The 126759-nt window shown below is 43.4% G+C and overlaps 4 protein-coding genes across 8 annotated transcripts; 1 reads left to right on the top strand and 3 right to left on the bottom strand.

Annotated features, from left to right (window-relative positions):
* Nucleotides 1-7049: 7049 nt before the first annotated feature.
* Nucleotides 7050-13121, bottom strand: LOC124033373 (LIM/homeobox protein Lhx6-like). Of its 3 annotated transcripts, none has more exons than XM_046345393.1 (9): nt 12908-13121; nt 12082-12639; nt 10646-10828; nt 10287-10408; nt 9185-9405; nt 8726-8826; nt 8409-8504; nt 8058-8238; nt 7050-7841 (listed from the first exon to the last, which is right to left on the bottom strand). In XM_046345393.1, exons 2-9 carry the CDS (start codon nt 12157-12159, stop codon nt 7759-7761), a joined length of 1065 nt encoding a protein of 354 aa, XP_046201349.1. In that variant the 5' UTR covers nt 12160-12639; nt 12908-13121; the 3' UTR covers nt 7050-7758. The 3 variants fall into 3 exon arrangements, with proteins under 3 accessions (XP_046201349.1, XP_046201350.1, XP_046201351.1); XM_046345394.1 differs by having other exon boundaries at nt 12082-12635; XM_046345395.1 differs by lacking the exons at nt 12082-12639; nt 12908-13121 and adding an exon at nt 11215-11947.
* Nucleotides 13122-55841: 42720 nt separating this feature from the next.
* ptgs1 (prostaglandin-endoperoxide synthase 1) lies at nt 55842-106585 on the top strand. Of its 2 annotated transcripts, XM_046347690.1 has the most exons (11): nt 55842-56126; nt 56237-56326; nt 69445-69561; nt 72624-72764; nt 75305-75448; nt 75551-75732; nt 78389-78472; nt 83511-83757; nt 83933-84219; nt 93812-93959; nt 105650-106585. In XM_046347690.1, exons 1-11 carry the CDS (start codon nt 56120-56122, stop codon nt 105997-105999), a joined length of 1797 nt encoding a protein of 598 aa, XP_046203646.1. In that variant the 5' UTR covers nt 55842-56119; the 3' UTR covers nt 106000-106585. The 2 variants fall into 2 exon arrangements, with proteins under 2 accessions (XP_046203646.1, XP_046203647.1); XM_046347691.1 differs by lacking the exons at nt 55842-56126; nt 56237-56326 and adding an exon at nt 69314-69333.
* A 470-nt stretch (nt 106586-107055) lies between these two features.
* Nucleotides 107056-115257, bottom strand: LOC124034458 (mucin-5AC-like). 2 transcript variants are annotated; one of them, XM_046347688.1, is made up of 11 exons: nt 114968-115257; nt 114671-114789; nt 114251-114403; nt 113957-114070; nt 111710-111777; nt 111398-111509; nt 110065-111136; nt 108896-109044; nt 108564-108648; nt 108261-108453; nt 107056-108135 (listed from the first exon to the last, which is right to left on the bottom strand). In XM_046347688.1, exons 1-11 carry the CDS (start codon nt 115129-115131, stop codon nt 107656-107658), a joined length of 2709 nt encoding a protein of 902 aa, XP_046203644.1. In that variant the 5' UTR covers nt 115132-115257; the 3' UTR covers nt 107056-107655. The 2 variants fall into 2 exon arrangements, with proteins under 2 accessions (XP_046203644.1, XP_046203645.1); XM_046347689.1 differs by having other exon boundaries at nt 108564-108633.
* LOC124034460 (hemicentin-1-like) lies at nt 115190-125604 on the bottom strand. The gene is made up of 9 exons (XM_046347692.1): nt 125517-125604; nt 121282-121457; nt 120103-120387; nt 119787-119938; nt 119506-119659; nt 116061-116250; nt 115843-115937; nt 115569-115755; nt 115190-115440 (listed from the first exon to the last, which is right to left on the bottom strand). Exons 2-9 carry the CDS (start codon nt 121385-121387, stop codon nt 115311-115313), a joined length of 1299 nt encoding a protein of 432 aa, XP_046203648.1. The 5' UTR covers nt 121388-121457; nt 125517-125604; the 3' UTR covers nt 115190-115310.
* Between the last annotated feature and the right edge of the window lie 1155 nt (nt 125605-126759).

Genomic DNA, 126759 nt, shown 5'->3' with positions numbered 1-126759 from the left:
CTTCACATCAAATCAAACCAAACTTTATTTGTCACATGCACAGAATACAGAGTTAAGAAAATATTTACCAAATAAACAAAAGAAAAAATAATAAAAAGTAACACAATAACATAACAATAACAAGGCTATATATAGGGGGTACTGGTTCCCGAGTCAGTGTGCGGGGATACAGGTTAGATACAATTTTTATATGTAGGTAGGGGTGAAATGACTATGTATAGATAATAAACAGCGAGTAGCAGCAGTGCACAAAACAAATGGAGGGGGGAGTCAATGTAATAGTCCGGTGGCCATATGATTAATTGTTCAGCAGTCTAATGGAGTCTAGAAGCTGTTAAGGAGATTTTTGGTCCTTGGTGCTCCGGTACCGCTTGCCGTGCGGTAGCAGAGAAAACAGTCATGACTTGGGTGACTGGAGTCTCTGACAATTTTATGGGCTTTCCTCTGACATTGTCTATTCTATGGGTCCTGGATTGCAGGAAGCTTGGCCTCAGTGATGTATTGGGCCGTACGCACTACCCTCGTTAGCGCCTTACGGTCAGATGCCGAGCAGTTGCCATACCAGGCGATGATGCCAGTCAGGATGTCAGGATGCTCTCGATGGTGCAGCTATATAACTTTTTGAGGATCTGGGGACCATTGCCAAATCTTTTCAGTCTCCTGAGGGGAAAGAGGTTTTGTCGTGCCCTCTTCAGAAGTGTTGCAGTTCTTGTCGTGCACTCTTGGTGTGTTTGGACCATGATAGATAGTTGGTGATGTGGACACCAAGGAACTTTAAACTCTCGACCCGCTCCACTACAGCCCTGTTGATGTTAATGGGGGCCTGTTCGGCCCACCTTTTCCTGTAGTCCACGATCAGCTCCTTTGTCTTGCTCACATTGAGGGAGAGGTTGTTGTCCTGGCACCATAGCCTGTCTCATCGTTGTCGGTGATCAGTCCTACCACTGTTGTGTCATCAGCAAACTTAATGATGGTGTTGGAGTCGTGGGTAAACAGGGAGTACAGGAGGGACTAAGTACACACCCCTGAGGGGCCCCAGTGTTGAGGATCAGCGTGGCAGACATGATGTTTCCTTCCCTTACCACCTGGAGGCGGCTCGTCAGGATGTCCAGGATCCAGTTACAGAGGGAGGTGTTTAGTCCCAGGGTCCTTAGCTTAGTGATGAGCTTCGTGGGCACTGTAGTGTTGAACACTGAGCTGTAGTCAATGAACAGCATTCTTACATAGCTGTTCCTTTTGTCCAGGTGGGAAAGGGCAGTGTGGAGTGCGATTGAGGTTGCGTAATCTGTGGATCTGTTGGGTCGGTAATCGAATTGGAGTGGGTCTAGGATATCCGGGAGGATGCTGTTGATGTGAGCCATGACCAGCCTTTCAAAACACTTCATGGATACTGACGTGAGTGCTACAGGGCTGTAATCATTTAGGCAGGTTACCTTGACTTCCTTGGGCACAGGGTCTATGGTGGTATGCTTGAAACATGTACGTATTACAGACTCGGTCAGGGAGGGGTTGAAAATGTCAATGAAGACACTTTCCAGTTGGTCCACGCATGCTTTGAGTACACGTCCTGGTAATCCATCTGGCCCCGCGGCTTTGTGAATGTTGACATATTTAAAGGTCTTTATCATATCGGCTACTGAGAGCGTTATCACACAGCCAGAACAGCTGGTGCTCTCATGCATGCTTCAGTGTTTGCTTGCCTCGAAGCGAGCATAAAAGCCATTTTACGCGAGCCTACCAGCTCGTCTGTTAGGCTCACATCACTGGGCAGCTCGCGTCTGGGTTTCCCTTTGTAGTCCGTAATAGTTTTCAAGCCCTGCCACATCCGACGAGCGTCAGAGCCGGTATAGTCGGATTCAATCTTAATCCTGTATTGACGCTTTGCTTGTTTGATGGTTCGTCTGAGGGCATAGGAGGATTTCTTATAGGCCTCCTGATTACTGTCCCACTCCTTGAAAGTGACAGCTCTAGCCTTTAGCTTGATGCGGATGTTGCCTGTAATCCATGGTGTCTGGTTGGAATATGTATGCACGGTCACTGTGGGGATGACGTCGTCAATGCACTTTTTGATAAAGCCGATGACTGAGGTGCTATACTCCTCAATGCCATTGGATGAATCCCAGAACATATGCCAGTCTGTGATAGCAAAACAGTCCTGTAGCGTAGCATCCGCGCCATCTGACCACTTCTGTGTTGAGCGAGTCACTGGTACTTCCTGCTTTAGTTTTTGCTTGTAAGCAGGAATCAGGAGGATAGAATTATGGTCGGATTTGCCAAAAGGAGGGTGGGGGAGAGATCTGTATGCATCTCTGTGTGTGGTGCATACAAAGCTCTCCCCCGCCCTCCATTTGGAAAAGCCGACCATAATTCTATCCTCCTGATTCCTGCTTACAAGCGTGGATTTAACAAGTGACATCAATAAGGGGTCAGCCTGTCATGGAAAGAGAAGGTGTTCTAAATGTTTTGTATACTCAGTGTAGATGCATTTGAATTCAGTAATCTAGTGCAAAATAGAAATCAAATCATTTGTAGGCCTAAACATACGTAATTAAACTTGGTTAAGAATATAGACACTGATTTCTCATTCTGTCTGAGAGGGCAGGGGTGTATACGGTAAGCTAAAAGGCTGCTTGGAAACAGTCTATACGCTAGTCTTCCAGATGCTTGGTCCACAGTCTCTACACCCCCCCCCCCCTCCTGCCAGTACAATACAATAGAGTAGCCACAGTCAGGGTGATGCTTCCAAGATGTTACAGTGAATTATAGGGTAGTGAGTGTAGGCAATCATTAATCAAACGGAAGTACTGCTGTACAGTTTTAACAGTTGTTGTCACCCTGATAAATAAATACATTTTTGACTCACGCTGACGTTTCATATTTATTTTCGCAAAGTGGGCAGTTGGCTTTGAGCGTTGTCAAAGTTTATCATTTTTGTTAGCTATTTCCTCAGTTTTCCTCAGTGGTAGGCTACTCCTCATGTTCAATGCATATGTGTATGTTTCTTCGTGTAGGCGTAGTTGTACTGTGTGCTATAGTAAGAATCTGAGCTTATTATACTACGGGTTTCATGTTGTAGCATTCAGAAACTACTTTGTGTACAGTCTCCATGATTTTCACATTTCTCCTTCCCATATTTAACAAAAATACACATGTACTATTTTTTTTGTTGTAAACTAACTCAACATAATGTTCAGAAACAGCATGCTCTTGGCCTCAAAGTGAGGTGTTTCTCTCAGCAATGCTCTACTATGTATAGAGTGTGTCAACTACTATGCCCTTGTAGATGGTTTTCAACCACTGGCCCCCATCCTGCTAGTTCGGGTCCAGAATAGGGAGTGGGGTTGAACGTCCTTCATGTAGATATTTCTTCTGTCTTGTGTCACAAAAACAGCCGATGAATAACCCTGCATGCCAGAAATACTTTAAATATGAGGTTTAAGTACAACTGTAGTGTTCCAACAAAAAATATTCTCTGATGCTTAAAAAAAGCTACACTCAACCCATATTTTGTGGTGGACTTGCATGACTGTTATTCTTGATATCTGATGTAAATAGTTTGAAGAAGATGATAGGAAGAGGCCTTTTAAAGATGTCATCAAGCTGAGGCATTCCTAGAACACTGCGCTTTTACAGCTTGTATTTTTTTCTAGTTTACAGTATGTCATCTATGTTAGATTGTGTAAGTCCTTGTGACCATTATGACTGTTTTTGTCACAGGCTATTCTCTGTACATCATTGCGATACATTGTATGGATGAGGGTTCCTCTGAACAGATAAAAAGGTGCACATACAAGAAAAGCAGGCAGAAAATGAAACTTCAGAAATAAACTTTACTTTAGGAAGAGAAAGAGGAAAGAGGCGGAGGTAGAGGAACTAAAACCAAACGGCACAGACTTTTGTTGTCTACAGCGAGAGTTAAGTGCTGCTGATCAGTATGATGGTGAGTAGCAGGAACAGTGATGTGATGATGTGAATATGCAGCAGAGACAAGAGCTACTGTAAATGTAATTGCTCATCAGTGGAGCTACACTGTAATCCGGGAAGAGGAATCCTGCAATCAGAGGCCTATTCATTAGCATGGGGCCCCATTTCATCTGTAAGCACTTGAGCCTGCCAATCACAGGGCAGACGCATGACATTATGACTACCAGAGATGCTTGTGCCTGGAGAAACATGGTTTTAAATCCTCTGTTCTGTCTGCTTCATTCTTTCAATGGGCATCGGTTGCTGTGTTAGAGATTTTGATTTGACCAAAAAAATTGAATTTGCATTTTTTATCTCATTTAGTTGGACTGTAGCCCAGAATATGCCTGATTGATAATCATCAGGTAGTTCTCTGTACAACACACACAAAAAGGTCCTTTCACAGATTACATCTAGAAGGGCACAAGAAAGGCAAATCAGATCATATAGCTGATAGCACTGGTTATTGGTAAAGTGTCTTGCAAAACCAGTCACCTCAAGGACTTCACCTCAAGGAATTCAGAATTGTTTTCTATTTCACAATTGGTCTGATTGTAAAGGAATCATTTTTTAAAAGGGACTTTGAATATGCTGTAGAGACCATTCATAATGACTTGTTTTAAGAAAAAAAGAAAGTTATTACATTGTAATTAGAGTAATTAGAATGAATGTAAACTTCATGTTAAATTCCAAGCTGTTCAGCTGTTGTTCCTGACTGTTCTTTTCCATCTCTCTGTAATTGGCCACATCCTGAGACTCCCGTTTCCTCCTCCTTGTCCTTGTTTCCGTGTGTCAGGCATGGTAATGTCCTCTCCGTTGCTCCACTCATGTTGGGTGAGTTTCACATCTCTGCCTGATCCACACCTGGCTCAGTCAATGCATACCCATCTCTAATTAAATCTTCAATGGTCAAATCACAGCACAAGGGAAGCCACTGTTGCTGCTTCTATCTACAGTATATACCCCTCTTTTTTACTGTAGCTCTGGTTTCTGTGTCACTGGGTCAAGGAACATGTAGTCATGTATCTAACATTCTCTGTCTCCTAGTCAAGGCTTTCAGGCCTCACTCAGGCGAAAGCCAAGTGGAGGCTATCTGTCTCCTAATGCAGCAAGAACATGTTCTGGGTAGAAGTTGCCCATAAGCACATATCTTGGATCAGCTTACCCTCTCAATCATCACCTTAACCATTAGGAGGGAAAATTAAAAACGGACCATAAATCAGTGTTAAGGAGCAACTCAGCTACTACTCCCGAGAGCACCATTGGTCTATGGCTTGGGATGATGTGGTTATTGGATGTATGCCCCCTTGTGGTGAACAGTGGTCCCTCTGAGTATGGATGAGAGTATAGGTTGACGTTGCCCCTAAACACTCCTCTAAGGTCAGATTTGCATTCTCCCCTCCCTAATGGTTGAGGATCGATTAAGGTTACGCTGATCCCAGATCTGTGCCTGTGGGGAATGGTGATAATAGAGGGCCCTTGAGGCTGGAGGTATCTTCATTTCAAATTGGCCTTTACGAACACACTTTTAAAAAAATGGAATCCTTTGGATTCTCAAACAATAGACAGATAGCTTACAGTAAATCCTATTCTTTGTCAAACATACTTTGCTGGTGGTGTCATGCATCAAATTCACAACACATTTCCCTCTATTGAATGCCAACAGCAAGATTCTTTGATTTCAAGTGAATTCCCTCTCACAGAGAGAGGTTCTGACTGGGATGCCAGATATTTTAGCATGGTTAAAGCACAAATGAATGTCACAAGCTAGGAACGATTGTGGTTTCCATTTGTTCCACCGTATGTGGCATACGCGTGCGTGTATGAGGTCTGCTGGAGTATTGTTCCTCTCTCACTTTCACTGCTTATGACAATACCTGTTTAATTAAATGTACTGTTATAAGGAGAATTTTGATTACGTGAGCTCAAAACACTGTATGCAATATGAGTATGAATACGTTTGTTCATTCAATGACTTATGTATAATCAGTGTTTGAGTTTAGTTTTACAAGGCAAAGAATGACAGGTAGTAAAACATGTTGAAGTGTTATACGGTTTTTATGCAAGGTAGATTGAGCTGGATTTTCTCTCATTTGATCAAATTCAAAGATCAGGGAAAACGGACCGTCAACCTACTTGAAGAGAGCATTAGAATGGAAAGGCGGGAATTAATTCAGGCTTAGTTCGTATTAACAATAGATAACTGACTTGGATCCCTAACAAAGGAAACGGTCAGGACTACATCTTCCTCAGAGTTCATTATGCTCTTCCTTGCCACAACAGCAGCTTGAGTGGTGTCAATTAATACAACAACTTCAGATTATCACAGTAAAAAGGTCTTATGGACTGAAATGCTCGATCAATACTATCCACAGAGTTAAACGTTTTCAATGGTTATTGCCATCGGTTTGATTTTTGCAACCATTAAACACAGACTAAATTGGGGACCCTCAAACCTGTAGCATGATCATTACATACTTATGAATATTGCTGTTAAATACAGGTTACAAAGGGTACTTGGCCTTTACTGGGTAACCTAATGGATTTACTATTGTTGAATGAGTGTAAGGTGCTTCTATTAGGGGGTGTGTGTGTGTGTGTGTGTGTACGTTTATTTCTCATATGCACAGGATGCACATGGTGTACACAGTTCAATCAAATGCTTACTTGCAGGTTCCTTCCTGAAAATGCAACAATTAGAAATAATACAAAAATAAAGATAATGTAATTAAATAGAATACACATTTTGCATAAGTATAACTACAGGAAGGAGCTCAACAATTTACAGTACAATATTTATATTTGGATAGCAAAGTGTTTAAATTGTGCAGTATTTAGTAAAAAATAAACGTGTTTGTGTGTGTGCATGCATATGTGTGTGTGTGTGTTAGTGAAATAATTAGTAAAACTTTGTGTATTTTATCTTCTGCACAGCATGTTCCCTATTCCACACGATTATAGAACTTAAATCCTTCATGTTTCCTGTTGGGTCCATGTAAAACCAAATAGTTTTATTTCTATAAATGTTGTGTAATGTTCTATTTCCCAACAACCTTTAAAGCACATTTGATTAAATCAGTAAAATATTTACAATTTACAATAAATTATTTATTTGATTTGAAAACATTTTTAAAAGTGCTTCTTGGTGAAGTATATTTTTTCATAAATAAAGCGACACATAAGCTTTCCATTTTACTGAACTGAAACAAGTAAATAACAACACTCAACACTCTCTCAACACACAAGGTCAGAAGAGTCTTCATCGTCACCTTACACATAAATAATAGTCTATGTATAGGAGGGTTATATACAGGAAAACAAGCTGACAGAGTGACAGAAAAAAGTATTATTTAAAACGATGGAAATTGAAACATGAAATACCTTTAGTACTACCAGTTGTTGAATAAGATGATGAAAAATCATAATCCACAATGAATGAAAGGAGATTTCCTGTTGGATGAGTATTCCTGTTCCTAATCCTGGTCCCGGAGTTCCAATTTATTCCCTGTCAATGGATGGGTGGTCAAATCTGGTCCTGATGATTATCATATTATATTGGACTGGGATGTTTTTCCACAGATGATCTAAAGTCTAGCTGCCATTATAAAACTGCCCGTCCAATTGACAATGTGATATTTCCAACTCATGCAGACCATGGAGGCGGAAGAAGCCGCAGCAGTCCTCTTGTATAGTAAAATGGGAGAGGCAAATGTTGAAATGTTCCCAACTTTGCGGGATGGAAAGTTCTGTGAGAAATAAAGTTTGTGGGGGAAGTGCTGGTCTCAGGGGTGTTAGTTAGCGGCTGATGGGTAACTGTGGTAAGGCCATGCCTGGGTGGGCGAGGTGGTTAGGGGCGGACAGCATCGAGAAGGGATGACCTGTGCACAGAAAGATATATTTTTTTACTCAATTAGACTAAATACACAAGAACTATAAATGATGCGGTGTGAATTGAAATGCATTATAGTCAGTAACTATCTTTGATCATCTGCATCGAAGGACTGCGTTAAAAACAATAGAATTATTTTAGAGCCAAAGTCACCTAAATGTACATGCATGTGTTGTCCATCGATATGAAAGAAAAATCAACTCACTGTCTATGTATCCATGCAGAGCCAGCAGGTGTGGTCTGTCGGGACTGCTAAAGGGGGAGTAGAGGTTGTCTGGCAGTGAGGAGGCGATTCTGGAGTGGGGATGGGGGGCTCCCTGGATGTGAGCGTTGTGCTGGGGGGGAGGGTGCTTTTTATGTCTTGCTCTGCAGTTTTGAAACCAAACCTATATGAAAATGGAACGTTACTAAAGATCGTTGAATGATGCATGCAACAAGTCATCTGGTATAGATTCATGATTTTATTATATCATATTATTTATTTCATTACATTATTTTTTTAAATCCTAAATGTCTAACAACCTTACACCCACTAGTTTGATATTGTCATACATACTTGTATGACCCGTCTGCTCAGTCCTGTCATGTCTGACAGCTTCTGTAGAGTCTGGGCATCAGGGTTGTTGTCTTGGTTAAACTGAGACTGCATCACCTGTGAACACACCTAGCAAACTCAGTCATGAAGCTCCAAATTCAGCTGAATATTCACTGAATCAAGCAAATTCAGTCAGTCATTCACATTTATCTGAATGATGTAGAACGCACAACTAAAACTAACATTCATCCTGTCTTTGTTCAGTCTCTCTCTGTCATACAAATACTGTGCACACTTTCACAGACTCACTCACACATGTAAACACACACCGACAGTACCTGTAGCTGCTCAGCGCTGAAGGAAGTGCGTGCTCTCTTGGCTGGTTTGGGTTGGCCATCCTGATCAGAGGGGAAGGCTCCCTCCAAAGTGAGACCCGTCCCTAAATCACACGAACAGGGTGGAAAAAAACACCACACAGTGTTATATTGTTTGTCTCATAAAACAACGGAACGAGAAATAGGCTACACATGTAATGTGTGCAGGTGCTGGACATCAAAGCATACAATCCTAAGAGTAAGAAACGTAGGGCCCCAATTATGTCTGAATTCTCCCCAAATACAGTTTACTCAGGGATGAATCCTACCTGGAAAATTCCATACATGGCGATTTACTTGATTAAATTATGAGGCAGCATGCATCCCACACAATAATGTATTGGGAAACAGTACCCTTTGCTTGGCTCATATTTGGGCTCCCTACCCCCTGACATTGTCTGTGACACCCGTCTGACCACGTACCGTTCTCAGCCGCTCTCTGGAGGTTCTCCACCATGGTGTCATAGTGGGCCCGACATAGCACCCTGCCCTCCACCAGACCAAACTCCTCCCCTGTGGACAGCTGCCTCTTACAGGAGTAGCAGGCGAAGCAGGCCAGGTGGTACACACTGCCCCGTGCCCGCCGCACCCAGTCACTGGCATACACCTGGCGCCTGCACTGGCCACACTTGGTGCCAAACTTACTGTGGTGAGACAGAGAAGAGCAGGGGGAATTGTCACTAGTCTTTTTACTCCTAATGAAAATAAACTTGTCTTCACCTGAAATGTTGTGCAGGCCAGGGATAGAAATAAGTAATTTTAATGTAAAAGATTACAGACAGCATTGCTTACAGATTTCCAAATGAATTTCACTTTAGTCAAATATTATTTATCCTTCTGTTATAATTAAAACCATAACAAGCAACAGCAATAAGATCATAATAACAATTTAATTATAGAATAACGATGAGAATATAACAATCGCGTTTACTTGACATGCTTCAAATATAGAGTCAGTGAGAAAAAGAGACCTTGATAAAGGACATAATGTTTTAGCAATGGCCCCGGTCTGAGGAGGGAATAATACTCTAATAAATGAAGATCAACAAAACGAATAATCTAAATTTAGTGAGCTCAAAGTTGTAAGAATCATGGTTGAGAGTAAAAATGTTGATAATGTCCGCCACATTATCACCAAAGACAACAATTAAAATATATATAAAGAAGAGAAAAAGAACGTGACAAAAACTATATATCAGTCGTAAAGAATGCATTATGATATGTTATAAATGGTCTAGGTTTCTATTCAAATAGCCTCGTTAAAATATTTGCATTTGTTGTTGCTTTACCAAACGTAAAACTTGTAGTTGTATTTAATTGATTTAGAAGTTACAACGAAAAAAACAGTACAATCCTGTTTACTTGCCCCAAGACATAATGAAACACTCGCCTTATAACAATGCATTTTTAGTAAAATGTATAATAACGATGATATGATAAGTAATCAATTGTTTATGAACATTCGTCCTCGTGCCAAACATAGAGCATACATTTTAAGGAAAACAAATAGCAAAACTTACCCTACCTGAAATAATCCAATTTGCAAAATATTTCTTTGTTTTTGATGTAGCAGCTATTGTGCTGACGTAATGATACTCTGCAGACCGAACACTCCAGACATCCCACGTGCCAATTCAAATTGTTCACCTGCAATGATAAATAAACACTCATAATAATAATGATGATAATAATAACAATAATAATAACAACAACAACAATCATATAATAATAATGTTTTGTTCGGCGTACTTATTCTATATAATGGAAGTAATGTGAAAGACTATGCAAATATGCATGCAATTCGTGAGGAATAAACAGGGTTTAAATTCAATATTAAATTATTATTGATTTGAGCAGCGTAACTAAAGGCATTATAATGCTCACTTTCAGTAGGTATCTGTCTTGGATCTCTGTGCCGCAGTTGGCACACTGGTTTTTCCCCGTGGACCGAACTGGCGTCGGGGAGGCCAGGGTCGGATGCGAGCACATAGACGGTGTTACCGGAGGACTGGGCAGGAGAGGAGCCTCTTCTTTTACATCTGCGTGCGACTCCCCGTCCGAGTGAGACTGAGGTTTGGAATAGATTTCTCTTGTCATAATCTTATATCGCCAGGGATGCAAGGTAGGCTACAAGGCCTCTCGACTTGTATAAATTACAGGACACATGGCACAGCACATGACAAACTCACAGGATACAAGAAAACAAGCATTGTATGCAGTAGCCTAAATGCAACACAGATTTCGAATGAAATGGGCTTAGAACAACACCCTGCTACTGAAAACACAAAAAACTTAAAAGGGCTGTCACAAAAGTAAACTATGAAAATGGGGGTCGGGAAATGAAAAACAGGTAGTCCAGGTTCGGCCAAGACTCCGATTATCAGTTAACACTATGTCGATGTTCCTATTTTGATTAGATAACATAATTAATGTCTTAAGTCGGAATAACTCACCATTATCAAGCTATTCTGTTTGTGGAGAAACAGCGGTGTAGATGAAGCCTGGAGCTGCGCCAAAAGTCTGCACTGCGCCCTGCTCTGCTCTGAGCATTACGCATCCCTACCAGCCCATACTGCAAGCTATATCCAGTCCAAAACAATGAATAACACTTTCTACTGCATTTAAATCCTGGCGACAAAAGCTACATTTGCTGAAGCAATTATAATTAGGACTTATCTTTTTCTTTTACGCACAACCCGTAAACTACCTCCTTAAATAATCGCATATAGTTCCCTTGCAATCGAAAGCACTGAAAAGATGGACTACCTGCAATTAGTGATGGCTTCAAATGCTCGGGATAAGAGGCAGCCAGTGTCAATTTCAGCTGTCAATCAGAGAAGGCATCGCGCCACCAGAATAATTGCATATTTTAATTTTAATAGCCGTAATCGAAAATCGAATTTCTCAACACAAGACTAAGATTTGAAGAGCCTCAATTGAACATCGCACTATTCATAGTAGCCTCCATAAGTTGCCGCTGATCTTGAAACATAAAGGAGGGTGATTGTCTCGGCTTCCCTTATGATAGGCCACTTGAGCCTCTCTTGGTGATTAAAACGGTATTCAAAGAGTGCCAGAAATCTGGTTTTGGGTGGAATTCAGAATCTATTTTGTCCTTCGTTTAAACAAAATTAGGCTAGCACAATTGTGAAATGTGTTTATAATTATCATTAAACACAGGCTGGAACGTGGAAAACAAAAAGGCAATCAGCTGGGCTATTCAACGAGCAGCGCAGCCGAGCAATTAGCATAAGTCTTCACTTGCAGTGAGTCGATAGCCTATACTGCATATACTCAGATAATTAGATGTCATGTCATACCTGCTTAACGAAAACATTGTCCAATAAGACGTTATTCTCCTCCGGGAGTGGAGATGAAACTTCATTGTTCCAGTACATGCAGGGGACCCGTTAACACTGTAGTCTAAGTGAGAGGCAGGCGGTATCCAAGTAGGGTCCCGGAATGGGTTTAGTAGCGAATTACAATTTTACACATGAAAATGTAAATTGAAACAGCAAAAAAAGCGTTTAACCCCTTGCACGGACATTCATAAAAGTAGGTTGAATTGTCCATGACTGTTAGCTTTACTGCCACTCCCTGTTGGTGTTTATTTCCAAGATACAGTCCTTTGCGCTATATATTGTTGAAGCTGCAGCCAGCAGCAAATTAGTCCAAATCGACGCTGGCCTGCGATGTATCGGCATGCGCTGAGTTGGGGAGGCTATCCCGCGCGCTCTGCACGGTGTAGGTCGGTGCGTTCAGGAAATTCAGCGACCGGTTTCCATTCAAGAAAGCTCTTGAGGGGATGACGGACAATCACTGGTCCTTCAGGCACTCGCCCTCTCCACCTCTTCAAAAGGGACGTTACTCCAGTCTGCCTTGAGAGGAATAGGAGTGGGGTGGGGGCATAAATAACATAATTAAGATTTTTTTGTATTGTTGTTGCGTGCAGCAGATGATGAAAATAGGCCTTACTATACATGGTTGCTTCAAAGTGCTACAGTAAATGTGAGATCATGCATAAATATGATACATACAATTAAATAAATAGGCCTACTATTATGTGAAATAGAAAACTTTTGGCTTAGAAAAAAGTAGATTTGTGGTCAATTCACAAATACAGGAGCACTAAATTATGTTTCCTACCCCATTCACTTTGTCTGCAGTAATTGTGATGATTTGAGGTTTGAATCAGCTGCATAATTTTTGGATCATACTGGAGATACTGAAACTTTTAAAGCAGGGCTAGGCAACCCTGCTCCTGGAGTACTGCAGGTACTGCAGTATTTTGTTCCAACTAGGCACCACACCTGACCAACAACTAATCGATCAGTTCAATGACTGCCTAAATTCAACACACCTGGTCTTCCAGGTCGGTTAAATCAAAAATATGAAGTGCCTGCTGCACTCCAGGACCACGGTGGCCTGCCCCTGTTTTATACTAACAGGAGATCAAATATGAATAATTGGCCAATCAAAATAAACATTTAGGTCTAATTATTTGTTCATTTACTGGTTTCTTAAATTCAACAAATCTCAATATTATTGGACATTTCAGAAGTGTGTGTGTGTTTTGATGGGAGGCATCCTTTAATGGAATGTCTCTCTATAAAACCATGCCACACCTCTTTCTCTTGTAGAGAGAACACACTGCAAACAGCATTCAACGTCTTTATGAGGACATTGAGTGTTCCTTGCGTGTTACACTTTGGGATTGTCTCAGGAACTTCCATTGATGAATTGTAGACCTACTTAATTGTTCTGACACCAAAACAAATGTGACTAAGTATGAATTGGAGGAACCACATTGTCCTGCTTGTTACATTAATGTCTTCCACCTGTTTCCCCATGGAGTTGTAATTCAGGGGAGTGTCACTGGGGCTCTCGAGTGGTGCAGCGGTCTAAGGCAATGCATCTCAGTGCTAGAGGCGTCACTACAGACACCCTGGTTTGAATCCAGGCTGTATCTCAACCGGCCGTGATTGGGAGTCCCATAGGGTTGCGCACAATTGGCCCAGCGTTGTCCAGGTTTGGCCGGTGTAGGCCGATCATTGTAAATAAGAATGTATTCTTAACTGACTTGCCTAGTTAAATAAAGGTTCAATAAAAAAATTAAAACTTCCCAGACACCGGCAAGCCTCCCATGCAGCTCTGTAATGGCACAGCCGTCCCACTGGGCACAGACGTCAATTCAATATCTATTCCACGTTGGTCCAATGTAATTTCATTGAAATGATGTGGAAACAATATTGATTCAACCAGTTTGTGCCCAGTGGGATGGGCTTGTCAGTAACACCATGGGATTGTCAGTAACAGGCTTTTGCGGTCTCCTTCACTCATTCTATATTATGAAGTAGAATAACCATACAATATACTGTAACCTTAGGAGGGGAACCAGCCTCTGCAACATTCCACTCCTTGTACTCAATGTTACTTGGAACAATCCCCGGAATACAAGGACTAAGGCACTCAAACTACTGTCACCTATGATCCTACTGTAATACAGTAAAAAATAATAGATTACTCTTTTCTCTGTTTAATAGTCATTCTGTTCGGCATCAATTTCTTTGGCTTTGCTTCTTCAGCTTCTGCTCTAAGGACTTACTGTAATTCAACAAAATCATGAAGTGTGTTTTGATTGGTTGGGTTGTATCCTCAGACAATAGGAAAGGTCACTGGCCGGGAGGTGACACCTGTGGCATCCTGCTGCTTCCTGTGTTGTTCAGTGGAAGTGGTGAGGTGAGGTGCAGCGATGTGACCGTGTTCCTGTTGCCCTGCCTTTCCGGTAGGTAGAATACATCTGTCCATGTTCTACACAGACAATAAGCATTCTGTCCACAACCTCAATAACAACAACCTGCATAACACATGTTGAAGCCATCACTGCCACTGAATAGTCCCCAGTGGACAGTCCATGGGTCAGTACGTCCACGATGGATCACGTGTAGTCCACTCTGTGTGAATGCATGCACAAGGTAAGGTGGAGTTATTTAAAGGCATTGTTTGTGTACCTATTGCTTGCAGGAAAAGTATCATTATTAAGGAGGAGTCCTATTGTGGAAAACAAGTAAATGTGAACAACATGTTCTAGTCCAAGGGTAGGCAACCCTGTTCCTGGAGTACCGCAGGCTTTCCCCATGTTGGTGTCGAGTACAGCAAAATGGCCCCAAAATCAAGTGGGAGATCCCGTAGGTAAAAATCGTGCAGGTAATTCCACAAAATTTTCAGGGCCATTTTCCTGTAGGACAACCTGCAGGATCCCTTTCTCATCCTTCAGAGAGAATTTACTGTAGGATAATCCACATTCTTTCAAATGAATGAACAGAAAGCATAAGGTATCAGATTACATGGCAATTTTTTTATTCAATGCAGCAACAGTGGACATGTTTGATTGTCCATTTCACCAGCACTGCATAAAATATGATTCCTAGGTGAAAGGAAATGTGAGATTTTGAATAAATATGGTAAAAGCATATTTTGTAATAAGAGTGAGCGTAATGGTAACGTCAAATGAACAACTTATGTGTATTGGTGTGAAGGAGGGAAAAAGATGTCTCCAATTGTAAACTTGGTGAGTTTGTTTTAATATGGCTGGTACACCAACAGCATCTGTGAGTATGCATGTGTGTTAGGCTCCATTTTAAAGGGAGAAATGAGAGGCTGAAACTGTGTTACCTTCGCCTGCATGGCTGTTCAGTGCTGCCTTCTGTTGTTTATATGCTCGGTTTTAACTGGGGAGGAGAGAGATGAGTGGGGCAGAGTTCAGAATATAACTAAATACATCTGTGTTTGTTACATGAAAAACAGTGACAAAATAGTGCCAATTATATACTGTAGTAGTAAAGGAAACCTATTCTAAAAATGGAATCTGTGGCCATCAGTTTCAAAACACTTAAAAATGATAGCCTAACTTGTGACAAAAGTACTAGAGACATACAGTAGCAATCGGGATATCAGACCTCATTTGTCACTTTCCATAGAAACGAAAGTTTAAAATAGTTTTTTTTTAAATCAAAGCTAGCTAGCAGCCAGTAAATTGTAAAGAAGAGTTAAATACAGTTGTGGAAAAAGTACACAATTGTCATACTTCAGTAAAAGTAAATGACTCAAGTAAAAGTGAAAGTCGCCCAGTAAAATACTACTTGAGTAGTCTAAAAGTATTTGGCTTTTAAATATACTTAAGTATCAAAAGTAAATGTAATTGCAAAAATATACTTGCCTATCAAAAGTAAAAAAGTATGAATTTAAAAATATATATATTATATACTGTATATATTTTTACAGATAGCCATGGGCACACTCCAACACTCAGACTTCATTTACAAACTAAGCATTTGTGTTTAGTGAGTCCACCAGATCAGAGGCAGTAGTGATGACCAGGGATGTTCTCTTGATAAGTGTGTGATTTGGACCATTTTCTGTTCTGCTAAGCATTCAAAATGTAATGAGTACTTTTGGGTGTCAAGGAAAATGTGTGGAATAAAAAGTACATTATTTTCATTAGGAATGTAGTGAAGTAAAGTAAAAGATGTCAAAAATATAAATAGTAAAGTTAAGTACAGATAATTTAAAGTATTTTTTTTTACTTAAGTACATTACAGCACTGGTTAAAAATTTTTTTATTTTTTAAATACTAGCTAGCTATATACAAAATGATGTGCATTCACCTCCACACATTTTATCTCCTCCTTCAGCAGTTTGACTATCCGATATGGCCCTAGAAATATCTACATTCTGCAGGATTCGTAATGGAATTGGTCCTGCAGGAATTGCCATATTCTGCAGGAATATCAATATCCTGCAGGATTCCGTCCTGCAGGATTTGTGCTGTAATGTACTTGGTCCTGCAGGAATTGCCATATTCTACAGGAATATCACAATCCTGAATGTTTCGGTCCAGGATTCCTGCAGGAATTGACATGGTCTTCTAGGATTTTCAAAATTCATACTTGTGAATCCTGCAGGACACTTGCACTATTCCTTTACAAAGGGTCACATTTCTGCAAGATTCCTGTAGGACTTTTTTTGTAAGAGTGGACTGATCATTTGCACTGACTCTCCGCACCTCTAGCACACATGCACACTCACTCACTCACTCACTCACTCACTCACTCACTCACTCACTCACTCACTCACTCACTCACTCACTCACTCACTCACTCACTCACTCACTCACTCACTCACTCACTCACTCACTCACTCACTCACTCACTCACTCACTCACTCACTCACTCACACCCACACATATACATTCATGTTACACACACATCACGACTGCTGCTACTAGACTTTTATTTATTATTGCTAAATACTGCACAATCTAAACACTTTGCTCTTCAAATGTAAATATAGTACTGTAAAATTGTAGAGTTCCTTCTTGTATTTATACTTATGCAAAATGTATATTCTATTTAATTACATTATCTTTATTTTTATTTTGTATTATTTCTTATTGTTGTTACATTGTCGAGAGGGATCCTCCAAGTAAGCATTTGATTGGGATGTGTACACCATGTGCATCCTGTGCATGTGCATGTGACTTGAACTTGAACACACACACACACACACACACACACACAGCCTAAAGCCAAGTGACAGAAAGACAGATGCTCTGCTTGGCATGTTCACTGAAAGAAAGTGTTTGGGGAAGGAGGCAACGAAGCCCAAACGCAATGCTGGGACCTTATCTTGTCTCTGTAGCACCTCTGCCACTGTGGACTTGTTTCACCATATGACACACTGATAAAAATGATGGCTGAACAAATGGGTGTTGGCGGTTGGATTATATTCATATTTCCATTGGTCAGTTATTGTAGAGCAAAAAATAAAAGTTTGTTTTTTCTAACTTTACATTGATTGAATTCTATATATTTCAGCCGGACCCTTTTTCGAGACTTTTTGGGGTAAGCACCACAGGTCATATAGCCTTCCGATTTTTCTATAATTTTGGCTTAGTGCGGGGACTCCTGACCTCTTTATTTTACTGAAAGTCAGGCTACATGAAAATGATCTTTTATAAATGATGAATGGATACTGTTGCATATCTTATCATATTGAATTGTGGTGGGCCGTTGATGTGGGCTGTTGAAAAATCCCCATGAGGAGTTTACTGTAACACTGGTCTGGAGCTACTCTTCAAATAAAATTAGGGTCCTGCATGCAGCAGATTAGGGTCCTAACATAACACCAACTCTCTCTCTCTGAAGCATTGTTGTACTGTAAGTGGACAAAAATACATTAAACACAAGTTTATTTGAAGTACATACTAGTAGAAATGGTGGGTTTTTCTGCATTTGGGCTCCATATGACTGCAATTGAAGGGCATTGTGTATCTTGGCCCGAGCTGGGAGCCCATGATGGATGACAGCAGAGAAAATCACCCGCCGCTGGCTCCAACACAGACATGCAAATTGCTTGCAGCTGATTGCTTTATTTCGGTTGATATTTATCAAGTGCATTACAGTATGCCTCTGTGTTTACTACTAGGAGGCAGCACATAGGTTGGAGCTGAGCAGAGAGGAGAGTTAATGCTTTTTCTCTGCAGGATGAAAATATACAAGCTGTTAGAGGTCTGTAAACATGGTAATATATGTCCCACTATTTGCAAGGGTCCTGTGCAGGTGTATGGTCATTGTGCAGGCATCCAGGTGACTGATTGTCTGACTGACTGTCAAATGCTGTGGTAACACATTTATTCTATTGTAGAAATACTGCCCTAGATAAGCATTACCAGCCCCATTCCTTGACCAGCCATAGTCCCAGCCACAGCCCTAGGCCCAGCCCCAATACCAGCCCCATATTTGTATGGAGTGGGGCTGGCATCAGGGGTCAGCTACTTACACAATCAGGTAACTACCTCCAGGTGGAAAATTGTTTACATCCGACTACTTGCACTCACCTACAGTGACCTGAGCAATTCACAGTTAAATAAGCCCCTAATCAAAAGGAAACCCCCTTGGGTCCACGTTTCAGCATGTCCAGAACACACCCTGGGACTGAGCAATCCCTTCAAAACAGAACGTCTTTGAGTTCAAGTGTTTAAATTGTCAGATCAAATCGGCTCAACGTGGAGATTACTTGCGCAGGAGGCCATTGTATGCTTGGTTTAATGCCGGCTGCAATATCCTGCTCCTCCTGTTGATCCTAACAACTCAGTGTGTAAAATCTAGCACTGTCAAGGAGAGCTGACCGAGGCTTGCCAGTCCTGCACTCTGAACAACCAGAGGGAATTCACACGGTTGGACAGGAAGAAGAGGAGTGTTTAAGAGTGGGACTGGATAGAGTCTGTAACCTGTTACCTGAATCAGTAATTTCATCTACCCCAGCAGTGTGTTTTCAACGAGTCCCCCTAGTCATTCACCGCTTTTGAGAAGGAGACGAAATGTGTGAAACCAGTCTCGACCATTTAGTTACCCAGCACAGGAATAGTTATAAGCAATTGGACATTTATCAGGGACTGAGGGGCAAAGATGTTAAGTGTCAGGATCCACACATCATCAAGTGACATAACCCACACACAACCAAAGTGCTACAGCAAAAGAGAAACTCATGTGCTCCTGTGTGTATTGTGTTTTGATGCACACTGGGAGACAATCCCTTATGTACTCGTTCACTAATTTCCTTTGAACGCCTAACCCTTTACGGCACAGCCTCCCTCCCAGAGCTTAGAGTGACCACATTACAATGAGGGGCCTCTGTGTTTTCCTACGGTGAACTGTGCCGACTTTCTGACAGCTGATAAATGAGCACAATACTGGCTCCCCCATTCAGCCTACCAATCATTACATGCAGGACTAGGGTGGTAGGAAATGATCCCACTAGCAGCACTTTATTCTGTTTGATGATGATATACTCTTATGCTACATGTTGACTAGACTTCCTGTTTATATAATACACGTTGAATTGTCACGTGTGTTGTAGACATCATTAGGCCCTACAACATGTAAACATGCTATATATAAACTCAAGTTGATCCCCATACAAATTCACAAAGAACCGAAAAAGGGGAGAGAGCAGCTTACGAAGTCGGAGACCACCTACTGCACTAGAAATCCCAATCCACTGCTCCAGAGAGGGCCATCAAGGTAAATGTATACCCCCCCCCCTGACAGGGGAGAACTCATTTCGAATCAGCTGCTTCTCCTCAGATGTAACAAATGAGACTCAGAGGGCCTCCTGACTCTGTCGTAAACCCCGTCTGAGATAATACTTGATGGTCCCCGCCACCATCAGAATACATCAGTTGGAGCTAAAGAGTCAGTCCACTCCGCTTGCTCACCCACTGGACAGGAAGTCTACTAATCTGAAACCTGATCCAGGGGGAAGGAAGGGCTCAGGAACCAGCCTTCAGTGCTTTCACCAATCATATTCATCACCAGGCCGGGTCGCCCGGGTCCAGACTCATTAAGCCACACTGCCGCTCTTAACTAAACATCTTCTCGATAAAATAAATGCTTCCAGGTTACTCAGTCACAGTCAGGGCCCTGGTCGGAGATGTATCACGCATCTGATCTCAATTACTGCTGCCTGGGGAACCTATATATGAACCTCAACACTACCCGTGCCTGAGCAAATAATGCAGTGCAGCCATGGTAACCAATAGAGAGAGTATAGCCCCATACAGATACGGTATGCATCATGAAAAGGGGTAAAGTATTATTTGATAATTGGTTCCTGGTGCTTTTTCATTCCTTTAAATATCCATCACGAGATGCATGTGGTTTTGTTGCTGTGAGCTCAATTTGGAGAAACATCAGATATAGTCAAGTTCAGACTGTAGTGTTCTGGGGTGTCGTAGACCATGGTGTGTACCATAGAAATATAATGTAATAGAATATAAATATTATAATTCTATGGAGTGTACTGTACAATCACAAACATTTCGAAAGGAACTGTTTTGGCACCAGATCTGGGTTCAAATAATTTTTCAAATATCGACAGCTTGGGACTATAAGGTTCTATCTACAAAATATAATTGGCTTTGAAGTTCTGAACCATAATTGGTTTGAATGGTGTCAACAATTTTTACATTGCATTCTTTTGAACTTAACAACGTAATTTGGGATATTTAGAGTACTATATAAGTAGAGAAAATTGAACAGGACAAGGCTATGGCAATAACAACATTTTGACAAAAAATGCAGATAGAACCTTATAGTCCCAAGCTCTTGATATCTCAATTACCTCACATACATTTCAAAGTAAGTAGTGCATACGGCCCAGTACATCACTGGGGCCAAGCTTCCTGACATCCAGGACCTATATACTAGGAGATGTCAGAGAAAGGCCCAAACAACTGTCAAAGACTCCAGTCACCCAAGTCATAGACTGTTCCCTCTGCTACCACACGACAAGCGGTACCAGAGTGCCAAGTCTAGGACCAAAAGGCTCCTTAACAGCTTCTACCCCCAAGCCATAATAATATATAATATATGCCATTTAGCAGACGCTTTTATCCAAAGCGACTTACAGTCATGTGTGCATACATTCTACGTATGGGTGGTCCCGGGGATTGAACCCACTACCCTGGTGTTACAAGCGCCATGCTCTACCAACTGAGCTACAGACTGCTGAACAATTAATCAAATGGCCACCCGGACTATTTATATTGACCCCCATTTGTTTTGTATACTGCTGCTACTTGCTGTTTATTATCTATGCATAGTCACTTTACAAATGACCTTGACTAACCTGTACCCCCTCATGTTGACTCGGTATACAGCCCCGCTATTGTTATGTCATTTTCTTGTGTTACTTTTTGATTCGATTTTTAAAACTTTAGTTTATTTAGTAAGTATTTTCTTAATTTGATTTCTTGAACTGCATTGTTTTAAGGGCTTGTAAGTAAGCATTTCACAGTAAGGTCTACACACCTGTTGTATTCAATTCAGCACATCAAATCAAATCAAATCAAATGTATTTATATAGCCCTTCGTACATCAGCTGATATCTCAAAGTGCTGTACAGAAACCTAGCCCAAACAGCATGTCATGTTTGTCATTTATTGTCATGTCTTGTCCCTGTGCTCCCCATGCTATTCGTTTCCCTCTGCTGGTCTTGTTTGGTTCTATCCCTCTCTCTCCCCCTCCCTCTCTCACTCTCTCGCTCTCTCTTCTCTCTGTCGTTCCGTTCCTGCTCCCAGCTGTTCCTATTCCCCTAATCATCATTTAGTCTTCCCACACCTGTTCCCGATCCTTTCCCCTGATTAGAGTCCCTATTTATTCCTTTATGATCCGTTCCTGTCCCGTCGGTTCCTTGTATTGTATTCACCATGCCGTGATTGCGTTTCGCCCTGTCCTGTCGTGTTTTTGCCGTGATTGTGTATCACCCTGTCCTGTCGTGTTTTGTGCCTTCGTCAGATGCTGCGTGTGAGCAGGTGTCTCAGTCGACTACGGCCTGCGCCTACCCGAAGCGACCTGCAGTCTGTGGCCGCTTCTCCAGTTGTTTCCCCTCTACAAGTCTAGAGGAATTCTGTTATTCCGTTTTGGACTTTAATAAACTCTGTTTCTGTTAAGTCGCTTTTGGGTCCTCTTTCACCTGCATGACAGAAGGAACCGACCAAGGAATGGACCCAGCGACTTCAGACGCTCGTTACACTGCCGTCGAGATCCAAGGAGCCATGCTCGGCAGACACGAGCAGGAATTGTCTGCTGCTCGCCATGCCGTGGAGAACCTGGCCGCTCAGGTTTCCGACCTCTCTGGACAGTTCCAGAGTCACGTCTCGTGCCACCTGTTACTCCCTGGCCTGCCGAGCCTCCAGAACCCAGGGTTAATAACCCACCTTGCTACTCCGGGCAGCCCACTGAGTGCCGCTCCTTTCTCACGCAGTGTGAGATTGTGTTCTCTCTCCAACCCCACACATACTCTAGAGAGAGAGCTCGGGTTGCTTACGTCATTTCACTCCTTACTGGCCGGGCTCGAGAATGGGGCACAGCTATCTGGGAGGCAAGGGCTGATTGCTCTAACAAATTCCAGAACTTTAAAGAGGAGATGATTCGGGTTTTTGACCGTTCAGTTTTTGGTGGGGAGGCTTCTAGGGCCCTGGCTTCCTTATGCCAAGGTGAACGGTCCATAACGGATTATTCCATTGAGTTTCGCACTCTTGCTGCCTCTAGTGAGTGGAACGAGCCGGCGCTGCTCGCTCGTTTTCTGGAAGGACTCCACGCAGTGGTTAAGGATATTCTCTCCCGGGAGGTTCCTTCAGATGTGGACTCTTTGATTGCTCTCGCCATCCGCATAGAACGACGGGTAGATCTTCGTCACCGGGCTCGTGGAAGAGAGCTCGCATCAACGGTGTTTCCCTGCTCCGCATCGCAACCATCTCCCTCCTCTGGCTTTGAGACTGAGCCCATGCAGCTGGGAGGGATTCGCATCTCGAATAAGGAGAGGGAACGGAGGATCACCAACCGCCTGTGCCTCTATTGCGGAGTTGCTGGACATTTTGTTAATTCATGTCCAGTAAGAGGCCAGAGCCCATCAGTAAGCGGAGGGCTACTGGTGAGCGCTACTACTCAGGTCCCTTCATCTAGATCTTGTACTACTATGTCGGTCCATCTACGCTGGACCGGTTCGGGTGCTACATGCAGTGCTTTGATTGACTCTGGGGCTGAGGGTTGTTTCATGGACGAAGCATGGGCTCGGAAACATAACATTCCTTTCAGACCGTTAGACAGGCCTACGCCCATGTTTGCCTTAGATGGTAGTCATCTTCCCAGTATCAAATTTGAGACACTACCTTTAACTCTCACAGTATCTGGTAACCACAGTGAGACTATTTCTTTTTTGATTTTCCGTTCACCGTTTACACCTGTTGTTTTGGGTCATCCCTGGCTTGTATGTCATAATCCTTCTATTAATTGGTCTAGTAATTCTATCCTATCCTGGAACGTTTCTTGTCATGTGAAGTGTTTAATGTCTGCCATCCCTCCCATTTCTTCTGTCCCTACTTCTCAGGAGGAACCTGGCGATTTGACAGGAGTGCCGGAGGAATATCATGATCTGCGCACGGTCTTCAGTCGGTCCCGAGCCAACTCCCTTCCTCCTCACCGGTCGTATGATTGTAGTATTGATCTCCTTCCGGGGACCACTCCTCCTCGAGGTAGACTATACTCTCTGTCGGCTCCCGAACGTAAGGCTCTCGAGGATTATTTGTCTGTGTCTCTTGACGCCGGTACCATAGTGCCTTCTTCTTCTCCGGCCGGGGCGGGGTTCTTTTTGTTAAAAGAAGGACGGTACTCTGCGCCCCTGCGTGGATTATCGAGGGCTGAATGACATAACGGTTAAGAATCGTTATCCGCTTCCCCTTATGTCATCAGCCTTCGAGATTCTGCAGGGAGCCAGGTGCTTTACTAAGTTGGACCTTCGTAACGCTTACCATCTCGTGCGCATCAGAGAGGGGGACGAGTGGAAAACGGCGTTTAACACTCCGTTAGGGCATTTTGAGTACCGGGTTCTGCCGTTCGGTCTCGCCAATGCGCCAGCTGTTTTTCAGGCATTAGTTAATGATGTTCTGAGAGACATGCTGAACATTTTTGTTTTTGTCTATCTTGACGATATCCTGATTTTTTCTCCGTCACTCGAGATTCATGTTCAGCACGTTCGACGTGTTCTACAGCGCCTTTTAGAGAATTGTCTCTACGTAAAGGCTGAGAAGTGCTCTTTTCATGTCTCCTCCGTTACTTTTCTCGGTTCCGTTATTTCCGCTGAAGGCATTCAGATGGATTCCGCTAAGGTCCAAGCTGTCAGTGATTGGCCCGTTCCAAAGTCACGTGTCGAGTTGCAGCGCTTTTTAGGTTTCGCTAATTTCTATCGGCGTTTCATTCGTAATTTCGGTCAAGTTGCTGCCCCTCTCACAGCTCTTACTTCTGTCAAGACGTGTTTTAAGTGGTCCGGTTCCGCCCAGGGAGCTTTTGATCTTCTAAAAGAACGTTTACGTCCGCTCCTATCCTCGTTACTCCTGACGTCACTAGACAATTCATTGTCGAGGTTGACGCTTCAGAGGTAGGCGTGGGAGCCATCCTATCCCAGCGCTTCCAGTCTGACGATAAGGTTCATCCTTGCGCTTATTTTCTCATCGCCTGTCGCCATCTGAGCGCAACTATGATGTGGGTAACCGTGAATTGCTCGCCATCCGCTTAGCCCTAGGCGAATGGCGACAGTGGTTGGAGGGGGCGACCGTTCCTTTTGTCGTTTGGACAGACCATAAGAACCTTGAGTACATCCGTTCTGCCAAACGACTTAATGCCCGTCAAGCTCGTTGGGCGTTGTTTTTCGCTCGTTTCGAGTTTGTGATTTCTTACCGTCCGGGTAGCAAGAACACCAAGCCTGATGCCTTATCCCGTCTGTTTAGTTCTTCTGTGGCTTCTACTGATCCCGAGGGGATTCTTCCTTATGGGCGTGTTGTCGGGTTAACAGTCTGGGGAATTGAAAGACAGGTTAAGCAAGCACTCACGCACACTGCGTCGCCGCGCGCTTGTCCTAGTAACCTCCTTTTCGTTCCTGTTTCCACTCGTCTGGCTGTTCTTCAGTGGGCTCACTCTGCCAAGTTAGCTGGTCATCCCGGTGTTCGAGGCACTCTTGCGTCTATTCGCCAGCGCTTTTGGTGGCCGACTCAGGAGCGTGACACGCGCCGTTTCGTGGCTGCTTGTTCGGACTGCGCGCAGACTAAGTCGGGTAACTCTCCTCCTGCCGGTCGTCTCAGACCGCTCCCCATTCCTTCTCGACCATGGTCTCACATTGCCTTAGACTTCATTACCGGTCTGCCTTTGTCTGCGGGGAAGACTGTGATTCTGACGGTTGTCGATAGGTTCTCTAAGGCGGCACATTTCATTCCCCTCGCTAAACTTCCTTCCGCTAAGGAGACGGCACAAATCATTATTGAGAATGTATTCAGAATTCATGGCCTCCCGTTAGACGCCGTTTCAGACAGAGGCCCGCAATTCACGTCACAGTTTTGGAGGGAGTTCTGTCGTTTGATTGGTGCGTCCGTCAGTCTCTCTTCCGGGTTTCATCCCCAGTCTAACGGTCAAGCAGAGAGGGCCAATCAGACGATTGGTCGCATACTACGCAGCCTTTCTTTCAGAAACCCTGCGTCTTGGGCAGAACAGCTCCCCTGGGCAGAATACGCTCACATTCGCTTCCTTCGTCTGCTACCGGGTTATCTCCGTTTCAGAGTAGTCTGGGTTACCAGCCTCCTCTGTTCTCATCCCAGCTTGCCGAGTCCAGCGTTCCCTCCGCTCAAGCGTTTGTCCAACGTTGTGAGCGCACCTGGAGGAGGGTGAGGTCTGCACTTTGCCGTTACAGGGCACAGACGGTGAGAGCCGCCAATAAACGCAGGATTAAGAGTCCAAGGTATTGTTGCGGCCAGAGAGTGTGGCTTTCCACTCGCAACCTTCCTCTTACGACAGCTTCTCGTAAGTTGACTCCGCGGTTCATTGGTCCGTTCCGTGTCTCCCAGGTCGTCAATCCTGTCGCTGTGCGACTGCTTCTTCCGCGACATCTTCGTCGCGTCCATCCTGTCTTCCATGTCTCCTGTGTTAAGCCCTTTCTTCGCACCCCGTTCGTCTTCCCTCCCCCCTCCCGTCCTTGTCGAGAGCGCACCTATTTACAAGGTACATAAGATTATGGACATGCGTTCTCGGGGACGGGGTCACCAATACCTAGTGGATTGGGAGGGTTACGGTCCTGAGGAGAGGAGTTGGGTTCCGTCTCGGGACGTGCTGGACCGTTCGCTCATCGATGATTTCCTCCGTTGCCGCCAGGATTCCTCCTCGAGTGCGCCAGGAGGCGCTCGGTGAGTGGGGGGTACTGTCATGTTTGTCATTTATTGTCATGTCTTGTCCCTGTGCTCCCCATGCTATTCGTTTCCCTCTGCTGGTCTTGTTTGGTTCTATCCCTCTCTCTCCCCCTCCCTCTCTCACTCTCTCGCTCTCTCTTCTCTCTGTCGTTCCGTTCCTGCTCCCAGCTGTTCCTATTCCCCTAATCATCATTTAGTCTTCCCACACCTGTTCCCGATCCTTTCCCCTGATTAGAGTCCCTATTTATTCCTTTATGATCCGTTCCTGTCCGTCGGTTCCTTGTATTGTATTCACCATGCCGTGATTGCGTTTCGCCCTGTCCTGTCGTGTTTTTGCCGTGATTGTGTATCACCCTGTCCTGTCGTGTTTTGTGCCTTCGTCAGATGCTGCGTGTGAGCAGGTGTCTCAGTCGACTACGGCCTGCGCCTACCCAGCGACCTGCAGTCTGTGGCCGCTTCTCCAGTTGTTTCCCCTCTACAAGTCTAGAGGAATTCTGTTATTCCGTTTTGGACTTTAATAAACTCTGTTTCTGTTAAGTCGCTTTTGGGTCCTCTTTCACCTGCATGACACAGCAAGCAATGCAGGTGTAGAAGCACAGTGGCTAGGAAAAACTCCCTAGAAAGGCCAAAACCTAGGAAGAAACCTATAGAGGAACCAGGCTATGAGGGGTGGCCAGTCCTCTTCTGGCTGTGCCGGGTGGAGATTATAACAGAACATGGCCAAGATGTTGAAATGTTCATAAATGACCAGTATTAATAATCACAGGCAGAACAGTTGAAACTGGAGCAGCAGCACGGCCAGTTGGACTGGGGACAGCAAGGAGTCATCATGTCAGGTAGTCCTGAGGCATGGTCCTAGGGCTCAGGTCCTACGAGAGAGAGAAAGAAAGAGAGAAAGAGAGAATTAGAGAGAGCATACTGAAATTAGCACAGGACACAGGATAGGACAGCAGAAGTACTCCAGATATAACAAACTAACCCTAGCCCCCCGACACAAACTACTGCAGCATAAATACTGGAGGCTGAGACAGGAGGGGTCAGGAGACACTGTGGCCCCAACCGAGGACACCCCCGGACAGGGCCAAACAGGAAGGATATAACCCCACTCACTTTGCCAAAGCACAGCCCCCACAGCACTAGAGGGGCATCTTCAACCACCAACTTACCATCCTGAGACAAGGCTGAGTATAGCCCACAAAGATCTCCGCCACAGCACAACCCAAGGGGGGGGGGGGGGATCACATCAGTGACTCAACCCACTCAAGTGACTTACCCCTCCTCGGGACGGTATGAAAGAGCCCTAGTAAGCCAGTGACTCAGCCCCTGTAATAGGGTTAGAGGCAGAGAATCCCAGTGGAAAGAAGGGAACCGGCCAGGCAGAGACAGCAAGGGCGGTTCGTTGCTCCAGAGCCTTTCCGTTCACCTTCACACTCCTGGGCCAGACTACACTCAATCATATGACCGACTGAAGAGATAAGTCTTCAGTAAAGACTTAAAGGTTGAGACTGAGTTTGCATCTCTCACATGGGTTGGCAGACCATTCCATAAAAATGGATCTCTATAGAAGAAAGCCCTGCCTCCAGCTGTTTGCTTAGAAATTCTAGGGACAATTCGGAGGCCTGCGTCTTGTGACCGTAGCGTACGTGTAGGTATGTACGGCAGGACCAAATCAGAGAGATAGGTAGGAGCAAGCCCATGTAATGCTTTTTTATTTGTCACGTGACAAATAATATTTGTATTCAGATATATTTAATTTGAAAAGTAGTTCAATATTTATACAAGTAATATAAAAACACCTGGAAAGTATTTTAAAATACTCAAATACACTGACTCAAATGCACTTTGTGAATTTAATCCAGGTATTTGAAATAAGTATTTGAAAATACTTTCAAACACAATTTGGTAGACTTTTTGTTTTTTCAAATAACCATTCAAATACTCAAATAAAGTATTTATTTTGGACTGTGAATTTGAAAATACAAAAACACACAGAAAAAAATATTTTAAATACCAGATACTCAAATACATATTTATTAGAACCCAGGTCTGATTGGCACAGCCTAATAGCAAATCAATGAGTTTAGCTTGCAATACGCCAGTTCACAGATTTAAAATTACCATTTTGAGATTAGCCTTAAAAGAAAAAAGCTGTGTCTGTTTGCGTAACGTGTCTCTGCTCCCTGGCGGAGAGCCAGCCACTGTCAGAGTGAATGTATTGCTGACACAGTCTTGGGTTTTTGGACATGAAGGATACAGGGCGAGCTGGGTCTTCTCTCTCTCCTCCAGTCTCTGGGCTGTTGAGTGATGCAACTACACCTCCCCCTCTCTCGCTCTCTCTCTCTCTCTCTATATATATATATCCCCCCCTCTCAGAACACACAGAATGAATTTGGCAGTCTCAGAGGGTTGGGATTGGCTCATGCTTGGGGCTCCATAGAAAGCCAAAAACTGATTGTGTTGAGGATGACTTTTGAAAGTATTGAAAGACCATCACTACTTTAGTGGATTATTGTATGCATCTCAATAGTCTAAAGTGGATTTCTCTTCACCTGCATTGATGTGAAATAACGACAAGAACACCTCCATACAAGTAATTTTCATTCCTGTATATCTCAGTTGCATCATGCCGACACACAATAAATAACATTTGCAATACTTACTTGTGTATTATTAGCGCTGCACATTCATTTTGCCAGCACGTCCTCGCATATCACTGTTATCTCTTATCGTTGCAGATTTGTCATGACATGTATTTACTATTTCAAAGAAATACACATTTTATATGTTCTAATTATGTTATCTTTATAGTAAATAATTGAAATCAGAATAGTTTGTTGTTGCCATTGAGGTCTCCTTCTGTCCACTCCAAACATGCTGTGGTTAATCTGGGCAGCCGCTAGTGGGGGCTATGGATCTCCACTATCGTCTTGGCTTAATGTGCCCTGCTGGTACTACACTCGTGTCCCCCCCGCGACAGGTTCATACATAAAACATCCTCCATTAAGGCTGCAAAGGCATCGGTTTCCTCCTTAACTAGTTTAATGGTGTGCCGCCAGAAGAAATATGCGTACTGTCTTAATAAAACACAATTTTCCACCACAATTTGGGGATTTTCTGACAACTTCCGGATGTTGCACACTCAGGTTACAACCAATCAGGTTACAGCAGTCTGTTCTTTACCCCTGGGTGAAAGTAGGGGTTCCTGGGGTTCAAACCAGGTACTGTAGGCTATAAGTGGGAAGTTTTCCATGTGAAAAGTTTGGACATTTATCCTATTAAGCTACTGTTTAAGTATACCTTTAAAAATTTTGTTTGTGTGTTTAGGAATTTTATCCCTTTTTTCTCCCCAATTTCATGGTATCCAATTGTTAGTAGCTACTATCTTGTCTCATCGCTACAACTCCCATACGCGCTCGGGAGAGACGAAGGTTGAAAGTCATGCGTCCTCCGATACACAACCCAACCAAGCCGCACTGCTTCTTAACACAGCGAAAATCTAACCCGGAAGCCACCTGCACCAATGTGTCGGAGGAAACACTGTGCACCTGGCAACCTTGGTTAGCATGCACTGCGCCCGGCCTGTCACAGGAGTCACTGGTGCACGATGAGACAAGGATATCCCTACCGGCCAAGCCCTCCCTAACCCGGACGACTCTAGGCCAATTGTACGTCGTCCCCGGTTACGACAGAGCCTGGGCGTGAACCCAGAGTCTCTGGTGGCACAGCTGGCACTGCAGTACAGCCCTTAACCACTGCACCACCCGGGAGGCCACATTTAGGTATTTTAATTATAATATACTTGTATTAATTTATGGTAGCCTACCTTATACTATGGAGAATGTTATTTATATATTTTTTTTTTGCTGTTTCATTGGATTACCCATCTTTGGTTTGTCTCTGTAGGAGGAGCTATGGCTACAAAAGGGCTGGTGCAAACAGGTTTCTGGTATGTCAGAGTGTTTGTATACAGGCATTTGCAATGCAGCCACTGTCAAATGTTTGGACATGTATCAAGTGTCTGCCGAAGGGAGAAGCCAAGGTGTGGGAGAGTGTAACGTTCGTCGTGGGGAGAAAGAGAGGAGGACCAATGCGCAGCGTGGTAAGTGTTCATAGCTTTTAATGACGTACTAGAACACTGAACAAAACAATAAATAACAAACGAACAGTCCCGTAAGGTGAAAGACAAAAACACTAAACAGGAAATATACCCCCCACTACTCAAAAGTGAAACCAGGCTAAGTATGGTTCTCAATCAGGGACAACGATTGCCTAATTGAGAACCATACCAGGCCAAACACAGAAATCCCAAATCATAGAAAAAAGAACATAGACAACCCACCCAACTCACGCCCTGACCATACTAAAACAAAGACATAACAAAAGAACTAAGGTCAGAACGTGACAGAGAGGGAACAATGGCGGAAATGATTGCAGAGTTGAATTTATTTACATTTTTTGATAGTTAATATTAATATTTTCTTGCAAAAAATATTAAGTAGGTGGTGGCAATACACCTTTTCTTGGTTGTAGTCTGCCAATAAATAAAGAAGAATAAGAAGATGCAAATGTGTGGGATATGTATGGAAAAAAACACTATGAAGGAGAATGTGTAGCAGGAGAGAATGATGAAGGAGCAAAGTGCTGTAACTGTGGTGGAGATCATGAATTGAAGTCATTGGAATGCCCAATTAGAGTGAAAGAGATTGCCAAAATCAGGGCGCTTTAGAGAGTCTTCTATGTGGAGGCTGTCAAACAGGTAGAAAGATTTGTAAAGGTCCCATGGTAGTGAATACCGGTAGGCCTACACTGCAGCCTACACTGCTTTTCTTTTGTGAATTTATTCACCCCCATCCAGTTATATATATATGCCATTTAGCAGACGCTTTTATCCAAAGCGACTTACAGTCATGTGTGCATACATTTTACGTATGGGTGGTCCCGGGGATCGAACCCACTACCCTGGCATTACAAGCGCCATGCTCTACCAACTGAGCTACAGAAGGACCACAACAATACAGCACTTAGTTGTGGTACGCCATAAAACCTTAGAGAAGAGTAAAAAAATAATGTACTGCTCATGGAGAATGATATAGGCCTTTAGTGGCCCAAAGGCCATTTTAACATGGGCAGGGCCATTGAAGGCTTCCACCATGCTGCCAAAATGTTAAAGTAGTCAGAGTAGTCAAATGGGTGGGGATTCCTAAGGGTTGTAGCCTCAATAGCGATGCCCTGCTGTCACAGGCACTATAATGGCACAGATATAAAGATTAGTAATTTATCTATCACTATGGTACTGGTTAACAATTACACTGGTAGAAGCTTTTATCATTTTTTACTGATGGCTCCAAAGTCCGAGATAGTGGTCGCACAAAACAGGAGTTTACATTACTGAATTTGATGTGGAGATATATCAAAGACTAACAAATGAAGTTTAAGTTTACTCTGTTGAACTGTTGGCGATAGTTGTTGCCCTCCAGTGGGTGGAGGATGTTAAACCTGTCAGAATTGTAGTATGCTCAGATACCCCATCTGTATTGAATAGTTTATCATCTATCAAATCTAATTGTCATGTTTTGTCATTGATTATCATGTCTTGTCCCTGTGCTTCCCCTTCTATTCGTTTCCCTCTGCTGGTCTTATTAGGTTCTTTCCCTCTTTCTATCCCTCTCTCTCCCCCTCCCTCTCTCGCTCTCTCGCTCTCTCTCTCTATCGTTCCGTTCCTGCTCCCAGCTGTTCCTCATTCTCCTAACTACCTCATTTACTCTTTCACACCTGTCCCCTATGTTGCCCTCTGATTAGAGTCCCTATTTCTCCCTCTGTTTTCCGCTTCTGTCCTTGTCGGATCCTTGTTTGATGTTCGCTGTTCTTGTCCTCGTTCCGTCCTGTCATGTTTTTTGCCTTCTTCAGATGCTGCGTGTGAGCAGGTGTCTAGATCAGCTACAGCCTGCGCCTTCCCGAAGTGACCTGCAGTCTGTGGTCGCATCTTCAGTTGTTCCCCTCTACTGTCTAGAGGGTTTCAGTATTCCTGTTTTGACTTGGAATAAACTCTGTTTCTGTAAAGTCGCTTTTGGGTCCTCATTCACCTGCATAACACTAATAGGAGTGACCTACTATTCTGGAGAGACTGGGTGGAGTAGTGCGATTCTGCTGGATATGAGCCCACTCGGGAGTGGGCGGGAATGAAAGTAGATCAGGTAGACAAAAGTGCTTTCAAACTAGATTTATATTATTGCTTCCCTGGGTATAGGTGAGGCAAAATGTCAAATTAGAGCCATTATGATAGATGTGTGGCAGAAGGGTTGAGACAGCGAGCCCAAGGGCCAACATTTATATGCCCTCCAAAGAAAGGTCTGTGAACCAAGATTCAAAGGTCCAATTAGGAAGGAAGAGGTGCTGTTTGTTCAGTTGAACCTAGGACATTGCACATTAAACTGATCATTACATCTGGTTGGCAAGCATGTGAATGGTTTTCGTACAGATTGTGTCAGTGGAGGCTCCTCAAAGGTAGTTGTTAAGAAGCCTTTTGGACCTAGACTTTGCGCTCCGGTACCACTTGCCGTGCGGTAGCAGAAAGAACAGTCTATGACTTAGGTGGCTGGAGTTTTTAACAATTTTTCAGGCCTTCCTCGGACACCGCCTGCTATAGAGATCCTGTATGGCAGGAAGCTTGGCCCCAGTGATGTACTGGGCCACATGCACTACCCTCTGTAGAACCTTGCACTCGGAGGCAGAGCAGTTGCCATACCAGGCAGTGATGCAACCAGTGAGGATGCTCTCAATGGTGCAGCTGTAGAACTTTTTGAGGATCTGAGGACCTTTGCCAAATCTTTTCAGTCTCCTAAGGGGGACATAGGCATTGTCATGCCTTCTTCACGACTGTCTTGGTGTGTTTGGACCATGTAAGTTTGTTGGTGATGTGGACACCAAGAAACTTGACGATCTCAACATGCTCCACTACAGACCTGCCGATGAGAATGTGCTCGGCCCTCCTTTTCATATAGTCCACGATCATCTCCTTTGTCTTGATCACTTTGAGGGAGAGATTATTGTCCTGGCACCACGCCAGGTCTCTGACCCCCTCCCTATAGGCTGTCTCATCATTGTCGGTGATCAGGCCTACCACCGTTGTGTCGTCGGCAAACTTAATGATGGTGTTGGAGTCGTGCTTGGCCATGCAGTCAGGGGTAAACAGGGAGTACAGGAGGGGACTAAGCACACACGGGTCGGTATTCATTTAGGCAGGTTACCTTCGCTTTCTTGGGCACAGGGATTATGGTGGTCTGCTTGAAACATGTAGGTATTACAGATTCGGTTAGAGACAGGTTGAAAATGTCAGTGAAGACACTTGCCAGTATGTCAGCGCATGCTCAGAGTACACGTCCTCGTAATCCATCTGGCCCTGCAACCTTGTGAATGTTGACCTGTTGACCTGTTTACAGGTCTTACTCACATTCGGCTACGGAGAGCGTGATCACACAGTAGTCCGGAACAGCTGGTGCTCTCATGCATACTTCAGTGTACCTTGCCTCGAAGTGCACATAGAAGTCATTTAGCTTGCCTGGTAGGCTCATGTCACTGGGCAGCTCGCAGGCGGGCTTCCCTTTGTATTACATAATAGTTTGTAAGCCCTGCCACATTCAACAAGCGTTGGAGCTGGTGTCATAGGATTCAATCTTAGTCCTGTATTTACGCTTTGCCTTTTTGATGGTTAGTCAGAGGGCATAGCAGGATTTCTTATAAAAGTCCAGGTTAGAGTCCAGAGCTATACCTTTTAGCTCAGCGAGGATGTTGCCTGTAATCCATGGCTTCTGGTTGCGGTATGAACGGACAGTCAATTTGGGGACGACGTCATCGATGCACTTATTGATGAAGCCGGTGACTGATGTGGTATACCCTTCCAGTCTGTGCTAGCAAAACAGTCCTGTAGCTTAGCATCTCCGTCATTTGACCACTTCCATATTGAGCGAGTCACTGGTACTTCCTGCTTTAGTTTTTGCTTGTAATCAGTAATCAGGAGGATAGAATTATGGTCAGACTTGCCAAATGGAGGGTGAGAGAGATCTTTGTACCCATCTCTGTGTGTGGAGTAAAGGTGGTCTAGAGTTTTTTTTCCCACTGGTTGCTCATGTAACATGCTGGTTGGAATTAGGTAAAAAGGATATAAGTTCCCTGCATTAAAGTCCCTGGCAACTAGGAGCCCCGCCTTTGGATGAGCGTTTTCTTGTTTGCTTATGGCCTTTTACAGCTCGTTGAGTACGGTCTTAGTGCCAGAATCCGTTGTGGGGGTAAATAGACAGCTACGAAAATATAGATGAAAACTCTCTTGGTAAATAGTGTGGTCTACAGCTTATCATGAATTACTCTACCTCAGGCAAACAAAACCTTCAGACTTCCTTAATATTTGATTTTGCGCACCAGCTGTTATTGACAAATAGCCACAGACCACCACCCCTTGTCTTACCGGTTGCAGCTGTTCTGCTTTGCCGATGCATGTTAAACACCAGCCAATGGTATATTATCCATGTCATCTTTCAGCCACGACTCGGTGAGACATAAGATATTACAGTTTTTATGTCCCGTTGGTAGGATATACTAGAATAGTCTTGAACAGAGTTCATCCAGTTTATTCTCCAATGATTGCATGTTCCTTCTTCATGCAAATGAAGGGGATTTGGGCCTGGTCCGGTGTTAGCAGTAAATCCTTAGACTCGTTAAAGAAAAAATCTTTGTCCAGTTTGAGTTGAGTAATCGCTGTTCTGATATCCAGAAGCTCATAAGAGACGGTGGGAGAAACATTATGGTCAAAATAAAATAAAACAATGCAAAAAAAAACACAAAATAGTACAATTGGTTAGGAGCCCATAAAACTGTATTTGGGGAGTTTCTCCCATTCTTCTTTGCAGATCCTCTCAAGCTCTGTCAGGTTGGATGGGGAGCGTCGCTGGACAGCTATTTTCAGGTCTCTCCAAAAAATGTCACTCAGGGACATTCAGATGTTTGTCCCGAAGCCACTCCTGCATTGTCTTGGCTGTGTGCTTTGGGTCGTCATCCTGTTGGAAGTTGAACCTTCGCCCCAGTCGGGGGTCCCGAGCTCTCTGGAGCAGGTTTTCATCAAGGATTTCTTTGTACTTTGCTCTGTTCATCTTTCCCTCATAGCTGACTGGTCTCCCAGTCCCTGCCACTGAAAAACATCCCCACAATATGATGCTGTCACCACCATGCTTCACTGTAGGGATGGTGCCAGGTTTCCTCCAGACATGATGCTTGACATTCAGGCCAAAGTTCAATCTTGGTTTCATCAGACCAGAGAATCTTGTTTCTCATGGTCTAAGTCCTTTAGGTACCTTTTGGCAAGGCTGTCATGTGCCTTTTACTGAGGCGCGGCTTCCGTCTAAATGCCTGATTGATGGAGTAATGCAGAGATGGTTGCCCTTCTGGAAGGTTGTCCCATCTCCACAGAGGAACTCTGGAGCTCTGTCAGAGTGACCATTGGGTTCTTGGTCACCTCCCTGACCAAGGCCCTCCTCCCCAGACTGTTCAGTTTGACCGGGCGGCCAGCTCTAGGAAGAGTCTTGGTGGTTCCAAACTTCTTCCGTTTGAGGATGATGGAGGCCACTGTGTTCTTGGGGACCTTCAATGCTGCAGAATTTTTTTGATACCCTTCCCCAGATCTATGCCTCGACAAAATCCTGTCTCGGAGCTCTAGGGACAATTCCTTTGAACTCATGGCTTGGTTTTTGCTCTGACATGCATTGTCAACTGTGGGACCTTATATAGACAGGTGTGTGCTCCTTTCCAAATCATGTCCAATAAATAGAATTTAACACAGGTGGACTCCAATCAAGTTGTAGAAATTTCTCAAGGATGATCAATGGAAACAGGATGCACCTGAGTTCAATTTCGAGTCTCATTGCAAAGGGTCTGAACTTATGTAAATAAGGTATTTTTCATGTATTTTTTATGAATTTGTAACAATTTCTAGTAACCTGTTTTCACTTTGACATTATTGGGTATTGTGTGTCGATTTTCCTAATACATAGAAAAAGGCTGTAATGTAACAACATTTGGAAAAACGTAAGGGGTCCGAATACTTTCCGAATGCACTGTATGGTGACTATTACCTTAGCCAATGTAGTGACAACAAATAAGGCGGTGTGGAGCAGTTATGATAGGAAGGTTTGGCTTGGAAAGGTTTTTTTGCCTGGTCACAGACTGGTGATGTGTTGTGCACTGATGTCCACAAGCAAAGGGGAAAGGTGAGAGGAGGAGAGCGCATAGATGGAAGAAAGGAGTTAACAAGCAAATTGATCATGCTGTTTGTGTGTGTCACGCCCTGGTCTTATTATTTTGTGTTTTCTTTATTATTTTGGTCAGGCCAGGGTGTGACTTGGGTTATTTATGTGATGTGTTTTGTCTTGGTTTTTTGTAGGTCATGGGATTGTGGTTAGTGGGGTTGTCTAGAATAGTCTATGGCTGCCTGGAGTGGTTCTCAATCAGAGGCAGGTGTTTATCGTTGTCTCTGATTGGGAACCATATTTAGGCAGCCATATTCTTTGATTGTTTCGTGGGTGATTGTTCCTGTCTCAGTGTTTGTTTGCACCAGATAAGGCTGTTTAGGTTTTCCACGTTTATTTGTTTTGTATTCAGTTGTTCATGTGTACTATTTCGTATTAAAAGAACCATGGACCCTTACCACGCTGCATATTGGTCCTCCGATCCTTTTTGCCTCTCCTCTTCGGAAGAAGAGTCACCCACCACAACAGGACCAAGTGGTGTGGTGACAGGCAGCGGCAGCAGGAGCAGCGTAATCCAGATTTCTGGACATGGGAGGAGATATTGGATGGTAAAGGACCCTGGGCTCAGCCTGGAGAATATCGCCGCCCCAAAGAAGAGCTGTAGGTGGAAAAGGCGGAGAGGCGCTGGTATGAGGAGGCAGCACGGTGACGCGGATGGAAGCCCGAGAGTCAGCCCCAAAATTATTGGGGGGAGGTGACACACAGGGAGTATGGCGAAGCCAGGTAGGAGACCTGCGCCAACTTCCTGTGCTTACCGGGGGGCTAGAGAGACCGGGCAGGCACTGTGTTATGCTGTGGAGCGCACGGTGTCTCCAGTGCGGGTGCATAGCCCGGTGCGGTACATACCAGCTTCTCGTATCGGCCGTGCTAGAGTAAGCATCGAGCCAAGTGTCATGAAGCCGGCTCTACGCCGTTTCCTGCCAGAGCCGCCAGTCTGCATGGAGCCGCCAGAGCCGCCAGTCTGCATGGAGCCGCCAGAGCCGCCAGTCTGCATGGAGCAGCCAGAGCCGCCAGTCTGCATGGAGCAGCCAGAGCCGCCAGTCTTCATGGAGCAGCCAGAGCCGCCAGTCTGCATGGAGCAGCCAGAGCCGCCAGTCTGCATGGAGCAGCCAGAGCCGTCAGTCAGCATGGAGCAGCCAGAGCCGCCAGTCAGCATGGAGCTGCCAGAGCCGCCAGTCAACCAGGATCCGCCAGTCTGCCAGGATCCGCCATTCAGCCAAGATCCGCCATTCAGCCAGGATCCGCCAGCCAGCCAGGATCTGCCGGAACCGCCAGTCAGCCAGGATCTGCCAGAACCACCAGCCAGCCAGGATCTGCCAGAGCCATCAACCTGCCTGAGCTCCCTCTCAGTCCCGAGCTCCCTCTCAGTCCCGAGCTTCCCCTCAGTCCCAAGCTTCCCCTCAGTCCCGAGCTACCCCTCAGTCCCGAGTTACCCCTCAGTCCCGAGCTTCCCCTCAGTCCCGGTATTGAATGTGTCACTCACTGTCTGTCACCTTCATTGCTCAAATGTAGGGATGGTGGAGTTAAAACAAAACAAAAATAGTAGGACAATATTTTATTTTCTTAGAAGTACAGAATTAGGTAGAAGGGTAAATCCATTTGAATTCAAACACTTTTTGACAGCACCCCTTTTGATTTGAATGTACCCTTCCATACATACACTACCGTTCAAAAGTTTGGGGTCATTTAGAAATGTCCTTGTTTTTTAAAGAAAAGCAACATTTTTGTCCATTAAAATAAAAACTTGATCAGTGTAGACATTGTTAATGTTGTAAATGACTATTGTAGCTGGAAACGGCTGATTTGTAATAGAATATCTAAATAGGCGTACAGCAACCCCATTATCAGCAACCATCACTCCTGTGTTCCAATGGCACGTTGTGTTAGCTAATCCAAGTTTATAATTTTAAAAGGCTAATTGATCATTAGAAAACCCTTTTGCAATTATGGTAGCACAGCTGAAAACTGTTGTATTGATTAAAGAAGCAATAAAACGGGCCTTCTTTAGACTGGTTGAGTATCTTTAGCATTAGCATTTGTGGCTAGAAACAAAGACCTTTCTTCTGAAACTCTTCAGTCTATTTTTGTTCTGAGAAATGAAGGCTATTCCATGCGAAAAATTACCTAGAAACTGAAGATTTTGTACACTGCTGTGTACTACTCCCTTCACAGAACAGCGCAAACTGGTTCTAACCAGAATCGAAAGAGGAGTGGGATTCCTCTGTGCACAACTGAACAAGAGGACAAGTACATTAGTGTCTAGTTTGAGAAACAGACACCTCGCATGTGCTCAACTGCAAATTAAATACTACCCTCAAAACAAGTCTCAATGTCAACAGTGAAAAGGCGACTCCAGGACCTCCCATTCCTCTTTCTATTCTGGTTAGAGCCAGTTTGTACACAGCGTTGTACGAGATCTTCAGTTTCTTGGCAATATCTCACATGGAATAGCCTTCATTTCTCAGAACAAGAATAGACTGACGAGTTTCAGAAGAAAGTTATTTGTTACTTGCCATTTTGAGCCTGTAATCGAACCCACAAATGCTGATCCTCCAGATACTCAACTAGTTAACGGACAAAAAAATGGCTTTTCTTTCAAAAACATGGACATTTCTAAGTGACCCCAAACTTTTGAACGGTAATGTATTTGCCCATCGCCAAAACATTCATGAGATAAAGATGCTCAAAGTTGACCTATTTTGCATGCCCCACCATACCATCAGACATCCAAGTCTGTCTTCATCACTCTAGGAAAGATAAATGGTTGAGATAGATATAATTTCAAAGCTTACAAAAAGTTGTCAGACTGTTTCATAATTTCTTTAAAAAAAGTTTTTTAATAGATAATAAACAAAAGTGTGCAGTGAAACTTACACTCACAAAAGTTTCAAAAGACTAGAGACGTTTCAAATGTTATATTCCTGTCTGTACAGTATAGTCGTGTAACATTGTGCAAATATTTGAAGTACAAAAGGGCAAATAAATAGACAGATAAATATAGTTTGTATTTACAGTGGTGTTTGTGCTTCACTGGTTGCCCTTTTCCTGAGGTAACAGGTCACAAATATTGCTGCTGGGATGGCACATTGTGATATTTCATTGTAATAAATCCACATGTGGAGGGTTTAATTTTTCTTAATATTTGTTTCTTTATACATTTAGTCTGTAAGCTGTGATAGACGACACACTCCAGTACAGTAGGTAGCGACATGCACCTCTAACGTTTGTTTACGGACCACCATAATGCATGGAAGAAGAAAAATGAGGTTTATTTTCTTTTTTTGCCATAATAGCAAAAGGTATGGCCATGTGTCAAGTGTGTGCCAAAAGAATGTTGCTGAAGAATCTGAGGATGTACGGTGTTGCAATTGCGCTGGAAATCATGTTCCCAATTCCCCAGAGTTTGTCGTGGCAAGAGTCAGGGCTGTACAGCAGGTCTCCTACACAGAGGCACGTGAAATAGATGAAGGAGCGAGTGGAGCTGAAGATATGGAGGTGGATGCCTCGCAGCTTGTGGAAATTCAGAGTGTCGTTTAACAGTTGAGGGAAAGTGATATGCTGATCTTGAATAAGGTAGATTTTGTTGAGTTTATTGCGCATGTGATTAATAATACTTCACAAACAAATAAGAAGTCCAAGGAACTGGCCATACCTGTATCTGCGGCTGAAAGGTTTTTGGGTCTCCAGGACTTCACACCCAAAACATTTCAAGAAATTTAGTCCGAAGACGCTCTTCCTTCTCAGGCCCCAGAGCATGTAGCGATCGGAGTTAACATTTGAATCTGACTAAAGAAGAACTATTTGGTTTTTGTTTCTTTGTCTTTGGGAACAATTAGTGTGTTGCCCGTGGGTGGCGGCATGCACCTCTAAAATATGGTTGCGGACCGCAATAATAACATAGAAGAAGAAAGATATTTCTTTCTGGTAGGGGAAAAAAAGCGGTGGAATCAAGGAAAATGTGACTATTGTCCAAAAGAATGGAAAATAAAGCAAAGTAGCGTACAGTGCTGAGTGTCCATTCTTATCTTGTAGGAGTACAGTTTGAGAGGTCCAAACTGGTGGAGAGAGTGCTGGGTAAAGTAAGGCTGTGAGAATCACGAGAAGTGGGCTTGTTTTGATTTATTGTACTGCTGAGGATCAGAGGGAACGTGTGTTGCTTCTCACCCGATTTTGAGAAGTTTGACGTGTTGTGTGTGCCTCTTCGTAATAGGGCGCCCCTAGAGGGTAATATCTGGCATCTAACGGTAAGTCGATGTTGTCGAGATTAAGAATATTCCAGTACTGATTGTTGCATGTCGGATGAATTGTGTGGTAAATCAAGAGAAAATTAAGAGTCTATCTGTTCTTTAGTTTTTTTTACATGGAGTCTTTCCCTACTCAGGTGCAGTTGGGGTATATAAACTACAGAGTCAGAGCATTTACCCCAAGACCAATGCAGTGTGATCACTGGAAAGCTTTTTTGTGTGTGTGTTTCAAGTGTCTGCAGAAGGGAGAAGCCGAGATGTCTAAGTTGTGGAAAAGGTCATATCATGTGTTTTAAAAGTGATGGCAATGTGACATGTTGCAATTGTGGTGGGAACCATGAAGCCACCTCTTTGAAATGCCCGACAAGGGTGAAAGAGAATGAAGTGGCCAAGGTCAGGGCTGTACAGAGCATTTCCTATGCAGCAGCTATTATAAAGGTTAAGGGTTCGAATGGTCTTCCTGAAGAGTCCATGGTGGTGGATAGGGCTGTGGCAGTCATGAAATTTCGTCAGCTGGTGATTGTCAAGGGTCAGGGTAATGACCGTTCATTAACATAAACACATTTAGCATCTCCTGGCTTCCGCACATAGCCTACAAGCCACTGATGCAGACCTTTGAAACATCTACATTTTAAAAAGTCTAATAAATACATGTAATATAGCCTACACCTTCACAATAAATCCATTATTTATTTTAGACCGGTCTAAAGAAACATGATATGAAGAAAATGTAGTCTATTTCAGAATAACAGAATAGCATACTCTGAGTTGTCCTTATGTTAGGTCCTCATCTGGCTATGGATATGGGCTACACTAGTTCATTTAAAGGACAATATTGGTTTAGAATTCCGATAGCGTTATTATTATTTCATAGTATGAATAATACAATTGAACAAAGCTGAATAAAATACAAAGGATATTTTCTCCAAACGATTTGAGGGAGTGCGCACATGCTGCTATTCTGTGTTGAGCAGTTAACAAATAAACAGGTACTCCCATATGCTGTCATGTTTTGTCATTGATTATCATGTCTTGTCCCTGTGCTTCCCCTTCTATTCGTTTCCCTCTGCTGGTCTTATTAGGTTCTTTCCCTCTTTCTATCCCTCTCTCTCCCCCTCCCTCTCTCCCTCTCTCGCTCTCTCTCTCTATCGTTCCGTTCCCGCTCCCAGCTGTTCCTCATTCTCCTAACTACCTCATTTACTCTTTCACACCTGTCCCCTATTTTGCCCTCTGATTAGAGTCCCTATTTCTCCCTCTGTTTTCCGCTTCTGTCCTTGTCGGATCCTTGTTTGATGTTTGCTGTTCTGTGTCTTTGTTCCGCCCTGTCGTGTTTCTGCCTTCTTCAGATGCTGCGTGTGAGCAGGTATCTATATCAGCTACGGCCTGCGCCTTCCCGAAGCGACCTGCAGTCTGTGGTCGCGTCTCCAGTTGTTCCCCTCTACTGCCTAGAGGATTTCAGTTTTCCTGTTGTGACTTTACCTGAGATTATATCCAGGATTATCGTTTTTGTTATAGACTGGAATAAAGACTCTGTTTCTGTTAAGTCGCTTTTGGGTCCTCATTCACCAGCATAACATATGCTTCATTTAGAGTTATTAATGTAACTTTAGTTGTTCTACAAATGTTGAGCTGTATGTTTTGATTTTTAATCCATTGTAAGGTGCATGATGCGACTCTAATGATGCTTTGAAAAAGGTTGCATGAAAGGCATGAACTCTGCTTTGTTTTTTTGCATAGGCTATACTAACTTCATCAGTCTCTCATTCACAATTTGACAAGCACTTGATAATGCCTTGAATTTCCCGGCAGTGTCCCCTTTGTGTGGCCATAATGCCCCCTAAAAAAACCTATGCCTTTTACGGCCAGTGGCCAAATATAATAATTATAATTCCCTTCTCACTGAGTGCTGCGTGCTCTGAAGCACATCTCACTAACATGGCTCTCCATCACGCGATCAGGTGTTTCTCACAGGCTACAAGTGAAGACAGACACATCAGGAACGCAACTGCGTGTCCTTATCCAATTCCGAGGTGCAATATTCAAGAATTTGGAAGAACTGTCCACATTTACTTTTCATCTGCCAACAAAACGAGTAGGCCTAACGAACAACAAAAGTACTAGCCTATGTCAATCTACTATCTACCATATTACAAAAGTTGACCTATTCTGTGCAAGAAATAAATATTCCAAACATAGTCAGGAACAGTTGTGGAATGCTATAGATCCCAAATTAATACAACCACTAGCATCAAAACAATGTTTTTACGCAATGAAGCTGACAACAGATCAGAACGTTTCACTTAAAATGTTGATACATTCTTCTTCACGTTATAAGTGCAGCAATGGGCACAGGGCAGTGTGAATGTTCCATTAGCAGGAAAACACCTTTATCAAAAGTGACCGCAAATGTGATTATGCATGTAATGCTTTTATTATAAAGGTGCATTTTTATAGAGGAAATTATGTTCCCCAAACTTGAAACTCATCTACTGCTTATGTATGCCAGTTAGGCTCTACACCTGTAAAGCGGATTCATGTGTTTCATTTTAAGAAGTTTTTGGCCACTTTAGTTGTGATACAAACTTTATTAAAACATATAGGTCTATGGGCTAGGCTACATGAGGTGTGATACTGACCTTATTAAAACATATAGGTCTATGGGCTAGGCTACATGAGGTGTGATACTGACCTTATTAAAACATATAGGTCTATGGGCTAGACTACATGAGGTGTGAGACTGACCTTTTTAAAACATATAGGTCTATGGGCTAGACTACATGAGGTGTGAGACTGACCTTATTAAAACATATAGGTCTATGGGCTAGGCTACATGAGGTGTGAGACTGACCTTATATAGGTCTATGGGCTAGGCTACATGAGGTGTGATACTGACCTTATTAAAACATATAGGTCTATGGGCTAGGCTACATGAGGTGTGATACTGACCTTATTAAAACATATAGGTCTATGGGCTAGGCTACATGAGGTGTGATACTGACCTTATTAAAACATATAGGTCTATGGGCTAGGCTACATGAGGTGTGATACTGACCTTATTAAAACATATAGGTCTATGGGCTAGGCTACATGAGGTGTGAGACTATGATTAGAAAAAGTCGCAAAAAAAGGCATTGTTTCTTTCCTTACGCTGGGCATCATTCACAAGTGATAATACATCATTCAAAAGTGATAGGCTAGTATTGTCACCCAGCAGACGATTCTTGATTTAATCTTGTCTTTACATATACTAAATACTATATGTGTGAAATTTGTTTTGATTTAGAATGGACCTTATCATGCACCTGTCTCAAAACAGTGGCGGCGGGAAAAAATACATGTCATCTATGCACTTAAATAGTGAATAGAGGACACTTTTCCCGTGGTTGATTTTCATGTCAGCCAGGTAGGCTACACTCCTGTTGTGAAGAGAAGCAATGTGCTTCATATTAGGAAAGTTGAGAAATAAATATAGTAAGCCTAGCCTATAGAAAGATGATCACTCTGTTTTTTTCTCAAGCAATTGCATAGCCTATATAAATGTTGCGCAACAATAGCTCATGGGCTCTCATGGAGTGTTTGATCAGATTTTCGATTACCTTTGCATTGGTGTCAGAGTGTTTAGAGGGACAATAGAGTGCTGAGTACCAGGCAATTCACAAGTTTGGTAGGCCCATCGGCAGCATCAGAACTTGGAGAAGACTAATTACCTTGGCTAAACGGTCACATGGAATTTGGCTGCCTTCATGACTTGTGACTGCCGGGTTTGGCAATAAGGTCACCGTAACAGCCCTAGTGGTAGATAGGCCTTCACTGCAGGCTGCAGGGGTTGCCTTTCACCAGCAAGACCCTGTCATGTTTTGTCATTTATTATCTTGTCTTGTCCCTGTGCTTCCCATTCTATTCGTTTCCCTCTGCTGGTCTTATTAGGTTCTTTCCCTCTTTCTATCCCTCTCTCTCCCCCTCCCTCTCTCACTCTCTCGCTCTCTCTTCTCTCTATCGTTCCGTTCCTGCTCCCAGCTGTTCCTATTCCCCTAATCAATCATTTAGTCTTCCCACACCTGTTCCCGATCCTTTCCCCTGATTAGAGTCCCTATTTCTTCCTTTGTGTTCCGTTCCTGTCCTGTCGGTTCCTTGTCTAGAATTCACCGTGCTGTGTTTGTGTATCGCCCTGTCGTGTCGTGTTTTCCTCAGATGCTGCGTGGTGAGCAGGTGTCTGAGTCTGTCTGGTTCAAGTGCCTTCCCGAGGCAACCTGCTGTTCACCTGCTGTTCAAGATCGAGTCTCCAGTTTGTCCTCGTCATTTCGAGTGAAAGTTGTGTTTTTTGTTTGTATTTACTTTACTGGATTAAAGACTCTGTTTTCGCCAAGTCGCTTTTGGGTCCTCTTTCACCTGCATGACAGAAGGAACCGACCAAGGAATGGACCCAGCGACTTCAGACGCTCGTTACACTGCCGTCGAGATCCAAGGAGCCATGCTCGGCAGACACGAGCAGGAATTGTCTGCTGCTCGCCATGCCGTGGAGAACCTGGCCGCTCAGGTTTCCGACCTCTCTGGACAGTTCCAGAGTCTACGTCTCGTGCCACCTGTTACTTCCTGGCCTGCCGAGCCTCCAGAACCTAGATGGCCGCCTCGCTTCGCGTTCCTAGGAAACTATGCAGTTTTTTGTTTTTTTACGTGTTATTTCTTACATTAGTACCCCAGGTCATCTTAGGTTTCATTACATACAGTCGAGAAGAACTACTGAATATAAGATCAGCGTCAACTCACCATCAGTACGACCAAGAATATGTTTTCCGCGACGCGGATCCTGTGTTCTGCCTTACAAACAGGACAACGGAATGGATCGCATGCAGCGACCCAAGGAAACGACTCCGAAAAAGAGGGAAACGCGGCGGTGTTCTGGTCAGACTCCGAAAAAGGGCACATCGCGCACCACTTCCCAGTATTCTTCTTGCCAATGTCCAGTCTCTCGACAACAAGGTTGATGAAATCCGAGCAAGGGTGGCATTCCAGAGGGATATCAGAGACTGCAACGTTCTCTGCTTTACGGAGACATGGCTTACTGGGAAAACGCTATCCAGGGCGGTACAGCCAACGGGTTTCTCCACGCATCGCGCCGACAGAAACAAACATCTCTCTGGTAAGAAGAGTGGAGGGGGCGTATGCCTCATGACTAACGGGACATGGTGTGATGAAGGAAACATACAGGAACTCAAATCCTTCTGTTCACCTGATTTAGAATTCCTCACAATCAAATGTAGACCGCATTATCTTCCAAGAGAATTCTCTTCGATTATAATCACAGCCGTATATATCCCCCCCAAGCAGACACATCGATGGCTCTGAACGAACTTTATTTAACTCTTTGCAAACTGGAAAACATTTATCCGGAGGCTGCATTCATTGTAGCTGGGGATTTTAACAAAGCCAATCTGAAAACAAGACTCCCTAAATTTTATCAGCATATCGATTGCGCAACCAGGGGTGGTAAAACCTTGGATCACTGTTACTCTAACTTCCGCGACGCATATAAGGCCCTGCCCCGCCCCCTTTCGGAAAAGCTGACCACGACTCCATTTTGCTGATCCCTGCCTACAGGCAGAAATTAAAACAAGAGGCTCCCACGCTGAGGTCTGTCCAACGCTGGTCAGACCAAGCTGACTCTACACTCCAAGACTGCTTCCATCACGTGGATTGGGACATGTTTCGTATTGCGTCAGATGGGAATATTGACGAATACGCTGATTCGGTGTGCGAGTTCATTAGAACGTGCGTCGAAGATGTCGTTCCCATAGCAACGATAAAAACATTCCCTAACCAGAAACCGTGGATTGATGGCAGCATTCGCGTGAAACTGAAAGCGCGAACCACTGCTTTTAATCAGGGCAAGGTGTCTGGCAACATGACTGAATACAAACAGTGCAGCTATTCCCTCCGCAAGGCTATCAAACAAGCTAAGCGTCAGTACAGAGACAAAGTGGAATCTCAATTCAACGGCTCAGACACAAGAGGCATGTGGCAGGGTCTACAGTCAATCACGGACTACAAGATGAAATCCAGCCCAGTCACGGACCAGGATGTCTTGCTCCCAGGCAGACTAAATAACTTTTTGCCCGCTTTGAGGACAATACAGTGCCACTGACACGGCCTGCAACGGAAACATGCAGTCTCTCCTTCACTGCAGCCGAGGTGATTAAGACATTTAAACGTGTTAACCCTCGCAAGGCTGCAGGCCCAGACGGCATCCCCAGCCGCGCCCTCCGAGCATGCGCAGACCAGCTGGCCGGTGTGTTTACGGACATATTCAATCAATCCCTATACCAGTCTGCTGTTCCCACATGCTTCAAGAGGGCCACCATTGTTCCTGTTCCCAAGAAAGCTAAGGTAACTGAGCTAAACGACTACCGCCCCGTAGCACTCACTTCCGTCATCATGAAGTGCTTTGAGAGACTAGTCAAGGACCATATCACCTCCACCCTACCTGACACCCTAGACCCACTCCAATTTGCTTACCGCCCAAATAGGTCCACAGACGATGCAATCTCAACCACACTGCACACTGCCCTAACCCACCTGGACAAGAGGAATACCTATGTGAGAATGCTGTTCATCGACTACAGCTCGGCATTCAACACCATAGTACCCTCCAAGCTCGTCATCAAGCTCGAGACCCTGGGTCTCGACCCCGCCCTGTGCAACTGGGTACTGGACTTCCTGACGGGCCGCCCCCAGGTGGTGAGGGTAGGCAACAACATCTCCTCCCCGCTGATCCTCAACACGGGGCCCCACAAGGGTGCGTTCTGAGCCCTCTCCTGTACTCCCTGTTCACCCACGACTGCGTGGCCACGCACGCCTCCAACTCAATCATCAAGTTTGCGGACGACACAACAGTGGTAGGCTTGATTACCAACAACGACGAGACGGCCTACAGGGAGGAGGTGAGGGCCCTTGGAGTGTGGTGTCAGGAAAATAACCTCACACTCAACGTCAACAAAACTAAGGAGATGATTGTGGACTTCAGGAAACAGCAGAGGGAACACCCCCTATCCACATCGATGGAACAGTAGTGGAGAGGGTAGCTAGTTTTAAGTTCCTCGGCATACACATCACAGACAAACTGAATTGGTCCACTCACACTGACAGCGTCGTGAAGAAGGCGCAGCAGCGCCTATTCAACCTCAGGAGGCTGAAGAAATTCGGCTTGTCACCAAAAGCACTCACAAACTTCTACAGATGCACAATCGAGAGCATCCTGGCGGGCTGTATCACCGCCTGGTACGGCAACTGCTCCGCCCTCAACCGTAAGGCTCTCCAGAGGGTAGTGAGGACTGCACAACGCATCACCGGGGCAAACTACCTGCCCTCCAGGACACCTACACCACCCGTTGTTACAGGAAGGCCATAAAGATCATCAAGGACATCAACCACCCGAACCACTGCCTGTTCACCCCGCTATCATCCAGAAGGCGAGGTCAGTACAGGTGCATCAAAGCTGGGACCGAGAGACTGAAAAACAGCTTCTATCTCAAGGCCATCAGACTGTTAAATAGCCACCACTAACATTGAGTGGCTGCTGCCAACACACTGTCATTGACACTGACCCAACTCCAGCCATTTTAATAATGGGAATTGATGGGAAATGATGTAAATATATCACTAGCCACTTTAAACAATGCTACCTTATATAATGTTACTTACCCTACATTATTCATCTCATATACATATGTATATACTGTACTCTACAACATCGACTGCATCCTTATGTAACACATGTATCACTAGCCACTTTAACTATGCCACTTTGTTTACTTTGTCTACACACTCATCTCATATGTATATACTGTACTCGATACCATCTACTGTATGCTGCTCTGTACCATCACTCATTCATATATCCTTATGTACATGTTCCTTATCCCCTTACACTGTGTATAAGACTGTAGTTTTGGAATTGTTAGTTAGATTACTTGTTGGTTATCACTGCATTGTCGGAACTAGAAGCACAAGCATTTCGCTACACTCGCATTAACATCTGCTAACCATGTGTATGTGACAAATAAAATTTGATTTGATTTGATTTGATTTGATTTAATAACCCACCTTGCTACTCCGGGCAGCCCACTGAGTGCCGCTCCTTTCTCACGCAGTGTGAGATTGTGTTCTCTCTCCAACCCAACACATACTCTAGAGAGAGAGCTCGGGTTGCTTACGTCATTTCACTCCTTACTGGCCGGGCTCGAGAATGGGGCACAGCTATCTGGGAGGCAAGGGCTGATTGCTCTAACAAGTTCCAGAACTTTAAAGAGGAGATGATTCGGGTTTTTGACCGTTCAGTTTTTGGTAGGGAGGCTTCTAGGGCCCTGGCTTCCTTATGCCAAGGTGAACGGTCCATAACGGATTATTCTATTGAGTTTCGCACTCTTGCTGCCTCTAGTGAGTGGAACGAGCCGGCGCTGCTCGCTCGTTTTCTGGAGGGACTCCACGCAGTGGTTAAGGATGAGATTCTCTCCCGGGAGGTTCCTTCAGATGTGGACTCTTTGATTGCTCTCGCCATCCGCATAGAACGACGGGTAGATCTTCGTCACCGGGCTCGTGGAAGAGAGCTCGCATCAACGGTGTTTCCCTGCTCCGCATCGCAACCATCTCCCTCCTCTGGCTCAGGGTCTGAGCCCATGCAGCTGGGAGGGATTCGCATCTCGACTAAGGAGAGGGAACGGAGGATCACCAACCGCCTGTGCCTCTATTGCGGAGTTGCTGGACATTTTGTTAATTCATGTCCAGTAAAAGCCAGAGCTCATCTGTAAGCGGAGGGCTACAGGTGAGCGCAACTACTCAAGTCTCTCCATCAAAATCCTGTACTACTTTGTCGGTCCATCTACGCTGGACCGGTTCGGGTGCTACATGTAGTGCCTTGATAGACTCTGGGGCTGAGGGTTGTTTCATGGACGAAGCATGGGTTCGGAAACATGACATTCCTTTCAGAGAGTTAGAGAAGCCTACGCCCATGTTCGCCTTAGATGGTAGTCATCTTCCCAGTATCAGATTTGAGACACTACCTTTAACCCTCACAGTATCTGGTAACCACAGTGAGACTATTTCTTTTTTGATTTTTCGTTCACCGTTTACACCTGTTGTTTTGGGTCATCCCTGGCTAGTATGTCATAATCCTTCTATTAATTGGTCTAGTAATTCTATCCTATCCTGGAACGTTTCTTGTCATGTGAAGTGTTTAATGTCTGCCATCCCTCCCGTTTCTTCTGTCCCTACTTCTCAGGAGGAACCTGGCGATTTGACAGGAGTGCCGGAGGAATATCATGATCTGCGCACGGTCTTCAGTCGGTCCCGAGCCAACTCCCTTCCTCCTCACCGGTCGTATGATTGTAGTATTGATCTCCTTCCGGGGACCACTCCTCCTCGGGGTAGACTATACTCTCTGTCGGCTCCCGAACGTAAGGCTCTCGAGGATTATTTGTCTGTGTCTCTTGACGCCGGTACCATAGTGCCTTCTTCCTCTCCGGCCGGGGCGGGGTTCTTTTGTTAAGAAGAAGGACGGTACTCTGCGCCCCTGCGTGGATTATCGAGGGCTGAATGACATAACGGTTAAGAATCGTTATCCGCTTCCCCTTATGTCATCAGCCTTCGAGATTCTGCAGGGAGCCAGGTGCTTTACTAAGTTGGACCTTCGTAACGCTTACCATCTCGTGCGCATCAGAGAGGGGGACGAGTGGAAAACGGCGTTTAACACTCCGTTAGGGCATTTTGAGTACCGGGTTCTGCCGTTTGGTCTCGCCAATGCGCCAGCTGTTTTTCAGGCATTAGTTAATGATGTTCTGAGAGACATGCTGAACATCTTTGTTTTTGTCTATCTTGACGATATCCTGATTTTTTCTCCGTCACTCGAGATTCATGTTCAGCACGTTCGACGTGTTCTACAGCGCCTTTTTGAGAATTGTCTCTACGTAAAGTCTGAGAAGTGCTCTTTTCATGTCTCCTCCGTTACTTTTCTCGGTTCCGTTATTTCCGCTGAAGGCATTCAGATGGATTCCGCTAAGGTCCAAGCTGTCAGTGATTGGCCCGTTCCAAGGTCACGTGTCGAGTTGCAGCGCTTTTTAGGTTTCGCTAATTTCTATCGGCGTTTCATTCGTAATTTCGGTCAAGTTGCTGCCCCTCTCACAGCTCTTACTTCTGTCAAGACGTGTTTTAAGTGGTCCGGTTCCGCCCAGGGAGCTTTTGATCTTCTAAAAGAACGTTTTACGTCCGCTCCTATCCTCGTTACTCCTGACGTCACTAGACAATTCATTGTCGAGGTTGACGCTTCAGAGGTAGGCGTGGGAGCCATTCTATCCCAGCGCTTCCAGTCTGACGATAAGGTTCATCCTTGCGCTTATTTTTCTCATCGCCTGTCGCCATCTGAGCGCAACTATGATGTGGGTAACCGTGAACTGCTCGCCATCCGCTTAGCCCTAGGTGAATGGCGACAGTGGTTGGAGGGGGCGACCGTTCCTTTTGTCGTTTGGACAGACCATAAGAACCTTGAGTACATCCGTTCTGCCAAACGACTTAATGCCCGTCAAGCTCGTTGGGCGTTGTTTTTCGCTCGTTTCGAGTTTGTGATTTCTTACCGTCCGGGTAGCAAGAACACCAAGCCTGATGCCTTATCCCGTCTGTTTAGTTCTTCTGTGGCTTCTACTGATCCCGAGGGGATTCTTCCTTATGGGCGTGTTGTCGGGTTAACAGTCTGGGGAATTGAAAGACAGGTTAAGCAAGCACTCACGCACACTGCGTCGCCGCGCGCTTGTCCTAGTAACCTCCTTTTCGTTCCTGTTTCCACTCGTCTGGCTGTTCTTCAGTGGGCTCACTCTGCCAAGTTAGCTGGTCATCCCGGTGTTCGAGGCACTCTTGCGTCTATTCGCCAGCGCTTTTGGTGGCCGACTCAGGAGCGTAACACGCGCCGTTTCGTGGCTGCTTGTTCGGACTGCGCGCAGACTAAGTCGGGTAACTCTCCTCCTGCCGGTCGTCTCAGACCGCTCCCCATTCCTTCTCGACCATGGTCTCACATCGCCCTAGACTTCATTACCGGTCTGCCTTTGTCTGCGGGGAAGACTGTGATTCTTACGGTTGTCGATAGGTTCTCTAAGGCGGCACATTTCATTCCCCTCGCTAAACTTCCTTCCGCTAAGGAGACGGCACAAATCATTATCGAGAATGTATTCAGAATTCATGGCCTCCCGTTAGACGCCGTTTCAGACAGAGGCCCGCAATTCACGTCACAGTTTTGGAGGGAGTTCTGTCGTTTGATTGGTGCGTCCGTCAGTCTCTCTTCCGGGTTTCATCCCCAGTCTAACGGTCAAGCAGAGAGGGCCAATCAGACGATTGGTCGCATACTACGCAGCCTTTCTTTCAGAAACCCTGCGTCTTGGGCAGAACAGCTCCCCTGGGCAGAATACGCTCACAATTCGCTTCCTTCGTCTGCTACCGGGTTATCTCCGTTTCAGAGTAGTCTGGGTTACCAGCCTCCTCTGTTCTCATCCCAGCTTGCCGAGTCCAGCGTTCCCTCCGCTCAAGCGTTTGTCCAACGTTGTGAGCGCACCTGGAGGAGGGTGAGGTCTGCACTTTGCCGTTACAGGGCACAGACTGTGAGAGCCGCCAATAAACGCAGGATTAAGAGTCCAAGGTATTGTTGCGGCCAGAGAGTGTGGCTTTCCACTCGCAACCTTCCTCTTACGACAGCTTCTCGTAAGTTGACTCCGCGGTTCATTGGTCCGTTCCGTGTCTCCCAGGTCGTCAATCCTGTCGCTGTGCGACTGCTTCTTCCGCGACATCTTCGTCGCGTCCATCCTGTCTTCCATGTCTCCTGTGTCAAGCCCTTTCTTCGCACCCCCGTTCGTCTTCCCTCCCCCTCCCGTCCTTGTCGAGAGCGCACCTATTTACAAGGTACATAAGATCATGGACATGCGTTCTCGGGGACGGGGTCACCAATACTTAGTGGATTGGGAGGGTTACGGTCCTGAGGAGAGGAGTTGGGTTCCGTCTCGGGACGTGCTGGACCGTTCACTCATTGATGATTTCCTCCGTTGCCGCCAGGATTCCTCCTCGAGTGCGCCAGGAGGCGCTCGGTGAGTGGGGGGTACTGTCATGTTTTGTCATTTATTATCTTGTCTTGTCCCTGTGCTTCCCATTCTATTCGTTTCCCTCTGCTGGTCTTATTAGGTTCTTTCCCTCTTTCTATCCCTCTCTCTCCCCCTCCCTCTCTCACTCTCTCGCTCTCTCTTCTCTCTATCGTTCCGTTCCTGCTCCCAGCTGTTCCTATTCCCCTAATCAATCATTTAGTCTTCCCACACCTGTTCCCGATCCTTTCCCCTGATTAGAGTCCCTATTTCTTCCTTTGTGTTCCGTTCCTGTCCTGTCGGTTCCTTGTCTAGAATTCACCGTGCTGTGTTTGTGTATCGCCCTGTCGTGTCGTGTTTTCCTCAGATGCTGCGTGGTGAGCAGGTGTCTGAGTCTGTCTGGTTCAAGTGCCTTCCCGAGGCAACCTGCTGTTCACCTGCTGTTCAAGATCGAGTCTCCAGTTTGTCCTCGTCATTTCGAGTGAAAGTTGTGTTTTTTGTTTGTATTTACTTTACTGGATTAAAGACTCTGTTTTCGCCAAGTCGCTTTTGGGTCCTCTTTCACCTGCATGACAGACCCAGATATTTTACAGGTTAAGAAGGTGTACTTTGTGGTCTTTATAGCTACGGTGATGAATGGCACTGCCAAGGACAGTGCCACAGGAAGTCCAGGAAAATAGATATCATTGTGTAGTCGTTGGAGCGGTTCCTGGGACTGAAAGACTTCTCGTTGAAGGAATTGCATGGAGTATTGTCACGGGACATACTAGCCCTTGATCGTGACTTTCAGTTCCATTACATTACACATAAGTGTCATTGGATGAAGGTGTCTTCTGTAGGGGGGAGTTTTGTTAAGAGCCGCAAAGCTTCTGAACAGCAACACACACTTTGCGGTTTGGAAGCATTAAGACTTTCTCTTTTATATCGGCGAGAAATCATTAAAAAAAGGTTAAATTGATATACACCTTTATAAATCAAATCAAATCAAATTGTATTTGTCACATACACATGGTTAGCAGATGTTAATGCGAGTGTAGCGAAATGCTTGTGCTTCTAGTTCCGACAAAGCAGTAATAACCAACAAGTAATCTAACTAACAATTCCAAAACTACTGTCTTATACACAGTGTAAGGGGATAAAGAATATGTACATAAGGATATATGAATGAGTGATGGTACAGAGCAGCATAGGCAAGATACAGTAGATGGTATCGAGTACAGTATATACATATGAGATGAGTATGTAAACAAAGTGGCATTGTTAAAGTGGCTAGTGATAATAGATTTTTTTTTTTTACATTTGATTGTGAGAATTCTAAATCAGGTGAACAGAAGGATTTGAGTTCCTGTATGTTTCTTTCATCACACCATGTCTCGTTAGCCACACGGCCATATTTCCATGTAACAGCGCTTGTTTACGTAAAACAGATTGAAGACAGAGTGGACTATTTGTGCTAATTAGCTATCTGCATCTCCAAACACCTGTTTGTAAACGGAAGAAAGGGAAAGAGTGTCTTCCTCATTTAACCCAACTCTGAATCAGAGAGGTGCGGGGGGCCGCCATAATCGACATCCACGTCTTCGGCGCCCGGGGAACAATGGGTTAACTGCCTTGCTCAGGGGCAGAACGACAGATTTTTACCTTGTCAGCAGAGACACAACAAATGTGTTTTCACTGTCTGACAAATACTGTTGGCTGCAACTGAGTTAAAACCGGTTATGTTTCTAGAACTATACCACAATTGAAAATCGAATCAGGTTTAATTGGAGTATTTGCCTGTTTTGGCTACAAGAACCAATTCACACTTTAAACAGAACAAGTAAGGTCCTTAAACTAAGGATTAACATACGGCTCCTTTAGTCCAATATTGGGCTAGAGCCATATGCAAAGATTTGAAGGGAGGAAGAAATGGGAGTTTTGTTTTTGTTTTTATTTGGGTGGATGAAGTTATGGATTTTCTTTAAAGACAAATGTTTTAACCCTGTCCAGTTTGTAGTGGCTATACACTTTTTGGGGGGTGTAGTTCGCCATAAAACCCACAGAAGAAGAGAAATGAAAGGTTTCTTTCCGTAAAGTACCCCACTGCAGATGCGTGTTGCATGTAGGCCTGCGTCAAATGGACGTAGCCTCGTGTTTTTAAAGGTTTGTTTCTTATTCTTATTTTTTCCCTCCTGCATTGTAAATTCCCCCTGGGACCTGGAACTCCACATCCTAAATGATGACTCTGTACGTTTTTGTCTATCCTCCCCCGATTCAGAATATGTCATTTTCATAATCTTTGGAACGCTTTGTGTAAGAGCTATTGAAATCTGAAATCGTTTTAAAAAAATATATAAAAACTCATGTGGATTTTTCTCCATCCACCCCTGATTCAGAATATACTATGTTCATAGTAATGGCATGTTTGGTTCAATAGCTATTGACGAGAGAACTGAATATCCAATATAAAACCATTTTACCTCTATACTGGTTACACTTACGATGATGATTTTCAGGGTGTGTAATTTGCAAAATTCAAGGATATTGCAATTGCAAGAAAAGCAAGTATTCATACTAGTTTAAAGTATCTTCACTAGGATTGTAATGCTCTCATAACAACCAATAGATGGAGCCATTAAACTACATTACACACTAGCCAATCTGGGTGTTGAGAAGGCTGCATACTGAAGTGAACCAGGAGATGGGGAGCTACACTACTCGTTTCGCTCCTACATTCTTGCAGTCATAATGTCCTGTATGTAATTCTGTGTGGACTTGTCAGTTTTTAGATGGTATCTAAACAGTTTCCTGTCAGAAAATACTTCGTTTCGGGTATGGGTGTTTATTTATGAGAGTACTCTAATAACTACTTTTTGTTGCACTGCCTTACTGAGAAGAGCGCGTGCTTTGAAGGTGCGTTTTATGCATTACATCTTACAATGAGAGGTGAGTTCCTTACAATTAATCCCCCCCCCGAACATATTTAATCAAAGTCGCCAACCCTGGTTAGTATAGGTTGTTTCTCAATTAATTAACTCTGATAATTGTGTTTCTAGAGTGCATCGTGTGCGTATGGGCGTTTATCCTGCTGCTAAGGTTACCAACATGTGCAGGGGAAGAGATCAGAGACTCCTCTGCGAATGTTGGTAAGCGTATAATATCTTGTATTATTATAACCTATAGTATTATTCATTGTTGCCAAGTTTTCTAGGGGTGTCAATTTTTCCGTGGGTCCGGCCCAGTAAACAAAATCTGTTTTAAAGCGAATTTTCTGCAAATCTACATGTTTTCTCATGGTTTAGCCTTAGGCCATTTTTAAAACACTGGTCAGATGTATTAAGGTTTATTTTAAATATACACACACAAAACTCGACGACTTGGTTGAAGTCACTTTCAGATGATTTGGCCATTGAATTTAGAGTATGCTAACTGTATATGATATTAATGGTTGGTGGCAGTGACTAACCATAGTACGAATTGCAGTCTCTCCTTGACTTTAAGAAACCAACATGTAAATTAAAACTTTAGCTAATCCTGCCTTGAGTTACAGATAACTGCCAAAATAAAGGAAACCCCAATAAAGTGTCTTAATTAGGCGTTGGGCCAACATGAGCCGCCAGAACAGCTTCAATGCGCCTTGACATAGATTCTACAAGTGCCTGGAACTCTATTGGAGGAATTCAACACCATTCTTCCATGAGAAATTCCATCATTTGCTGTTCTGTTGATAGTGGTGGAAACCGCTGTTTTAGGTGGCTCCAGAATCTCCCATAAGTTTTGAATTGGGTTGCGATACACACACACCCAAAATGTTTTATTTATCACATTTGCAGAATACAACAGGTGTAAACTTGACAGTGAAATGTTTGCTTAATACGAGCCCTTCTCAACGATGCAGAGTTAAAAAGTAAGAATAAAATGTTAACACTTGGAATAAAATACAAGAATGAAGCTATATACAGGAAGTACCAGTACCAGAGCAATGTGCAGGATTACAAAGCATTTGTGCATTCCAAAAGTATTCATACCCCTTGACTTAATCCACATTTTGTTGTAACAGCCTGAATTCAAAATGGATTAAGTATATTATTTTTCTCACCCATCTACACAAAACACCCTATAATGACAGTGTCAAATTCATTGAAAATGAAATACAACAGCGGTCTAAGACACTGCATTTCAGTGCAAGAGGCATCACTACAATCCCTGGTTTGAATCCAGGCTGTATGGGAGTCCCATAGGGCGGCGCACAATTGGCCCGGCGTCGTCTGAGTTTGGCCGAAATAGGCCGTCATTGTAAATAAGAATTTGTTCTTAATCGACTTGCCTAGTTAAATAAAATAAAAATGTAAAAGTCTAATTTACGTAGGTATTCACACGCCTGAGTAAATGCTTTGAAGAAGCACCTTTGGCGGCGATTACAGCTTTGAGTCGTCTTGGTATGTCTATCAGTTTTGCACATCTGGATTTGGTGAAGTTAGAGTGAACAGCAATCTTCAAGTCTTTCCACAGATTTTCAATGGGATTCAAGTGTCCTCATCAAGGATTTGCCTCCGTTCATTGTTCCCTTTATCCCTACCAGTCTCCTAGTTGCTGAAAAGCATGAAATCACATTTTACATTTTTTATTGGTTGCATACACATATTTAGCAGATTTTATTGCAGGTGTAGTGAAATACTTGTATTCCTAGCTCCATCAGTGCAGTAATATCTAACAATACACACATCTAAAGGTAAAATGGGATTAAGACCTATATAGACATGTAGTGTTTGTGTGTTAGATATATATATAAATAACAACACACACACACACACACACACACACACACACACACACACACACACACACACACACACACACACACACACACACACACACACACACACACACACACACACACACACACACACACACACACACACACACAGAGTACCAGTCAAAAGTTTGGACACACTTACTCATTCCAGGGTTTTTCTTCATTTGTAAAGACATCAAAACTATGAAATAACACATGGAATCATATAGTAACCATAAAAGTGTTATATGAATTAAAATATATTTCAGATTCTTCAAAGTAGCCACCCTTTGCCTTGATGACAGCTTTGCACACTCTTGGAATCCTCTCAACCAGCTTCACATGAAATGCTTTTCCAACACTCTTGAAGGAGTTCCCACATATGCTGAGCATTTGTTGGCTGCTTTTCCTTCACTCTGCTGTCCAACTCATCCAAAATCATCTCAATTGGGTTGATTGTGGAGGCCAGGTCATCTGATGAAACACTCCATCACTCTCCTTGTTCAAATAGCCCTTACACAGCCTCAAGGTGTGTTTTGGGTGATTGTCCTGTTGAAAAACAAATGATACTCCCACTAAGCGCAAACCAGATGGGAGGGTGTATCGCTGCAGAATTCTGTGGTAGCCAAATAAGTCACTGACAGTGTCACCAGCAAAGCACATCCACACCATCACACCTCCTCCTCTATATGCTTCATGTTGGGAACCACAAATGTGGAGATCATCCGTTCACCTACTCTGGGTCTCAGAAAGACAGCGGTTGGAACCAAAAATCTCAAATTTGGCCTCGTCAGACTAAAGGACAGATTTCCACTGGTCTAATGTCCATTGCTCGCGTTTCTTGGCCCAAGCAAGTCTCTTCTTCTTATTGGTGTCCTTTAGTAGTGGTTTCTTTGCATCAATTCAACCATGAAGGCCTGATTCACGCAGTCACCTCTGAACAGTTGGTGTTGATGTGTCTGTTACTTGAACTCTGTGAAGCATTTATTCGGGCAGCCATTTCTGAGACTGGTAACTCTAATGAACTTATCCTCTGCAGCAGAGGTACCTTGGTCTTCCTTTCCTGTGGCGGTCCTCATGAGAGCCAGTTTCATCATTGCGGTTGATTGTATATGCGACTGCACTAGAAATAAACATTTCATATATACACTACCACTCAAGTTTGGGGTCACAGCTTTTCTTTCAAAAACAAGGAAATTCCTTTTTTTGTCCATTTAAAATAACATCAAATTGATTAGAAATACAGTGTAGACATTGTTAATGTTGTAAATGACTTGTAGCTGGAAACAGCTGATTTAATGGAATATCTACATAGGCGTACAAAGGCCCATTTATCTGCAATCATCACTCCTATGTTCCAGTCTTTTAAAATGATAAACTTGGATTAGCTAGTTGATCATTAGAATCCCCTTTTGCAATTATGTTATTACAGCTGAAAACTGGCTTTCTTTAGACTAGTTGAGTATCTGGAGCATCAGCATTTGTGGGTTCAATTACAGGATCAAAATGTCCAGAAACAAAGACCTTTCTTCAGAAACTCATCAGTCTAATCTTATTCTGAGAAATGAAGGCTATTCCATGTGAGAAATTTCCAAGAAGCTGAAGATCTCATACAACGCTGTGTACTACTCCCTTCACAAAACAGTGCAAACTGGCTCTAACCAGAATAGAAAGATGAGTTGGAGGCCTCAGTGCACAACTGAGCAAGAGGGCAAGTATATCGGTGTCTAGTTTGAGAAACACACGCCTCACAAGTCCTCAACTGGCAGATTCGTTAAATAGTACCCGCAAAACAAGTCTCAACGTCAACAGTGAAGAGGCGACTCTGGGGTACTGGCCTTCTAGGCAGAGTTGCAAAGAGAAAGCCATATCTCAGACTGGCCAGAAAGATTAAGATGGGCAAAAGAACACATACACTGGACAGAGGAACTCTGCCTAGAAGGCCAGCATCCCGGAGTCGGCTCTTCATTGTTTTAACACTTTTGTTTTGGTTCTACATGATTCCATATGTGTTATTTCATAGTTTTGATGTCTTCACTATTTATCTACAATGTAGAAAATGGTCAAAGTAAAACTATTGAATGAGTAGGTGTGTCCAAACTTTTGACTGTTACGGTATGTACTTAAGATATTTCTGCAATTCATTTTCAATACATTAGCCAACATTTCTAAACATGTTTTCACTTTGTCATTATGGGGTATTGTGTGTAGGTGGGTGTGTTTTTATTTATTTAATCCATTTTGAATTCAGGCTTTAACACAACAAATGTGGATTAAGTGAAGGCTGTATGTATACTCGTTGAAGGTACTGTATCTACATGAATGCAGGTTAAAGTGACTAGGTATCAGGATTGATGATGATGATGATGATAGTAAAGAACAGAGTAGCAGAAGCATATGAGTGCAAAAGTGTGTTTGTGTTGTGTGTGTGTATATATATATATATATATATATATATCCTGTTGGTCCGAGAGGCGATGCTCCGGTACTGTTTGCCGGGGGGTAGCAGAGTGAACAGTCTATGGCTTGGACACTTGGAAAAACACATATACACTTTAAACCCCCTATGCTTCTTTGAGACCCCTAAGGGATAGGAATTGTTCTACAGAGATTTTTCTGCAACAGAAAGCCTTTGCCGTCTAAGCGTTTATTTTCAGGATGCGTAAATCCAAACTGCAACACCTAGTCATTAAAGGGTTTTCTTAGTTTTTAAAAATTATTTTCTACATTGTAGAATAGTAGTGAAGACTTAAACTATGAAAGAACACATATGGAATCATATAGTAACCAAAACAGTGCTAAACAAATCAAAAAATATTTTAGATTTGAGATTCTTCAAATAGCCACCCTGTACTCTGCACACTTGGCATTTTCTCCCAACCAGCTTCACCTGGAATGCTTTTCAAACAGTCTTATAGGAGTTCCCACATATGCTGAGCACTTGTTGGCTGCTTTTCCTTCACTCTGTGGTCCGACTTATCCCTCAATGAGCTTGACACCTTGATAAGATAATTTCCCGACGATGGCTCACCTCTTCGTACTTGGCGACTTCAACCTGCCAATATCTGCCTTCAAATGAATTTCCTTCCAACTCTTTCCCCTCCTTGCCTCTTTTGGCCTCACCCTTTACCAATCCCCTCCATCTCACACGGCAGGCAATACGCTTGACCTTATCTTTACTAGAGTTTTCTTTCCTACTAATCTCACTGCAACCCCCTTCCAGGTCTCTGATCACTACTTTGTTTATTTTTCTGTCTCCCTTTCCTCCAACCCTAACCACTCAGCCCCTACCTAGATGGTAATGCGCCGTCGCAATTTTCACTCTCTCGCTCCCACTACTCTTTCCTCTTCTATCCAATCATCTCTCCCTTCTGCAAAATCGTTCTCCCTTCCGCCTCTTCGACCCTTCCCTCCTCCCTTTCCGCATCCTATGACTCACTGTCCCATTTCCTCCTGGCTGACTCGGCCCTCCCCTCCTGCTCCGTGGCTGAGCTTACAGAACAGGGCTGTGGGCAACTGAGTGAAAATGTAGAAAAACCTATGTTCTGGAGGACCTATCATCCTTTCCCTCCCTCCTCTCTACCCTCTCTTCCTCTGTATCTGCTGCTAAAGCCACTTTCTAAATGTCCATCTTCTGCCTCTAACCCTAGCAAACTATTTTCCATGTTCTCCTCCCTACTTAATCCTCCGCCCCTCCTCCTCCCTCTCTGTGGATGACTTTGTCAACCACTTTGGAAAAAAAGTTGACTACATCCACTACTCATACACTCAGCATATTGTGTCCACTCACACAGAATTACACTACGCCTTGACCTCTTTCTCCCCCCTCTCCAGATGACATCCTGTCACTAGTGAGGTCTGGCAGCTCGACCCCCATCCCCTCCTTCCTTCTCCAGACCATCTCTGGAGACCTTCTCTCATTTCTCACTTCCCTCATCAACTCATCCCTGACCACTGGCTGCATCCCCTCTGACTTGAAAATGGCCCGAGTTGCTGCCCTCAAGAAACTAACACTTGACTCAACTGTCAAAAACTATAGACCTGTCTCCCTTTCGTTTCTTTCCAAAACACTTGAGCGTGCTGTCTCTGATCAACTTTCTCGTTATATCTCTCAGAACTCTCATCTTGACCCTAACCAGTCAGGCTTCAAGACGGGTCACTCAACCAAGACTGCTCTTTTCTGTGTCACTGAGGCTCTCCGCCCTGCCAAAGCTGACTCTCTCTCCTCTGTTCTCATCCTCCTAGATCTATCTGCTGTTTTGGACAACGTTATCCATCAGATATTCCTCTCCACCTTCTTTAGGCTGGGCGTCTCAGGCTCTGCACACTCTTGGATTGCATCCTACCAGGCAGGCCGCTCCTACCATGTGACGTGGAGACGATCTGTGTCTGCACCCCAGGCCCTCTTCTCTCTATACACCAAGTCACACTGCTCTGTCATATCCTCACATGGTCTCTCCTATCATTGCTATGTGGATGACACTCAACTACTCCCCCCCACCCCCTTCTGACACCCAGGTGTGGCGACAAGCATCTCAACTTGGATGTTGGCCCACCACCTGAAGCTCAACCTCGACAAGATGAAACTACTCTTCCTCCCTGGAAAGTCCTGCCTGCTCAAAGACCTCTTCATCATGGTTGACAACTCCAGTGTCACCCTCCCAGAGTGCAAAGAAGCTTTGCGTGACCCTGGACAACACCCTGTCGTTCTCTGCAAACATCAAGGCAGTGACCCGCTCCTGCAGGTTCGTGCTCTACAACATCCGTAGAGTCCGACCCTACCTTGGGTCATGGGGCGGCAGCGTAGCCTACTGGTTAGAGCGTTGGACTAGTAACCGAAAGGTTGCGAGATCGAATCCCTGAGCTGACAAGGTACAAATCTGTCATTCTGCCTCTGAACAAGGCAGTTAACTAACTCTTCCTAGGCCGTCATTGAAAATAAGAATTTGTTCTTAACTGACTTGCCTAGTTAAATAAAGGTAAAAAAATATATTTAAAAAACCTTAAACAGGAAGTGGCGCATGTCCTAATCTAGGCACTTGTCCTCTCCTGTCTGGACTATAGCAACACGCTGTTGGCTGGGCTCCCCACTTGTGCCATCAAACCCCTGCAAAGAATGCAGCAGCCCACCTGGTTTTTAACCGTGCCAATTTCTCTCATGTCACCCTGCTCATCCGCACACTCCACTGGCTTCCAATTGAATCTCGCTTCCACTATAAGACCTTGGTGCTTAACTACGGAACAGCAAGAGGGACTACCCCTCCCTACTTTCAGGCTATGCTCAAACCCTACACTCTAACCTGAGCACTGCGTTCTGCCACCTCAGGTCTCTTGGCCCTCCCACCCCTATGGAAGGGCAGCTCCCGCTCAGCCCAGTCCAAGCTCTCCTTTGTCCTGGCACCCCTATGGAAGGGCAGCTCCCGCTCAACCGAGTCAAACCTCTTCTCCTTTGTCCTGGCACCCCTATGGAAGGGCAGCTCCCGCTCAGCCCAGTCCAAGCTCTCCTTTGTCCTGGCACCCCTATGGAAGGGCAGCTCCCGCTCAGCCCAGTCCAAGCTCTCCTTTGTCCTGGCACCCCTATGGAAGGGCAGCTCCCGCTCAGCCCAGTCCAAGCTCTCCTTTGTCCTGGCACCCCTATGGAAGGGCAGCTCCCGCTCAGCCCAGTCCAAGCTCTCCTTTGTCCTGGCACCCCTATGGAAGGGCAGCTCCCGCTCAGCCCAGTCCAAGCTCTCCTTTGTCCTGGCACCCCTATGGAAGGGCAGCTCCCGCTCAGCCCAGTCCAAGCTCTCCTTTGTCCTGGCACCCCTATGGAAGGGCAGCTCCCGCTCAGCCCAGTCCAAGCTCTCCTTTGTCCTGGCACCCCTATGGAAGGGCAGCTCCCGCTCAGCCCAGTCCAAGCTCTCCTTTGTCCTGGCACCCCTATGGAAGGGCAGCTCCCGCTCAGCCCAGTCCAAGCTCTCCTTTGTCCTGGCACCCCTATGGAAGGGCAGCTCCCGCTCAGCCCAGTCCAAGCTCTCCTTTGTCCTGGCACCCCTATGGTGGAACCCTACCTCTTCAAACAGTATCTTTAAATAATCCTCCTCCCCACCCCACCTTCTAGCTCTGACACTACTGACAGCTACATTATTGAGGTAAAATGTACTTTCTATGCCTGTGATATGTATAGCTATCTTATGATGAATGCACTTGCTCTTATCCAGAGCTACTTATAGTTTCTGCTAAATTACTCAAATGTAAACAGAAGTCCACTCTAAAATATGCAGTTTAGTCACACACCACAATGCCACAGATGTCTCAAGTTTTGAGTAAGCATGCGATTGGCATGCTGACTGCAAGAATGTCCGCCAGAGCTGTTGCCAGAGAATTAAATGGTCATAAGGCGTTTTAGAGAATTTGGCAATACGTCCAACCGGCCTCACAACTACAGACCACGTGTAACCATGCTAGCCCAGGACCTCCACATCCTGCTTCTTCACATGCAGGATAATCTGAGACAAGCCTCCCAGATGGTTGATAAAACTGTGGGTTTGGACAGCTAGGGCTGTTACGGTGAGCATATTACCTCCAAGTCATGGCCGCAGTCAAATTCCACCTGACCGTTTAGTCAAGGTAACTCGGATTCTCCAAAACTGAGCTCTGATGCCGCTGATGGTCATTAGTAGCCTACCAAACTTGCTAACGGCCAGTTGCTAATGGCCTGGTACTCAGCGCTCTATTGTCTCTCTAATCACTCTGACATCAATGCAAATGCTATTGCAAATACAACACTTCATTAGAGTCCATGAGCTCATGTTGCAAAACATTTCTATAGACTATGACAACTGTTTTGATGGCCTCTTAAAAAGAGAAGCCCATCAGCTTTCTATAGGCTAGACCTACTATTTATTTATTTATTTATTTATTTATTTTATTTCTCAACGTTCCTAATATTAAACACATTGATTTGCTTTACATCAGGAGTATAGTTTACCAGGCTGGTATAAAAAATTACTGTGGGGAAAAGCTTCCTCCATTCGCTATTTAGGTGCATATGACACATTTTTTCCCCCCCTGTTCCGACAGGTGCATGATAATGTTACATTCTAAATCAAAACTAATTTCACACGCATATATTATTTAGTATATGTAAAGACAAGATTCAATTGAAAATAGTCTGATGGGTGACAATATTATCACTTGTGAATTATGCCCAGCATGTGCAGTTTAAGGCAAGAAACAGCGACATTTTTTAAAAACTTTTTCAAATCATAGTTGCACACATGTAGCCTAGTCCATAGGCCTATATGTTTTGATAAGGTTTGTAATTACAACTAAAATGGCCAAATGACTCCAAACGTCGCCTATAGGCCAAGGACCCATGTAACAGAGTGGACAGCCTACAGAGCCTAGTGAAACCTCTATTCTTATAAGCCTAGTCATTGCGCAATTGGGTGTGAAGAGTTTTGACTAGCCACTATTTAAAAGAAGATCCCAGCTTTCTCCTGCTTATATATTTATTGTGAAATTAAGCCCATTTAATCTGCTTTACAACATACCGTATGTGGTGTGTGTTTCAAGTTTGGGGAAGCACATTTTCACCATAAAAATGAACCTCTATAATAAAACATTACATTTGTTTTCACATTTGCAGACTAGCCTACTATTCGTAATGTGATTAGTAGATTGGATAGTCATAATGTAGGCTAATTTAACTCGATCACTGTTCGCAAAAAAAGACAGTTCAATGCATGGCTGAGCGCCTATGGAGTAGGCTATAGGTTATTTCAGATGACTTATGTTTCTTCTTTCTTCGACTGGGAAAAATGTGGCCTTTTTATAAACATATTTTCATGCAATTCTACTACACTTTATATGACTGGAGACGGAATAATCTTTTGTAATATGACAAATTTCAGAGTAGCCTACACTGCTGACACTGACAAAGATTCATACAAATGACTACGTCCATATAACAAGCCTAAGAGAAGGTGAGGCACACACATAATATCACGTCCCTATAACAAGCCTAAGAGAAGGTGAGGCACACACATAATATGACGTCCCTATAACAAGCCTAAGAGAAGGTGAGGCACACACATAATATGACGTCCCTATAACAAGCCTAAGAGAAGGTGAGGCACACACATAATATGACGTCCCTATAACAAGCCTAAGAGAAGGTGAGGCACACACATAATATGACGTCCCTATAACAAGCCTAAGAGAAGGTGAGGCACACACATAATATGACGTCCTATAACAAGCCTATAACAAGCCTAAGAGAAGGTGAGGCACACACATAATATGACGTCCCTATAACAAGCCTAAGAGAAGGTGTGACGGCAGCCTAAGAGAAGGTGAGGCACACACATAATATGACGTCCCTATAACAAGCCTAAGAGAAGGTGCCTAAGAGAAGGTGAGGCACACACATAATATGACGTCCCTATAACAAGCCTAACAAAGAGAAGGTGAGGCACACACATAATATGACGTCCTATAACCCTAAGAGAAGGTGAGGCACAATAAAGCCTAAGAGAAGGTGAGGCACAGCACATAATAAGAGAAGGTGAGGCACACGTCCATATAACAAGCCACATAACAAGAGAAGGTGAGGCACACACATAATATGACGTCCATATAACCCTATAACATAATAAGCCTATAACAAGCCTAAGAGAAGGTGAGGCACACATAATATGACGTCCATATAACAAGCCTAAGAGAAGGTGAGGCACACACATAATATGACGTCCCTATAACAAGCCTAAGAGAAGGTGAGCCTAAGAGAAGGTGAGGCACACACATAATATGACGTCCTATAACAAGCCTAAGAGAAGGTGAGGCACACACATAATATGACGTCCCTATAACAAGCCTAAGAGAAGGTGAGGCACACACATAATATGACGTCCATAATATGACGTCCCTATAACAAGCCTAAGAGAAGGTGAGGCACACACATAATATGACGTCCCTATAACAAGCCTAAGAGAAGGTGAGGCACACACATAATATGACGTCCATAATATGACGTCCATATAACAAGCCTAAGAGAAGGTGAGGCACACACATAATATGACGTCCCTATAACAAGCCTAAGAGAAGGTGAGGCACACACATAATATGACGTCCCTATAACAAGCCTAAGAGAAGGTGAGGCACACACATAATATGACGTCCCTATAACAAGCCTAAGAGAAGGTGAGGCACACACATAATATGACGTCCATATAACAAGCCTAAGAGAAGGTGAGGCACACACATAATATGACGTCCATATAACAAGCCTAAGAGAAGGTGAGGCACACACATAATATGACGTCCCTATAACAAGCCTAAGAGAAGGTGAGGCACACACATAATATGACGTCCCTATAACAAGCCTAAGAGAAGGTGAGGCACACACAGCCTAAGAGAAGGTCCCTATAACAAGCCTAAGAGAAGGTGAGGCACACATAATATGACGTCCCTATAACAAGCCTAAGAGAAGGTGAGGCACACACATAATATGACGTCCCTATAACAAGCCTAAGAGAAGGTGTGGCACACACATAATATGACGTCCCTATAACAAGCCTAAGAGAAGGTGAATATGAAGCTAATGAACGGGGGCCCAGATGTCAAAAAAATTCCTCTCGCTTGCTATTTCCCGCTTACTATTTAGACCATAAATTCCTACCGCCAGCAGGCAAGTGTAGTTTGCCATTCAAGACGTGATTTACATCCCTGGCTGATATCCCCCACTCATAGGACTGCTATGTGCCCTAGGCAAGCCGTCTACCGATGAGTTCATGTGAAAGACAATAGTTAGTCTGTTGCAAAATGCTTTGCAACAAACTGTTTATTCCAAACGTAAAACATTTAGCAATGGAAAAAATATATAGTTTCTTAAACTGAAGCAAATGGAACGAAATAGGGAGGGACCTAACTAATATTGCCCAATAGAAGCTCTCGTTTAGCTTCCGTTTGGTTCATGAATGGTAAACGATTTCCGTAATGAATATACCCCAAGTAGGTCCCTCCCCGTTTTATTCCATTTGGTCCTTAAACGGTTTCTGGTGCAGGACTTAATGAATACACCCCAGTTCAATATTTTATAATAAACTGTCGGGGTCTCAACTTACTGTTAAGAGTTAGAATAGTAAAATAAACAATTTAGAATTTTATTTTCTCTTATTTGTCACTGAAAGTCACTCAATTAGAATGTAATCTAACAATTTTTAGATAGCTGACTAATTTAGCAATCTAAACTAGTAGTAATAATGGCCTAATACCGACTGGCACACTTACTTGTTTGTTTTACCACAGATGGCACAAAGAATATTTGCAGGCGGAGGAAGACTGTTTTCAATTCTGTGCTATAAGATGATCTGCCGGGAACAAATTCTGCTGTATCATACATTATTTTTCCAGTTAACGGTACAAATCTTAACTTCCATTGTACATTTGAAAGGGTTAGGAACACTGGCGTTTAATACATATTTCATACTATAAATATTCAACCAAATATCTGTCCTGTTGGTTGAATGAGTTGACTACTAGTACAGTATAGGACTGTTGCCTATCAAGAAGCCATCATTTCCTCTTAGCAGAAGACTCCAGTTATCTAAATGACTGAATAATACTGCTTAATGAGGAAGGATCTGCTGAACTACTGCCACTAATACATACTCTTCATTGTGAAATGTATATTTATGATCATCTCAATGGATGCGTGTCTTGCAGGGAAGGACAGTAAAGCCATAACATGATAGTGACTGCATGGCCAAGGATGTGAGTTGGCATTGTGCTTGCCTCATGGCAGTAGACATTTCTGTTAGCACAGCTCTCCAACCACAGTCTGACTCTTAAGTAGTCCAAACACTCGTCTTTCCTGGCTTGTAAATTAATTATAGGCTGAATCTCAACTGGAAATCATTCAACTTACTGTTAATGCACTAATGGAAGATGTGTGTGAAAATAGTAGGTTAGGTTGTTCACACCTCGAGTTAGGATTTGGCCCTGACTAAGATGACATGCTCATTTAGCTGTCGTTTTGGTGAGTGTCCTCGCCAGATGACAATCATAAAAAAATGTGCTTATAGTATGAGCAAAACGATGAACTCAGGCTGGAACTTGATTTTGCCCTCCTCCCTTCTACTTGACTTTTACTGCAGTTATGTGCACATAACTGTATTATTAAATAGATCTTCCCTACCTCGCCAGGGAGGAGGGCAACACATCAAATTCCAGCCTGAGATTAATGTTCTGCTCATGCTTTAAGCACATTCTTCAGTGTGGCATCCAAGCTGGAGAGACATTGGACACCATCTGAATATTGTCCTGGCTGACATCACGGACGTGCGTTGTTATGACAATGATGGTGATCAGGAAAAAGTATGTGCTCTACTAGGAAAAACTTTGGCGTTCTTGGTCATTTCAAATGGTCAGGAAAAGCTCAGTGCCCAAACTATACTTTAATCGAAGTGTGTGTTTTCTCATTTGCAGTGAATCCCTGTTGCTATTACCCCTGTCAAAACTGGGGTGTGTGTTTAAGGTTTGGCACTGACCGCTATGAATGTGACTGCACTCGCACCGGCTTCTATGGACAGAATTGCACTATCCGTAAGTGAAATGTTTTGCTTATACATTCTTTTGATTATTATTCTTTTGATTAAGTTACATTTTCCATTTTCCTCCCTGGCTTATCAAAATATTGCTATCCTTTCCTGATGTGCGGAAGGACTTGTAAAATGAAAAGAAAAGATGAGCGCATTACATAACCAGGAAATAACATTTCTAGGCCATAAAAGTGAATGATTTTGGTGGTGGGGTTCTGCACAGCTGTGGTATGGCTTTGCAAAGCCAGGGAGACATTTTTGTGTCCAGTCTAACACTGATAGTTTACTTGAGAAATGTCTATGCATTTTAAAGTCCCACTGGTCCCTCATCCATCTAGTAGCTTGTAAACACTTCATTTGTTTCATTCCCCCTCTTCCATCCTAACGGGAACTGACATGATCCTCACGATGAGTAATAGTTAAGTGTTTTGAATTCAGGCATGTTTTGTGGCGTACCATTCACACTTGTAGGAAAGGTTATTGGGAATCATAGTGCATGATTTAATAATGAATAAATACCAAAACTAAATTAAATTACTTTCAATGTTGCCTCTTTAATACTGCCAGTTGTGAAATAAGGTAACTGGCATACCAGTATAAAACCTTGCTTATCAAAAGAAATGTACATTTACAGTGCCTTCAGAAAGTATTCATACCCCTTGACCACATTTTTGTTTTTACAGCCTCAATTTAAAATGGATTCTATTTTTTTCTTCTCCTGAAAACATGTTTTTAGACATAAGTATTCACACCCGAGTCAATACATGTTAGACACCTTTGGCAGAGATTACAGCTGTGAGACTCTCTGGGTACGTCACTAAGAGCTTTGCACACCTGGATTGTACAATATTTACCCATTTATTATTTTCAAAATTCTTCAAGCTCTGTCAAATTGGTTGTTGATCACTGCTAGACAAACATTTTCATGTCTTGCCATAGATTTTCAAGCAGATTTAAGTCAACTAACTCGGCCACCCAGAAACATACACTGTCTTCTTGACAGGCAAATTATTTTTAGGTTGTTGTCCTGCTGAAAGGTGAATTCCTCTCCCAGTGTCTTAAGATTTTGCCTGTGCTGAGCTCCATTCCATAATTTTATTTTATCCCCACACTTACATGCATACCAATAACATGATGCAGCCACCACTCTGCTTAAAATATGGAGAGTGGTACTCTAATATGTTTTGGGCAAATCCAATACAACACTTTATATTCAGGACATAAAGTTCATTTTGTCACATATTTGTCATATTACTGTAGTGCCTTGTTGCAAACAGGATGCATGTTTTTGAATATTTGTATTCTCTACAGGCTTCCTTTGCACTCAATTAGGTTAGTATTGTGGAGTAACTACAATGTTATTGATCCATCCTCAGTTTTCTCCTATCACTGCCATTAAACTCTAACTGTTTAAAAGTCACCATTTGGCTTCATAGTGAAATCCCTGAACGGGTTCCTTCCTCTCCAGCAACTGAGTTAGGAAGGACGCCTGTATCTTTGTAGTGACTGGGTGTATTGATACATCATCCAAAGTGTAATTAATAACTTCACCATATGCTCAAAGGGATATTCAATGTCAACGTTTTCTTTTTTACCCATCTACCAACAGGTGTCCTTCTTTGCGAGGCATTTAAAAATCTCTCTGGTCTTTTGAGGTTGAATATGTGTTTTGAAATTCACTGCTCGACTGATGGACCTTACAGATAATTTAATGTGTGGGGTAGAAAGATGAGGCAGTCAATCAAAAATCATGTTTAACACTATTGCACACAGTGAGTCCATGCAACATATTATGTGACTTGTTAAGAACATGTTTTACCCCTGAACTTATTTAGGCTTGTCATAATAAGGGGGTTGAATATTATTGACTCGAGACGACATTTCAGCTTTTCATTTTTAAATATATATATAAAAAAAAAACATAATTCCACTTGGACATTATGGGTAGTTGTGTGTAGGTTAGTGACGCATCTCAATGTAATCTATTATAAATTCAAGCTGTAACGCAACAAAATGTGGAAAAAGTCAAGAGGTGTGAATACTTTCTGAAGGCATTGGAAATCCAGACATATGTAAATATTTTCATACCAGAGGAGCCATGGATCAGTAGTGATTGATGCAGATGGCACTACATGGTTGCATTTCTCACCTCCTCTCTAACCTCCTACTAGGACACACTGTCCTGGGCTGGCCCAGCATATCTAACAGGCATGTTTGTTCTGGGCGCTATACAACTCTCAGGACATTTAAGCTGTGGAAGTTTTTTTTCATAGTCCATCTATAGATACTCAATAAAGGACAGACTTTCAGTAACATGTCAACTGCGTGTCTGTGGAGAGGGGACTTTCAAAATGAGGTGAAATGAACCAACATCCCCTTATCACAGCTCAAAGTCAAAATAAACCGGCCAGGTTTGAGTTGAACACCAATAGAAATGAGATTAAAAGGAAAGTAAGCCATTTCCAGTGTTGTCCTGCTCAGGGGTTTTCTGATAATATAGCTTTTCAATGTCAAGTACAGAGGACTTTTTAAATTGGATAAACTCAGTAGTGAGTCTCTTCTATCCCATCAACGGTCTGTATATCCTCTTCCTTGTCATCATTCTGTCTCTGCTAAATGTCTCCTTATGTGGAGTGCTCATCAGTAGTCTAGAATGCTACCATGGTTTATCGCCTCAATCCTGGCTATTATAGTTGGCAGCGGCAATGTTTCCCTTACTATTATTCAGGCAGGGTGGGCCATCTGCCTTGCTCTGTTTCCCCTTTAGCTTGACCTGATTGACCACAAGAAGCCCAAACACACATTTGACTAAACATAATTATTTGAAATCTTGCTTTTATTTGTATACAATCACATGTCTCTCAAGTGTGGGAACACTTGGGAACATATTTCCAAAATTGAAATCACTTGGAGTTGATTTCCAGTTGTTTTTAGTCTTATGTCCCCTCATTTATTTTACTGAAAACTTAGGGGGGGGAAAAACTGTGAGCCACCAGTTTGGGAACTCTGCTGTACTGTATGCAACACCTGCTTTATCAAAGCTTTGTGCCTTATCTCTGTGTGTAGCTGAGTTCTGGACAAGGGTCTACCTGAAGCTGAAGCCGAGCACTGATGTGGTCCACTACATCCTTACACACTTCCACTGGCTGTGGAGCCTCATCAACAGGACCTTCCTACGGGACTGGCTCATGAGGGTGGTCCTCACAGGTGAGTCGCCATTCAATGCAGCCGTGGTGAGCATTCTGGCACAAAATGGTTGCCATGTGGGTGCTATGTATAAGGGGTGGAATGGCTAACTTAATGCCGTACAATGTGCAGTGCTTTGTAACCAGGGGGAACAAGTTATGATGATGGAAATGCATACATGGATCAATTATGTTGTTGAAAATGCTTTAACGCTCTCCAGAGCCATATATTCATATATCTTCTCTTATGTTACTGCACTAAGAGGAGTTTCTCTTCCCTACCAATGTACACCGACTACGGCAGATTAATTGGAAAGTTTGCTTACAACTTGTGTTCATTTGCCTCTTGGTTCCTTTTGTTATGTTCCCAGCATGTAAATATTTGCATAAAACATATTGGCCCGTGGTTTCATCACTACACTCTGAGCTCTCCCCTCTAACTCGCTACAGCTGCATACAGTTTTAGGTGTATTTACAAGGTTTAACATCTAAGAGAGGGGCATGGTGAGGTATTGTAAGTCATCTCAGAAGCCCGGGCTGTTGCCTTAAGAAAAGAGGAAGAAAGGGGTCACTGAGTTCACTACTCATCTGCAGATTAACACTGCCTTAAAGTCGAAATAGCAGCAGCTGTGATCATTATGGACTTTTTTATTTGAGTTGTCCAATATATGTATATTTGCATCCTTCAACGCTTTCTACTAACCATACTATTATTCATTTGTACAGCTAGGTTGTTTTTAAGCTGGCATGGTCCAGTGTTTTTATGCTGGCCCACACTCTCTCCACCAATTTCCTCCTGTCTGTGTTTGTGTGCGTGCTAACTGGTAGTTGGGTGGAGCAGCGTACCCTGGCCTGACATCCTGACCTTATTTATTCAGTCTCTCTCCCAGGCCTGTGCTCCATGGTCCTCCAGCTGATTTACCACCTCACTCTACACATCACTTCCTTCCATGGAGATTGGAATGGAGACTTCCTCACCTCTGTCTCCCCTCTTTCTAACCTCATGACTGGGAAGAGACACTAGTGTGCTACCAATCTCTGGTGTGTTAGGGTGGTAAGGTGAGAGAGGGTAGTGATTAGGCCTGGGATGATACCAGTTTCGCAATATATTTTCCATGCCAAAAATTAAAGCCTAAAGCAGACCAAAGTTTTTGGTCCTTTTAAAAAACAGCTATATGTAAAATGTTGTGTTCTTTAGCTTTTGGGAAATAAATGTGACTCTGGATGACAACATGTTTGTTTCCAACATTAGGGCTGTTTTCCTAAAGAAGTTAAATCTGCTTTGTGTTTTGTTTCCTTGCTGCCATACTAACGAGTATTGCAATACTGGTATCGTCTAGGTTTGATGTGGTTGTTTTACCATTTTAAAGCACTGATTGATTGCAAGTCTCTCTGCATAAGAGCGTTTGCTAAGTGACTGGAATGGCGGGACGGCGCATGGGTCACTTCTGTACTTCCACTAAAAGGCTACTTTGTTAAGCCTTAACAATAAAACCCATGGTGTTCATCTCATCAGTATGTACTGTATCAACCTTGTGCCTCCACTAAACCCCAACACATCTGTGTCAACCCTGTTAACAACCATGTCATGTTCATCTGCTCTAGCAAGCCCCATGTGTCATAAGCATTGCTAAGGTCTAATCTTTCATGGCATGGCGTCTGAGCTAAGTGTTTACTGGACGCCCTGGCTTCCCCTCACCCCCTCTCTCTGTCTGGCAGCTGCATTCCTCACAGGATTATATTCCCCCTCTGGCTGGTAGCTGGATTTCCTCACGGTTTTTCAGTTTTATTACAGGATCTGGTCCGTGTATTTTTCCACAGCCATAGTTGTTTCAAGAAGTATAGCTGATTGTCATGTGCAGAACCTGACTGACTTGTGTGTCTAAGAAATATTAGTTTATTTTGCTTTGCAGATGAACAACACTTTTTGTTTCTTGATATTATGTACTATAATGTTAATTGTTTTCAGTTGCATCATATTGATACTTTCTTCCCTCAAATGTTTGCTTGTGGCTTTGCAAAGTCAAGCAACACGTCTGATGTAACTAATATACAGTGGGGCAAAAAAGTATTTAGTCAGCCACCAATTGTGCAAGTTCTCCCACTTAAAAAGATGAGAGATGAAATCCAAGGCATGTTATAGTGCAGGGCACAACACAGCTAACAATGTCCCTTTTTAAAGGTGTTTTAGGCTTGAGCCGACCTCCTCACCGTTTACCATGAGTGGAATCTCTGCCATATAAAAGTTGAATGTTTCTCAACTTCAATTGGAAGCTTCTTCAATGTTGAGAATGTGTCTTGACTGAGTTGAAAGTTGCAGTTTTAAAGATGATTATCTTCAGAGTTGTTTGGAAGTCAGGTATTTTCTGACATTACACAATGTTTCCTGTAACGTATGAGAGAAGTGACATCTCTTCATCTAAAATGTGTGATGCACGCACGTACGTACGCATGCATTTCCATCCTGTGGGTTGCGTTTCCTCCAACCATTATTGCTTTTTCAGTGAAACTTCAGGCCTTTAATGATCAATGTGTCAAACTATTCTGTGTTCTCTGCCAAAGTCAGAGCAAACCTTATTCCCAGTCCTCCTACCTTCAACTCAAAGTATGGATACCTCAGCTGGGAATCCTACTCCAATGTCTCCTATTACACCCGTATCCTACCCCCTGTGCCTGAAGGCTGCCCCACCCCTATGGGTGCCAAAGGTGAGAGGGCATCCAAAGTTCCTATCAGAAAATAATGACTACTTACGAAAATAAATCTTCCCAACGGAAACATGCATAGCTAACATGCATACTTTTCTCCAGGAAAATCTGTCCTCCCAGACCCAAAGCTGGTGGTGGAGAAGTTTCTGCTGAGGAGGAAGTTCAGGCCGGATCCACAGGGAACCAACCTGATGTTTGCTTTCTTCGCTCAGCACTTCACCCATCAGTTCTTCAAGACTCAAAACAGCATGGGCCTGGGCTTCACCAGGGCGTTGGGGCATGGGGTGAGAATGTTACTACCGCTACTGTATATGTAGTCCCTGTACTGTACAGTATATTATTAAATTATTATATCATTATTGCATTATATTCTATTATATTTAGAGGGGGTAATGTATTTAGGTGTTAGCGGGGGCAGACGACTCAAATTCTTGCCGCAAAACAAATCTATTCCAACTAGTGTTTAGCGACGTTAAACTTTTTGTCCCATCTTGATTATAAGTACCCATAAAACATTGTGATACAGTACATAAAAAATATCCCCAAAAATTACATAAAAATATCAGCTAAAACGACAGTTGGGCTATAGCGCAAAATCAAATGCAACTGAATGAATCATGGCAAAAGATAATGTTGTTGAAAGCCTGGCGTGTGCACACAATGGCACATCTTTTATTCCTTTCTGGTGGAGAAGCAAAACAGGTTTTGTCTGTGTCTGTTGCGAGCACATGATGGAGCAGTGACTGTCTGAATGGATCTTACCATAATGAGCTGAAGTTTAATACAGTTTAAGGATTATGACCATCCTGTGTCCCTTTACGTGGATACAAAATATACACTGTCAAGCAATATGACCCCCATAATTCAGATAGGCCTATCACTTACATGCCCTTTTAATCAGTCAGCAGTTGAAAAGAGGGTGTCTTGTCCTGCTCCTGAAATCTGTTTCTGCATTCATTTCAGTCATCAGCAACAGAGCATTGGGGTAGGTGCATGTCTGAAAATAAATAACCATAAAATGTCTACATATATGTCATGACAGTGTTATGACCATATTATAACAGTTTATGACATGTCAGCTGTTATGACATGGTTATGACAGTTATGACACTGGGTATCAAGTAAAGTGTTACCAAAATAATATAGGTTTAGGCTATAGCCTAATGCCCGTGCATCTGACACAGAGGGAGAGAAACAATATTTCCTGACAGGACATTTTGCACTGCTTTGGTGGAATTCTCCTCTCTGTCTGGCCTGAATTCCTGTCTTGCATTCTGTAAGCTACATAACAGACAGTGAGCGCCCTAAAGTGTTGGGATGGTGACAAATGTGTTTTGTTTTGGCTCTGTACTCCAGCAATTTGGATTTGAAATGATACAATGACTATGGGGTTAAATTGCAGACTGTCAGCTTTAATTTGAGGGTATTTCCATCCATAATGGATGAACTGTTTTGAAATGACAGCACTTTATGTACATAGTTGTTGTAGGAATTAAATTGCTCTGTTTTAACACCCAATTAAAATTAAACACTCATAATAACAATCATAGATATCATAAGATATCATAAGGATATGTATGACCCTTATTAGTATAAAAATGGACAGAGCCCAGTCTTAAAGTCAAACAGCAGCCTTTATTCACGAGAGTACTGCTCCTTACACATTTTACCACAGGTTATAAACTTAAAATGACATCAGTTTTAGTACCAGCCCGTGTCATCTCCGCTCCAGTACAATGGCTGTATGGTTCTCGCATGTCTCTCCCTATTAAGATAATATATGACCGAGCCAAGGTCATGCTTGTGTAGATAAGCCTTCTAGCCAGACTGGCTATGAGTTCATTCATTTCTACCATGGTACAGACAGTCATTGTTCTAATTCTTGATTATATTTACACACATTATATTCAGTACTAGGATTAAAAAGAAAATTCATACATATATACAGTAACATAATAGTATTCTGATTACATAGTACATGTTATGAGTAAATGAGTGAAGAGGTGTGGAGTCAGGCGCAGAGAGCAAAGGATGTGGGAAAAACAACACGCTTTAATGTCCTGGAAACATAACATGAACAAAAGTGGAAACACAAATGAACAGAAATATAAACGGACAGCGTGAAACCCAAAATGCCAACAAAAATACACTCAAACAAGGAAACAGGAGAACAAGCCCGCACGAAACGGAAGCGGGCTGAACAGACTATATATAACCCTATCCTAACAACCAAACTAGAAACAGGTGCTACCAATAGACAAAACTAAAGGAACACAGAACAACAGATCGGCGATAGCTAGTAGACCGGCGACGACGACCGCCGAGCGCCACCCGAACAAGAAGGGGAGTCACCTTCGGTAATATTCGTGACAGTACATATACAGTAACATAATAGTATTCCGATTAGTCAGTCCTGATTGAAATGTATACATAATTAGTCATCATTGATAAAAATTCCCTTAACAATAGTCCATTTTGGAGGAATGAAAGTATTGGGATAAATTAATTTATATGTTTAGAAACGTATTATATTCTTATCTACAATAAAAGCGACAAAAAAATGACAATACATTATTTGTCATTTCTTTTGGGCACAAAATAATCTGAAACAACCAAAACAAACAGCAAATGCATCCCAAAACGTTTGTAGTGACAAGCTTGATGTAATCATTGCATGCTAGGATTTTGGGACCAAATACTAAACAAAGCCAAAACAACAAAAGATGTCACTTTTCCAATACTTTGAGACTTTTACTGCACAGCACCAGTCAAGTTCAAAAAGGCTAAACCATCTGCCTCATCACGATGTCATCACCATCAACAAAGAAACCCTGCACACTCTACGAGAGACATGAGAACCATATTCATCTCTATCTCTTGCCATGCGTCATGTCCCACAATCTCTTTTTAATCTCATATTTGATAATCATCTCTAAACAGGTGGATGCCGGCCATGTCTACGGCGATAATCTGGTGCGTCAACTGAACCTCCGGCTTCTTAAAGACGGAAAGATGAAATACCAGGTATGTAGAATATTGCATAACTCCACTCCAGCTGTGGACGAGTCTCCACTGGAATGTTACTGTAAACATGGTACCACTCTGTGGTAACTCTGAGGAACTTGTGATTAAAGTAAGTACTATTGGTTCCGAGCCCCATAAATGATATTATTTTATCATGAGCATGAAAGAATACACATCTTCTAAGAGGGAATACATCTTGACTCATGTCGGGATAAAGAAGTACACCCATTGGCTTTATCTGTTGGAATTCACTTCTACAGAAAGGAGTTTTGGGATTGGTATCCGTTTTTGGGAAATGGGTGTTGGTTCAGAGTCGGGGAGAGCTGATGTTGTAACAACCCCATTGATCAATGTCTCTTTCAGCAGTGGCTTGTGTTAACTATAAATGACACCACGACAAAGTTCCAGTTTAACAATGTTTACCGTATTTCCACAGTACTTAGTTGCGATCACACTCAGGCCAGGTCCAACTGCAAGAGAGATTTCTGCACAGGCGCATTAATAACAGAGTGATAGCACTAATAACAGAAGTATAGGGATACTTATAACATGACTAACAATTTCCCACTTTTCTTTAAAGATAAATGGAGAACATCAACAAAATAATTAAATGTCCAAGTATTATTCAAGTCCCCAATTACAAATGGGTTGTCTGACAATGTGTTTTTTTATTAATCAAGCTGCTACTTTCCATTACTGAGTGCCTTTAGGAACACAAGACATGATGCTCCCTTTTTATTTAAACAGTCAGCAAGCTGTTCCTCAGCTGGATTCTCTGTGCTTGAATAAATTCCTTGATGCTGCTAATCTCAAGATGAAGTATTTTTCTCTGTGACAGACTTGGTTTATTTGACAGCATCAACTAGGAAGTAAATATAATAATAATAATAATATATAATATATGCCATTTAGCAGACGCTTTTATCCAAAGCGACTTACAGTCATGTGTGCATACATTCTACGTATGGGTGGTCCCGGGATCGAACCCACTACCCTGGCGTTACAAGCGCCATGCTCTACCAACTGAGCTACAGAAGGACCACAGCTACAAAGTAGTTGTCAGTGACACACACTACAGGTACAATGGGTGGTTTTGACTCACCAGTGGTGAGCTCTGAGAACAGACTTGCCAGAAAGAGCAAGGGTTTCTCCAGCAAGTGTTCTCCGTACAACCCTCCTTGTCCCTTTTGACTGCCATCAGATAGATGAGAATCTTCCTTCCTCACCCATTAACATGATTATATTTCCACATTGTGTGCCTCCGTCTGTAAGGTTTCCTAGGGAAGCATCACTGACAACAACTGGTTTCTGAGAGTCATCTTTTCCCACATGCTGAAACTTTAGTCACTGATTTCAGTTTACAAATGACTTTGTTTGCCTCATGAATGGTTTGTACAGTGGCATGTTTTGTGTTGCATGCCAAGTTGCAGCCATCAAACATTACATCAGGTCTACTGTATAGTAACCCATAGCATTTGACCCATCTTTGACCTCAATCAGCTTCAATTCCACAGAGGGGAATTCTTTTTGTAAGGCTCTTTTTTTAAATTCATGTGGATGGGTTGAAGATTGATATAGCTTTCTTGTTGCATCAGTATTGTCGCGTCAACTGTAATAAATTCCATTGCCAACATAACTAAAACTATCATGCTCCACACGGCCGACATGGAAAACGGCTTTGAGGTGTGGTATCACAGTTGTAGCAAAGGTCTGTGAGCCACACTAGATGAAGTCATCAGCATGACAGGCAGGTACTCCAGTCACATTGCAGTCTTGATCAAGACTATAGAAGACTGCAGGACCCACTTGTGACATTTTGCAAACTGTACTCAGCATTGCCTTGACTTGAAAAAAGTTTTTACCCCTTTTTCTCCCCAATTTCGTGGTTTCCAATTGGTAGTTACACTCTTGTCTCATCGCTGCAACTCCCGTACGGACTCGGGAGAGGCGATGGTCGAGAGCTGTGCGTTCCCCCGAAACTCAACCAAGCCGCACTGCTTCTTGATACAATGCCCATTTAACCCGGAAGCCATCCGCATCAATGTGTTGGAGGAAACACCATACACCTGGCGACAGTGTCAGCGTGCACTGCGCCCGGTCCTCCATTGGAGTTGCTGGTGCATGATGGGACAAGGACATCCCTGCCGGCCAAACCCTCCCCTAACCCGGACGACACTGGGCCAATTGTGCACCACCCCATGGGTCTCCCGGTCGCGGCCGGCTGTGACTCTCTGCCTTAGACCGCTGCGCCACTCGGGAGGCCTGTTGCCTTGACTTTGTTGTACCAGTAGAGCGATGCATCTGCCAGGCCATACATACACTTTTTTAGTTACCATAGTGTTCCGTCGCCCTTAGCTTCAGGTCAGACGTGAATGTCCCTTGACAGCTCTGTAACCTGTAGAAATGCACGTTTGATTGTCTCTCCAGAAGTCCGTTGCTCCATGGACTGTATGCAGCAGTTGTCTTCCATGTTGGATTTCTCAGCCAATTCTCCTTTCATTATTATTGAATTCTCCTCCATTGTCATTGTACAATTTCTGTGGCGGGCCATGCATACTTATCCAGGAATGAATGAAGTGCATGACGATTTCACTGGGTTTCTATGTAATCACAATGCTTCCAGCACTGAAGCGTGTGAAGTGGTCCATTTATGTGAAGGCACCACAGACTTGGTCCTAGCTCGTGTAGATCTACAGCCAGTGTTTAATTTTACTTGGAAGCCAGGGGCAAACCAACAGTTGGTCTGGGTTTGCTTTGTCTGGCATGTATAGGCTGTCATTGTAAGTAAGACTTTGTTCTTAACTGACTTGCCTAGTTAAAGGTTCCATTTAAAAAAAAATCTAATGTCTCACAACTGCTCACTATCTGCCGTAGAATGGAAATGCTCTCATCATTATTCCCAGAACTGCTGAGTCATTTCTGTCTGTCAACTGTAGCATGTTAATTGGGGAGAACGTGCTCGTAGTAATGGCTGGAACGGAATTATTGGAATGGTATCAAATACATCAAACACATGGTTTCTGTTCCAGCCATTATGAGCCTCCATTGGTCCAAACTGTTTGAAGTTTTAATAATACTTTGTTTTTTCTCTGTGGTCATGTTTTCTGTGACTGTCAGAATCTCCATGTGTCTGTCAGAATCTCGTTTTCACATGGACTCTGTGATGTCTTTTTCTAGAATTTGAGCACAATAGTGGCCTGAGGTAGTAAGTGCAAGGGTCACTGGTTGTTTAAACATCACAGACTTTTGTCATTTGTAATGTCTAGTACAGCCCCTGTCTTCTTGAGGGATGCTTTGCTTAATAATAAAAGGATATCTGCAAGGACCACCTCTGTTTTAATGTGACAATTTTTGCTGGTAGCTTGACTCTCTTGGTCGAGTGGACGATTCTCCCTTCTCCAAATTTGAAAGCTCTGTTTGACACACCAATCATATTTTGTACTTCTTTCATATTTAGTTCACTGACATGGCTATCAAGCCATTTTGTACCACACTTTATGTACACATAGTATCAATCCCTGTAGATCCTAAGGATTCAACTATAAAGATCTCAGTATTAGAAGCAGATTAGTTTGAAAACCAATGCGCAGCGTGGTAAGTGTTCATAGCTTTTAATGGCGTACTAGAACACTGAACAAAACAATAAATAACAAACAAACAGTCCCGTAAGGTGAAAGACAAAAACACTAAACAGGAAATATACCCCCCACTACTCAAGTGAAACCAGGCTACCTAAGTATGGTTCTCAATCAGGGACAACGATTGACAGCTGCCTCTAATTGAGAATCATACCAGGCCAAACACAGAAATCCCAAATCATAGAAAAAAGAACATAGACAACCCACCCAACTCATGCCCTGATCATACTAAAACAAAGACATAACAAAAGAACTAAGGTCAGAACGTGACAGTAATGTTACACTGCTCTATCTCTCTGTATACATTTTCCTCTTATTTTAACTTGTCAGTTTTTGAGGACAGTCTTTAACCCAATGCTAAGTGCTTTAACAAATAACCCATTTTGATCTCCTTCCATACCTGCTCAGTGGATTTGTGCTAGGCAATTGTGCCCTCGTCTAGTTGTCTTGATAACATGACTTATTGGCGCTTTTTCTCTGCTGTTCAGTGTAATATGCTGCGTCGCTCACTTGCATTCCATCTATTATTGGCGTGACAGCAGTCTTTTCACCCAAAATCCTTTTTAGTGCCAACTTTATAGAATCAAAAGTCAGCACCGTACAAGCAGTCAAAGCCAACTTTCTCTCTACTATCCAGACGGGCAGTATCTACTATCCAGACGGGCAGTATCTACTATCCAGACGGGCAGTATCTACTATCCAGACGGGCAGTATCTACTATCCAGACGGGCAGTATCTACTATCCAAGACTGACTTTGGGGAATCCCTGCTTTATTTCCACAGTACATAGTTGTCATCACACTCAGGCCAGGTCTAACTGCAAGAGACTTCTGCACAGGCGCACTAATAAGAGTGATAGCACCGCAATAACAGAAGTATAGGGATACTTAAAAAATGTACTTCACACTATGCATATGATACTCAGGATGAGATGGCTGTACAACTGTTGGTTATTTAGGGGGGTTGTTGAGGTAAACAGTATTTATTGTAACTAACAGTAGTGTTTCAAAATGTTGTGGTCATGGGCACGGCCCATTCCTCCACGGGTAATGATTGGGCTCTGGCAAGACATATTCATTGATTAGTTTGGCAGGTTGCTGTCCCAGGATGAAGAATTGGTGAACAACTGGCAGCTTTTAAGTTACAGTATGTATAAAGGAAGGATACATTAATGAAGTTTACAATCGCAGAGGTCCATTCCTGTCAGTGACATATTTCAAATGTCTTTTCCACAAAACCCCAAAGGGGACACTAATGATATAGTTTTTTATCATCCAAAGAAATTAGTAAAGCATGCTCATTGAATCATTAAAGCTCAGTATTGTGCTATTGAGTCAGTAAAGCTCTTAAGGGGTCCATAGTATTACTTTCCCTTTTTCACTGTCTATCTTCTCTTCCAGGTAATTAAAGGTGAGGTGTACCCTCCAACGATAGCCGAGGCGCCAGTGAATATGAGCTACCCTCGAGGGGTTCCCGAGGGGCAGCGCATGGCCATTGGGCAGGAGGTGTTTGGGCTGCTGCCAGGCCTCACCATGTACGCCACCCTGTGGCTGAGAGAACACAACCGCGTCTGTGACATCCTGAAGGCCGAGCACCCCACCTGGGGGGATGAGCAGCTCTTCCAGACCACCAGGCTCATCGTCATAGGTAAGTACACACTGGACTAAACAGATCTCTCTTGTCCATGTTGCCAGACACTGTGCTTTAGGCAGGAATATTAATATTAAGGAAACCTTTCCATGTTCTGGGTTGAGTGAATAGTTACGGGGAAAATAATCCACACACTGCTATGGTAGATACATTTTTTTTGTTCATATTCCAGGTGAGACTATCCGGATAGTGATCGAGGACTACGTGCAGCACCTGAGCGGCTACCTGTTGGATCTAAAGTTCGATCCGGTCCTGCTCTTCAAGTCCACGTTCCAGTACAGGAACCGCATCGCTGTGGAGTTCAACCAACTGTACCACTGGCACCCCCTTATGCCAGACAGCTTCCACATAGACGGAGACGTGGTGCCCTACTCCCAGTTCATCTTCAACACCTCCATCGTCACACACTACGGGGTGGAGAAACTGGTGGACGCTTTCTCACGCCAGTGTGCTGGACAGGTATGGGCTGTGTGGTGACCATGGGATGTCATATGCAGTGTTAAATTGATGAACCCTAGTCTCAATATCATTGTCATGCCATAGGGGAGAGTGGGTATATGTTATTCAGCATCACTAAACCAAGGGAAATATAGCATTTCTAACAGAGATATCTACATATATTTCAGGATGCTGGAATTCATGTAAACATAAGTTTGAGAAAATAGCATGTCCAAAAGAAGTGGTGTCTTGGCACAACTTACCCAGGGTATGGATTACATTGAGCATACACTGGTTAGTTGAGGTAATATGTAGCTAGTTATTAAAGTGACTATGTATAGATAATAAGAGAGTAGCAGCTGTGTAAAAGAGGGGGGCGGGGATGCAATGCAAATAGTCTGGGTAGCCATTTGATTAGGTGTTCAGGAATCTTATGGCTTGGGGATAAAAGCTGTTTAGAAGCCTCTTGGACCTAGACTTGGCATTCCGGTAACGCTTGCCGTGCGGCAGCAGGGAGAATGGTCTATGACTAGGGTGGCTGGAGTCTTTGACAATGTTTAGGTCCTTCCTCTGACACCGCCTGGTGTAGAGGTCCTGGATGGCAGGAAGCTTGGCCCCAGTGATGTACTGGGCAGTACGCACTACCATCTGTAGTGCCTTGCAATCTGAGGCTGAACAGTTGCCATACCAGGCAGTGATGCAACCAGTGAGGATGCTCTCGATGGTGCAGCTGTAGAACCTTTTGAGAATCTGAGGATCCATGTCAAATCTTTTCAGTCTCTTGAGGGGGAAAAGGTTTTGTCATGCCCCCTTCATGACTGTCTTGGTGTGCTTGGACCATGATAGTTTGTTGATGTGGACACCAAGGAACTTGACGCTCTCAACCTGCTCCACTGCAGCCCCATCAATGAGAATGGGGGCGTGCTCAGTCCTACTTTTCCTGTAGTCCACAATCATCTCCTTTGTCTTAATCATGTTGAGGGAGAGGTTGATGTCCTGGCACCACACAGTCAGGTCTCTGACCTCCCTATAGGCTGTCTTTTTGTTGTCGGTGATCAGGCCTACCACTGTTGTCATTGGCAAACTAAAATTATGGTGTTGGAGTCGTGCCTGGCCATGCAGTCATGAGTGAACAGGAAGTACAAGGGAGACTGAGCACGCACCTCTGAGGGGCCCCTGTGTTGAGGATCAGAATGCTTGATATGTTGTTACCTACCCTTACCACCTGGGTGTGGCCCGTCAGGAAGTCCAGGATCCAGTTGCAGAGGGCGGTGTTTAGTCCCATGGTCCTTAGCTTATTGATGAGCTTTGAGCGCACTATGGTGTTGAACGCTGAGCTGTAGTCAATGAATGGCATTCACAAATTGTTTGTGAGAATGCTATTCATTAATAGGTGCCAGGCACACCGGTTTGAGCGTGTCAACGTCTGCAACACTGCTGGGTTTTTCACACTCCACAGTTTCCTGTGTGTATCAAGAATGGTATACCACCCAAAGGACATCCAAACTTCACACAACAGTGGGAAGCATTGGCGCTAACATGGGCCAGCATCCCCGTGGAACGTTTTTGACACTTTGTATAATCCATGCCCTGACAAATTGAGGTGGTTTTGAGTGCAAAGAGAGTGCACCTTAATATTAAGGTGTTTGTACAAAACATTACAATCAGTAAGGCGGCAGGTAGCCTAGCGGTTAGGGCGTTGGGCCAGTAACCGAAAGGTTGTTGGTCCAAATGCCCCAGCCGACAAGGTGAAAAATCTGTATGCCCTTGAGCAAGGCATGTAACCTTAATTTGCTCCAGGGGCACTGTACTACTAGGGCTGACTGTAAAACAATTAGGGTTGACCCCAATTAGTTGTTTTTGTAGAGAAGTAGCAAATAAACATATATTTTTATGGCACACGAGACACCTGTCTGATTCGCGCCCACCTCTGTGAACTAATCCATTGCGGAGGCCGAGACTGTGGCTAAGATGCACAATGCATGTCTCCCTCCAATTTGTGCACATTCATTGTTTCATAACTCCATTGTGTGAGTTGTCTGTGTTTGATTGTTATACTGTATGTAATGGGTAATTGATACACACTATCACCAATTGTACATTTACTGTTAATTCCTATCATTTCTATTCTAAAATGTTTGTTTGGTTACAGTAATTTCTGTTAAATCATTAATTTACTGTTCTCATTGTCAGAGGGGACATGTTGTTTGCAGACCACACAACCTGTTTACACTTGTGAGAAACACGTTTTGGTTAATTTAATTTCATTCATTAGTTTTGTCAATTTAGTTATCTTTTGTGTGGAGCGCTCCTGTCAAAGTTGAGTAAGGACATGCACCTTATTATGTATAGGAGTAGGCCTTTAGGCTACCTGGCCTGCGCCCAAATGTAGCCATACAGTAGTTAATTTTCTGAAATCACATAGGGTGTGTCTATTTGGAAAAAATGCATTTTAAAATGTCTACCAATCAATTGGTGGAAAGAACAGATGACTTTCGGTCAACCAATATATTTTTTGTTGGGGACAGCCCTAAAAACAACACATTTTCACTACACCTAACCGGTGTATGTGACAACTATTTCATTTTTTATGTATACCTACATTCAGATATAGATCTCTCTGTTCAATATCACTTAGCCTTCCATTTCCTGACCAGTTTTCTGGGACAGGGATGTCGTTTCTATGTACCAATTTCTAGGCAAGTTCACTGCAATTGAGGCTACTAAGCTCATGAAACTGGTCTGCAAGATTGATATGTTTAGCAAGTTCAGACTCCATGTCATCAGATAAGACCTTTTGTGCCTCTACTCTATCATAGCTTCTCTTACGCACAGGTACATGTTTGTTTTCCTTTTTTTATCAATCTACTTCAGTGTCATTCAGTTATTTTTATCATCCATTGCTGCTGCTTGTACTTCTTCCCTTCTGTCACTTCCTTGGCTGCTCTTTCAATAACCTTAAGGGGGGCTTGTTGCATGATATCTGCTCTGTAACAAAAATGCGTTCATATGCATGACACAATGCAAAAATACTATTCGTATTATGCATCAACCTGACACAAATGTCATCATAATTTGTATGGCGTATGGTGGCCATTGGCTCAACTTACCCCTAGGCAAACATTTTGACTATATTAGCCCATACAGCTACAAGGATGCAGTTTCATGCTATGTTTAGGACCTCATCTTGTAGCTTATAGAGACCCCAACTGATTTATAAATCAATCTATTTCAGTTTAGATACAAGCATCATGAAATCTCTTAACACAATAAATTAATTTGACTTGCTAACCACATTTTCCATGTTGGATTTTCCTTGACATATTCCATGAAATGATGACCTCTTCCTAAATATTTGGTCACATTTATTCATTTTGTTTCCAAACAAAACAAAGGGTTGCTCAACTAACTCGTTGGATCAACTTACCTGGCACTCTCCCCTACATAGAATGTTGTCTACAGTGCATACAGATCTGGGCTATAATGATCTGTCTGATAGGATTGTGTGTCAATGTTAGGGTCAATTCAAATTGAAGTCAGTCTATTCAGGGAGTAAACAAAAATTCTGAAAAATGTCATCTATTTTCTATTTCTACCAAAGTGACTTCAACTGAATTGATGTGTGTGTTGTTGTAGTTCTTCTTTTGAGCCAGGCAAATGCTATGTACGAGAGATGGAGAGTTTTATTAATTTATTGGAAATTAAATACAGAAATCTCATTTAAGTATTCACACCCCTGAGTGTGAATACGATTAACAGCTATGAGTCTTTCTGAGTAAGTCTCTAAATTGGCAGATGGCAGTTTAAAGTGACTCAAATCCTATTTATTTGCATATCTGATTCGAATCTGTTATTTTTTCCTGCAGTCTGAACAGCCAAAAAGCACATGGAATCTGATATTTCAAGCCACATTTCAAACCAGCTAAATACAATACTTTGTATTCAGGATATAAGGTTAATTTCTTTGCCACAGTTTTTGCAGTTTTACCTTCGTGCCTTTATTGCAAACAGGATGCATGTTTTGGAATATTTTTTTCCAGTACAGGTTTCCTTTTCACTCTGTCGTTTAAGTTAGTATTGTAGATGAACTACAATGTTGTTGATCTATCCTCAGTTTTCTCCTATCACAGCATTTAAACTATGTAATTGTTTTAAAGTGAACATTGGCCTCATGGTGAAAATCCCTGAGTGGTTTCCTTCCTCTCTGGCAACTCAGTTAGGAAAGGCGCCTGTATCTTTGTAGTGACTGGATGCCTTAAACACCATCCAAAGTGTAATAACTTCACCATGCGCAAAATGATATTCAACACTATTAAGCACTATTATTGCACACAGTCAGTGCTACTTTTTTAGGTCACTTGTTAAGCACATTTTTACTCCTGCACTTGTTTAAGCTTGCCATTATGCCTCTGCTGATCCCATAGATAGTGTATGCAGTAATTAATGTGCCTATGAACCAGAGTTTCACTAAGGTGGTGTGCCCAATAGGAAGTCCATTGTGAGCAGCTCACCCCGCACAAACATAAATAGCATAAGCATGTCTACTTCTGCTATACTTTCCAATAAAGCAATGAAAACAAACATCCCAGAAAAGTGCAAAAAAATAGCCCACGTTAACATATGTAGCCGAAGAAACAATGTTCATGAAGTCATTAACTAGTAACAGATGACATTCATATCTCTGAAACGCACTTAGATAATACCTTTGATACAGTAGTAGCAATACATTTACATTTACATTTAAGTCATTTCGCAGACGCTCTTATCCAGAGCGACTTACAAATTGGTGCGTTCACCTTATGACATCCAGTGGAGCAGCCACTTTACAATAGTGCATCTAAATCTTTTAAGGGGGGGGTTGATAAGGATTACTTTATCCTATCCTAGGTATTCCTTAAAGAGGTGGGGTTTCAGGTGTCTCCGGAAGGTGGTGATTGACTCCGCTGTCCTGGCATCGTGAGGGAGTTTGTTCCACCATTGGGGGGCCAGAGCAGCGAACAGTTTTGACTGGGCTGAGCGGGAACTGTACTTCCTCAGTGGTAGGGAGGCGAGCAGGCCAGAGGTGGATGAACGCAGTGCCCTTGTTTGGGTGTAGAGCCTGATCAGAGCCTGGAGGTACTGAGGTGCCGTTCCCCTCACAGCTCCGTAGGCAAGCACCATGGTCTTGTAGCGGATGCGAGCTTCAACTGGAAGCCAGTGGAGAGAGCGGAGGAGCGGGGTGACGTGAGAGAACTTGGGAAGGTTGAACACCAGACGGGCTGCGGCGTTCTGGATGAGTTGTAGGGGTTTGATGGCACAGGCAGGGAGCCCAGCCAACAGCGAGTTGCAGTAATCCAGACGGGAGATGACAAGTGCCTGGATTAGGACCTGCGCCGCTTCCTGTGTGAGGCAGGGTCGTACTCTGCGGATGTTGTAGAGCATGAACCTACAGGAACGGGCCACCGCCTTGATGTTAGTTGAGAACGACAGGGTGTTGTCCAGGATCACGCCAAGGTTCTTAGCGCTCTGGGAGGAGGACACAATGGAGTTGTCAACCGTGATGGCGAGATCATGGAACGGGCAGTCCTTCCCCGGGAGGAAGAGCAGCTCCGTCTTGCCGAGGTTCAGCTTGAGGTGGTGATCCGTCATCCACACTGATATGTCTGCCAGACATGCAGAGATGCGATTCGCCACCTGGTCATCAGAAGATTAATTGTGTGTCGTCTGCATAGCAATGATAGGAGAGACCATGTGAGGTTATGACAGAGCCAAGTGACTTGGTGTATAGCGAGAATAGGAGAGGGCCTAGAACAGAGCCCTGGGGGACACCAGTGGTGAGAGCGCGTGGTGAGGAGACAGATTCTCGCCACGCCACCTGGTAGGAGCGACCTGTCAGGTAGGACGCAATCCAAGCGTGGGCCGCGTCGGAGATGCCCAACTCTGAGAGGGTGGAGAGGATCTGATGGTTCACAGTATCGAAGGCAGCCGATAGGTCTAGAAGGATGAGAGCAGAGGAGAGAGAGTTAGCTTTAGCAGTGCGGAGCGCCTCCGTGATAGAGAGAAGAGCAGTCTCAGTTGAATGACTAGTCTTGAAACCTGACTGATTTGGATCAAGAAGGTCATTCTGAGAGAGATAGCGGGAGAGCTGGCCAAGGACGGCACGTTCAAGAGTTTTGGAGAGAAAAGAAAGAAGGGATACTGGTCTGTAGTTGTTGACATCGGAGGGATCGAGTGTAGGTTTTTTCAGAAGGGGTGCAACTCTCGCTCTCTTGAAGACGGAAGGGACGTAGCCAGCGGTCAGGGATGAGTTGATGAGCGAGGTGAGGTAAGGGAGAAGGTCTCCGGAAATGGTCTGGAGAAGAGAGGAGGGGATAGGGTCAAGCGGGCAGGTTGTTGGGCGGCCGGCCGTCACAAGACGCGAGATTTCATCTGGAGAGAGAGGGGAGAAAGAGGTCAGAGAACAGGGTAGGGCAGTGTGAGCAGAACCAGCGGTGTCGTTTGACTTAGCAAACGAGGATCGGATGTCGTCGACCTTCTTTTCAAAATGGTTGACGAAGTCATCTGCAGAGAGGGAGGAGGGGGGGGGATTCAGGAGGGAGGAGAAGGTGGCAAAGAGCTTCCTAGGGTTGGAGGCAGATGCTTGGAATTTAGAGTGGTAGAAAGTGGCTTTAGCATCAGAGACAGAGGAGGAAAATGTAGAGAGGAGGGAGTGAAAGGATGCCAGGTCCGCAGGGAGGCGAGTTTTCCTCCATTTCCGCTCGGCTGCCCGGAGCCCTGTTCTGTGAGCTCGCAATGAGTCGTCGAGCCACGGAGCGGGAGGGGAGGACCGAGCCGGCCTGGAGGATAGGGGACATAAGAGTCAAAGGATGCAGAAAGGGAGGAGAGGAGGGTTGAGGAGGCAGAATCAGGAGATGGGTTGGAGAAGGTTTGAGCAGAGGGAAGAGATGATAGGATGGAAGAGGAGAGAGTAGCAGGGGAGAGAGAGCGAAGGTTGGGACGGCGCGATACCATCCGAGTAGGGGCAGTGTGGGAAGTGTTGGATGAGAGCGAGAGGGAAAAGGATACAAGGTGGTGGTCGGAGACTTGGAGGGGAGTTGCAATGAGGTTAGTGGAAGAACAGCATCTAGTAAAGATGAGATCGAGCGTATTGCCTGCCTTGTGAGTAGGGGGGGGAAGGTGAGAGGGTGAGGTCAAAAGAGGAGAGGAGTGGAAAGAAGGAGGCAGAGAGGAATGAGTCAAAGGTAGACGTGGGGAGGTTAAAGTCGCCCAGAACTGTGAGAGGTGAGCCGTCCTCAGGAAAGGAGCTTATCAAGGCATCAAGCTCATTGATGAACTCTCCGAGGGAACCTGGAGGGCGATAAATGATAAGGATGTTAAGCTTGAAAGGGCTGGTAACTGTGACAGCATGGAATTCAAAGGAGGCGATAGACAGATGGGTAAGGGGAGAAAGAGAGAATGACCACTTGGGAGAGATGAGGATCCCGGTGCCACCACCCCGCTGACCAGAAGCTCTCGGGGTGTGCGAGAACACGTGGGCGGACGAAGAGAGAGCAGTGGGAGTAGCAGTGTTATCTGTGGTGATCCATGTTTCCGTCAGTGCCAAGAAGTCGAGGGACTGGAGGGAGGCATAGGCTGAGATGAACTCTGCCTTATTGGCCGCAGATCGGCAGTTCCAGAGGCTACCGGAGACCTGGAACTCCACGTGGGTCGTGCGCGCTGGGACCACCAGATTAGGGTGGCCGCGGCCACGCGGTGTGGAGCGTTTGTATGGTCTGTGCAGAGAGGAGAGAACAGGGATAGACAGACACATAGTTGACAGGCTACAGAAGAAGCTACGCTAATGGAAAGGAGATTGGAATGACAAGTGGACTACACGTCTCGAATGTTTAGAAAGTTAAGCTTACGTAGCAAGAATCTTATTGACTAAAATGATTCAAATGATACAGTACTGCTGAAGTAGGCTAGCTGGCAGTGGCTGCGTTGTTGACTTTGTAGGCTAGCTGGCAGTGGCTGCGTTGTTGACACTACACTAATCAAGTCGTTCCATTGAGTGTAATAGTTTCTACAGTGCTGCTATTCGGGGGCTAGCTGGCTAGCTAGCAGTGTTGATTACGTTACGTTGCGTTAAAAGAACGACAATAGCTGGCTAGCTAACCTAGAAAATTGCTCTAGACTACACAATTATCTTTGATACAAAGACGGCTATGTAGCTAGCTATGTAGCTAGCTACGATCAAACAAATCAAACCGTTGTACTGTAATGAAATGAAATGTTGAGGTTACAACTGCCTTAATTTAGCAGGATCCAGCAGCAGCTAATGGGGATTCATAATAAATACAATTAACTAAGGGTTGAATACTTATTGACTCAAGACATTTTAGCTTTTCAATTTTTTTAAATAAATAAAATATACATAATTCCACTTTGACATGGGGTGTTGTGTGTAGATCAGTGACACACAATCGGAATGTAATAAGGTGAATGCACCAATTTGTAAGTCGCTCTGGATAAGAGCGTCTGCTAAATGACTTAAATGTAAATGTAAATGTAATCCGTGTACTGTGAAGTCCTGTGGGTGTATACCGTATATGAAGTAACACATTTAGGGCCCTTCTCGGGAGGGCCATTCTCACCCAGACCACATTAGAGTAGCTGACCCTCAACTGCAGTTTTTATAACTTCCTCTTCGTATGCAGTCACTACCATGTCTAAAGGTTTTTATAACTTCCTCTTCGTATGCAGTCACTACCATGTCTAAAGGTTTTTATAACTTCCTCTTCGTATGCAGTCACTACCATGTCTAAAGGTTTTTTTACCCCACTGTATACAAAATATACAATTGCTGAGATGGCACCTTTCTCACCTTCTGTCATGTAGCCTGAGAAGCAATCCTCTGCTTGTTATAGTCATTGGTTACTCAGGAAGAGTTAAGTGAAAGAACAGACGTAGCCACCTGTTTTTAGATTTCTATTGTTGTGGAAATTCTACACAGGGACACTCGAAGTCAATCTTTAATTAATCATAGTTTATTAACAGTTAACTGGAGATGTTCCAATAAACTTGATGCACCATAGAGCTCCTGACAGATGTGTACTATCGGGGCAGTCCCATTTAGATCTCTTAAATCCTGCTTATATACACGTTACATAGGCATGATTTAACTTATTCATCATTCATAATTCATCATTAACATTTGGTTCATGCATGTGACAGACCAATACCTCACAAGGCTTCTTGTCTCCAAGCTGAGACAATAGTGAGAATTTGTTCAATCAGTTACTTGCATGAACACAGAAATTGGTTATTAGAAAAGCACAAACGTAACATTTTCCATCACACTATGCTTGCCTTGAATAGTGCAGTTTTAAGCTCTCTCGCTTTCTTATTTGTCTGAACATGTTTATCTTTCCTAGATCATTCTCTTCCCCATTACCAAATCAATCCATATCAACTATCCATCCGAGAGCTATTATGCTACCTGTTTCTTTTGAATACTTTTTTTCATGTAGTCATTCATGCATCCTATATTTATACAGGTGATGCCCGTCTGATCCTTTTTGATGTAGTCTACACCAGTACCTATGGGTATGGGGTCAGAGGTTAAGTTGGTTTTAATCCTTTCTCTGTTTCTCAGATAGGAGGTGGGAAGAACATCCACCCAGTGGTGACCAAGGTGGCCGAGGGTGTTATTGAAGAGTCCAGGGCTCTGCGTCTCCAACCCTTCAACGAGTACAGGAAGAGGTTCAACCTGAGGCCCTACACATCTTTCTCTGACTTCACTGGTAAGACTACATATTTAGAGTTTTGGAAATTACGATGATACTAAAAGCTTCTATAGAACCATTTTCCCGGCTGCATCATAAAAGGTTGCATGCGCAGTTGGTATTGGTATTAGTCTTTTTTATTAGGATCCCCATTAGCTAACCTAACAGTTTCACAACAACAACCTTATACACACAAGTGTAAAGGAATGAATAAGAATATGTACATAAAAGATATATGAATGAGTGATGGCCAAATGGCATAGGCAAGATGCAGTAGATGGTATAGAGTTTATTTTTATTTTTTTCACCTTTATTTAACCAGGTAGGCTAGTTGAGAACAAGTTCTCATTTGCAACTGCGACCTGGCCAAGATAAAGCATAGCGGTGTGAACAGACAACAGAGTTACACATGGAGTAAACAATAAACAAGTCAATAACACAGTAGAAAAAAAGGGGAGTCTATATACATTGTATGCAAAAGGCATGAGGAGGTCGGCGAATAATTACAATTTTGCAGATTAACACTGGAGTGATAAATGATCAGATGGTCATGTACAGGTAGAGATATTGGTGTGCAAAAGAGCAGAAAAGTAAATAAATAAAAACAGTATGGGGATGAGGTAGGTGAAAATGGGTGGGCTATTTACCAATAGACTATGTACAGCTGCAGCGATCGATGGTATAGAGTACCGTATATACATATGAGATGAGTAATGTAAGGTGTGTAAATATTATTTATAGTGGCATTGTTTAAAGTAGCTAGTGATATGTTTATTACATACATTTTTCCATTATTAAAGTGGCTAGAGTTGAGTCAGTATGTTGGAGACAGCCCCTCAATGTTCGTGATGGCTGTTTAACAGTCTGATGGCCTTGAGATAGAAGCTGTCTCCAGCATACGGATCTCGCTTTCTGGATGATAACGGTGTGAATAGGCAGTGGCTCAAGTGGTTGTTGTCCTAGATTATCTTTTTGGCCTTCCTGTGACATCGGATGGTGTAGGTGTCCTGGAGGGCAGCTGGTTTGCCCCCTGTGATGCGTTGTGCAGACCTCACTACCCTCTGGAGAGCCTTACAGTTGTGGGCGGAGCAGTTGCCGTACCAGGTGGTGATACAGCCCGACAGGATTCTCTCGATAGTGCATCTGTAAAAGTTTGAGTGCTTTTGGTGACAAGCCAAATTCCTTCAGCCTCCTGAGGTTGAAGAGGCACTGCTGCGCCTTCTTCACAACTTTGTCTGTGTGGGTGGACCAATTCAGTTTGTCCGTGATGTGTACGCCGAGGAGCCTAACTTACTACACTCTCCACTACTGTCCCATCAATGTGGATAGGGGGCTGCTCCCTCTGCTGTTTCCTGAAGTCCACGATCATCTCCTTTGTTTTGTTGACATTGAGTGTGAGGTTATTTTCCTGACACCACACTCCGATGGCCCTCACCTTCTCCCTGTAGGCCGTCTCATCGTTGTTGGTATTCAAGCCTACCACTGTAGTGTCGTCCACTACAGTTATGGATGAGCAGGGAGTACAGGAGAGGGCTGAGAACACACCCTTGTGGGGCCCCAGTGTTGAGGATCAGCGGGGTGAAGATGTTGTTACCTACCCTCACCACCTGGGGGCTGCCCGTCAGGAAGTCCAGGACCCATTTCATCTTTTATTTCTTTCATCACATTCCCAGTGTGTTAGAAGTTTACATACACTCAATTAGTATTTGGTAGCATTGCCTTTAAATGGTTTAACTTGGGTCAAACGTTTCTGGTAGCCTTCCACTGGTAGCCTTCCACAATAATTTGGGTGAATTTTGGCCCATTCCTTCTGACAGAGCTGGTGTAACTGAGTCAGGTCTGTAAGGCCTCCTTACTCGCACATGCTTTTTCAGTTCTGCCCACAAATGTTCTATGGGATTGAGGTCAGGGCTTTGTGATGGCCACTCCAATACCTTGACTTTGTTGTTCTTAAGCCATTTTGCCACAACTTTGGCAATATGCTTGGGGTCATTGTCCTTTTGGAAGACCCATTTGCGACCAAGCTTTAACTTCCTGACTGATGTCTTGAGATGTTGCTTCAATATATACACATAATTTTCCTCCTCATGATGCCATCCATTTTGTGAAGTGCACTCGTCCCTCCTGCAGCAAAGCAACCCCACAACATGATGTTGCCACCCCTTGCGTCACGGTTGGGATGGTGTTCTTCGGCTTGCAAACCCCCCTTTTTCCTCCAAACATAACGATGGTCATTATGGCCAAACAGTTCTGATTTTGTTTCTTCAGACCAGAGAACATTTTTCCAAAAAGTATGACCTTTGTCCCCATGTGCAGTTGTAAACTGTAGTCTGGCTTTTTATGGCAGTTTTGGAGCAGTGGCTTCTTCCTTGCTGAGCGGTTTTTCTGTAGATATAGATACTTTTGTAATTGCTTCCTCCAGCATCTTCACAGGGTCCTTTTTTTGCTGTTCTGGGATTGATTTGTACTTCTCACACCAAAGTACGTCCATCTCTAGGAGACAGAACGCATCTCCTTCCTGAGCAGTATGACGGCTGTGCGGTCCCATGGTGTTTATACTTGTGTACTATTGTTTGTACAGATGAACGTGGTACCTTCATGTGTTTGGAAATTGCTCCCAAGGACAAACGAGACTTGAGGTCTACAAAAAATGATTTATTTTGATTTTCCCATGTCAAGCAAAGAGGCACTGAGTTTGAAGGTAGGCCATGAAATACATCCACAGGTACACCTCCAATTGACTCAAATGATTTCATGGCTTTAGAAACTTCTGATAGGCTAATTGACATCATTTTCTGGAATTTTTCAAGCTGTTTAAAGGCACAGTCAAATTAGTGTATGTAAACTTCTAACCCACTGGAATTGTGATACAGTGAATTAAGTGAAATAATCTGTCTGTAAACAATGAGCAATAATACACTACATGACCAAAAGCGCTCCTATTCATCCCAAAGGTGTTCGATGGGGTTGAGGTCAGGGCTCTGTGCAGGCTAGTCAAGTTCTTCCACACCGATCTCGACAAACCATTTCTGTATGGACCTCGCTTTGTGCAAGGGGGCATTGTCATGCTGAAACAGGAAAGGTCCTTCCCCAAACTGTTGCCACAAAGTTGGAAGCACAGAATCATCTATAATGTCCTGGCATCCTCCACATCCAGATTTGTCCGTTGGACTGCCAGATAGTGATGTGTGATTCATCACTCCAGAGAATGCATTTCCACTGCTCGAGTCCAATGGTGGAAAACTACCACTCCTGATGACGCTTGGCATTGTGCATGGTGATCTTATGCTTGTGTGCGACTGCTCGGCCATGTAAACACATTTCATGAAGCTCACAACGAACAGTTCTTGTGCTGACGTTACTTCCAGAGGCAGTTTGGAACTCGGTAGTAAGTTTTGCAACCAATGAGACTATTTTTGCGTACTACACGCTTCAGCACTCTGCGGTCCCGCTCTGTGAGCTTGTGTGGCCTACCTCTTGGCGGCTGAGCCATTGTTGTTCCTAATGTTTCCACTTCACAATAACAGCACTTACAGTTGGCCGGGCAGCTCTAGCAGGGCAAACATTTTATGAACTGAAAGGTGGCATCCTATGACGGTGCCACGTTGAACGTCTCTGAGCTTTCCAGTAAGGCCATTCAACTGCCAATGCTTGTCTATGGAGATTGCTTGGCTGTGTGCTCGATTTTATACACCTGTCAGCAATGGGGTATGTCTGAAATGGCCGAATCCACTTATTTGAAGGGGTGTCCACATACTTTTGTATATTCGGAAAGTACTCTGACCGACCCATTGACTTTTTCCACATTGTGTTAAGTTACAGCCTTATTCTAAAATATATTCAATTGTTATTTTTTTCCTTAATCAATCTACACACTACCACATAATGACAAATCAAAAATGGGTTTTTAGTAATGTTTGCAAATGTATAAAACCAACAACAGAAAAGGAAATCAATTTTACATACACTATCAGTCAAAGGTTTTAGAACACCTACTCATTCAGGGTTTTTTCTTTATTTTTACTATTTCCTACATAGTGAAGACATCAAAACTATGAAATAACACATGGAATTATGTAGTAACCAAAAAAGTGTTCAACAAATCAAAATATATGTGATTCTTCAAATAGCTACTCTTTGCCTTGATGACAGCTTTGCACACTCTTGGCATTCTCTCAACCAGCTTCACCTGGAATGTTGTTTTTCCAACAATCTTAAAGGAGTTCCCACATATGCTGAGCACTTGTTTGCTGCTTTTCCTTCACTCTGCGGCACGACTCCCAAACCATCTCAATTTGGTTGGGGGATTGTGGAGGCCAGGTCATCTGATGCAGCATTCACTTCTTCACAAATGCTTTTGGCTGTTGTCTGGGCCTCAGGGAATCCAGTTTCCCTGTAAGTAGTGAGTGAGGCCTTTTGCATTTGAGACTAAATTCACTGTGATATCCAACTACATTGAGGCGGATTGGAGGTGCTTGTTCACCTTGTTTGTCATTGTCAGTATCTCACACCATACAACACAGCAAATCAAGAAGCGGTAGGACCCAACTTCCTCTGCAAGTGCTTGTGCCTCCATTTTGGCCACAAGATCATTGATCGTCTGTCTGGCTTCCAGTAATGCCTCCCGAACCTTAAGCCTGATACCTGATTGCAGAACACTTTGGAGCCTACTTTCCCATCTTGTCACTCCATGACTTCACGGTTATGTTCACGTGTTTCTTCAAAACACTCCATCTTTATGTGCCAGCTGAAAAGGTGAAGAGCTTTTGCACAAAAACCCAACTGGATCTTTTGGAGATTTGGCAGCATCTGCAATGACAAGGTTTAGAGTATGTGCTCCACATGGGCTCTGGGAATATTTTTTGAGCAGTCTGGCTTGTACTCCTTGGTGCTTGCCCTTCATGTTGGTCCCATTATCATAAGCTTGTCCTCTGCAATCTTCAAATGGAATCTTAAGCTCGTTCAGCTTATCTGAGATGACAGTGGACAGATTCAAGCCTGTTGAAACATTAACAAAGCCAAGGAAGTGCTCCTTGTTCTCTGGCTTTCCCTTTAAAGCCACACTTCTCAGAATAATGGACATTTGCTCCTGGTGACTGTCACGTGTACAGTCCAAGATAATGGAGAAGTACTTTGAGTCTCTTACTTGAGTTACTATTTCTTCCAGAAACTTGTCACTCATCTGTATCAGCTCATTCTGTGTGCGCTTCCCAAGGTAATGAGTATGTGTCCCTCCATATTTAATTTTGCTGAGATGATTTTCCATAACGGGGTCAAATTTTGCAAGTAATTCAACCTCTTTTAGGAAGTTTCCATTATCTGGTTGGAAGAGCTTGTCTGATGGACCCCTGAATGTTTCTTTCAGCCAGAGACTGGGTGATACTTATTAAATGTGTAAGGAGATCCTGCCATCTCTTTCAGCCTCAAATTGTAATTTGAATTTGGTCAAGAGTCTGTCCCCAACTTAGGCGCAGATCAAGTTCTCTCCACTTATTCATATTATCTGTGTGTTCAGGACTACCCTCATGGTGTTGATATTTGACCAGTCATTCACACCTTCCTTTATTATTTTGTACTCTTTTGTAGAAAAGAGCTTACAGCAAAAACAATAGTGTTGTTTTTGGTTATGAAAGCCAGCTCCTGGTAATCTTTCCCCCATTTGACAGCTGTATCTGTAATATGCCTGAATGGAAACCTCTTCTCGACTTGTCTTTAGGGTCATAACAATCCATTCCTGGTTTGAATGGACCTCCGTGCACCAACTCAGTCCTCATAAAGTCTGTTAAGACTGAGGGCCAATCTGCTGGGTCATTTAGTGGAGCAGCAACTGTTCTATTAGGGTCTGAGCTACTTGTATCTGATGCTGGCTGTACACCTCTGATTGTGCTAGTACTGGCTGAGGCTGCCTGTATTTCACCTGGGTCTGTGTTAGTACTGGCTGAGGCTGCCTGTATTTCACCTGGGTCTGTGTTAGTACTGGCTGAGGCTGCCTGTATTTCACCTGGGTCTGTGTTAGTACTGGCTGAGGCTGCCTGTATTTCACCTGGGTCTGTGTTTGTACTTGCTGAAGACTGCTGTATTGGGTCTGTGTTTGTATTTGCTGAAGACTGCTGTATTGGGTCTGTGTTTGTATTTGCTGAAGACTGCTGTATTGGGTCTGTGTTTGTATTTGCTGAAGACTGCTGTATTGGGTCTGTGTTTGTACTTGCTGTATTGGGTCGGTGTTAGTACTTGCTGAAGACTGCTGTATTGGGTCTGTGTTAGTACTTGCTGAAGCCGGCAGTACTGGGTCTGTGTTAGTACTGGCTAAGGCTGCCTGTATTTCACCTGGGTCTGTACTTGCTGAAGACTGCTGTATTGGGTCTGTGTTAGTACTTGCTGAAGATGGCAGTACTGGGTATGTGTTAGTACTTGCTGAAGCCAGCTGTACTGGGTCTGTGTTAGTACTTGCTAAAGCTGCCAGCTGTACTGGGTCTGTGTTAGTATTTGCTGAAGCCGTCTGTGCTAGTACTGGCTGAGGATGCCTGTACTTCACCTGGGTCTATGTTAGTACTTGCTGAAGACGTCTGTTAGCATTTGCTAAAGCCAGGTGTACTGGGTCTGTATTAGTACTTGCTAAAGCTGCCAGCTGTACTGGGTCTGTGTTAGTACTTGCTAAAGCTGCCAGCTGTACTGGGTCTGTGTTGGTACTTGCTGAAGCCATCTGTACTGGGTCTGTGCTAGTACTGGCTGAGGATGCCTGTACTTCACCTGGGTCTATGTTAGTACTTGCTGAAGACGTCTGTTAGCATTTGCTAAAGCCAGGTGTACTGGGTCTGTATTAGTACTTGCTGAAGCTGCCAGTACTGGGTCTGTGTTAGTATTTGCTGAAACCGGCTGTACTGGGTCTACTGGCTGAGGTTGGATGTAGATCAACTGAGTCTGTGCTTGTACTGGCTGATGATCCAGCATCTCCTCTACTGACAAACTTAAGCATAGTACCTGTAAATGATAGATAACAATACTATTATTAATTTTATCAGCTGCATCAGGCCCATTCAAACTGGCTCCCCCATATTTCCTTTTATACATTTTCAAATATAAAATACTATTTATACTCTGACTTGGCTGAATACTTGATGATTATTATTTACTGAGAGATGTGTATCCATATTTCCCAGCATGCTCAGCTAATCAACATTTTAAATTCAATATATAAATCAATAGTCTGTGTCAATCCATTGCTTTCCATCTTGCATTAGTCCAGAGTTGTAACTAAACCTTGACTGAGAGACTAGATAATCATTGTCTTGTTTTTAAATGATTTGCACCTATGAGGAGTGACATCACACCCATATATTGTCTGGACTGGTCCCCATTAGAGGATGCTGCTGGAAAGCGCGGGTTTCATTTTGTGCACATGCATATAAACACATGTTCACGCGCGACACGGTTATCTTTTCTGAACTGCAGTTTATAAACACATCTATTTGGGGCAAAGGTGTTTCACTTTGTCAGGCACAAAGTCACAACACAGCCATGGAAGTGGCTGGCAAGCAAGACACAGATAGATCAAGATATGCTCTGCCCAGCTAGGTTAGCAAGACACAGACTAGAGAGATGCACTGAAAGCTAGCATTAAGATATTTTTGAGAGGAGTTATGATAAAGCTGTGCTTAATGCATAATTTTATTTTATTTTATTATAATTTTTTAAAATAAATACTCCAAGCTTGGGTTTTGGATATGAACTTCCACAAAAATAATACATTCTATGAGTAAAGGAACAATTCGGCACATATTGTGCTCAGTAGTTAACGGTACTGTTATTTGCTGACATCAAACTTGGAGAGGAGAGAAACCAGGTTTACCTGATTGCTGTTCCCGCAATTCACTCTCATGGTGTTTTATTTTTTCTCTTTTCATGACCAGAAGGATAGTTCAGCTTTATTCTCTCATGGAAGTTGTAAACATTGACACCCGCTTTGACATGAGGGGGAGGTAGGGCCCTTGTGTAATTTGTGGGGCCCTACACAACTTCCGCAGTGAATGTATAGGGCTTACCGGCTCTGATATGGGGAGTTTCTCCCGTTATTCTCTGCAGATCATCTCACGCTCTGTCAGGTTGGATGGGGAGAGTCGCTGCACAGCTATTTTCAGGTCTCTCCGGAGATGTTCGGATGGGTTCAGGTCCGGGCTCTGGCTGGGCCACTCAAGGACATTCAGAGACTTGTCCCAAAACCACTCCTGTGTTGTCTTGGCTGTATGCTTAGGGTCGTTGTCCTGTTGGAAAGTGAACCTTCGCCCCAGTCTGAGGTCCTGAGCGCTCTGAAGCAGGTTTTCATCAAGGATCTCTCTGTACTTTGCACCATTCATCTTTCCCTTGATCCTGACTAGTCTCCCAGTCCCTGCCACTGAAAAACATCCCCACAGCATGATGCTGCAACCACCATGCTTCACCGTAGCGATGGTGCTAGGTTTTCTCCAAACATGATGCTTGGCATTCAGGCCAAAGAGTTCCATTTTGGTTCCATCAGACCAGAAAATCTTGTTTCTCATGGTCTGAGAGTCCTTTAGTTACCTATTGACAAACTCCAAGTGGGTTGTCATGTGGCTTCCGTCTGGCCACTCTACCATAAAGGCCTGATTAGTGGAGTGCTGCAGAAATGGTTGTCCGTCGTAAAGTTTCTCCCCTTCGGCCAGCTCTAGGAAGAGTCTTGGTGGTTCCAAACTTCTTATATTTAAGAATGATGGAGGCCACTGTGTTCTTGGACCTTCATTACTGCAGAAATGTTTTGGTACCCTTCCCCAGATCTGTGCCTCGACACAATCCTGTCTCTGAGCTCTACGGACAATTCCTTCGACCTCATGGCTTGGTTTTTGCTCTGAAATGCAATGTCAACTGTGGGACCTTATATAGACAGGTGTGTGCCTTTCCAAATCTTGTCCAATTGTATTTACCACAGGTGGACTCCAAGTTGTAGAAACATCTCAAAGATGATCAAATGAAACAGGATGCACCTGAGCTCAATTTCGAGTCTCATAGCAAAATGCTTATCTAACTAAGGTATTTCTGTTTTTTATTTTTAATACATTTAACTTTTCTAAGAAACCTCTTTCTTTTTGTCATTATGGGGTGTTGTGTGCCTCACACAGGAAGCGGTGCAGGTCCTAATCCAGGCACTTGTCATCTCCCGTCTGGATTACTGCAACTCGCTGTTGGCTGGGCTCCCTGCCTGTGCCATTAAACCCCTACAACTCATCCAGAACGCCGCAGCCCGTCTGGTGTTCAACCTTCCCAAGTTCTCTCACGTCACCCCGCTCCTCCGCTCTCTCCACTGGCTTCCAGTTGAAGCTCGCATCCGCTACAAGACCATGGTGCTTGCCTACGGAGCTGTGAGGGGAACGGCACCTCAGTACCTCCAGGCTCTGATCAGGCCCTACACCCAAACAAGGGCACTGCGTTCATCCACCTCTGGCCTGCTCGCCTCCCTACCACTGAGGAAGTACAGCTCCCGCTCAGCCCAGTCAAAACTGTTCGCTGCTCTGGCCCCCCAATGGTGGAACAAACTCCCTCACGACGCCAGGACAGCGGAGTCAATCACCACCTTCCGGAGACACCTGAAACCCCACCTCTTTAAGGAATACCTAGGATAGGATAAGTAATCCCTCTCATCCCCCCCCCCTTTAAGATTTAGATGCACTATTGTAAAGTGACTGTTCCACTGGATGTCATAAGGTGAATGCACCAATTTGTAAGTCGCTCTGGATAAGAGCGTCTGCTAAATGACTTAAATGTAAATGTAAAAATGTGTGCAGATTGAGGATATTTTTTAAATCCATTTTAGAATAACGCTGTAACATAACTAAATGTGGACAAAGTCAAGGGTTCTAAATACTTTCTGAATGCACTGTATAGTGTAGTTTAACATGATTATTTTATGACTACCTCATCTCTGTACCCGACACGTACAATTATAGGTTAAGGTCCCTAAATCGAGCAGTGATTTTCAAACACAAAGACCAGGGAAGTTTTCCCATTTCCCAAAGAGAGGCACCCATTGATAGATGGGTAAAAAGGTTAAAAAGCAGACATTGAATATCCCATTGATTATGGTGAAAAGTTATTCATTACACTTTGGATGGTGTATCAATACACCCAGACACAACAAAAATACAGGCGTCGTTCCTACTTCAGTTCCCGGAGAGGAAAGAAACCACTCAGCGATTTCAATATGAGGCCAACGGGGACTTTTAAACATTTACAGAGTGTAATGACTTTGATAGGATGGATCAACAACATAGTAGTTACTCCACAATACTAACCTAACTGACAGAGTGAAAAGAAGGAAGCCTGTACAGAATACAAATATTAGAAAACATGCATCCTGTTTGCAATACGGCACTAAAGTAAAACGGCAAAAAATGTGGCAAAGAAATGAAACTTTGCCCCGAATACAAAGTGTTATGTTTGGGGCAAATACAACACATCACTGAGTACCACTCTTCATCATTTCAAGGTGGTGGCATCATGTTATAGGTATGCTTATCATTGGCAATAACCTAGTTTTTTTATTTTTATATAAAAAATAAACTGAATACAGCTATAAGCACAGAGAAAAACCTGGTTTGGTCTGTTTTCTGACACTGGGAGACAGTCTTTCAGCAGGACAATGACCTAAAACATAAGGCCAAATATACACTGCCGTTGCTTAACAAGACGAAAGTGAATGTCCCTGAATGGCCGAGTTAGTTTTGCCTTAAATTGGCTTGAAAATTGTGTGCAAAGCTCTTAGTCTATTGACTTATGGGGTGTGCATACTTATGTATTCAATTTTCTATAAATTTGCTCAAATTTGGGCTACACACTCACTGATACGTACATGTTGTTGTTTTACTCTAGGACGCCCACAGGCCTCATAAAACTAATCCGAAGGCCCCCCAGTACCAGTCAAAAAATGTATGGAAGTACAGTATATATGGAGACTGTTTAGTGACAAAAATAAGGGTAAAAATACATGTAAAAAAATATAACAAAAACGAACTTCCTTTAGGTAGTCCCCAAAAATATGTTATTTAATGCGTTTGTATGGGCTAATAGCAGTAAATCCAAATGATTTTTTAAATATATATATTTCAAAGGGTATTTAAAAATCTAAATAAAATAGCAAAATAATCCTTGCTGTGACCTGCTTAAAACAATTCCATATAGTTTAGTAGTACCCCCCCCCCCAGATTAGACAGGGATTAGACTCTTATAGGTTAAGAAGCCAACTACAGTCTGTCGTCCTGTCATCTCAAACCAGTCTTCTCTTTAACTTCATGTGTTTCTGATGAACTCTTTTATACTTCTCTACTGTATTGTATACACCCAAATGGTGGAACCAGCTTCGCCCTACCTTCGGGATACTGAGTCCCTGCACAACTTTCAAAGAATTCTCAAATACCTACCTCTTTATGAAGTACTGTGTCCACAATTGTTCATCAATTTTAAAATAACGCTGTAACATAACAAAATGTGGAAAAAGTCAATGGGTCTGAATACTTTCCGAATACACTGTAGCTATCTTAAGATAAAGGCACTAACTGTAAGTCACTCTGGATAAGAGCATCTGCTAAATAACCAAAATGTAAATGTATTAATTTGCTTTAAATGTGCTCTATTGATGTAATTGTGCTGCAACTGAATTGCTCTTCTGGGACAATATAGATATATTCTATTGTTCTTAGGTGAGGAGGAGATAGCCAGGGAGCTGGAGGAACTCTATGGTGACATCGATGCGCTGGAGTTCTACCCCGCCCTCATGCTGGAGAAGACACGCCCCAACGCCATATTTGGCGAGAGCATGGTGGAGATGGGGGCTCCATTCTCCCTGAAAGGCCTTCTGGGTAACCCAATCTGTTCCCCTGAGTACTGGAAGCCCAGCACGTTTGGAGGCCAGACAGGCTTTGATATAGTCAACTCAGCCTCGCTGGAGAGACTGGTGTGTCTGAACACTAAGTGGTGTCCGTACGTAGCCTTCAGTGTGCCTCCAGCTGGGCAGGAGCCGCCGCCAAGGAAACTGTCCACTGAACTGTAAGCTTTAGTGAGTTTACTGTAATCCATGGTTACGTTAGTGTTGTTGTATGGTATTATTGTAATGCCCTTGCCCACCTTTGATGCCTGTACTGTATATTATGTTTACAATGCAAGGACTGCATTTATGAATCATCACCAAGTTCCCTATGTACGTTGTACTTTGAACATGAAAAGTAGCCTGGATTAAAAACTCATAAAATAGTGAAATAGTTTGTAATAAGGTTTATTTGATATTAATTTAGGTCTACATTACAGTACATCCATAATGATCTAGCTTGGTCATTGATTTAACAGTATTTTTGCAAAAAGGTAGAAATGAAAATCACATTGGAAACTGTATAACAGAATATTGTCAAATGAAGTACAGCAGCCATTCTTGAGTGAATAAAACATCTATTTGATACAGTACTGTTTTTGTTTGTTTTACTTTACAGTATGTGAATGTTAGATCTGTTTCCAATAACTTTAATATTTTTAGTTGCTATTTTATCACCCATACAAAGGTAACAAGATCACTAAAGATTGATATTTTTATACACCAAAATAAATATGTAATATTACAAAATAAAAACCTTTGTTTACGATCACTTCTGTTGACATTGTCATTGTTAGGAACAATTGATACGGTACATGTTGTTGAAACAAATACAATGATAAAAAAACAGAATTCTAAGTTGTTACACAGTAATGTCTGAGGGATGAATTCATGGTGGTCGAAAAGGAAATTCATGAAATTGAGACATTTCACTGAACATAAAGTTAACTGATCCAGATAATGAACACATAAAATCACTGATAATCTCAATTTTGGGTCCGCTGGGTCTCAGTTGGGACTTAAGCCCTGTCGTCATAACATCTTCCTTTGGTTTCAGCACAGAAGTAACAGTCTGTTTATGGCCCAACAGAGAGAGAGGGGGGGGTACCTGAATAGGATGTGTACAGCAACAAAGATTGCAATATTTTTACACCTCTGTTTTCTCCTTAGCTTTTTTCATTGTAGAATATACAACTGATAAAAATGTATTTGCACATTCAAACTAGTTTATGAAGAATATAAATATAATGGACATGTACACAACACTATATTCTCAGTAAAGTCAGAAACCATGGCATGTAGAGGATTATGGAAGCAGTTAATACTTTTTTGCCTATATTACATTGTTTTTGCTTCCTATGAATACATTATTTTAGGCCTAAAGAACCATTATGTAACTGACATTTGTAATACACATTGAAGACATAATACATCGTTTCCTTATTCAAAGGCTTTCAGTAGTAAGAAGATAAAAAACTGAGCAGAAATAATGTATATGAATAAATTATTCTCGTGATTTTTCTTTGCGAAGGACAGAAACAGAATACATTGACATTACTTTGTTATTGACACATTTGTAGCTGACTGGTACAGTATGTGTAGAGCATTTTAGGTTGATTAAAGGAAACAGAGTAAAGGCAGTTGTCCTATAGTCTTCAGTGGATGGTTCCAGAATCCAGATGGATCCCTCTTTTTGATACACACACATTCTCCTCACCACCGTCAGAACAAAACAGTTGAAATGTGAAGACGACCAACAATCCAGCCAAACTCTCCAGTGGAGACTAATGGCAACATCTGTGTTGGAATAATCTCTCAATCTGCCTTTCCCTCTTTATCTAGTTACTTACTCTGGCGCACGGTAGGAGCCGATTGGTCATGCTCCTGACTGTGGGCCAATCGGGAGCTGAGCTGGGGCCCTGGTGTAGTAGCGGTGGTAGCATTGATCTGGGTGACAGCTGCCACAGTCGTGGTGGTGGAAGCAGGGGCTGCTGGGTAGAAGTGGACATCAACGGCGACGGTGGTAAGGCCCAGGGAGATGCAGTGGGAGAGGAGGAGGGGGGCATTACTGTGGCAGATGCTGACACTGTGGCGGACCGGTGTGGCATAGGGCTCAGCTGTCTGGAGGGTCAGGGAGGAGCGCAGGCTTTCCTCACGCACAGGAGGTGGGGAAGGAGAGAGTGAGGGGAGATGGGGTAGGATTTCTTGGCCCTGGCATTGTCCGTATTCTACTCCTCCGCCCCCCCAGTCCTCCACACACTGCAGCTGGATACTGGGGTGAGACAGGCTGCATTCCTTCTCTTCATCCAGGAAGTGGTCAACCTGAAGTGGAAAGGATCCAGACAGCTGCTGCAACTGAATTTGTAATATATTGCTATGGTAATGTGTGGGAAGTGCTATATTTGAACCAATTTTACATATTCATGCACGCGCACACACACACTGACCTGTGTGTCTTCGCTGGGCTCAAGATAGGTCTCTGCTATGAACGAGTGTTCTGGAGTGTGCGGGGGCTGTGTGTCATCAGAGGCAGGGTCTATCATCACAGTGACTGGGCTGGGGGCAGGAGGCCTTGCGCGTGTATCTGATGTGTTGGGGCTTTGTTCAATCACAGCCACCAAATCATCATCCTCAAATGCCCTTTCAGAACAGAGGATACATATACTTAATATTAGCCATTAGGGAAAGTACGGTCCTATTTTCATAGAGATATCCTCCACAACAAAAACAATAGTGCTGAAACCAGTCACCTGTTCTCATAGGTCCTCCCAGTGTCCAGACGTTCAGCATGTCTGCATGGGACGCCCAGGTTCCTGGGAACTGTGGAAGACAAGGCTAATGGGATTCAATAAGAGAAATTAATATTTCCACTTCTGACTCAATGCAGGGTTTAAATCACATACAGAATCTTGGGAATGAGCAAAACAATTTTGATATTTTTTATAGGGGTTCCCACATTCATAGGGGGTGACCTGGTTTGTTATGAGAGTGTCTTGTCTTAGAGTATTTTAAACAATGAGTACAGTATGCCAAAGGGTGGACAATAGGAGGAAGTTACAGTGAGCTAAACAGGCCCACTGACTTCTAATAGTGGGGACAGGCTCGTTCTTCTGGACCAGGGAGTAGAAGGCCATGGTGATGAAGATGAAGGCCATAGACACACCCACTCCCACCACGATGGGGATGTCATGTTTCTCCAGCACTGGAAGCCACGGAGGAGGAGGCTTTACTCTGGGGGAGGAGAGAGAGGGAATGAGACAGAGCGAGAGAGAGTGTTCAATTATTCTCATTGTTAATGGTGATTATAATTGTCTGAAGATCCAAATACAGTATGTAAAAGACTTTGGATATTAGGAGGTTCAGTTGTGATGTACATTTATCTTGCAACATTATCCAATCAAAATCATTAGGAACATAACCAAGTCATGGTCTCATCATGCAGAACATTAGGTCGTTACAGTCAACAGAATAATACGCCCAAGTGCATGTCGTAACTCGTGCAACTATGTAAGCAAGATAAAGTGATAGCAGCTGTGGTGGAGTTTCATCTGGAGTTTAAGCCTGTCAGCCCCAGATAGATAAAAGCTGCTTACCGGTATCTACAATCTTCACCAAACCAAATCCGGACATCTTTTGCAGATCATTATCTATTTTGTGGAAATTCAGGTCTTGAAAGTTCTTGCATTGATTAAGCCTTGTTGTTGCATTCCATTACCTAAAACATTGAGTATTTTGCTTTTCTCAAATAAATGTATGTACACTGTAAGCAGAGACAGTGGAAACTATCCAGCCAGTATGATGTAAGGCAGGGATCATCAACTAGATTCAGTTGTGGCCCGATTTTTCCTTGAGCGGATGGTCATGGGGCTGGAACATAATCACAAATATTATGTAGACTGCAAATTGACCGCAAGAAGCCCAAACAGATATAATACTTGCCTAAACCATTTCAAATCTCGCTTAAATTTGTAAACGGTCACATATATCTCTCTATTATGCGTGGGAATACTTTTGGGAAAATGTTCCAAATTAAAATAACTTGGAACTGATTTGCTGATGTTTTTACAATCTTTTATGCGCAACAATAAAAATAAAATGTGTTGTTTTTGCTCAGAAAACATGGGGGTGTCAAATAAAATCACTTGTGGCGAGCTGCTAGTTGGGGAACCGTGATGTAAGCAGGCAAGCCTGGGAGGAATAAAAGTCCCCTCCGTCTCCCTCCTCCTGTCTCTGTACCGCATGGTGCCCTACCTGGGGTCCTCATTGGTCCTCATGGGGGACTGAGAGGTGTTCCTCTTCAGCCACTCTGTGGGCTCTGTGTCATTGGGCCTGGTTGGTTTGGCTGGATGAGCTGGGTTAGCAGGCTGGCTCGTGTTCTGCTGCAGGGGGTCTGGGGTGGAGGCATAGGGGGCACTAGGGCCCTGGGGGTCAGGGGTGGGGGGTGTGGTGATCAGGTCAGGAAGATGGGTGTTTGAGCCTGAAGGCTGGGTGAGTAGATCTGTACACTGGGTTTGTGTAGGTTCATGCTGGGTTGGTGATGGTTGAGGCTGAGTTTTGGATGGTTGAGTCTGGGTTTGTGAGCGTGAAAACAGGGTGATGGTGCTAGGATCCTGGATATGTGGGTCTGAAGGATTACTTTGAGGTACAGGATGGTGGGTTTGAGCGATTGAGTCGGGAGCATGCAGGCTGTGAATGAGTAGAGACTGAGTCAAAGGTTCTTTGGGCTGGGTAAGAGAATCAGGACGCTGGGTAAAGGGATCAGACGGGTGGCTGGAAGAGTCTGGAAGCTGCGGGAGTGAAACCAGAGACTGGGTAAATCTGCCAATGTGGTTTAGAGGTTTAATTGGTTGCTCAGTGACTTGACGCTGGATGTGCATGACTGATGGCTGGTTGTGGAGGCTTTGGGATATGGACTGTGTTAATGGAGATTGGCTATCTGGGACTAAAACCTGCCGTTGTGTCACTGGGGGTGGGTTGTGTGTTAATGTTGGCTGGTTAGGTATTATTTGAATCTGAGTGAGTGAGATGACTCTATGAGTTACTGAAGGCTGTGTGAGTAAGTCTAAGGGTTCAAATAGAGGTGGAGGTAGGGGTTGTAGCACCGGATGCTGGATCTGTGTGACTGGGGACTGGGTTGGATTGGCCGAGGCCAGGTCCAATGGGAGCAGAGAGTGAAGGTCAGGTGGAACCAGCAGTCCTGTTTGTCCTCTGTAGAGACCTGCTAGTCCTAAAGCTGTCTGCCTGAGAGACGAGAGCAGTCGTAGAGTGTCAGGAGTAGACACTTGGGGGATGTCATTGCTTGAGTCTCTTTGAGTTGCTCGGACTGCAAATAGAAAATAATGGTATCAAACAAAACAATGCATGCTAGTAGAACACCAAGAAAACCACTGCTTTCTTTGGGTTTCTAGGCTCAATAGCTGACTGTATAAAGTTGATGTCAAAGAGTGTGATTCAAAATCTAAAGAATGCACGTTACATAAAAAAAAGTCAAATATTGTTTTGGCAAGTAAATACAGCAAAGGGTAGTTAGTACAAGGATGTGCCTGCACTGCATTCTACAGTGTATGTTTTTGTCTGTACACACCTGTGCTTCCTCCCTGTAGGGAGACACGTGAGTGGGTCATCTCAGAATGCTGAACTAGACTCAGGTCATTACTGGACAGGGGAGTTCTCTGCTCTGCTTCAGTCTTTGGAACCTGCAATTTGTGAAAAGATGTTTGTCAGATGCATAAAATTTGGCATTGATAAAATGCATAACACACTGAGCCACTGAAAGCCGTTTTAAATAATTACACAACTGAAGAGAGACACAGAGATGTGACTCGGGATGTTAGACTTGTCTACTACTGATTATGGTAAACAATTCAGAAGACAAGCGATAGACTTCCACACCAACCTCATTATTACTCACTGCAGATACAATCTGTCTATGCTGCCTTTCTCTATCAGCTGGGGCATCTTCAGCTTAAGATAGAGAAGAAAATGATGAGCATATTTGAATACAGACCCCATAAAGTAACGACTTTTCAAAACTATTTGAATTCAGATCTCAGAAAGTGACTACTTTTTCAAAACTATTTGAATACAGATCCCAGAAAGTAACTATTTTTTAAAACCATTTAAATACAGATCTCAGAAACTATTTGAATAGAGATCCCAGAAGTAACTACTTTTTAAACTATTTGAATACAGATCTGAGAAAGCAACTACTTAAAATATATATTTTACTTTTCAGAAACTATTGGATTGGCTGCCTTCAACTACTGGTATTGCTGCATCTGGAACTGCATGTTGAAGATTGAAATAAAGGCCTCCCGGGTGGCGCAGTGGTTAAGGGCCATCAGAGTCCCTGGGTTCGCGCCCAGGCTCTGTCGTAACCGGCCGCGACCGGGAGGTCCGTGGGGAGACGCACTATTGGCCTAGCGTCGTCCGGGTTAGGGAGGGCTTGGTCGGTAGGGATGTATCGGAGGACGCATGATGAGACAGAGCCTGGGCGCGAACCCAGGGAGTTGTAGCGATGAGACAAGAAAGTAGCTATTACAACAATTGGATACCACGAAATTGGGGAGAAAAATGTTTTTTTTTTTAAAGAATATTATATTATACACACTATAAAATAAACAATCTTCTGTATTATTCCAATCCTTTTTACAGTCTCTCCCCCCTCCTTGATCGCCTTTGGCTGTACATGTCGTACACAAAACTATTCGAACTATTGCATTCCATGCCTCAGAAAAGCATACGCGCGATGTCATGTTATTTTTTTCAGGTGGGGAGTAGGCTAACATGCAGCTATTTACATGTTTTACACAAAAAATATTATTGACATGTATTTTTACTTTTCCGATAAGTTAAATGCTTGGCTGCCTAGAAAGTTCGGCTGTCCAGAGGTAGAAAGGGGTGAGTAAAGACCGAAATGTGAAGGGAGGGGAGGGTGAGCAGCAGCGACGTTACGCCTATATCACATCGACATTGCATTTTGGTAAACCAGAAGTACATTAATTTCCAATGGAACGCTGCGTTTGCCTTGCAGCATTGCTCAGCAGAGGCAGTTGCAGTGCGTTCTGTGTGGTGCATACGTTGTATTTATCGTCGTATGCGTCAAACTGCATGCATAGCCGGATCGGTGTGATCAAGACTAGAGAAACAAATGTGTGCGTAAAATAACGCATGCGCAGAATGTGACCCAGATCTTTCCTCTTGATATTTTTGTCCCCCGTTTAAAAAAAAACATCTTACCTCTTGATCACACCGACTGCTTTATTGCGCAAAATGTTATGTATACCTATATTCTGCTTCCATTTCTGTCAAATCCAATGTATGCACTTGCCAATGCAATGTAATGCTGGCAAGGCAAACGCAACATTCCATTGGAAATGAATGTACTTTTGGTGTACCAAAATGCAAAGATAATGTAGGTGTGATAGAAGCATCAGCTTTGAGAAATCGGTTTCAGGAGGGGTGGGGCGAAAACGATTTATCTGTAGCAATACCCTTAATGTTATGATACCTGAAAATACTGAAGAGAAATTCAAAGCCAATTGCAAACAGCAAGTTGGATGCTTAGCAAAAACAACTTTGAACCTCTTTGTCCATCTGAAGGAAAGTGTTCTTGTTTCAAACACACACTATAACATTTATAAAGGGATAGTTACGCTGAATACAAACTAACATGATTTTCCACCTACCTTGGCCACAGTTTATTCAAGAAGGTAGTTTTTTATATATTTAGTTTCCTTTCAACACTTAATAGACATATTTTGTTACTGTTATCATTCTCAATAACACTTAACATTAAATTGGTATTGTGCCTGTGTAATAAAACTGTCATTTTTGGAGCAACATTTTATTAGTATGTTGTTCCATAATACTTTGGTAATTGCGTAGCAATGCGCTGAGAGTTTTTGTGACTACTGTACACAAGAGGAAAAGTGATGCACTATATTGCAATTTCCAAAGTCCTATGTAACAACAATGTTTCTATTGTAATAATCAAAGTTACTACACATGTATAAGAAGTTGATGTCAAGTGTATTACCTTATGTCTCACTCATTTATGAATATATATATTTGTTAGTCATTTTGAAGCTGCAAAAGTGGTCTACTTTAATGTTGAGGTAATATCATAAAGACATTGTTAAACCAGAGATGGTGAGGGTGGCTCTTCTCTGCTGTCGTCCCACTATGTTCTCAGCGGTACAGTGATAGTCCCCTGCATCAGACACCTGAACACTGGAGATATGCAGAGCCCCTTCATCTGCACACACATGAAGGCACAGTCACACATTCACCAAAGCTCTCATTATTCTCCTTAACACCGATCTCATCTCTTCAGATCTGTAAACACTAGTAGAATGGATTTATGCCATCATAGGAGAATGTGGTAGGGTATCTTTCTTGGCAGGTGTAAGTTGTATTTAAAATGTGACTGGCTCACCATCTACATGCCTCTCCAGGGTTGGGGTGATGGAGTGTCCCCTTGTCCAGGTGTACCTGATGGGGAGGTCCCCCACTGCCCTGCATGGCAGGACCACATAGGACCCCTCTGAGCTGCTCACTGCCCCCAGGAAGGACACTATGATGGGGCTTACTAAGCCAGAGAGAGGGGGAGAGAGAGAGAGAGCACCACATTGTCTCAATACATTCAGATACTAAGCACCTTAAACACACCTGAGCTTCACTTCCGGCTAATGTGATGAAGTTAACTTTGTTGTCCATACATGGGATATAGGCCAAGATTTGTAGCATGATCAACAGTTCTCGGCTCTATTAAGTCATCCAGACATCCATTATACACACACTTCTATAGTATAACATCAAACAGACGGTGTGTACTGTATTGGGGAAGGTAAGTTACCAGCGACACGTAAAGTAGCTGTTCTCCGGTCATGCCCCACAGTGTTGGAGGCTTCACAAGTGTACGTGCCCTCATCATAGCTCCTGACAGACAGGATGTAGAGGGTAGTGTTTCTCACGCTGAGAACAGAGAAGCTTGTCATTCATTACCACAAGAAGGTTAGTGGTCTGCAAGCTAATGGTTCCTGACAGATTGGTTGATTACGCCAAATACTTCCTCTAGTGATCAGTAACACAAGACTGTGTTCGCCCACTGAGCTAAAGCCTCACAGAACCACCTCTGTTACACTGAACGTACCCCACAGCGATCTTGCCACCAGTCTGAATGGAGCGTCCCTGTTTGGACCAGACAATGGAGGGGAGGGGCTGTCCCCAGACCTGGCACTGAACACCACCTGGGCCCCTACAGGGACTGTCACCACTTGTGGCCACAGCCTCACCGATGGAGATGCTGGTGGTCATGGGGAGGAGGAAGAATAGGCTGGTTAGCTTGTTACTTCTGTACCTAAGGAAGTATATCTCAGATAATTAACTGTGTCTTAGATTATGATTGCAAGTGTATTTGTATGAATATTAACGTGCTGTATCAGGTATCATCCTGAATATCTCTTATACAGACACATGGCTAGACAATAATAAGCCTACATCCTGTGTGATGTCATACAGTATCTACCCAGAACGGTCAGTCTGGCAGCTCTGGAGGTCACAGATCTGTACAGGTAGACATTGGATGCTCTGCAGAAGTAGACTCCACTGTCTGTGTCATAGACACTGGAGAAACAAGCAGTTAATTACAGCTTGAAACTGTCTGGTTTCACTGGAGGATTACCATCATACAGAAAAATAATCTAGTCATAAGCTAGACACTCTGTATACACACACACACTGTACACACACACCTGTGGAAGATGAGGTCTCCACTAAGCCTGACAGTGAAGTGTGTCATGGGAGCGAGGAGGCGGTTGTTTTTGAACCAGGACACTGTTGTTGGAGGCCTGCTGTAGGGGGGTCTACAAACCAGAGTAACAGACTCCCCCATCCTCACAGACTTGTTGGTAGGCTGCTGGACAAAAGTCCACCCCATCACTGTAGAGAGGGAGGGAGGTACTGTATGTCAGTAAAGGGGCTAGTATAGATATGATATTTGGGTTTGATTGACAACAACCAGAGCACCTGCTGGAAGGAGAAAGGCAGTCTTAGACCTGACTGTCTCCCTCTTGTTCCTGGCCTCACAGTGGTAGGAACCCTCATCATCCTCAGACACGTTCCTGGGGATAAAGTGCACAGCACACCACACACATTAATATCACTTTTGTTATCGCTGCTTGCTTTTTACCTTTGATTTAAAGGTAAACAACTTTTATAATGTCTTAATGTCCTCAAGATCTCACTTGAAAACAAGCAGCTGTCCCTTGTTCTGCAGACTCAAGCCAGAGTTGTTCACAAGGAGATGGCTGTCTTTGAACCATTGCACTGTGGGAGGCGGTAAGCCTCGGACAACACAGCGCATGGAGGCCTCCGTCTCTATGGCAACTGTGATGTTGTCAGGGCCCCGAGTGATCTGCAGCCTTGTAGGGACTCCTGCAGAGCAACAGAAAAACATGGGGGTGTGCCTCAATACTATATAGTGGCTTTCTTTCCTAAGTTCAGTTTCCTCATGTTTAGTTGCCCTACTTTAGTCAACCTTGATTTAGCATACAGCATATGATTTGGATCAGTTACAGGAATGATGTATACATTGATACAGTAGTGTTAAGTAAATGCAGCAAAAAAAGGAACGTCCCTTTTTCAGGACCCTGTCTTTCAAAGATAATTAGTACAAATCCAAATAACTTCACAGATCTTCATTGTAAAGGGTTTAAACACTGTTGCCCATGCTTGTTCAATAAAACATAGACAATTAATGAATATGCACCTGTGGAACGGTCGTTAAGACACTAACAGCTTACAGATGGTAGGCAATTAATGTCACAGTTATGAAAACTTAGGACACTAAAGAGGCCTTTCTACTGACTGAACAACACCAAAAGAAAGATTCCCAGGGTCCCTGCGTGAACGTGCCTTAGTCATGCTGCAAGGAGGCATGAGGATTGCAGATGTGGCCAGGGCAATAAATTGCAATGTCCGTACTGTGAGATGCCTAAGGCCCATACAGGGAGACAGGATGGACAGCTGATCATCCTCACAGTGGCAGATCACGTGTAACAATGCCTGCATAGGATCGGTACATCCGAAAATCACACCTGCGGGACAGGTACAGGATGGCAACAACAACTGCCTGAGTTACACCAGGAATGCACAATCCCTCCATCAGTGTCCGCAATAGGCTGAGCAAGGATGGACTGAGGGATCGTAGGCCTGGTGTAAAGAAGGTCCTCACCAGACATCACCGGCAACAACGTTGCCTATGGCCACAAACCCACCGTCGCTGGACCAGAGAGGACTGGCAAAAAGTGCTCTTCACTGGCGAGCTGCGGTTTTGTCTCACCAGGGGTGATGGTCACATTCGCGTTTATCGTCGAAGGAATAAACGTTACACCGAGGCCTGTACTCTGGAGCAGGATCGATTTGAAGGTGGAGGGTCCGTCATGGTCTGGGGCGGTGTGTCACAGCATCATCGGACTGAGATTGTTGTCATTGCAAGCAATCTCCTCCCGCATGACAATGCCACCAACCATACTGCTCGTTCTGTGTGTGATTTCCTGCAAGACAGGAATGTTAGTGTTCTGCATTGGCCAGTGAAGAGCCCGGATCGCAATCTCATTGAGCACATCTGGGACCTGTTGGATCGGAGGGTGAGGGCTGGGGCCATACCCTCCAGAAATGTCCGGGAAATGTCTTTCACTTGTCTTGGTGAAAGAGTGGGGTAACATCTCACACCAAGAACTGGCAAATCTGGTGCAGTCCATGAGGAGAGATGCTCTGCAGTACTTAATGCAGCTTGTAGCCACACCAGATACTGACTGTTACTTTTGATTTTGACCCCCCCTTTGTTCAGGGACACATTATTCCATTTCTAATAGTTACATGTCTGGGGAACTTGTTCAGTTTATGTCTCAGGTGTTGAATCTTGTTATGTTCATACAATTATTTACACATGTTAAGTTTGCTGAAAATAAAAGCAGTTGACAGTGAGAGGACATTTCTTTTTTTGCTTAGTTTAAAGTAAAAATACTTCAAAGTTCTACTTAAGTCATTTTTAGGGGTATCTGTACTTTACTAAGCCAAGGCTTTCGACTCTGTCAATCACCACATTCTTATTGGCAGACTCAATAGCCTCGGTTTCTCAAATGACTGCCTCACCTGGTTTACCAACTACTTCTGTGACAGAGTTCAGTGTGTCAAATCGGAGGGCCTGTTGTCCGGACCTCTGGCAGTCTCTACGGGGGAGCCACAGGGTTCAATCCTCAGGCTGACTCTTTTCTCTGTATACATCAATGATGTCGCTCTTGCTGCTGGTAATTCTCTAATCCACCTCTACGCATACGACACCATTCTGTATACTTCTGGCCCATCTTTGGACACTGTTAACCAACCTCCAGACAATCTTCAATGCCATACAACTCTCCTTCCGTGGCCTCCAACTGCTCGCTGCCTACACCTGCCCGCCCGTCCAGCATCACTACTCTGGCCGGTTCTGACTTACAATATGTGGACAACTACAAATACCTAGGTGTCTGATTAGACTGTAAACTCTCCTTCCAAACTCACATTACACATCTCTAATCCAAAGTTAAATCTAGAACCAGCTTCATATTTCGCAACAAAGCATCCTTCACTCATGCTGCCAAACATACCCTTGTAAAACGGACTATCCTACCGATCATTGACTTCGGCGATGTCATTTACAAAATAGCCTCCAACACTCTACTCAACAAATTGGATGTAGTCTATCACAGTGCCATTAGTTTTGTCACCAAAGCCCCATATACTACCCACCACTGCGACCTGTATGCTCTCGTTGGCTGGCCCTCGCCTCATACTCGTCGCCAAACCCACTGGCTCCAGGTCATCTACAAGACCCTGCTAGGTAAAGTCCCGCCTTATCTCAGCTCACTGGTCACCATAGCAGCACCCACCTGTAGCACGCGCTCCAGCAGGTATATCTCACTGGTCACCCCCAAAGCCAATTCCTCATTTGGCCGCCTCTCCTTCCAGTTCTCTGCTGCCAATGACTGGAACAAACTGCAAAAATCTCTGAAGCTGGAGACTCTTACCTCCGTCACTAGCTTTAAGCACCAGCTGTCAGAGCAGCTCACAGATCACTGCACCTGTACATAGCTCATCTGTAAATAGCCCATCCAATCTACCTCATCCCCATACTGTATTTATGTATTTATCTTGCTCCTTTGCACCCCAGTATCTCAACTTACACATTCTTCCCCTGCACATCCTACCATTCCAGTGTTTAATTGCTATATTGTAATTACTTTGCCACCATGGCCTATTTATTGCATATATATATATATATACATTATATACATATATATATATTTTCCTACTGTATTATTGATTGTATGTTTTGTTTATTCCATGTGTAACACTGTGTTGTTGTATGTGTCGAACTGCTTTTCTTTATCTTGGCCAGGTCGCAGTTGCAAATAAGAACGTGTTCTCAACTAGCCTACCTGGTTGAATAAAGGTGAAATAAAGGTGAAATCTTTACCTTCATAGTAAGACAATTGTGTACTGTTTCCACCACTGCTTTCATACAGGATACAGAGACAGAAACAGACCGACCTCAACACTAGTTCCGTCATCCATGCTGTTCTAAGAGGACAGGACAGGGCAGACAGAAGGGATAGGGAGTAGGGGAGAGGCTGTGCATTGTCTCACCTTGTACTGTGAGTGTAGCTGCCTTGCTTTCCCGGCTGGTGTTCAGTAAGGTGTTGTGTGTGACACAGACGTATTCCCCTTCGTCCTCTATTGAGACATTAGAGAGGTGAAGAGTGCCTGAGGTCTTCCTCTGGTTACCCCCTCCATATTGACCCTGGAGAAACACACTTTGTATTTAAACATACACAGCCACACACAATCAAATGTACATACACAAAGACATAAAAATGGACATGCGATCAAATCCATACAATACATGCAAAGCCTAATGCATTTGATACCTGAATCTGAGCGCCTTTGGTGAAGAGTGTGTTGTCTTTGAGCCAGGTGATGTGTGCTGGGGGGGAGCTGTCCCCTGAGACACACTGGAGGAACACTGGCCGACCCTCACTGACTGTCTGAGACTGAGGACTGAAGAACACTACCTCCAGGTCTACACACAAAGACACACAGTATCAAACAAAGAATCCAATGTATCTATGTTTTTCTCATTTCCGAGACAGATTTCACAAAAAAGCCAGATAATATGTGTATTAAAGCTAATGCATTGTATTATTTCAGCAGAAGCATATAGAAGAGCTGAGAAGGCCAACTAACCAGCTTCCATCACTTGGACAACAGTCATGATGTGTTTGGCTCCAATGCCTGCACTACAGACATATCTCCCCAGGTCCCCCTCTCTCAGCTGGGGGAAGAACAGAGATCCGTTGGCCAATTGGTGGATCCCTTTGCCAGGACCAGGAGTCAATGCTGCTGGCTCTCCACTGGCCCTCTCCCATCTAACAGACAGTTCCCCCTGGCTGCTGGAGTCATACACTGCACAGTACAGTGTGAGGGGAGCACCCAGTACACCAACACCGTCCTCTGGATGGGTGGAGAACACTGAACACAGACACAAGTGTGAGATACAAACCGGAGAGAGAGAACAGGCGGCAAATTGACAAACTGTATTCTGAGACTTCCCTATTAAGGGTTGATCCTATAAGTTATGTTAAGTAAGACATGAGACCCAGTCAGTCTAATTGTCAGTATCTTGTCATAGGAAAGGATACAGAAATGATCAGTGCACCAGGTGGGCACCTACATTGCTAGTTATGTATAGTAAAAATGATACTTTACTTCAAAACATTAATGTTAGATGCAATCATTGACAGTGAAGTACCCAGCAAAAGTGAGTATTGTTTTGAGTTATTACTCTACAGAATAACATTTTAAAAACATAACAGGATTCAATGACATTAATATATGAATTTACTACAAATCTAATGATTGAATATGTTCCCAAACATCCAGTCTACCTGAAGACTGAGAGAAATCACAGATTACAGTGTGGTGTGAAGCTGCATGTTGCTAGGAGACAGAGGAAGCTGAAGCAGGTTTTTTTTTAAAGCCTTTTGTCACATTATACATGGGGTATGGAAATTAGCATTGGGACTATTTAGAAAAACTGGTCTTGATCATTGCAGAAATCATGATAAAATTGAATTGATACATAATTATCTCGTAGTATTAGTGTTGCAATTCATAAAGGTGGACCTATCTCTAATGAAAACATTGTTCTGTAAGTGTCATTAATGATATGACGAGAAAAAAATCACCAGTATTATGCAATAATTGTGCAGCAACCAGTCTATGCATTAATTATGGATACAATCATTAGGGAACACCAAGTTCATGACCACATTTGGTCCCACTCTAATATGAAACGGCATTAACAGCAACAAAAGGGAGAGCATACAGACTGTAAACCCTGTGTTTAGTTTGCCTCTCACTCACCCAGGTCAGACAGGGCTGGTTGACCATGAAGAGAGCAGGAGAGAATGAGCAGCCAAAGGTGAGAGGTCACAGGAGGGGAACTGCAGACAAACATAGACTCGAGCATCTTACTGCAGGGCTCCACCTGACACTGAGGTCCAGAGAGGCTCGTCCATGGCACCAGCAGTGTACGTGTCCTGAGAAACATTGTGCCCATCATCTTATATAAGTAGGTTTAAAAAAGGTAGCTTGGATGTTTGACCAGTTCAATCAGGGGCCTAGTTTATTTCAAATTTTCCCTGTGTTGTTTGCAATTATTAATCTCATTGTGGATTTATTATAGTGCATAACTAATAATATTTTGCCTCCAAAGTTGTTGCCAATTGTGTTGCACTACTGCAGATCTTTTGTGCATGTGCATGTGTGTATGCATTTTCTCAGTGCTCCATGTAATATATGAAAGAGCTCACTTAGCACCACTCTCTGTCTCTCTCTGTATGATACCTATTTTGGTTGTGTGTTTCAGTGGCACCGCGATGGCAGTGGAGCATTGTCTGTTCCTAGCCTCTTTCCTCTCTTCAATGGGCCAGCCACTTCATCCTCCAGTTCAGCAGCAGCAGCCCCTCCACTCAATGAAGGTGACATGAAAAGGACTGCGGAGCTTTGTACTGTGAAGATCAGTTATCATCAGCCCCCCTGGAAGAAAGCTGCCTGTCTGATCACATGGGCTTTCATGCTCAGCCCAACATGTCCATGTAAGGATAGAATGACTATGATGTGACAGTTGGTGCTCATAGAGGCATGTGTTTCACGCACATGAACATTGATTTTAAAAGTATGGAAACATACAACACCAAAGGCAACAAAGCTTACACTTCAATTTCCATTCAATGTAAATATTTGAAGTAGACGCCTAACAATTCGACACTAATTTAAGTGTAACAGTGCAGGCAGTGTGGACACAGAAAACTTAACCCCTTAGAGTCGATGTCCGTGCCCCCACATAAAATTAATTAGCATAATAACTAAAAATCTAAACAGAATCAGTCAGTTTAAGCTAGAGATATATTTTTGCATTGTATGCATCTCAATCTGTGGTGAAAGGTGACAGTTAGGAGCAGTGTTTGTCAGACCATGAATTGTCCTGAAAATCAGTCTTCTCACAAAATCGTCTGTAGCGTCCAAGTTTGTAGGTCTGGCCTACAATCTACACTGAACAAAACTATAAATGCAACAAAAAAAATATTTTCAAAGATTTGACTGAGTTACAGTTCATATAACGAAATCAATGAAATGAAATAAATTAATTTGGCCCTAATCTATGAATTTCACAAGACTGGGAATACAGATACCTTTTTTAAAAAGTAGGGACTTGGATCAGAAAACCAGTCAGTATCTGGTGTGAACACCATTTGCCTCATGCAGCGCGGCAGATCTCCTTCGCATAGAGTTGATCAGGCTGTTGATTGTGGCCTGAGGAATGTTGTCCCACTCCTCTTCAATGGCTGTGTGAAGTTGCTCGATATTAGCTGGAATTGGAACATGCTGTCATACATATCGATCCAGAGCTTCCCAAACATGCTCCTGGGGTGACATGTCTGGTGAGTATGCAGGCCATGGAAGAACTGGGACGTTTTCAGATTCCAGGAATTGTGTACAGATCCTTGAGATATGAGGCAGTGCATTATTATGCTGAAACATGATGTGATAGTGGTGGATGAATGGTACGACAATGGGCCTCAGGATCTCGTCACGGTATCTCTGTGCATTCAAATTGCAATAGATAAAATGCAATTGTGTTAGTTGTCTGTAGTTTATGCCTGCCCATACCATGACCCCTCAAATAAATGTTTCACCGAGTTCAAGTAACAGACACATCTCAAAATCAACTGTTCAGAGAACCAACCGCTGTGTCTTTGTGAGACGCAGAGTAGGTGAACGGATGATCTCCGCATGTGGTTCCCACCGTGAAGCATGGAGGTGTAATGGTGTGGGGTGCTTTGCTGGTGACACTGTCAGTGATTTATTTAGAATTCAAGGCACACTTAACCAGCGTGGTTTCCACAACATTCTGCAGCATTACGCCATCCCATCTGGTTTGCTCTTAGTGGAACTATCATTTGTTTTTCAACAGGACAATGACCCAACACACCACCAGGTTAAGGGCTATTTGATCAAGAAGGAATGAGATGGTTTGGGATGATTTGGACCGCAGAGTGAAGGAAAAGCAGCTAACAAGTGCTCAGAATATGTGGGAACTCCTTCAAGACTGTTGGAAAAGCATTCTAGGTGAAGCTTGTTGAGAGAGTGTGCAAAGCTGTCATCAAGGTGGCTACTTTGAAGAATCTCAAATATAAAATATATTTAGATTTTTTCAATTAAAATTAAATAAATCTTCTTCAGGCTAGGGTCCTTTTTTCTCAATTTCCACCTGACTGACGTGCCCAAAGTAAACTGCCTGCTGCTCAGGCCCTGAAGCTAGGATATGCATATACTTGGTACCATTGGAAAGATGACACTTTGAGTTTGTATAAATGTTCAAATAATGTAGGAGACTATAACACAATAGATATGGTAGGAGAAAATCCAAAGAAAAACCAACCAGAATTTTTTTGAGAGAGAGCCCATGCTATTACAATGGAACGAATAGGGGTATTCTGAAATCTAGCTCTCAGGATGCAATTCCTATGGCTTCCACTGGATGTCAGCACTCAATGCTCAAGGTTTCAGGCTTGTTTCTTCCAAAACGAGTAAGAATAATAAGTTTTTCAACAGGGACACAGACTTGGAAATTTGTGAATGCCCGCGTGATGAAGAGGACACATACTTGCTAATATTGTTTTCCTATTGAACATACTTCTTTCCGTATGAAATATTATAGTTTAATGACATTTTTGGGTGTCTGAGGATTGGATAGAAACATATTTTGACTTCTTGAACTTCTTGAAGTTTAGGTTTAGATTTTCGGATTCCTATCTTGGCATGCTGAATGAGTGGATTACTCAAATCGATGGCGCCAACTAAACTGACTTTTTGGGATATAAAGAAGGATTTTATCTAACAAAACGACACTACATGTTATAGCTGGGACCCTTTGGATGACAAATCAGAGGAAGATTTTCAAAAGGTCAGTGAATTTGTAATCGCTATTTGTGAATTTATGAAACCTATGCCGGTGGGAAAAATATTTTGATGTGGGGCGCCATCCTCAAACAATCACATGGCATGCTTTCTCTGTAAAGCCTACTGTAAATCGGACAGTGCAGTTAGATTAACAAGAATTTAAACCGATATAAGACACTTGTATGTACCTAAATGTTTAATATCCATAATTTGTATGATTATTTATTTGACTCCCTCCAGTTTCACCGCTAGCGGGACGCCTAACCTTAAGTTAAGTTTTTTGGTTACTACATGATTCCAAATATGTTATTTGATGTTATTTGATGTCTTAGAATAATTTGTTAAACACTATGATAGTGAAAGTGGTCCCATGGCCATGGACCCTGGCTGGTAGTGGAAGTGCTTGATAGTGGCCATGTGAATGGGCACTTACATACCTGACTCATCTGGCATGGGAAGCAGAGCCAGCAGTGGGTATGCTAACACACAGCTATCTGATGAGGGCCTGGGGGTGTGTGTTTGCTTTGCCTCACAGCAGACCATTTACCTCACAAGCAGTTTAGCAAGTCATTGAGATTGGATTTAATCCCACACTCAAGCACTTAAATGCTCTGTCTCTCTTTTCCCTAAGATTTTCTTTGTTTTGGTTTCAGATGTCTTGCATTATTTGTCAGCAGCATTTCTATGTAAAAGAACTCACTCATGAACACTCTCTCCAATGAGACAGGCTCCCAAACCATCAAAATGCAATCAATTTGTTTTTGAATAATACATTATTTATGTGTAATATTGAAAACATACATAGACGCATGAAAATAATTCCAGTGCTTGTAAAAGGCCACTGCAACATTACCAAATGAATATGAAATGTAATTACCAGAAAAGCACAAACACCCACTGTAATATGACAGTATATTTGAATGTAACTGCAACTAGCACTATTGTTATTGGAACTAACACTATAGCTTTAAACTATTCAAATGAATGACCAAATAAAATGCAGAAAGCATTTAAGTGTTTCCTATTTTAGCAAAATAACTAAAATGACAAGACAACCTTTGCTTATGCTACTTATTTGCAAGTTATAGAAATATGAAACACAGTTTTATGATGTATAAAGTAATATACTCTACCTTCATCCAGTAGATCTCTCCAGCTCTCTCCAGTCTGTGCAAACCCTCCGTTCGTCAGCTGCATATGCTTAGGTTCCAGGTGGAAAGGACAAGCCACGCTCACTTGTACGCACACACACACACACACACACACACACACACACACACACACACACACACACACACACACACACACACACACACACACACACACACACACACACACACACACACACACACACACACACACACACACACACACACACACACACACACACACACACACACACACACACACACACACACACACACACACACACACACACACACACACACACACACACACACACAAACAGAAGAGCAAAGCGTAATCCAATTATAGCCATAGTAAAGAACAAAACCACCTTCACACACATGAGAACAAGGAGATCCCAAATGTTCCACTTCCAACAGTATTATAACAAGCTTATTGTCACCATACAATACTAAGTATTGTGTTTCTATTATTGGTCCCAGTGAAGGAGCACTGATGAGTTGAGAAAGAAGACATACATAGATAATGAAAATTCATATGAATTATAACTCATGAATATGTTTAACCATTCAGTTCATGCCAAAATACATTATTTGAATGTACTATCAAGAAGAATATGGGGCATACATTATGAATCAAATAAAATGTTATTTGGCACATGCGCTGAAAATACAATAGGTGTAGACTTTACCCTGAAATGCTTACTTACGCCTCGACCACTTCGACAGCATCATTGCATTTTGGTGCACCAGAAGTACATTCATTTCCAATGGTACGCTGCGTTTGCCTTGCAGCATTGCCCAGCAGAGACAGTTGCAGTGTGTTCTGTGTGGTGCATACATTGAATTTATCGAACTTATGTGTCAAACTGTATGCGTAGATGTCTTGATAGAAATGGTAGCAGATAGGGAATGTTGAACTTTTGTTTTCCACATATCCAGTAACACAATAAAATAACAATAACAAGGCTATGTACTGGTACTGAGTCAATGTGCATGGTGAAGAGGTAGTTGAGATAATTGAGGTAATATGTACATGTAGGTAGGGGTAAAAGTGACTCTGCACTCAGGACAGGTCATAAACAGTAGCAGCAGCACATGTGAAGAGTGTGAAAGTGTGTCTATGTGTGAGTGTGTGTGACGTCAATATGCGTGTGTGTGTTATGTGTGTGTAAGTGTATGTAGTGTCTGTGTGTGTGTGTTTGTATGTTGGATTGTCAGTGTAGTATCC

The sequence above is a fragment of the Oncorhynchus gorbuscha genome, linkage group LG04 (genome assembly GCF_021184085.1).
Source record: "Oncorhynchus gorbuscha isolate QuinsamMale2020 ecotype Even-year linkage group LG04, OgorEven_v1.0, whole genome shotgun sequence".
NCBI lineage: Eukaryota > Metazoa > Chordata > Actinopteri > Salmoniformes > Salmonidae > Oncorhynchus > Oncorhynchus gorbuscha.
This window is presented reverse-complemented; position numbering and strand designations above follow the sequence as displayed.

Coding starts and splice junctions, on each gene's coding strand:
- LOC124034458 (XM_046347688.1), bottom strand. CDS start 115,131: ATGACCACCAGCATCTCCATCGGTGAGGCTGTGGCCACAAGTGGTGAC. Junction 114,404..114,670: donor AGCTACTTTACGTGTCGCTG/GTAACTTACCTT, acceptor TCTCTGGCTTAG/TAAGCCCCATCATAGTGTCC. Junction 114,071..114,250: donor CCTGGAGAGGCATGTAGATG/GTGAGCCAGTCA, acceptor ATGTGTGTGCAG/ATGAAGGGGCTCTGCATATC.
- LOC124033373 (XM_046345393.1), bottom strand. CDS start 12,159: ATGTACTGGAACAATGAAGTTTCATCTCCACTCCCGGAGGAGAATAAC. Junction 8,827..9,184: donor CCAGAGAGCGGCTGAGAACG/GTACGTGGTCAG, acceptor CGTGTGATTTAG/GGACGGGTCTCACTTTGGAG. Junction 8,239..8,408: donor TGAGCAGACGGGTCATACAA/GTATGTATGACA, acceptor ATTTTCATATAG/GTTTGGTTTCAAAACTGCAG.
- LOC124034460 (XM_046347692.1), bottom strand. CDS start 121,387: ATGCTCGAGTCTATGTTTGTCTGCAGTTCCCCTCCTGTGACCTCTCAC. Junction 119,660..119,786: donor CCAAAGGCGCTCAGATTCAG/GTATCAAATGCA, acceptor GTGTTTCTCCAG/GGTCAATATGGAGGGGGTAA. Junction 115,441..115,568: donor GGAGACCTCATCTTCCACAG/GTGTGTGTGTAC, acceptor TTGTTTCTCCAG/TGTCTATGACACAGACAGTG.
- ptgs1 (XM_046347690.1), top strand. Junction 84,220..93,811: donor CACGCCAGTGTGCTGGACAG/GTATGGGCTGTG, acceptor TCTGTTTCTCAG/ATAGGAGGTGGGAAGAACAT. Junction 93,960..105,649: donor ATCTTTCTCTGACTTCACTG/GTAAGACTACAT, acceptor TATTGTTCTTAG/GTGAGGAGGAGATAGCCAGG.